The sequence below is a fragment of the Dermacentor albipictus genome, chromosome 1 (assembly GCF_038994185.2).
Source record: "Dermacentor albipictus isolate Rhodes 1998 colony chromosome 1, USDA_Dalb.pri_finalv2, whole genome shotgun sequence".
NCBI classification, from domain to species: Eukaryota; Metazoa; Arthropoda; class Arachnida; order Ixodida; family Ixodidae; genus Dermacentor; species Dermacentor albipictus.
This window is the reverse complement of record NC_091821.1, coordinates 413714220-413858398: the sequence shown is the minus strand read 5'-3', so window position 1 is coordinate 413858398 and position 144179 is coordinate 413714220. Positions and strand designations below refer to the sequence as shown.

Sequence of the window (144179 nt, the reverse complement as noted above, 5' to 3'; positions counted from 1 at the left end):
TTTCATTGAACTCTGGGATTTCACATGCCCAAATAAGAATTTTATTTGCAGGGGGGAAGGGGGTGCTCCGGATTAATTTTGACCAACTGGGCTTCTTTAATGTGCACCTTAAATATATAAGGGCACAAGCATTTTTGCATTTCACCCTAACCGCAATGTGACCACAGTGGTTGGGACTGAACCCATGACCTCGAGCAAAGCAGGGCTGATTCACAGCAAGGCCCTTCTGTTTAAAAGATAAGCGGTCTAAAGGCAAAATGGAAAAAATGACAGCCATTACCAGGTCTTGATAATAGCAAACTTTATGTGCTGTGCTCACACATTATTTTCGTTTACAAAGCCCAGAGTGGTAGGCGTTCATAATTATATAGTTTGCAATTTAATAAGGGAACAATAACTTATACTTCATAATTATTCTGTTCCAGCTGAACGATTAACTAAACTTTGTTTATTGCCGGGGCACCTTTTGTATTAACTACAGAGCGCCACTGAGTGGGATTCAAAGATCTTTTGCTGTTGTAACGAATTAGCTGAAGGTGGATTCACCGTAAGACTGTGCCCAGAAATGTCCCAATGAGCATATGAATACCAGGTGTTAACAGACCACTCTAATTTTGCCTAAATAAAGTACTAAAAAAATTGACATCTTGTTTCTCTTTATGCAAAAGCAACGAGGTCTAAAGAACAGCTCTCTTTATGCAAAAGCAACGAGGTCTAAAGAACAGCCACAAGGTTTCAAAAGTTGGAGCCCCAGCCAGCCTGTGCAGAGAGACCTCAACATAGCAGGCGGACAGCAAAGCAACTCACCTTGCGACCAGCTGAGGCATCCCTCCTGACAGTCGAGGCCTTGCCGATGTGCTGGTGGTTGCCACCACCGTGAGGATGCTCGACAGGCTGTGTGGGATGGAGAGGAAACAACGCTTTACACACAGAGCACGCAATGCAAATGCTGAACATAAGGCCTGGTGCTATTCTGAAACGCATGAAACAGCAGTGTAGAATGAATCACTACATGGGACATATTAATCAACCACTCAATGCACGCAGCTAAAAGGCCCTCCTCCCAAGAATGCAGATTTTATTATGTGTTCACATTAAAACTACAATTTTTTTATATTGTGAACCGCCAAGGTTTCCTATATTTTATGGCTGCACTGCATTAAGCTGAAACTGCAAGCTGCAATTTATCATGCAATTTGATGCAGGGTGGCAATGCACAAGTGTCATTTGAGTGATCGCCGCCACCTTTGTAGAGGCAGAAAAGAATGTGTTGCATCGTAATGCAGCGTGAACTTTCACCAATGACAGTTGAGAGCTCAGCCACATGATGTGATGCTCAGCTTCCTGGGACACAACAGATGGTGTTGCCTGCGCATCATAGATGGCGGAGAACTGGTGTTTCTTTGTCCCCGTCCCAGTTGCACTGCGCCTTTTGAATATTCATAGACACACCACAAAAATGTCTATTTTTGTGTGCAGCAGACACCATGCATTTCCAGCTTCAGTGCAACACTCTGGAAACCAAAAAGCTAGTTCTTTTGATGTTTTCGGAGTTAAAAAAAAAAAAACCCTCGAACCCTGTGCTGGGTTGGCACACACAGTAGTGGGGATGAAATTCCACTGCTCAGAAACAGCCTCTAGAGAGTTTCCACAGCATTATTCAGCACTAGAAATCATCACGGCAGGGATTCCAACATCCAACCACTGCGCCGCCCTGACGCTTCTCCGTTTTACCACGATAATGTTAAGGGCCCTGTGTCATTGAAAATCCAGCATCCACATTGTGCGTGAGCGAAAATTTCTGTATATATTTAGCTTTATGCGGGTTATATTGCCACATCATTCTATCTCTCCAAAGTTCCTCATACCTTGCTTTACATTCTTGACAAAGTTATTCCTCCGAAATTTGAGAATGACAGCCCACAAGCAAATGTCATTAAACAAAGCACCGACAGTGCAGAAGCTGTTAAGGATCTTTGAATGCTATCATGTTTTACTGTTAAAGGCAAAACTAAAATGCCCCAATTTTTTTTTTGTCAGCTGTCAGACTTACGGCAACTGTCTACCTTGCACATAGGGCCTCAAAGTAGAATGTCTGTAAAGTAGCTTTTTTTAAAAGCACCACTGCATTTCAAGTTTTATCACAGAATTAGCGAGTTCTCAGAGGACCATTCAATAATACGTTATATAAAAAGCTGCTGACATTATTCCCTGGTTCAATGGTACTATCCACCGAACAAGCTTTAAAATCAGTGAGGAAGATGCCTCCACCTGCTAATGTGCACTAGGCATTAAAAGTTTATGGACCATAAAACCTAGAAGAAACTGAGCAGTTTGTGATAATCGCCAGAAAAACTATACAATACTATGTTTTCACATAGACTTGTACAGTTTTGAAATCCAAATGCCAGGCTTCACACCCTGGTTGCAGAAATATACAGCTTTTTTAAAGATTCCACAGTCCATAAGCTTTTGACGACAACCGTACCCCTTTTTACACTGACCATGTGAGCACCCAGTGAGAACACTTGCCAGGACGGACAAACCACAAAATGGAACAGAAGAGCAGGGCAGCACTCACGTTCATGGCAACACCTCGGACCTTGGGCCACGAGTTGCGCTTTGCCTTGTACTTGTGGTACGCCCGGCCGGCCTTAAGGATGGGCTTCTCAACACGGCCGCCACCGGCAATGATGCCCACCATCGCGCGGTTGGCTGAGGGCAGCACCTTCTTAGCGCCCGAGGGGAGCTTGATGCGCGTCTTGCGTGTGTCGGGATTGTGCGCAATCACAGTGGCGTAGTTGCCCGACGTGCGTGCCAGCCGGCCCCGGTCTCCGGCCTTCTCCTCAACGTTGCAGATCACCGTACCTTCAGGCATGACACCCACAGGAAGCACATTGCCCACCTGGCAGCGAGGACATACACAAGAAAGGAAGAAGTCAATAAAACAAGGGGCTTTCAACAGTCGGAGTAACTGCTTCACACCAAATAATGGCCCCAGCACTCAGCACAGAAAGTCTGTCTAGACACATTGCAATGTGGTCACAGCACAGCTGAACTAAAATTCAACCAACGAGGGAAATTAAGATCATATCTAGCGATATTAACCCTTTGAGGGCCAAAGAGGTAAACATGCGGCCCCATGAACAGGTCTCAAATGGTTGATGCCGTATATTTACGGCACAGCCTGCATATTTGAAAAACTCGCCAATTTTTCCACTCTGTAGCCGAGCAAGCGCTCCCACTCCATGTGGATACCACGAATTTATCTTTCCCTCCTTAATTTCTTGGTTTTCATATTACGGCTTCTTTACACTGGTGTTTCAGCAACCGCTCACGCAGTGGTTAGTTTTGGTTTTATCTCGCAGGCTGTTTCCATTTGTTGCGCCCATAAAAACTGATGTCTACCTGGTTTTTAATCTCTCAAAGGGTCATCGCTAGATGCTCGCTCGTTTATTGCTCACAGGGGTGCAAATGGATCTGTTCACAAGCAGGTGCCAGTATATACAAACGATGCCACCATATACGAAAAATGCTGCAATGCCTGGGTGACTCGCAAAAACTTACTACCCCTCATTGGTAATGGGACGAAGGATTACTGCAAGTTTCTGACTCGTTTGATTTTGCACTCATACATACACACTGTTCAATTACACTATGGCCATGTACGCTGGTTGCTCTGCTGCAAGCATCTTGAGCAGCAATTCCTCTGATGCTCACAGCCCAAGTGCCAAATCGGAATACTATATCTATTTCTGTGTATCTACTTTTTATTCTTATTACAACTATTTATGCAAGCCCATCTGTATTCAAACATTTGTCACTTTATGGTCACAAAAAATTTAACTATATTTTTTTTAAGTAGGCCAGTCTGAAGATTATAAATTTGCAATGAGGAACATCAACCCTGGGCTGTTGCGTTTGGCAAAAAAGCTGACCCTCAAAGCATTAGTTCAGGCTTATAAGATTTTTTTTAGCTTGCTGCACAAAGCAAAAACCGTGTCACACGAGTATCTCTCGAGTGAATTTACACATAAGTTGTGAAGTGTTGCTCGACAGCAGTGCACACAATTGCAACTACAATCAAACACCTGCAAAAGGTTCAGTGATTGCACACAAGTCTCAGCCAGCAATTGGCATTTGTGCAGGGCTCAGCAGTCGCTCAGAAACAGCCTCTAAAAAACTTCCACACAGGTGGGCTTCACTTCAGTTGTAGAAATCATCATTGCAACTGCTGCCTGCCCTCACAAAGCCTTTTTGCCACGTGCCAAAATTGCCACACAAACTCCTTGTCTGTTGCTGCATAAAGAATTTTTTAATTCACACTAAAAACATTTCAAGGTTTGAATTCGAGCCTACTGTGTCCATAAGCCAGCACCTTAAACCACACTGGCATGCCACCAATACTGTCGCAGTGAAAATTTAGTCTCTATCAATAACTCGAAATTATAAGCACTGCCTTATTGAGACCAGGAGAGCGATAATATTTGGAACTTTTGAATAATGAATCAAATGTCCGATTCAATTCAGTCTTCAAATTGATTAGTAACTGTTTGTATAAGTGAATACTCTTTAGAATACCTTCAGAATATTTCATAACCTCATCTGTGTCCAATTAAACATAACAATGGAGCAAAAGTACGGTAAATTTTCACCATCGTGGGCATAGGATAGACTGAACCGTGTATAGCTACAATGACCTAATGGGCAAGAGAGCACAGCTCCAGGTGAGACAGATGTAAACAGCTGCGTGGCGAAAAGCCGCATAAGAAAAGTCGTCCCTCTAGTCGTAGGGAGAAGCTCAAGATCCGCACCGAGTGCTGCCACAACTCAAAGGGAAGTGCACTGCTGGTGGAGGCATGAGCTGGCATGCTGCACTCACACCTTTGGAGAGGCACACTTCACCAAGGAGGTTTCGAGAACACTGGTCCTCTATAGAAGGTTGGATGAGACGCTGGGTCACATGGTACTGCAGTGCAGTGGCATCTTCCCACCAACCCGCACATAGGCACTGCCTACCACGCTTGGGTTTAAGACGGAGAACAGCAAGAAGGTTGGGGCCGCCAAGGTGACCAAAAGACGCCTCGAGTTTTGGTGGCAGCATGAGGCATTGCCCTGATGACTATGTGAACATTTTTGAAGTTCATGAAAAAAACGTTTCCAGGGTTGTTGTTTTTTTCCTTTTTCTTCTTTGAGGTCAAGCTTATTGAGACATGGTCAACTACGGCGAGCCGATATAAAAGGAAGGACCACGATCACCATGCGCCTAAACAAAATTAAAAATTCGTCATAGTTGACAAGATTCATTAACTTTGGTTTGCAACGGTAGGTACCGCACAAGCATACACAAATGATATTTACAATGTGTGGCTCACTATCATCAAGGTGCCTTAGCCATTGATGGGCACTGAAAGTAGCACTCACTAGGTACTGACAAGAGGCAGGCAGAGCATGGCATGCCGGCATACACACCTGGAGGGCAGCCTTCTTGCCGCAGTAGACAAACTGGCCAGTGTGCATGCCTTCTGCTGCCAGGAACAGTTCCTTCTTGAGCTTGTACCGATACGGGTCACGAAACACCACCCGTGCAAGGGGGGCACCACGGCCGGGGTCATGCAGAATTTCCTGCGACCACAAAAAAAAAAAAAAAAGTGACACTGAGGGGTGGAACCAGACAGACCAGGAATGACAGCTGAAGAATTTCTGCTTGAAGTTGCAGCAACAAGACAGTGCCAGGTAATCATTTACTTTGAGCAAAAACATAGGCAACATGCGGCAAATAGTTCGCTGTTGATGATGTGGTAACCAGCTTATAACGGATGCATTATGTATTGCAACGCGAGAGCCAGGGTGCACCGTGAAAACAAGGAACTGTAGTATTGCGCATCACTTGTGTGCACACAGGTAAAGAGCGATTTCATTGACATACTATTTCAATGAAATCACAGCAAGACCCAATGCCTAGCTGTATTTGAAAAAAAAAAATTCCACATTTTCGCCTTTGTAGTAGTTTACACGGTAGTAAGAATTGACATGCTGCAAAGCCTCACTGGCTTATAACAAAGTGGCCCCAGATCTTACCAATCGCGCAACGAACAAGTTAACGCAGTTTTGCACGAATATTGCATGCACGACTACGTGTTCTATATGGCGCTTCGCCCTTTCGCTTCTCTGCAATATGCCCAAACTGAACTTCAAAACATGAAAGGTTCGAGTAAGAGAACGGCCACCTCACCTTGATAATCCCCTTAATGTAGCCATGACGCTCGGCGAAATCGACGGCTCGAAGCTTGGGAGCTCCTTTCCTGTGCTTGTTGTGGGAGCGGAAGACGCTTCCCGCTCCTTTACGCTGAGCCCGGATTACTCGTCCCATCTACAACATTCGTCAAGAACAGCAGCACTGCGATTATTCACTTGCCAGTACTTGACGTGCATATCGTACGACGCGCGGCAAGCTACCCACTGCGACCGACGTTCAGTCAACGTGAGAACAAGCAAGCAATGTTTTCAAGCTTCCCCATGCCTTACGCTGCAGCTGATTTACTCGTCCCAGCTAGGGCAATTGTAAAGTCAGAACAGCAGCGCTTGAGCGATTCGCTTGGCTTGGCACGGTTTACGGAAAGCATGACGCACAGTGTGAACCTGCACCTTGCATGCATAGCGACACTGGAGGAAAATTCGCGACGTCACCATCAAATGAAGAGTGAATGAACATCTAATTTCTACTGCATTACTGCCCAAGGGCAAGTCTAGTCGGAGAATCGGGCTGTCAGAACACGCTCAGTCGCCAGACATGGCAAGCTTATGAAAGGCACCGGATAGCTTCACAAAATTCACAATATTAAAGTAACACATTGGTTCCAGCGCCAAAATAATGTGATAACGGTGACGAGAAAGCCTTACTGCACTTATTACAACCTAGGATGGTTACCGCCAAAGTTATTTCACGAGGAAATTTGTGGATTTAGAAAACACTTACATTTTCGGTTGCGTATCCCTCGCCTTGAGCGAACGCAAAAAGGAAGATGGCCTCTTCGTGTTGCACCGAGGTGTCGTATCTGGTAAGGTTAAAAAGCTTAATATAGAAGAACAAATATACACGTAGATATAATAAACTATTATAGTATATTAAAATAATGTTTCATTATTTTTGAAAGGCAACATTTTTTACAAATTACACATTAAGTACATATAAACTAGATGGCGCAGCTGTAACACCTATTTTTGAAGCCATGGATCCGTGTTTAAAGCAGACGACTTTGAGGCATCAGAACGTGGAGGAAGGAAACTCCATGCATCAGAATTTGCGGCTGTCCACGTGGCCACACATCGCAGAGCGCAAGACCGTAGAGAAATATATGAACCATGAATGCATGCTAGATACACCAGCTTTATTAATCTAATTGTTCATTTTCAGATCAAACATGACGGAAACATGCCTACCGATTAATTACACTCTAAGAAAAGTTTACATCCTTTGAATCTTATCTTGCCACACAACGATAAACGTCATCTGTCTTGTCCGCATTTCCTTTCTTTAACGCTGCGAGCCCGGTACTTCCTAGTAAGGAACGGCATGCGCGTTATCAGCATGACATAGCATTGCCGACAGGAAAGTAGAGGGCGCGGTGTTTTCAAGAAAGGAAACGCAAGCAAGGCATGCAGATGAGGACTGCTGTCTGCACTCTAAAAACAGTTGCACCCTTTGGGGTGTATATTTGTCCCACAACAATAATCGTCATCTGTCTTGCCCGCGTTTCCTTTCTTCCCCGTGCTGCGAGCCCGGTAACGCTGCGAGCCCGGTACTTCACAGTCACGAACGGCATGCGCGTTATCAGTGTGACGCGCAGCATTCGCGACAGGAAAGTAGCGAAGGCCGAGTTTTCAAGAAAGGAAACGCAAGCAAGGCAGATGACGATTATCATCCTGAGACAAATATACACCCCAAAGGGTGCAATTTGTTTTACACTTAAAACTGTTGCACCCTTTGGGGTGTAAGTTTGTCCCGCAACAATAATCGTCATCTGCTTTGCTTGCGTTTCCTTTCTTGAAAACTCGGCCTTCGCTACTTTCCTGTCGCGAATGCTGCGCGTCACACTGATAACGCGCATGCCGTTCCTTACTAGGAAGTACCGGGCTCGCAGCGTTAAAGAAAGGAAACGCGGGCAAGACGGATGACGATTATTGTTGTGGGACAAGATAAGCCCCAAAGGGTGTAAATTTTTCTAAGAGTGTAGAGCGTTGCAGATTTACACCCGAAAGGGTGCACATTTTTGTAGAGTGTAATTGAAAGAAATCGCTCAATGAGGAAATCGCAGTGAGCCCATGTAAAATGAATGAATTCTGGGGTTTTCGGTGCAAAACCACAATTGATCATACGAGGCACACAGTAGTGGGAGAGAGAGAATTTGTAGAATAAAGCAAAATTTGAGATCTCGTGGATGGGGCCCCTACACTCTTAAGCAAAACTACACCCTTCTGTCACAACGATAATCGTCATCCGTCTTTTCCGCATTTCCTTTCTTTAAGGCGGCGAGCCCGGTACTTTCCAGTAACGAACGGCATGCACGTTATCAGCACGACATAGCATTCTCGAAAGGAAAGTAGCGGGCGCGGCGTTTTCAAGAAAGGAAACGCAAGCAAGGCAGATGACAATTATTGTAGTGTGGCAGAGATACACCCCATAGGGTGTAACTTTGCCTAAGAGTGTACACTCAATAAACAGTTACACTCTTTGGAGTGTATATGTGGCAAGAGGGTGCAACTATATGTTTAAGAATGTATGTCATGTTGCTAACGCGCATGCCGTTCGTTACTGGGAAGTATCGGGCTTGCAGCGTTAAAGTAAGGAAATGCGGACAAAACAGATGACGTTTATTGTTCACTCTAAAAAAAGTTTGCACCCTTTGTATACACTCCTTAAAAAATTTACACCCTTTGGGGTGTATCTTGTCCCACAACGATAATCGTCATCTGTCTTGCCCGCGTTCCTTTCTTTAACGCTGCGAGCCCGGTACTTCCCAGTCATGAACGGCATGCGCGTTATCAGTGTGACGCAGCATTCTCGACAGGAAAGTAGCCAGAGCCGAGTTTTCAAGAAAGGAAACGCCAGCAAGGCAGATGACGATTATTCTTGTGGGACAAATACACACCCCAAAGGGTGCAACCGTTTTAAGAGTGTATCTGCCACACAACGATAACCGTCATCTGCCTTGATGCGCTTCCTTTCTTTAACGCTGCGAGCCCGGTACTTTACAGTAACGAACGGCATGCGCGTTATCATCACGACATAGCATTCCCGACAGGAAAGTAGCGGGCGCGGCGTTTTCAAGAAAGGAAACGCATCAAGGCATATGGCGATTATTATTGTGTGGCCGATATACACCCCAAAGGGTGCTAACTTTTTTAGAGTGTTGTGTGGCAAGATACGACTCAAAGGGTGTAAACTTTTCTTAGAGTGCATCTACGAGATGTGCGTTAACGTTGGCGTGCCACGTACCACCGGCATTCGTCAGTGTGTGGTGAATACGGCTGGTTTGGGTACGTGTGTGTTTGAATTCGGCGCCAACTCCTCGCCTGTTGAATGTTTAGGTGCGGGCGTCGGGGATGCCGCGCAGTGCAGAGGAAAGCTCGTCACTCGGTTGGTCCGCAGCTGGTTGGTCCCTTGCGTTACCCTCAATGCCCTCGTGTGCGGGGCACGAAGTGAGGTTGTGGAATCCGGCAATTTGAATAATTTGATTGATTAATTCGGGGACTCCGGATTATCCCTTGACTAAAATTTCTGTTAGTCTGATGACCCTCGGTTACGAGAGTATCCTTATTATTATTATTATTATTATTATTATTATTATTATTATTATTATTATTATTATTATTATTATTATGTGGTCCATGGCAGTATACATTGCCTAAATCTTAATCATGTGCAATACTCCGTGCCTCAAAAGTATACCAGGCAACATTCCGCATCCTCTGCCTGGCCTTGTCGCATTAAATCGACTTTTAAAAAATGCCATAAGTATTCTGCCTGTATTGACATATGTCAGAGTTCATTTTCCCGCTTACATAGATAATCATGTTGTATGATTAACTGCCGTTTACACCCGCCTCCACGTTTTCCGTTGCCATATTTCTCTCTCCATCTCGCGTTGTTTTGTCTACCACATGTGTATAGGTTTTACTGGGCACTATAGTAAACATGTTATTAATCAATTAATTGTGTTGATTTGTTACTATTCGGGGTATTAGCTCACTCTGGAATAAACGCAGCTGCCATGTTTTAGCGACGTACCACTGTCACCGCCTCCCAGTTACATATACCATTCTTTCAAAGACATGTTCGCTCAAAATCGTTAACACTCACTTTTTTCCAGCTGACACTTCAACCATGGCCCCCGAGATCGGGCGGCGCGCGGTGTAGCGCACGCCACCCGATCTCGGATTATGATGAGTGATTCGTGATGAAAGGGGTTAGCGCTATATGGGCGCTATCTTCTGCAGCCCTAGCGAGAGCGCGGCTCAGCGCCACCCCTCTCGATGGTCATGGTCTGACATACAAATGAAGAAAAAGAAGAAAAGAACTCATGGCGGTAAGATTGGTATCCCTACTCCTCTTATGCTTTCATTCGGTCCGAGCACTCGTGGTCGTGCGCTGAAGGAATTCAGTATGCATCGCAATGGTACAGTGCCTACTAAGGTGTCTCGGTGTCCTTTTCGCGGGCTGCATGTAGTGTCCACGTGTCGACATTATAGTGTCTACAGTGGTTGCATTAACCACAACTGCTACCAGGAAGCGCCAACACGCCAAGGCTTTTCCCTGCTGCTCCGTTGCGAATCGGCCTGTTCGTTTTGCCAGTGCAATGTCGTTGATTTCAGACAAGAATTCCTTTGCTGAAGTCAAATACCCTGACTTGATACAAGCCTAGGGCTGACAATCAGGGGAAAGGGGGCCCGCCCCTCCCTTAGCTGGTGATCAGCAATACATATATGCACACATGTATATATTCTGGCCTCACTAGCATACAAACAACGTGTAATCCTGTTGCATACACTCTTAAACAAATGTACACCCTTTGGGGTACATTTGTTTAAGAGTGTATGCAACAGGATTACACGTATATTTACTACACAACGATAATCGTCACCTGCCTTGCTTGCGTTTCCTTCCTTGGAAACGCTGCGCTCGCTACTTTCCTATCGAGAATGCTTTGTCATGCCGATAACGCGCATGCCGTTTGTTACTGGGCAATACGCATTAAACGCATTAAACGCATTAAAGAAAGGACATGCGGACGAGACATGACGATTATTGTTCACTCTTAGAAAAATTTAGACCCTTTGGGGCGTATCTTGTCCCACAACGATAATCGTCATCTGTCTTGCCCACGTTTCCTTTCTTTAACGCTGCGAGCCCGGTACTTCCCAGTCACGAACGGCATGCGCGTTATCAGTGTGACGCAGCATTCTCGACAGGAAAGTAGCGAGCGCCGAGTTTTCAAGAAAGGAAACGCAAGCAAGGCAGATGACGATTATTGTTGTGGGACAAATATACACCCCAAAGGGTGCAACCGTTTTAAGAGTGAAGAGTGCATGCACTCTAAAAACAGTTGCACCCTTCGGGGTGTATATTTGCCACACAACGATAATCGTCATCTGTCTTGCCCGCATTTCCTTTCTTCAACGCACGAGCCCGGTACTTCCCAGTAACGAACGGCATGCGCGTTATCGGCATGACATAGCGTTCCCGACAGGAAAGTAGCGGGCGCGGCGTTTTCAAGAAAGGAAACCCAAGCAAGGCAGATGAGGATTATTGTTGTGTGGCATATATACTCCCCAAAGGGTGTACCTTTTGTCTAAAAGTGCAGTTATATATCCATGCTGCAGCTCACACGGAATTCAGGCAATCTTTGTTTATCGCAGCAATTTATGCACATCGCCGCGATGGCCGCGGCCGATCACACGGCAGCGCCAGCCAGGCGCGACGACAAAACGCGACCGGCAGCCAGTGACCAGCAGGACGCTGCCACGACCCCGCGTTTGTCTACGAGCAAGAGTGGCGGCTTATTGCGCCGGCGGCATGGCACAGGCTTAGGCGGCGACTGCGGCCAGGCAGCAGCAAGAAGCTCGACACCGTGGCTGCTAGAGGAGGCTCGTCCGCTCGGTTGCTCGCGCTACGACGTTGTCAAGGGCCGCATGTACCGGCTGTTGTACGCGACGTTCGGCGTCACGTTCGCCATCCTGGTGTGCGGCCTCGCTTCGGTGGTGCTCGACTGGCACCACGGCCTGGGAGTCGCCCTGATCTTCACGGGAGTTGCGCTCGTGGTCGCCTGCTGGGCCGTGTTCCTGTGCAGCTGCGCCGAGCGGTCGCGAACCTTCCTCGCAGCCATCGCGCCCAGCTACTTGCTCGATCCTCCCTCGGCCGCGGATGCCGACGGACAACGACGCGATGGCGGCACGGAGGACCCCGACTTTGCGTCTCCAGGAGATGTCGTCGACTACAAGTGCCTCTGATGCGACGCAGCCCTATTTCCAGTAAAAAGAAAAAAAAAAGAGAAACGCCAGGACCCATTTCACGACGTCTGCCGACGGCAGAGCACTCAGCATTGATGCAAATGTAGCAACACGACGTATTGCTGCTGCCAAAACGCGTCATGTATGAGGCGTGTACTGCAGCGGGACTCCTAGCTCTATATCGATTTCCACTGGACACGCTGCGCCATCTAATGCCGCTGCCGCGAAGTCCTTTGCGTGGCCTCCGAGATGACACCGGTGGCGCGCGTGGGAAAACAGGCAAATGGAAAGCACGAGCGGGAAAAACCGGCAAATGCGACGACTCGAAGAAAAATTGGCAGTGGCTTAGCTCGGCTATGCCAGGATATACGTAGCGAAAGCTAATGCATAGCATGGCTAGCCTTGGTTAATCGTGATTGCAAGTCCAGGTTAGTCTGGTTGTCTAGCTATGTTGCGGCGTTTAGCCAGTCGTTCGGCGCGCTGTTCGTCTGTTTCCTGGGTGATTCGTTTCCGCTTCATCTCGTTCCTATGTCGATTCCAGGCCGCCTCCTGCTTATCAGAATTGTCGCCGTCCATACTGCCGCCTCAACTGTGGTTACGGCGCACGCGAGCTCTACTTTTCAATCCTCCGACATGTTATCAGTAAGGTCCCTCGTTATCAGGCATGCAACGCAGCTGGCGAAGAGAGCGGAGGCGAGCGCAACGACGAGGAACGCGGTGTGACGTCATACCAAACGGCGGCGGGGGAAAGGCGCTGCGAATCACATGTGGCTCGGTGCTACTAGTGGCGCATGCGCAGTAGTAGAGACCTTTAGCCTGTCCGCTATTCCGGTAAACGGGGGTGGGGGCGGTTTGCGCGGATTTGCCGGATTGCGGTTGCAGCGGCCTGGTGGCGTAGAGTTCAACCAGACAAACACAGGGTTAAACTGCAGTAACCCGCTATATCCTCCTTCGCTGCTGGTGCAAATTGTTTGGAGCGGCGTAATTGTGAACACGATTACGCCGCTGTCGAAAATTTACACCAGCAGCTAAGCCGAATATAGTAATTAGCTTTCTGTTTGTGGGGTTGAACTTTACGCCACCAATCTGGCCGCTCACGTTTACGCTCCCGCTAAACCGGCAAACCGCCTGCGCTTGCCGGAATACCGGACGCGCTAAAATTTTCCAGTGACTAGGGAGCGAGAGAGAGAGAAATATCCGCGGCGAGGCGGGCGTTGTGACGTCATGTGCCTCCTCTGAGCACCGCCACGGCGAAATCGCAAGTTTGCGGCCAGTAACGCTTTCCCTTTAGAAATAATTTCTCTAATACGCTTTTTTTGTCGTAGGTAGCCATATTAACGACATGAAAGTTTCCCAGAGCTGTGCTCAGACGTAACTGGAATGCCAATGCAATATTTAGCATATTTGGGATTTACGCTAAGCAAGCATTCCTTTGCTACTCCATCATCATCATCATCATCATCATCATCATCATCATCATCAGCCTAGTTACGCCCACTGCAGGGCAAAGGCCTCTCCCATACTTCTCCAACTACCCCGGTCATGTACTAATTGTGTCCATGTTGTCCCTGCAAACGTCTTAATGTCATCCGCCCAGCTAACTTTCTGCCGCCCCCTGCTACGCTTCCCTTCCCTTGGAATCCAGTTCGTAACCCTTAGTGACCATCGGTTATCTTCCCTCCTCATTACATGTCCGGCCCATGCCCATTTCTTTTTCTTGATTTCAACTAAGATGTCGTTTACCCGCGTTTGTTGCCTCACCCAATCTGCTCTGTTCTTATCCCTTAACGTTACACCCATCATTCTTCTTTCCATAGCTCGTTGCGTCGTCCTCAATTTCAGCAGAACCCTTTTCGTAAGCCTCCAGGTTTCTTCCGCATATGCGAGTACTGGTAACACACAGCTGTTATACACTTTCCTTTTGAGGGATAGTGGCAACCTGCTGTTCATGATTTGAGAATGCCTACCAAACGCACCCCAACCCATTCTTATTCTTCTGGCTATTTCAGTCTCATGATCCGGATCCGTGGTCACTACCTGCCCTAAGTAGATGCATTCCCTTACCACTTCCAGTACTTCGCTACCTATCGTAAACTGCTGTTCTCTTCCGAGACTGTTAAACAATACTTTAGTTTTCTGCAGATTAATTTTCAGACCCACCCTTCTGCTTTGCCTCTCCAGGTCAGTGAGCATGCATTGCAATTGGTCTCCTGAGTTACTAAGCAAGGCAATATCATCAGCGAATCGCAAGTTGCTAAGGTATTCTCCATCAACTTTTATGCCCAATTCTTCCCACTCCAGGCCTCTGAATACCTCCTGTAAACATGCTGTGAATAGCATTGGAGATATCGTACCTCCCTGTCTGACACCTTTCTTTATAGGGATTTTGTTGCTTTCTTTGTGGAGGACTACGGTGGCTGTGGAGCCGCTATAGATATCTTCCAGTATTTTTACATATGGCTCATCTACAGCCTGATTCCGTAATGCCTCCATGACTGCTGAGGTTTCGACTGCTTTCTCGTAATCAATGAAAGCTATATATAAGGGTTGGTTATATTCTGCACATTTCTCTATCACTTGATTGATAGTGTGAATATGGTCTATTGTTGAGTAGCCTTTACGGAATCCTGCCTGGTCCTTTGGTTGACAGAAGTCTAAGGTGTTCCTGACTCTATTTGCGATTACCTTAGTAAATACTTTGTAGGCAACGGACAGTAAGCTGATCGGTCTATAATTTTTCAAGTCTTTGGCGTCCCCTTTCTTATGGATTAGGATTATGTTAGCGTTCTTCCAAGATTCCGGTACGCTCGAGGTTATGAGGCATTGCGTATACAGGGTGGCCAGTTTCTCTAGAACAATCTGACCACCATCCTTCAACAAATCTGCTGTTACCTGATCCTGCCCAGCTGCCTTCCCCCTTTGCATAGTTCCTAAGGCTTTCTTTACTTCTTCTGGCTTTACCTGCGGGATTTCAAATAGATCTAGGCTATTCTCTCTTCCACTATCGTCGTGGGTGCCACTGGTACTGTATAAATCTCTATAGAACTCCTCAACCACTTGAACTATATCATCCATATTAGTAACGATATTGCCGGCTTTGTCTCTTAACGCACACATCTGATCCTTGCCTATTCCTAGTTTCTTCTTCACTGTTTTTAGGCTTCCTCCGTTCCTGAGAGCATGTTCAATTCTATCCATATTATAGTTCCTGATGCCCGCTGTCTTACGCTTGTTGATTAACTTAGAAAGTTCTGCCAGTTCTATTCTAGCTGTAGGGTTAGAGGCTTTCATACATTGGCGTTTCTTGATCAGATCTTTCGTCTCCTGCTATAGCTTACTGGTTTCCTGTCTAACGGCGTTACCACCGACTTCTATTGCGCACTCCTTAATGATGCCCATGAGATTGTCGTTCATTGCTTCAACACTAAGGTCCTCTTCCTGAGTTAAAGCCGAATACCTGTTCTGTAGCTTGATCCGGAATTCCTCTAGTTTCCCTCTTACCGCTAACTCATTGATTGGCTTCTTGTGTACCAATTTCTTCCGTTCCCTCCTCAAGTCAAAACAAAATAGTCTAATTCGAATAGACTAATAGACTATCAAATAGACTAATTCGAGTTCTTACCATCCTATGGTCACTGCAGCGTACCTTGCCGAGCACTTCTACATCTTGTATGATGCCAGGTTTCGCGCAGAGTATGAAGTCGATTTCATTTTTAGTCTCACCATTCGGGCTCCTCCACGTCCACTTTCGACTAACCCGCTTGCGGAAAAAGGTATTCATTATCCGCATAATATTCTGTTCTGCAAACTCTACTAATAATTCTGCTCTGCTATTCCTAGAGCCTATGCCATATTCCCCCACTGACTTGTCTCCAGCCTGCTTCTTGCCTACCCTGGCATTGAAGTCGCCCATCAGTATAGTGTATTTTGTTTTGACTTTACCCATCGTCGATTCTACGTCTTCATAAAAGCTTTCGACTTCCTGGTCATCATGACTGCATGTAGGGGCATAGACTAGTACCACCTTCAATTTGTACCTCTTATTGAGTTTCACAACAAGACCTGCCACGCTCTCGTTAATGCTATATAATTCCTGTATGTTACCAGATATTTCCTTATTAATCAGGAATCCGACTCCTAGTTCTCGTCTCTCCGCTAAGCCCCGGTAACACAGTACATGCCCGCTTTTTAGCACTGTATATGCTTCTTTTGTCCTCCTAACCTCACTGAGCCCTATTATATCCCATTTACTACCCTCTAATTCCACCAATAACACTGCTAGACTCGCCTCACTAGATAGCGTTCTAACGTTAAACGTTGCAAGGTTCAGATTCCAATGGCGGCCTGTCCGGAGCCAGGTATTGTGCCCTAAAGTGAGTATCATCGAAAATGTTCGTGCTGCTAATTTCCGCCTGTACATAGCTTATCTGTATAAACGCGTCTAGGGGCGCAGATGTGATAGTTTGCGTTAAAATATAGTGTCTCGCATAAAAAGAAACACCAAGCTGGCAGGTATATGTCGTAGATGTGTCGCTTTTAACACCACCAACTGCAGCCAAATGAAAGCAAACTTCCCGTTTTCTTGCAGTTATATATAAGAAACAAGAAGTAAGGAAACCGAGGGGCCTAATTTTTATTACTCATGTCACAAGAAGCCAACAAGCAATGACACCAATGGCAGCATAGAGGAAATTATCTGCAGTTTTTAACTGAATTAAAGAAACAATACATAAATGGAAATGAAAGTGTATAAGAAAAGCAACTGGCCGCAGGTGGGATATACGAACCCACGTCTTCACGCCTGCGATGCTCTTCGCAATTGAGCCACCGTGGCAATCCACTATATATATATATATATATATATATATATATATATATACAGACATCCGCGTGCGTTTGTCTCGTTTCATAGAATTCAACATATATAATTTCATATGTTGACAATGACAATATGTTTTTTGACAATCCATTGTCAGGACATGGGTAGGTATGTATTGAAGATCGACGTCCGTCGCACGATCATTTGGCGGCACTTTCCGAGTCCTGCGGACATATAGCCATTGTTACGTTTCGCCTACGACGCGCGGTGTAGCCTGCGCGGATGCAGCGGACGCCGGGGCTTCATTCAAAGCGGCGGACATTTTGGCCCGTTCGGAGCGGCCGCGACGCATCCCCGCCGAGCGCGTCCCGGCATGTTCAGTGCCACGTGTCTTTGTGTGTGCGTGTGTGTGTGTGTGTGCCCACGCTTGTCAAAGCGCGGCAGCCGGGGAGAGGAGCTCCCCAAGTGTGAAGCGAGGAGGACTGACCGGCGCCGGCCTGGCTGATGCGTCACTACACTCGTCTCTACATGTCTCAGTCCGTCCGTGCCTCGCTGTCACGTGGTGTCGTCCCGTGACCTTCCTTCTTGCCCGCGACGCCAAGAGTATAAGAGCAGCTGCCCCCGGACGCCAGGAGAGAGGCGCCGATTTCTTCTGTTGAGTAACGTGCTCTCCCGTCTCTCTACTTCGGTCGACCTGACCGCCCGCTCTTTGCGATGCTAGAATAAACAAGTTGTTCTGTTAGCAGTCGACTCATGCTTTGCTGGGACCTTCGGATGCTTCCAGTGTGCCCCAGGCCGCCAGGCCAACGCTACCCTTGGGGCTTGCGACCCATTTGCAACAACGGGCGCCAACGGTCCGATTGCAACAACGGGTGTCAGCACTGAGGTTCCAACACCATATATTGCTAAACCTATATGGCATCTGCGCAAGCGACATATGATGGGGACAGGCTGCGTAAATACATTGCACGGACACATCAGGGCTCTATAGCCACCATATCAGGGCCTTTGAACTACGTTCGCCATTATGACATACTCCGTACGCCGCAGGCGCTGTGTGACAGGTTCAACTAGCAGAACGCGTTCACACAGCAAGATCAGAATCATCGCATGCGCGTGGAAGTGATCATTTCCGGAATTTAAGAAAAATCGCATGTTGCAGATAATTTTACTCCTTGAGCAAGATTACTCAGAGAGGCGCACATTACTTGCACGAGAAATTGAAACACGCGTCCAACTAATTAAAATGCACTAATTAAATTCTTAAATCCTTTACGGCACATATTTCAATTTAAAGATTGTAGCCAGCGATATATGCAAGGCGCATCCATTTAGAATGCATTAAATTTCCAAAATGATATCAGCTTATAAAGATATGCGCCATCAAAGGCGCCGTAAAAATGAACTACTGATTCACTAACTTTTTAAACAAAACGCTCTTTTATGCACTGAAGCACAAGAGTAACTGAAACGTCCATGTATATTGCCCACACTTCGGGAAATAATATCACGAAACTGGTGTCATCCTGGCAATTCAAGTATATATACACGTCCTGCAATCTTACCGGCTACGATAGGCAATTGATATATATGCCGTAAAGTAATTAGGAAGTCAACCAGCGAGTTTTTGTTAATTAGTCGAATATCTACGTGTTTTGGTTTTTTGTGCGAGGATAATGTCCGCCTCTAGGAATAATCCAGCGCAAGGACAAGAATTATGCGACCAGCCACAGGCAATCTTTAAAAATTCCGCGATACTTCAAGAATGATGACTTCACAGATAGTCCTGCCGCCAAGCGCAAGCGCCATATTGAGCTATGATGTGCACGTCATTTCAAAGTACATTGCGTAAGAAAAGTTGCAGTTTCGCCCGAAAGGGGAAGCTTCAATAGCTAAAGCAAATTAGTAGACAGCTATACGAAGTAAAGATAGTAGCTTTATCAGCCGCATGAATTTGTAAACATTCGTGTAATAAATAAAAAAAATTATGGGGTTTTACGTGCCAAAACTACTTTCTGATTATGAGGCACGCCGTAGTGGAGGACTCCGGAAATTTCGACCACATGGGGTTCTTTAACGTGCACCTAAATCTAAGTACACGGGTGTTTTCGCATTTCGCCCCCATCGAAATACGGCCGCCGTGGCCGGGATTCGATCCCGCGACCTAGTACTCAAATGTAATAACTAAAAATTAACAAGCATGGTGTCACGCACGCACAAGCAAACATGAACACATCTCACTCTATGACCGCGCACACTCGCTGTCAAAACGCTGAAGTGAGAAAGCGCGGCAGCAGAAGCGAGCGAATTAATCTTCGTGCTGCCTCTCGCTTCAACGCGAACAAAGCGGCGAGAACACAGACGAAGCTACCAGCACTCGGCGCACTCTGTCCCCATCGCAGGTCGCTTTCATGGTAGAGCCCGCGCGGCTGCGCCATACGCAGCCGCCGCCGGAGTAGAACGTCCCTCCCCTTCCTCCTTCACCTCCGCCCGGTGCTTTGGTCGCGACGGAAGACGGCTTGCCTCCTCCCCGCATTCCTCCATTGCGTGCGCGAGTTTGAGTCACCTACGTCGGCTTACCCTCGCGCGCTTTCATCCGCACATACAGCATACGGCGCTCGCCGACGATGTTATCACTCTTGAACTTTATATAGTGCATCACGGAGACGCCGACGACTACGGTAGAAATGGCCTGGAGTGTACCGCAATAAAAAGTACTCCAAGTCATAAGTACACATGAGCTGCATGCAGACATGATACAGCCTTGGCTTGTAATTTGCCTGTATGAGAAAATGTAAATCTGTCACGAGAAAACTGAAAGACAAAGCCAGTGGGTGTGGGAGGTCTACATTCACCTGTGGGCCGAAAAAAAGTCCAAATAAAATATCATTGGGAAGTCCTCCTGATATTCAAATTTATGGATGTCCGGCAAATGTTCTATTTGTCTCCAAAACGGTGCGTGGATATTGGAACATGGTTTGAATGCCCTGCGGACGAAATGTTTTCACTGGGCTTCGCCATGTTTGTTACTGAAGGAAGAGAATGTGAGGAACAACGTGTAGCCAGTGAAGCAGCTTCCCATGCAGCGTGATGTGCAATTTTCACATTCGCGATGGCTGCACCGCCACATGGAGGGACTCATTATCATAATCTGCATGCACAATCGTAAAGTTAGTGGCTGCACCCAACGTTTATATATACTTCTGGGTGCACCACTGCCCACGAGGGTGGTGAGCATGACCACACCTACGTTTTTTATTTGTAATGTCTCCGCAATGTCATTTTCTTTCTTTTCCCCCTACATACATAGCCTGCTTGGGGACGCCCATATAGTTGGGACACTAATCGAAGCAAAAAGGTTGCTCGTTGGCATTGTTTTTAAATGTTATTTTGATGGAAGCGGCGATCATGCAAGCCAGCCATTGAGACCGCCACCATATATTGCCATAGGCATTAAAAACATAAAAGTGAAACGAAGCGTTTTCTTAGCACTCCGTGCTATGTAGGATGGTTAATTTAGCCATGCGCATTCCGTTCGACGCGTTTCCTTTTGTCACTTGTTTTAGATGGCAGCCTAGGGCACCTTGCAATGAAGTTTGCCAGTAGATGTTGCGTCAGCTAGCATCGACAGTGAACACCCGCGAAAAGGCCCTCACCGTCACCTCACCCTTGGCCATGGTGCGCTGCAGGCCCGCCTGAAAGCCTACTTTTCCAATTTTCCAATGGATTCACCGTGGTCTCTTGGCAGCTCCTCCGTGAGAAGTGTGAACAAAAAGAACAAGAGCAGATACTGTTGCGTTAAGGATTATCACAACCGCGAAGGGGATGTCGGCATCAAATTGTCCGCTTCCCTTCAAAACCCGGGGACGCAACCTGGCGGCTGAAGTGAACCGTCGCGGTTCATGTCAGTCTTGTGAATTTCTGTTAAACGAACTAAGACGTAAAATGCAAAAACAAGAAGAAATCTTATCAAAGAATAGCCCGGCAGTTTTTGCTGTGGTGGCCTCAGGTGGCAGCTCGAAGTCCTTGGACTCAGGCGGCATCTTCGGCTTGCCGGATGGCGCAGAGCTTGCCGGATGGCCCAAAAGTTCAGAGCTGGTCTGCCAGCTCTGAACTTTTGAGAGCCGCCTCCCAGCGGCGGCGACGCCTACGGAGAAGGTCACAGTGCTTTGATGTCATAAAGCATCACAGTCATTTATGACATTGTGATGTCATTTATGACATCACAGTGCTTTGATGTCATGAAGCAAAAGTTCAAATTAATTTTTAATCAGCCTAATAATGTGTGTTAACACGTCAAGTTGGATCAGTGAATGCAAGGAGAAACGAAGCATGACTGATATTTCTTCAACGTGTCTTGCCCAATCGAGCCAAACGTTCTAGGTAGCGCAAGCCATTTCTTTCAGGGCACGAGCAGACAATCAATGAAGTTGCAGTTTTCTGTGGGGTGTTACCGCGATCGTCTAGATATCGTAAATGAGACACTTTCTTATATTGGGTAATAAAGACTGTAAAAGCTTGCGTCTGGGAATTATGGCAGTTTTGTTTGTACAAAACAAATTCTTGAACCAATTTTCCAGAGGAAAGACTACCATTCTAAGTAAAGCAAACAATACATCTGTTGGGGGTGCGGTTCTTCCATGCAGACGACAGGCAGATGACCAGCATAGGGCGTTGTGCAGTCATCGTGAGTGGTGTGCCTCAGCTTTTATGTAAAATGAACATTTTTATTATTTGAACCATGGAATGATGATGATGAAGCAACATTTACTGGGCCCGAAATAAATCGGTGGTGCACGCAGGCACCAGACGGGGTGGTTCCCTAGTTACGGGACCCATATGTTTCCAGCAGCTCCTGGCCCCTGTCCGTCAGTGCGAGCTGAATCGGTAGGGCGGGGCTGGATAACAAGGTCTCCCATCGCTCAAGGGGTTGGGGATTGGGGGTTTTGGTGGGAAGGGGAGGAGGGGGGGTCTTGAGTTCTGTGCACTCTGCCAAGACGTGCGGCAGGGTGCCCTTTTCTCTTCTGCATGCGGTTGCGGTTGTTTGCTTTAAATCAGGGGTACAATCAGGACTCGACGGGAACCAAAGGTCAGTGGGTCGCCTCGCATTGGGCGCTCACGGGAAGACTACAAATGAAGCTGTGCAAGGGGATATGGGCTGGACTAGTTTTGAAGTGAGGGAAGCTCGCAGTAAAATTGAGTATGAAGAACGGCTGAGGAATATGGAGGAAAGTAAATGGGCTGGGAGAGTGTTCAGGTATCTGTACAGGCAAAACATTGATTCACAGTGGAGGAAAAGAACTAGGAAGCTTACCAGCAAGTATGCGGCCTGTGGGGTGGGCAACACAGCAACAAAGAAGGTCAAGCGGAAAGTCAGAGAGGCTGAATTAATCTCATGGGTGGCGGCAATGGAAAAGAAACCTGCCATGAGTAACTACTTAAGGGGAAAAAACGAAATTAGGAAAGAAACCATTTATGATAACTCAAAGGGAAGCTCATTACTTTTCGAAGCGAGATCGGGATGCCTTAGAACACGCACGTATAAAGCGAGATATAAGAAGGAAGAAGAAGCATGTGCTTGCTGCGGTAAAGCTAGGGAAACGACGGAGCATATTTTATTAGAATGTGAAGACATCTATCCAGCGGTCGATTTAGGCACCACTGGCCTCCTTGAAGCCCTTGGGTTCAGCGGGAGCAGTGGTAAAGCAAACAGGTCCGCAATAGACGTCAGTAAGAGGCGATTGGAGGATTGGTGGAAGAAAAGTAGGGAAACGACAAAGGGCGGAGACGTACAAAAGCACAGTTCGCAATAGGGTATCAGAAAATTTGGACGTGGTAGTTCATAGTGTGTTTTTTTTCTCATGGGTTAACCTAGGTAGGATATTAGGCAGCATAGTAGCAAGAGCTTGGTGGCGCAAGCCACCGCCCCGTTCCAAAGGGGACGCTCATAACATCCATCCATCCATCCAAAAGGACAGAGCATATCGTATTCCGCAGGGTACATGCGGTTCATCAGTACGGGATGCGCAAGCGATCCCGCCTGCGCTCGACGCAGGATCGTCTGTTGCCTGGTGAGTTTGGGGTGCGGTTCTGGCAGTGTGCACCTTTCCTCTCGGTACCAGCTTGTACCGCACCCGGTACAAGCTGGTAACCGGGTGCGGTAGCTCTTCCGGCTCGTGCTCGGCCCGGATTGACATTTCTCGGGCATGGTAGTCGGCGATGGTGCTGCCTGCTACCTGATAGTGAGCCGGGACCCACATGAGCTCTATGGCTCTTCCCGGAGGCTTGTGCTTGGCTAGAATGGCTCGGGTCGCGGAGGAGATTACCCCCCTGCGGAAGCTTCTGTAGGCTGTCTGAGTCGGTGACTACGGTGTCCACGCTCCGCTGTGCGAGTGCGAGGGCCACGGCCACTTCTTCGGCAACTGCGGGGTCTGTTGTCTTCAGGGACGCGCTGACGATCAGCCTCTCTTTTGAAGTAACCACCACGGCTGCACGGTCACTGTGTTTTCGGAGCGAGGCGTCCGCGTAGAGGACCCTGGGGTTCTCTTCCAGCTTACGGGCTAGGGCTTTAGCTCGCGCGGTGCGCCTCTCGTCGTCCTTGCCCGGTGTCATGTTCCGGGGAAGGGGTTTTGTTTGAATTATCGTTTTCCAGTCTTCCGGAAGGGCCGTCTTGATGGGTACTGGCTCGATCTGTCATCCTATCTTGCGTAGGACGGCTCGTCCGTGTTCCGTGTGACTGAGCCGGATTCTCTGATTAGAAAGGTGGGCTTCGATGAGCTCCTCCACCGTGTTGTGGGCGCCCATGTCTAGCAGTTTTTGCGTGGACGAGTATATGGGCATGCCCAGGGCTTGTTTCGTTGCCTTACGAAGTATCGTGTTTAGGGTGTCCCTATTCGCCTTCGTCAGCTGGAGATACGGGGCGGAGTAGGTAACCCGCGACACGACGAACGCGCGTACCAGGCGCATGGCATCGTCCTCTTTAAGGCCTGGGTTTGTGTTAGATACCCTCCGAATCATACCAAGTATCTGTTCGGTTGTAGTCTTGATCTTTGTGATGGCGGCCTGTGCCTTTCCATCGCTCTGAAGTAGTAGGCCGAGAATCCTAATTTGCTGTGTTGGCTTGATGGTCGTTCCGGCGATCGTGATAATCACGTTCGGCGGCAGCTCAAGAAGGCAAGATGCGTGCTGAACGACCAAGTATGCTCATGTTTCTGCCGTGGCTCATTCCCACATCACCGATGCGTACCGACATGGTGGCGACTTGAAGCAATTGGCCCAAACACTGGGAATAAATATAAAGACTGGGCACTCAATTGCCGCACCAGATCTCAAAACAGCTGAGAAACGTGGTGGTTCGTCAAAAAAGCTTGGCCATGATGTGGCTGAGACCCTGCGTGAAATTGTAGAAAAGAATTCATCCTTCACGCTTATGCAAATCAGGATTTCTTTGAAAGAGAAGTTTCCTGGTACTGAAATCATCAAATTGACTATCGATTGGCTTCTTGATGGTCATGGTTATACACTTAAGTTAATTACTCAGAGGCTAGTTGACTGTAATTATCCTGATGTCAAGGAAGAGCGTCACAAGTTCACTCAATGGCTTCAAAATGAGGGGACCACAGTCACGCGGTACTACATTGACGAAACAAATTTCAATGTGGGTGTGCAAGAAGTTTTGGCAGTGCAAAACGAGGTGCCCCAGCTATTCGTCTTGCAACCAGCACAAAGGGCGCGAATATAAATGGTTGGCTTGCATGTCTGCAAATGGCCTTCTGCATTGGGCTTTAGTGGATGAGAGTCAATGGGCTGTATTCAACGAATTTCTCGATGATCTGCGCAAGGTTCATAATTGGGAACCTGGCACTGAAGCTGTGTTCATGTTCGACAATGTGCCAGCGCACTGCTGTGCTGAGCAGGTTGTTCTTGGCTACATATGAGCGCTCACTGAAGCGGCTTCCACCCTACAGCCCATTCCTCAATCCAATCGAAGTTTTTTCTAAGTTCAAGGCTGGTGTGAAGGCTTTTCTAGCCGAATGGTGCGACCGTCTTTTCACGACACCACTGGGCATCTCCAAGAAACAGCATCGCCGGGCACTGCTGGTTGAGGCCGTGGAAGAGTAAATGCAGCACATCCTGCGAGTAGAGTGCGTTGCCTATGACAGCCACAACAACACATTTGTGCAAGCTACCCTAGAGTGTCACAATATGTGATAACTGCTCAGTGCTGCAAGCAAAGGAAAGTCAATAGTCTTCCAAAACAGTGCTTTCAGTTTATAATAATGAAGTTTGCTTCTCACAGATCTACGCATAGCTCTTATGGTCAGCATTTGTATGGGCAATTCACAGGCATCGCCTTTGCAGCACGGATCATCAATTGCTTCATACGAGCTTAAAAGCACTTCAACATACTAAGCTTTGCTGATGAATTTCTAATTAGCTCTTTTCCCAACAATCTGCTACAAGGCAATCGATGAAGCGCTGCTTCTGCTACATTAACATCTTTGTTTTCATTTATTTCTCAGTCAGTTGATGCCTGTTATGCTGTTCTAATGAAAAAAAAAGTCTTAAAATTCAGAAAGTTGGCAACTTAAACCTCCCTTCGGCTTCATTGCATCAGTTGACTCACACATATCAGTTCCTAATTGTCATAACTGAATCGCCTTTTGAGCGACCTTTCATTTTATGTCCATGAAGCTGTGATTTGCGAGTAGTCAGGAAAATTGAAGTGAACATAGTCACTATTGACCACCAGTATTTCGACCACATCTGCAATCTCACAGGGAACACATTCATACCTGTGGTGAAATGAACGAATGATGGCTACCGCTCTCAAAGTGATTCATGATTACTAGTGACTAATTCTTAGCGCCTCCAGGTTACTTATCTTGAGTCATCGTTCGAATTATCATTTGACATACATCACACTATGATCTATAAATGTAAGAGAACGCTGAACTGAGCTTATCACTAGTGATCACTAATCACTCTTCACTATCAGATAGCAATGGCAGCAGAAAAAAAGCTGATTATATGACAATTTGATAGATATTAATGACTAGGTGCACAATTGATGGCTGCCGCTGCCATACCAAACAAAGTGACTTGTGATCACTAGTGACAAATTCCTAACACCTCCTAGTTATTAAACTTGAATTGCCATTCGACTCAATTTTAATTTGATACACATGACTTTATGCTATATGAAAGAACGAAAACAAACGAGCTTATCACTAGTGATGATTAATAACACTGCATCATCAGTATGCTCGCTGATCATAAATGATAACTGAATCGTTGTTTAAAAGAGTTTTCATTTGACGTGCGTGACGCTATGCTGCATAAATGTACAAGAACATAGAACAGAGCTTATCATTAGTAATCGTTAATGACTCTGTAATGTAAATTAGCAATGTTAACTGATTAAAACTTATTTATTGACTTTCATTTATGCCATTGACGACATGCACGAATGATGGCTGTGACCGTCACACTACACAAAATGATTCTCCATCACTAGTGATTGAATCTTAGCATCTCCAATAGTTAATAATTTACAGTTATTGAATCGCCGTCTGAATGAAATTTTGTTTGAAGTCTATGACACTATCCTGCATGAAAGTTGGAGAACATTGCAGTGAGTGCATCACTTGTGATCAGTAATAACTCGGCGTTATCAGCAGTGGTAACACAAAAGTGCTCATCTTGTTACAGCTTGATTGATGGTACTGATGACACTCACAAGTGAAAGTTGCCGAAGTGATAGTAAAATAGGTGAATAATATGCACTAGTGGCTTAAGCATACGAGTCTACAGTGGGCTTAGTTGAGTCACTCGTTTTATCGCATTTAATTTGATATACATGACGTTATGGTGTGCAAAACATCAACCCTGAACTGCGTTGTATTTCACTTATACTCACTAGCGACTCGACCATATCGGTTAGCTGTATTGTGCAATTGTTATTCATGAGCGTTTTAGTGGTATCAATGGCGAGATGTTTGGAGGCTGGGGATATTGCAGTAAAATAGTCAATCGTATTCGATAGTGATCAAAGCTTTCTGGCCAGGGCATAGTTATCATTAAATCACTCTTTATTGTTCTGATAGCCATGGCCAAATCGTATGTGTCATTAACTCAATTAACATACTCATGCTGACGTTTCCTCTCAATTAAATGCCGAGACTTGTCATCTGCTGTGTCACTCTCATGACAAAACAGCGAAAAAAATAAAAACTCCAAAAGTTGTTAAGTCACAAGGCAGGAAAACTACTGGTCCCAAATTTCACCCTTTTATATTAAAGGTATTAAACCCTAATATGTTTGCAAAATTTCAGAGGCCATGAAATTGAAAGGTTCTTGAATTGCGTTATGCCTGGATGAAATTCACTGGCGTTTGGATTATTTTGGCTGGTGTTTTGATTAAATTCAGTGATGCTCAGATTAAAATGGCTGGCACTTGGATTAACTTGACTGGCGCTTGGATTAAATTGAGCGGGAAAACCTGTAGACATGGTTTAGTGCAGGTGAGCATTGCAAAATCAACTATTTACGATACACCTAACTCCTCCTTCTGCACGTTCTTGCTACTAGTGCAATCTCCAGCAGCTACTGTATTTATGTGCACGTGCATCCCTATGCACTGGCAAGTGCTTAATGAATTCATGTGATGCCCACAGTTGACAAACGCTTGGTGCATCACAGACTAGTGCGAGAAAATCAGGACATGACAGCAAGTGCTTACTTTCATGCCATATAGTACTCTGCCTGGCAAGCATAGGTGCGGCAGAGGTAAGCAGAGGTGTGGCTTCATGGCAGCGTGTGCTGCCTGGCCGTGAATCTCCAGCAATCGTGAATCTCCAGTGCAATCTCCAGTAGCTACTGCATTTATGTGCACGTGCATCCCTATGCACTGGCAAGTGCTTAATGAATTCATGTGATGCCCACAGTTCACAAACGCTTGGTGCATCACAGACTAGTGCGAGAAAAAGCAGGACATGACAGCAAGTGCTTACTTTCATGCCATATAGTACTTTGCCTGGCAAGCATATTTACAGTGTAAAGGCACTTGGCTAAAGCAGTGAAGTTCGCATGCCACATTCTGAGCGACATAACATTTTTTAATATATTTCATTATTGTAGAGAACTGAATTTCTCCCCATCCTAGAACAATCCTAGACCCTTACTTTGACATTGCAGATCACTGTATGAAGCAGTAGCTCTGGGACCTAAACAAAATTTACCACACAAATGGCACCGTGCTATTAAACAGGCAATGCAGTGTACTTGATTTTTACAATGCTCAACCCCATTCGCGGTATGCTTGCGCTGTAACATGCACAAACTGAACAGCATATCCAAACAAAGAAATGGCGAGGCCATCACAGTTATGTTCAGTCTTGCAATATTTGCAAACACGAGACAGTTCATGTATGAGAAGGCTGATGGCATCCCAGCTCATCAAATCACCTGTGTATTGGCAGTAATGACGCTATAGATGTATACAGAAAAGTCTTATTTGGGCGTGGTGCTTTACATACACCTATCTTCAAGCACCCAGATGTCTTTGCACATCACCCATTTTGATATGAAGCCACTGCAGCTGGTGAACAATGTGAGATGAGCATGCCCATGGCACTAGCTTTGTCCCTATGGGAAGCCATTCTCATATTGCACAATGTAGTGAAGGTGAAAGCATTTAGATCAATGTCTGTACTTGAGTTTTTATTTACCCTTCAGCTACTTTTGCTAGCAGAAATGGTGTCTTCTGGTAAGCCAGATGACAGTGAACATTGCAAGGCAGTGTCAGGCTACCTTTCATAATCTTCAACAAATGACTGAAGAAAGCTGCTTTCTGGTTGTATACATGAAACTGGAACGCAAGCTAGACAGACTAAAGGCTGGCTGATCTTGCTGCTCTACATAGCCTGTACTGCTTAGAGCAGGCAAGTCACATTGGTCATAGGTCCTATAGCAGTGGCATGCAAATTGATGTAGTCATTACCAGTAGTATATTCTGTGTGTATATAACCTTTCTTTTTAATATTTTTAGTCTCTTTTTATTAACTTTACTTAGTCAGGACATGCATAATCACTTCAACTGCTTGGTCTTCAAGTAAAACAAGTGAACACTTTTTGCATAGTAACATTTATTCACATGAAATATGTAGTGGTGTTGACCTGTAGAAGAGCACACAATATCAAAATTATTTTAGCATTAGGCAGAATGTTCAGATGATAAATTTAGGTGGACTGACAAACTGGGCTGTGCAACACAGATAATACAAGGTATTTGAAAAAGAATTTCTTGATGGTCTAATTCCTACACGGTGTTCTAGAATGAAAACAGTGCAAATAGATTGGAAAAGGAAAGGAGACAGACACAGCACTGACTTGCAATACATATTTGTGTGTGTGTGGGGCGAAATATATGCGCAGAAAGGATGGGGTTCAAGGCAGGGGCAACAAGAACACAATGTGAGGTCGAACGTGGAGCAGAAGTGAAATGACTAAGCCAAGGCAGCAAGCTAACTTTGAAACGACAAACAGAACAGGAATGTGAAGGGAGCTGCTGTGCCCTTCATAACTGCAACCACCACTCAAATGTTGAAGTGTCTTTTCAATGTCCCATTAATGTCCACTGTTTTCCTTACAAATGGGCAAATGCATCTCCGGTCATTTACTAGAAGACGCACATTTTCCCCAAATGACAAAGCTCACTGATGTTGGTTCTTTCTAGGTCACCGAAGCAAAATTGCATTTAGTTCAGTCAGTATTGAAGTAAGCTTCCAATCACTCCCATCATGAAACAGTTCAGTTGTCCACCTTCAGCAAGGCAGTTATTAGTTCGTATAAAGTCAGGATTTGCTTATCATTTACCACTGATGACCTGGTGATAATGTTGCTAGAATGCTCTTCCAACCACTCACAAAGCTTTAAAAGTAAAGTAATTATTGCATTGTTTCAGACGTTTCCTCAGATGTCCCTTTCCCCCCATTGTAAGCAACCACTCTTTCAAATATGCATATTGTGTCCATTTATTTCACTTTTTCTGCATTGTGTTGGGCAGACCATTATAGTTTAAAATACTGAAAATCAATAACAGTGACATCAGCATTGCTGCCAAAAAATGACATCAGCTAAACCACAGAGCACAACATCACATGAGGAAATTAAGGCACACACACAAACACTGATTCACAACTGCAAGTTTATTAATGAAAATAAAATGTGGCAGAACTCATCTCACGATGACTGTCAACGGTAATGTGTTACCATTGAATCAATATAGCGACACATGTAGTGCCACCATCAAAACGATTTATGTATGAGGCTTATGCTGCAGCGGGACTCCTCTTTTACGGTTCTTCAAGAAGACTGTGCTTTAGGTGCCGCCACCGCAAAGCCTGCACACGGTCTCCGAAATGCATGGCACACCAGTGTGGGTCACTGGGTAGGTGGCATTAGATGTTTGCCACACTTCAATGAATGTCTGACACCAACTTGGGTAACTACGTATATGCCACTGGGAATGCGGTAGTTTCGAATGACAAAAAATATCACTTAAATTTCTTCGATGCTGAGCAGAATTAAACCCACGTCACAAAGGTTCTTCAAGAACAGCAACAGGATGCATTAGAAGGCTGCACCACAAGTGCACTGGCTATGTGCCTCTTTTCAATTATCACCTTTCATGCCAACACTTTAGCAAGCTGCACCATGAATGCACTGGGTGAGTGCCACTTCAATCAACCTCTCGGCAACTTGATTCACTGAGTATGCGCCACTGAGCATGTGGCAAGCAAGGGAACAATTCTTGGCATTATCAGGCACCGGCGTGCCATGCTTCTCGTCTCGGAGGCCACATGCGGACTTCTTGGCAGTGCCATTAGATGGCACAGCACATCCAGAAAGAAGTGCGAGAGAAGAGTCTGGTTGCTGCATGATGCAGTTCTCAGCGTTTGCACGCACTCGTGCACCATGATTTTGGAGGCCGCGTGTACGCTCTGCAGTGGTGGCGCTAGTGGGTGCCAAGTGGGCTTACAGAAGGGTGAAAGAGGAGTCCCACTGCAGTACACGCTTCATAAACAACTTGTTTTGCATGGTGGCAATATGTTGTGTCACTATATTGATTCAATGCTAACGCATTGCCGTTGACAGTCATCATGACGGGGATTCTGCAGCAATTTTTCCACCCTTCGCCTTCATTCATGCCACCTCAAACTTCTACAACGAAGCCCAACTTTTTGGAGAAACTCTATTCCATGCCTTCCCTGGCACACAAATGCAGATGTACAGATGCTGTCACAGTCGTTCCATCGTCATCATTCTAACTTCGTAATCTGACTTGTCATGTCACTGTCATTGTGTCATCGTCATAATGCCTTCATTTTATTGTCGCAATTTCTTTTTCATCATTCTATCGTAATGATTCTGTCATCATTCAGTTATGATTATGCCATCAATGTCATTCAGTCATGATTATGCCATCAATATCATGCTGTTGTGGTCATGCCATCATCGACACTCCAGCTTCATCATCATACTCTCCTCATATTGTCATCATGCCATTGTTGTAACAGGCTTTATGATAGTCATCGTTACACCATTGTTGTCATGTGCTAACCGTTATCCTATTGTTGTCATTGCTTTGTTGACATGCATTTTTGTAATACCTACATCACAATGCCATCCCGGCAGGCCCATTTTTATAGTGACAGTGATAGTGAAAATCACTATAACTTCGATATTCCACCCACATCATGCTATCATCGTCACACAGTCGACATACCATTGTGGTCATAATGCTGTCGTTTTACTATTGTCATCACCTGAGAAATATCGCATTGTCATCATGCCGCAGTCTCAGTAATCAGCCTTCATCGATTCTCAATGTCATTCCTTCATCATTCAAATGCAATTATGCTACCATTGTCACATCATCATCATCATTGTGCAATCAGACAGTCGCTATCATGCATTCATTGAAATGACGCTGTTGTTATGCCAGTGTGGTCGTGCCATCATTGTCATTCCATTGTCCTCATGTTGTCATGCTGCTGCCATTCAGGAATTGCCATCATATTGTTGTGATATCGCCTTTGTGATTCTATCATCATTTCTTCTTTGCCATTCTATCGTTGTCACTGCGTCGGCATCCTACAGTCGTTTTCATGCCCTCATGCTCATGGAAAACCTTTGCAAGTCAGTACCATAGTACGCGAGACGATACAGAAGTTGCATATAGCCGAAGCAATGGAAGTCTCAAAATGACCGCTATGGATGTTCAATAAACGTGACTTTAGAAATATGGTGAGTTGCTGCATCGCTCGAATAATACCATCAAGCGCTCGTGTTGTGTTCTTCCTTTCGTCCTTGTCCGGGTTGCGCTGCCCACCCACAGGAATACCATCAAGTCATCGAGAGATGAGTTATGCCATAATTTTTCCGTACCTCTGGTTGGTAAAAACTGTTCTTGCAAAAACAATAGTAGTCATGCTCGAAAAATATTTGATGCAATTCGCACTTGGCTTGCTTGAAACTGGTAAACAAATGGGAAGAAATCACTTCTGCTTCATCAGAAATTAGCAAATTCTGCTTCTCCTTGTTGCCTAGACAAACGCATGAGTTGGACAACATCTTGCAATCGACACTGATGTCAGAGTGACTGCATGCAAACCCATCCGATGGTAACAGGCTGCAGACTTACGGAAACGGTCACTGGCCAGTTTCCTGCTTCATAGCTGCTTTGGGCAGTAACATTTGCAGTGGTTGTGCAATCATGACATGTCCAAAGTAAACTTTTGTGGTGAGGCAAGGAAAACAAGTAGAAAGGATTGCAGCTTTGGTCACTTTTTTTTTTTTTTATTGCGATGAAGGCTTGCCCTTAAGGCATAATTGTTGGAGCGTATATGTGTATTATATGTGTGCTGTGAGGCCTGTGTTGTGTATGAATTGAAGCAGTGTTTTGTGAAATCTGTTATCATGTATCCAGCGGTCATAGCTGGTTGTCACACTGTAGCGGAGGCCGGCTTGCAGTAGGTGACGCGAGCGTTCCGAACTTAAACCCGTACACGTCCATATTAGGTGGTATGCATCTGATTCCACCACAGGAACGGAGCAGTATGGACACGTAGCACCCAGTGGTAAATGCGACCAGTTCCACCTTGAGACAACAGCCGGTGTAAGGGCCACCCCGGCCCGAAGCCTCCTAAGCACAACTTCCTCCGCCCTAGTAAGGTGAAGGGGGAGGGAGCAGACACACGGTGGGATAAGAGCGCGTGTGTCCTGCCGGAGAACATTTTTACGGGCTCGCAGCGAGTTACGGGGTTGGGGTGGGAGGGGAATAGGTGGAGGATCAGGATTAGGAGGGCAGTGTGCCTGCTGGTCAGCAGCAATGTTGTGAGGGTTCGCTGAATGGCCTTGAATCCAGTGTACCTTGACGCAAGTAGCTGTCTTACTATTCATAGTGTGTATTCTCTCGCAGATTTCCATCGCCTTATCGACCTTCTTGAGTTCCTGCATAGCCGCTAAAGAATCCGTGAAGATGTCTAGTTGCTTGATGGTAGGCAGCTTAGATGTCGCATCTTGCATAGCGTCGTGGATGGCTTGAAGTTCCATTACTAGAGCGCTGGCTTCCGTAGATAAATAGCGCTGGTGGCCGCTGATGAAATTATGCGTTGTACTCAGGAATGATGTCCTTCCGCCGTCTGGGAGAATGGCAGCATCCGTATAGACTTTGCAGGTGTTAACGCATGATGCAGCGACGATGTTGTGTTCGTCAATAGTACCTGTTGTATCGCTGCGTCGTAACTTCGTTGGCTTATTAGTTGTGATGCTGGTGAATTCCCAGGGAGGCATTGGACAGGGCTGATTGTCAATCCGAGAGCCGCGGTGAAAATGAGCATGCAGCGCAGCGACAGCCGGAATAAGTTGCTTTTTTATTTCACGTGCTTTTTCACGTTGCAAAATTAGCTCTGCAATTGTGTTGAGCTGGGCATGTTCCTGTAGAGCTGGTATCGGAGTGATGCGGGGCAGTGCTGTGATTGTGCGCATAGCATCGCGATTAATCGTCTCCAACTGTGCTAGCTGTGCCAACGTCAGCCGTTGAAATTGTGCTTGATATAAAATTCGTGGCTGCAAGACTGCACGCACCAACCGTCGAGCTACGTCAGTACGAGCTCCAGCTGCTTTTGCTGCAATGCGACGAATAAGGTGAAGTGTTTTTGTCGAACTCTGTCTGGTTTTACGGAGCCAGTGTGCACCACTGCCGGATTGGTGAATATCGAGACCCAGTATGCGGACCTCAGAAGCCTCAGGGATTGTTACTGCGCCGAGTCTAAATGTAAAGGGGTGCTGCGTGATTCTTGTGCGTCCTTTCTTGTTGGCCACCACAACATAGCTTGATTTTTGGGCGGAAATGTCCAATCCTGCTTTCCGAGCGTAGTTGTTCAGCACATCAAGGGCTTCTTGAAGCTGTTGAGTTTGTCTAGATATATCTTTATGCACGGACCACAAAGTGACATCATCTGCATAGATTAAGAACCTCACATCTGGAATCCGATGTAGTTGCCAGGCTAGAGGTATTAGAGCAACGTTGAAGAGAAGAGGAGCCAGAACCGAACCTTGTGGGACTCCTCTGTTCAATGTGAAGTATCCTTCTTGCCTTCCATCTACTCTAATCGCAAATGTGCGATTCTGAAGGAATGAGTAGATGAATCTTATCACCCGCGGTGGAAGTCCCAGGTCGATGAGGTTGGATATAATGATTTCATGGTCTATATTGTCATAAGCTTTCGTTATGTCTGTTGCTACTACCGTGCGCACAGCGTGACTGTGTGGAGAAACCTGTAAAACATCGTCTGATAAGATAGAAAGTCCGTCTTCAGTTCCCAAGTAAGAACGGAATCCAATTTGAGCAGGATGATATTTATCGTAGCGTTCAAGCCACCAGGAAACTCGTGTGGCCAGCATCTTTTCAGCGAGTTTGCAGACAGTTGAGGTTAGTGAAATTGGGCGTAAAGATTGCAGGCTATTTGGAGACTTTCCTGGTTTCGGAATCGCGACAACAATTGAGTGCTTCCAATCAGGTGGAACGTTTTCAGTCTCCCATACTTTATTAATAGCCTGAAGAAGTGCGTCGAGAGCTGCTCCTTCCATGTTCTTGAAAACCTCATAAGGAATACCATCGGGACCAGGTGTTGTTCGTTTCTTCGAAGTTTCAATCGCCGCTATTAGTTCGGCCATGGTGAAAGGGCTGGATATATCGGATATGGAAGTTGTGTCACACTCATGAATTTCGGGGCAGTTTATAGGTGACGCTTGATCGTATTTCGGGAAAAACGCTCTAGCAGCGTGTTCTGCAAATTGATGCGGCGAACTCTGCATCGCTAACCTAACGCTCGCTGCAGGGTCAGGTTGCTTATGACCGCGTTCCATTGACCGGAACGTGCGCCAAAGTGCTCTGTTTCCAATGCCCGATCCAAGATTCTCGCACCACTCATACCATCGTCGTCGAGAAAGTTGCTTTTCGTGCTGACGCGCCTTCGCCGCTATATGGTTAGCACGTGCACGGCTACCTGGTGCATCGGGATTTCTCGACGCATACAATTCCGCCTGACGTCGCTTTGCCCAAAGTTGCAAAAGGGTGAGGTCCGGTTGAGGTTGTTCCTCGTCAACTGTGGTTACAGTGGTGTTCCTCCGTAGCAGTTCTTTCAAAGCGGGAAGAATTTCTGAGGGCTCTGAGGGTACTTTATCAGTCGATGATTCCCGAAACTTATCCCAATGCGTGACTGTTACTCGTCGTCGAATTTTCTTTATGCACGTTCTGTGCAAACCAATTATTATTGGCATATGATCACTGCCCCATGTATCTGGTTCCACCCGCCACTGCGGCATTCCAGGACCCAACCACCACGTGAGGTCTGGGGCGTTTGTTCTAGATACTGCGGGTACAGTACAGGTAGCCACAGCATGATGGTTCAGCAGTGTAAAAGTGGCATCGCTCATGATGTTTTTAACTTGGCATCCTCTTCGGGAGTTGTACTTGTACCCCCATTCTGTATGTGGGGCATTGAAGTCTCCACCCACGAGAATAGGAATTCCCGGGTACGTAGACCGGAGATGGGCTATCCACCCCAAGTTCAAACGTGTGCGCTGCGGTCTGGCGTAGAATGACACTAGAATGACAGGAGTCTTCACTGGTCGTGTCAGGACCCCGACAACTTCTTGATTACCACTACACCATGGCTCCAGGTCAATCACTGTGTGAGCAATTTGCGATGATATATAAACTGCAGCTTTCCCCGGAGCTGAAGCCATTGTAGTAGCACGTCTATCTCTAATAGATGGGTTATGGTACCCATTAAAATTGGTTAGGGAGCATTGGTGGTCGTGATGCCATTGTGATCATTCCACCATTATCCAACTCTCATCATGCATCCAATTCTTGTCGCACCATCGTCGTGACGCTGTCATGGTCATGCATTAATCACGTCTCTGAAATCGCATGCTCCTCATTCCGTTGTTGCTGTACCGTCTTCGTCACAATGTCCTCGTTATATCATTGTCATCATTTCAGAATCGCCATTCCATTGTCATCATCACATACTTGTCATAGCGCCTTTATCGTTCGCTCGACTTCATTCACTCTTCGTCCTTCCATGATCACTACGCCACCATCATGCCAAACCCTGGTGAGCATGTCATAGAAAACTAGATTAATCCCAGAGACTATATGTAGCATATAGCCAACAGAATGGAAATTTCAGAGTAACCACCACAGATCGGAAATACAGGTGTCTTCGGCAATACGATGCATCACTAAACTGCTTGAATGCTAATATAATTACATTCACATCGAGTAATCATGAGAGGGGTTCTCTTGAAATGTTTATTTATTCATTTCACACTTCAATCATTGAATCATCTGCCGAGATTCATTTTGCAGTTGTATGTGGGACCAGTGCTGTGCACCTCTGCCAGGCACCTAAGACATAAAAAGACTACCTTCCTCTGTTTCTGAATTCCAATATGTTACAGCATGGTATAACCAGAATTAAATTGAATTCTGGAGTTTTATATGCCAAAACCATGATCTCATTACGAGGCACACCGTAGTGGGGGACTCCATATTAATTTTGACCACCTGGAGATGTTCAACGTGGCTCCCAATGCACGGGACGTGGGCATTTTTGCATTTCACCCTCATTGAAACATGGCTGTCGCGGCCGAGATCTTATCCCACGACATCATGCTTCTAAATGCAATACTGGTAAGCTGCTAAGCCAGCAACGGGCCACGGTACGACCAGACAGTGTCCAGAGAACCAACCATTTCCGAACCAAAATGCACATTCCAGGGAATATGTGGTTTCTAAACATATAAATTTTCGCTTTGTTCACTGTTGTTCTGTTACCTGACATTCGTAGGTAATTTGCGAAAAGTGCTTTGGCATGCAACCAATATCAAAAGTAGAGAAAATGTACTCCAAAATTTAAGAAAATGGTGCTTTTGTCAGTAAATTTCACATTATTGCATTCCATATAAATATACCAATGATAGTGCATTCAGCAGCAGGCATGAAGATGGTGTCATACTTTGTTATGCTTGAGGAAGTTTAGTCGGAGTATTTTTTAAGGGAGAAAAACATACTGAAAGTTGGCTCCCTGCAATACCTATACAGTGATGTCGAACAACAGCACATCTTAACTGTAGTGCCATGCACTTTTCCAACAAGAGCACCGCAGGATATGTAGGTTTCACAACAATTCAACACATTTTTTCCTACCGCGCTTTCCAAATAAGGGTTAGTGGGAGCATATGGGGACACTTGTGTTACTTGGCGCAGCAGAACACCGTGAAGCACGCTACACGTTTGTAGATTCCTAATTAAAACAATAGTTCAACATATCTGTTGAAGTACTCTACAATATCATGGTGCTGTGTTCTTTTATGTCTGCACAAGCAACCAGCCTGTGCAAAGAACACTTGGAGCAGATGGTGCAACAGGCGTGGTCAGTCACCTGTATGAATGCGCAGGTGGTCATGCTATACTTATGCAAGAAAGTTGACTTAATCTACAGTACTGTGGTGCTGTGTTCTCTTATGTCGGCTCAAATAATCAGCCCGCACAAAGGACTCGGAGCAGACGGTGCAACGGTAGGGTCTCACACCTGTATGAATGCGCAGGTGTTCCTTCATGCTGGACTTGCGTGAGAAGCTCTGAGGGCATGAAGGGCATTGAAATGGCTTCTCGCCTGTGTGGGTGCGCAGGTGTTCCTTCATGCTGCACTTGCGTGAAAAGCTCCACGGGCATGAAGGACATTGAAATGGCTTTTCACCTGTGTGGGTGCGTAAGTGTTCTTTCATGATGGACTTGCGAGAGAAGCTCCGAGGGCATGAAGGGCATTGAAATGGCTTCTCACCTGTGTGAGTGCGCAGGTGTTTCTTCATGCTGGACTTATGCGAGAAGCTCTGAGGGCATGAAGGGCATTGAAATGGCTTCTCACCTGTGTGGGTGCGCAGATGGTGCTTCATGCTGGACTTATGCGAGAAGCTCTGAGGACATGAAGGGCACTGAAATGGCTTCTCACCTGTGTGGGTGCGGAGGTGCTCTTTCAGGTGGCTCTTTTGTGAGAAACTCTGAAGGCACAAAGAGCACTGAAATGGTCGCTCACCCCCGTGAACGTACAGGTGCCTGTTCAGGGCAACTTTTTTTGAAAAGCTTCGAGGACACGAAGGGCATTTAAACGGATGCCCGCCAGTATGGATGAACAGGTGCCTGTGCAGGGTGTTCCTTTTTGAGAAGCTCAGAGGGCACAAATGGCATTGAAACAGATGCTTGCCAGTATGGACCTTGGTGTGTGCTTCCAGACGAAATGGTTTATCAGTCGCATAATCACAGAGATGACATTGGTGGAGGCATCCTTGCTGCGTGTTGTCACATTTGGCAGTTGACGGAGAAATAGAAGGCTTCGATGCTGCACAAATAAAACAAAAGTGGAAATTATTTTAAATGCAAAAAAGGAATAAAGATACTAAAGTTAATGACAAGCCTTTTTTCCTTTTTGTTATTTTGGAGATCTTTAGGGTGATTTCAAGTATGATGCAACAAAGCATGCCTAATGGTGTTTTTTGATTTACTCAATATTTCTGTATTTGAATTATTCCTGATGCTGTTTGTGAGGTCCACCTATATTTTCACCAAGAAATAATTTTTCATAAAGGTAAAAAATTACAAATTGGGAGAATGTGGAGTGTTAATTGATTTTAACGAATTTCAAGTGCCCCTAGAAAGCTATGTCAAAAAACTTTGACCGAGCTTGCTCTTTATCTTCAATGAACATTCAAGGTTTAGTGGATATGTCTGGCACTTGCGAAACTTACTACGGTACACTGGCATGACAAATTTATCTCCTATGAAACTTCATCAGTGAATTTCTCCTTGTTGATGAAATGCCGAACTTTGGCAACGTTTTCATAAGTTGAGATTGTAAAGAGCCAGCTAAGGAATTCTGTATTTTCTCGTGTATAACCCGTCAACACATACAACTCACACTTCCTTTCAGAACAGCCTGTAAAGAAAAAGAACATGCACACATAACCTGCAAAAATAACTGCATAGAGCACTCAAATGTTTATAAAACAGTCTCCATTCAAGGATAAATGATTTGTCTAAGTTGTATACCTGGCCAGCGACTCTGCTCCCCCCTTGTCGGCAATGCTGCGGGGTCACTGAGCGCAGCTCATCACGATCTCCGATCTCCTTTGCCGGTGCTGTGTGCACTATTTGCTAACTGCTAAACATGAAATGGCAATCCGTACAGAGGAGGAGAATGGGCAACCACTAAGGATGGGAGAAGGGAGCAGGGATGGAAAGATGGTGGGGTATCCTAGGAGATAACGACACTTTCAATAGCGGAGCACCTTGCCTTGAGGTGCCGCTTCATGGCAGCGTGTGCTGCCCTGCCGTGAAGCCAAACCTCAATGTGAAAATCATTTATAATCTGCACTTAAATTTTACTCTTAAAATTTTTGATCTTTTGGTATGGGTCATATGTGCAAAAATATGACAGCTCCTTTTTGAGTGACATCTCACCCTTTTTTATATGAGAAAACTACCTGCCGACCTGGTTTTTACTTAGTGTCGTCCTTATAGGCCTAACAAAGTATAACATCTTCAGTTGCAGTGTTGCGCAAAGCAAAACAATTTGACATGCACTCTGCTCCTTGTGCTTTGACATCACAAAATTGCAGCAAATGATTGCTGAAACTGACAAGGGATGGTCAAAACAAACCTTTCTCTCTGCAAAATGCAATGAAAATTAACACACTAGCAGGTAAAGGTATAATATAACATAACCTAAACTGCTTGACAAAAACAAGGGAGGCAAATGTGCACAATGGGCCTCTTCGATTATGCAGTCCGGGACTGTCCGCAAGCTGTCTGCGGTTTTCGATATGACTAGCCCTGACAGAAGAGTGCACCACAGTCACGTGATCCAGCTGTTGGGGACTGTCCGAGGTTTCGTTCAAAAGCACCAAGACCAGAAGCCACTCTCCTGGCTGCCGTGCATTCTCAGAGGCCACATTGCCGACAGAACCATAAACCTTGCATAGTGGAACCACAGCCTGAACACATAGAATGTGTTCACAAAATGCAGTTTACGTCGTGCTCTCGCTCTTTGTGACCCTTAACCGCTGTATTTAGAAGGCTTGTAGAAGGCTTGTATCAGAAGGCTTGGGTTCAGGCAGCCGAGGTCCTTCAGCAGAGCATTTCCAAGTGGAAGCTTGGAGAGCAGGTAACCAACTGCATTGATATACTCCAACTCAAAGCAGTTTTTCATCTGGTGCCCAATCTGAGAAGGCAGCTTCAGTGTTGGCGCCGATTCAATGTGTTCTCTCCAGTTTGATGACCGACCAATGTCAAGAAGTTTATGTTATTCCCCAGACTTTTCTTGGTAGACTTCCTTGTCTAAAAAACATCCGAGTACCTTGTTGACCAAAACTTCCACTTTGGAAAAGAGGATGTGTAGCAATGACTTGTTCTTAGGAACAGAGTCAAAAACCTAACAAACAAATCTGTGTAGTTGTGCAACAAAAGTGCCTTGGCCAGAAAAGTTCTGTCTGCAAGGGATACTTTCAGGTTGTTATACAGCACACCAGCACAGTGAGCATTTCAATCAGACAGCACCACTTCTTTCACTGCCGGCAGCTGCTGAATCAGCCACTCAAGAGCCAGGCCAAGCTCACGTCCCGTAGAAAAACATTATCAGGCAGATTTAGAGCGTTCCGATTGGTTTTAAGATGCTCTCTTTGCGATGCAGAATTTCTAAAGAAGCAAGAGTTCTCAACCACTGCTGCTTCTGCACCACTACCAAATGCAGCCAGTGCATGTCCAAAAGCATTGTACACTTTGTGCAGTGAACACTACCCAATATCAACAAGTTAGTTTGGAGCGCACATGTTTTTTGTTTTTTAAATGCGTAAGCATTTCTATGCCTACCCAACTAGGAAACCCGTCCATTCATTCGTCAAGCAAGACGATCACTTTCAAGACAGGGCCTGCAGCAGCGAGTGAATTGACCTTTGTGCTGTCTCTCGCTAAGCGGCGAGAACATAGGACACACAAAGCTATCAGCACTCTGTGCACTCTGTCTTCATCACAGATCACTTTGAAGGTAGGGTCCAGGCAGCCATGCCATATGTAGCCACTGCTGGAGTACAGTAGATAATGGTTCGACACAGACTGATAAGGCACTAAAGAGTGATAACGGCTTATAATGATTGGAACATCACCCGCGCACCTGGTGCCACCACCTGCAATAGCTTCCTTGCGTCATCATTTCAACTTGCACTGCAGTTCGCAGCACTTCATGTCGCTGCAGTACTGTTGTTTATATTATTCGGATCAAGTTTCCTAACGTTTATAATGACACTGGGCTGCGTGGAGAGGAGCAAGTTTCTGCATAAATTTTTTTTTTTTAGGCTTTTCATGACGTTAGGCCTGTCGCTGTAGAAGCACAACTTGTCTCTAGGAAGAACCTGTATCACTTCCTTCACAGCATTAAACAGAACATGTGAGGTTGCATACCCAAGCTGAAATGATTACAAATGTTCAAGAATTCTTTTTTGTTGCCTAGAAAAATATCCCACAAGCACATCAAGTTGTTGGCAGTGCATACAAAAAAAGATCAAGCGCGTGAATATGCAGCTCTGAACCGCAACCACGAATTCCCCTCGCCTTCAAGTACATGCACCTCCATTTTGACCCGCGTCTTTTGCAGAGCACCGGCGGTGAAAGTTAGTGCAGCAGCGTCCTGATTACTGGCACTGCCCTTCCACTCCCACCTCCGTGTACAGGCGCCAACAAAAGTGGTAAACTCCACGCAGCGGGAGCCGGAGCAGCGGCGTCGCTCGGCATTTTGGCGAGCTGAAGCACGAAACATTGACACGAGTCAAGCGACATGCCTGCAGATAATAAAGGGCACCCACTGGCTGTCTCGATCCCAGATGCTGCCTGTAGATGGCGTTGCGATGCAGTTTGTCGTTGCTCCGACTCCCACTGCGTGGAGTATACCACTTTTGTCAGTGCCTGTACATGTGATAAAATGGGGGAAGTGTACAGGAGGATTGTGGCAGTGCACCGTTTGGTCACTCTGAAGAGAAAGTGAAACAGTGTAACTCAATTTTCACTGGAAGCTTTGTTACCCAAAAGCTACACTGTTGATACGGAACTTGAAGACACTGTGGGAGAGTTTCGTTGTGAGCACTGTGCACAAATTATACTGATAACAGTGGATTCAATTCATTGCAAAGGCAACTAAATTTGTTCTCAAGTCTCTGGACGTGAAAAGGCTTGACTTTCCACATCAGCAAGCACACAGATGAGCTTTTAGCACATTGTAACAAGTGTGCTGTGGAAGAACAACTATCCGCTAAAACAAATTGGCGGTGCAAAAGAGGTCTCGTTGGCCAGTGCAGCTTGCAAACACTGCGTGAAGAACCTGAAACTGCTATCGGTGGGAAACCATCAAAACAAGCATATGGCCAGCAGTCATCACAGGTAGGCGCAGTGATCGCCGGCCTGCACCTCCAGTGCCCGGAGTGTGCTGCTCACTGCCAGATGACAGTGTTGCGTGTGCCTAGTCCTGCTTAGTCATCCCCGATGATATGCTAAAGGATGTCGTGACCCAAAGCTGTCCCAGGAAAAGAATCCCGACAGTTCCCGTGTGGCTTTTGCCATACGGGAACTGAATGAATGAGCACAATGAATGAGCACATTGATAAAACAAAGTATATGTTTTGTAGTTCACTCCATTAAATAATTTTTTGTTATTTTATTCACCTCTAGCACAGGGGTCGATTTACATTCCGTATTAATCAAAATTCATGTTTTTACACTAATACACAGACTCAAGCATAACTAAGAGACTCACTGCGTTTAACCTTATCTTAACACAATGTAAGGACAACAACAGACATCGGGGCAAGAGCATTCTGGATTAAGCTCTACCACCTAAGGTGCTTCATTGTGCTCAGTACAGCAGTATTTTTGCATTTTTCACCAATCAGAATGCAGACAAGAATCCTTTTCTTTTACATTATGGGGTTTTACATGCCAAAACCATGCTATGATTATGAGGCACACCGTAATGGGAGACTCTGGAATAATTTTGACCACCTGGGCTTCTTTAACGTGCACCTAAATCTAGGTACGCACCCATCGAAATGCGGCTGCCGGGACAAGAATTGGAAACCTTCTCATTTTTGCTTAGCAGCAGAATGTCATACACAATTGAGCAGGTTGTACCAAGCCAGGCAGACTTCACCATTTACCACAAACTCACACAAGCAAGTAACAAGTAAGAGAAGTGCCGGTCCCTGCCCACCTGAGGTGGAGCTTGACTGATCCACAGCCTCTGTAGCCTGCACGCTCTTCGATTCACTGCATGCTTTGAAGGAGCATCCAACAGACTTGTCAGCCAGAGGCAAGCTGCACTGCGTGCCAACCTCGGCCTGACCAACAACCTTGGAAGGGGCATGACATGCTGCTTTGGCAACAGTGATACGTTCAGCTAGGCTCGTTGCATTTGTGAGGCCTGCAGAAAATAATTGGAGTGATAGCATCAAAGACAAGAGGTAAATGACAATAAAAAGATGCAGAAGCAGATTACGATAGCCGTGGAACACAACATAACCCTTTCGGTTCAGTATTACAAAAGGGCTACAAGGGACAATTAACATCGAATACTAGAAATCAGGGCAACTTTTTTCTGTGCAAGGTTTATGATAGCAGAACATATCTTGGACTTTGTTTTATGTCTCGTACATTTTAAAGCTACTGGTATAGTCCGACTAATGCAAAGAGAATGCAAGATCCTAAAGTCATCGTTACCAGCCTATTTAATGTCCACTTCAGGATCTCCAACTGCCCTGTCTTAAGCCGGCTAATACCATGCCATGCTTGCAAGTTTTCTATTCCATCACACTACCTATATGTCTAGTGGACACAACAGCATGTCTGTTTTATTGGTACCCTATCAGTAACCCTTATAGCACGTCAGTTACTTACCGTGCACAGTTTTTTTACCTGCCCTACACATCCTACACATTACCTGGCCTGCCCAAGTCCATTTTTAATGTAATAGCACTCTTTGGGGAACTTATGCATGTTACTATATATGTATCATGTATGTAAGTATGTACGCATGTTTGTGCATAACCTATTTCCCACCAACTTGGGTCACTGGGTAGTCCATGGTTAAATGGGTAGGGAATCTGGCTGCTGCGCTGAGCAAACTAGGTTCAAAACCAGCATCCCTCTGCGACAGCTTAACAAGAATGCCGAATGCTGCGATGTGGACAAAGTGCGTCCAGTGCCAGTACCTTCATATGTGCTGTGCTTTCTACGATTAGTTCGTGTTGAACCGAGACAGCACGAAGTTCACTGGACCTTTTTCAGGTGCACCTACAGCACATTGAGCGGCGTGTAGCTGCGCCGTGCATCATGGGATGGCATAAGACGCCGTTTCTTTTGGGGGTCCCGTGGTTGCGCACTTCCCTCTGCGAGAGCTTAGGAGCTTGCGTTCGCAACACTTTTCATCGCGATTTATGGGAATGGAAGCAGCAAATCGCAGACAATGCCAAACCAATGTGTTGCCGTAGGCTGCACGAATGTCAGGAGCAAAGATGGAGCCATCAGACTATCTAGATTTCCTGCTGCCTGCCTACATGCAGCCAAACAAGCGAAGTGGATTCAGACAATGAGCCGTGTCAATGTCGACGGCTCACCATGGCAACTGTCTGCCAACTCTCGAGTATGCAGCAGACATTTTTTACAAGGCAAGTATTTTATTTTTCTGTGTAGTTGCAAGCAATGTCGTGTAGCGCCATTAGCAAGCTGTTGCTGGTCTAACCATCACGTAGCTCCATGTATGTACATTTGCTCAGCAGTGGTGGCCAGTTTGGCGACACCTTATGCAATCAAAATAATTGCGTAGTGCAATAGTGCATTTTTGTGAGCTACGAAGCAAGAAAAATGCTCGTTAAAATGCTTGCATTTTTGGGAGTATGCTATAACATGATGAGAATTATGTGATGAGAATCTTGGCGCCTGCCATCTGAGTGAAGTTGTAGGCGCCAGTCGAGTGTAACGTACACGCGTAGACACGACAGATGCTTGAATGAAGTTTATCACATTCTCAGAGGAGAGCCATCGCATTTTCCCCACCGCCCTGACTACATGCCATCCGTCTTCATTCGCAAGAGAAGTCGTAGCAGCGCCTTATCTCGCTTCAACAGATTGGAAAAAAGGCATGTAGGCCCCCTTTGACAAAGATGGGTCCTCCTATAAAAACGTTGGCCGGGCTTTCCGAGTTACCTTATCCCTGTTTATAGCTTTTATACTACCTGTCCTACTCTATCTGTCATCCCCCCTTTTTGATTTTGAATATAAATTATGAGGAGCTGTCGAACAAGGATTACCCTCAGGCTGGAGCTACATTCCTTGTTTGACGACTTCTCATCACTTAAATCCTCCGTTTCCCCATGAACTTCTGTGTTGTCTGATATATTAATCACTTGATGAACACAAAAATTTATCGTTTAGGGCCTGAAGCACTAAGAGTACTCCTGATCGATTATTTGCAAAATGTTAACCTTGGCAAGCATTTTGATTGAAAGCCTCCAAGGATACACCTTTCTTATTATATGTAGCACTATCATTTATTTATTTATTTATTTACTCATTTACAGTACCCTCAGGGCCCAGAAGGGCATTACAGAGGGGGTGGGTACAATAATAATAAAAAATACATGCTCAAACAATTATTAGTATTAAGGTGATAAATTCAAAACATAATCAGTTATTGCAGTCTTGAAAGATGATGCCTCCTCGATGCAGGCGATGGAGCGGGGAAGGCGGTTCCACTCGGCACTGGTTTTCGGCAGAAATGAGTCAGAGAAAACATTTGTGCGACAGAAAGGAATGAACACTTTAAACCGATTAAGTCTTGTTTAAGCGAGCTGTTTTGCTAAAAAATTTTTCGAAAAAGGCAGAGACAGGAAATTTTTCTCCGAATGTGCAAGCATATCATCATATCAATGAATATGATGATATTCAGTGTTTATTGGCGCGAGGGCCAAGTGTGGTCAAAGAGCGCCAAGGCAGTAGTGATGAGTACTGAATGGACTAATGGTTGATGTGACGTGGCTGTAGAGAGGCCTAAAACAGAGCTATAAGTTGCTTAGAATACATAAGGAATAAAAATATGAGAATGGCTGAAGTAGGGTATGCTATAAGTATAGGATGTACAACAATGGTGCAATAGCGTTGCATGAATAAAAATGGACAGGTGATTGTTGTTGATGAGTAGCACAACAGCCTCAGTGGATCCCTTGAGCACAAGGACCCGGAAGCATGTGCTATAACAAGGGTTCACATCGCAACCGTGGCCTCTCGCATGAGGCCGTGTTACGAATTTCTTGGACAGAAAACGTGGAGCGTGTCTACGTCGTTTAAGAAGGCTAAGGTAGATAGCATGTCAAATAGCGGTTCTCTGCCTAGAAACAGCGCCAGGTGAAGTGGTATACACTGACTGTATGCTAAAGGGAAGTGTTTTTTCCTCTCGACTTGAGTTTCGTGGCATTCTAGGAAGACATGCTGAACACTGAGTGTCTCCCCACATCCACTACACATTGGACTTTCACCGCCAGTCAACAAAAAGCTATGTGTACCGTAAGTGTGCCCTATTCTGAGACGACAGAATAGGACATCACTTCGTCTGGACTTGGTCAGTGATGACCAGTATCCTAAATGTGGCTTAACTATGTGGAGTTTATTAAGGGTTTCAGCGTCCCACTTATGCTGCCAGTAGATTCTCAGTTTTTTCCATAAGAAAGGCTATAGGTCTGAGACCGGAACGGCTACGGACATGTTGCCAGCTTTTGTATCTAAGGAGGCAGCAATTCGGTCTGCCAGGACGTTACCTTCAATACCTCTGTGTCCAGGCACAAAGCATATCATTACATGTTGGCCAGAGGCATAAATAGTACAGAGGAGAGAGGAAAGATCTGCAATTACTGGATTTATGTGGTTGAAGCATGACATCAATGTTTTCACAACGCTTAACTCTTTCGGGACCGGGGAAAAAACAGGCAATTCTGATGGGTGTCAAAAATTATTTTTTATTACGAATAGTCATTGCGCTATATTGCTGCAATGTTCATCAAAATGTAGCTAATTAGATGGTCTTTCATGCATAAAGAAAGGTTAGACTTAAAAGTGATATATAATATTTTTTAAAAAATCTCAAATTCAAGATTTGCTGAAAGAACAACATAAAAAAGTTGGAAAAGTCATGGATATACAAGTGGAAAAACATAATAAAAAAAATTCAAGATATACAAAATGTGCTACAATGCCTCCTTTCCTGCTTGTGAAAATTTGGCCCGCGTATCTACAACTGTCTTTTTTTTTGTGTGAAATCTAGCTTGCACCAGTGGTCAGCCACTCAGGTCCCACGGTTCTTGTGCCACTCGACGAAGCAGTTCCGGGCAGTCGTAAAACACAAGTGAACTTGGCATGTGCTGCAAAAGACATTAGTTTTGAGCTCGATTTTCTTCTGCTCATAGCACAGCTTGCAGTTTCTGCGTTTTGCCACTTTTTCCGGCTTGTGGAGTGCATGTTTTGCGACGGGTGGTGGAGGCGTGTGTGCTTGCTTGGCACCGTCAAGATTCAGAAGCTGCCGAATGAGCTCTTCTCTAAAAGCTAGGTGGTCAAACCCGGCAGTGCGTGCCAGCTCAGGAATCTCTGGGTGCAATGTGCGGTGAGCTTGGAAGAGTACGAAACTGTTCACACATGCAATATCGATGCAGTGGAAGAACAGAGTCTTCCACCACCGTACGCTTCTCATGAGAACATTATAATATCCAATCATTTGATCCGATTTATCTACGCCTAGCATGCCAGCATTATAATCATGGATCTGCAGAGGCTTTGTTATAGATATCTGAGTCCAGGAGTTTTGCCTTCTTTCCCTTCTTTTTGCGGTGACCGTGTCATTTGCAGTATGAACCGTGCTCATCATGTTGACAACACGCCGGTCTTTCCACTGAAGGTACAGGATGTTCTGATCGCGCAACCATCGAATGTCGCCACGTCGAGCTTTTTTTTCCCACCGTGCATCCTTCAGTTCGGCAGGAAATCCTCGGCGATCCTTGCGTGTGGTTCCGCAAGCCAATGTTTTTCGGCTGAGAAGATGACTGCACAGGCTAGTAGAAGTGTAAAAATTGTCCATAAAGATCCTGTAGCCCTGATCAAGATATCTGTGACACAGCTGGCAAACTACGTCGAAAGCTAAGCCATGGGGCCCTGGCTGCTCACGCTTACCGGTATACACACTAAACTGCACAGTATATCCGGTGCCAGGGTCAGCTAGGACCCACAGCTTGTAGCCACATTTTGTTACTTTATCTTTGATATACTGTCGGATGCCTGACCGCCCTTTCGATTTCACCATGCGCTCATCCACGGAAAGATCGCGATGTGGCTGGAAAAGATTCGCTGACACTTCGTTCATGTGTTGCAGGAGCCACCACATGTATCGGAGCTTTCCTCTTGAACTTTGAGTGACATCGTCCAAGTCTGCAACTTGCAACATTGCGAGTAGAGCTATGAACCGGCGTCGCCGCATGATCCGTGGTGGAAGCAGACCGCTGTACAGATCTCCTACGTTCCAATACAGCTTCAGCCGAGGAACCTTCACAACGCCCATGTAAATTACGAGTCCGATAAACTTTAGCATTTCACTTGGGGTGACTTCTTCCCAAGATCCATCGGAACAAGCATGCGTTGGTTTTTCCAAAATGTGAGTCCAAGCATACTTGTTCGTGTTGTCACAAATTGTTTCGATCACATTCATCGAGAAAAACAGAAGAAAGAATTCCAGAGCAGTCAAGAATTTCTTTGATCCGCTTCTGAGCGCCACGCCCACTTCTGCGTCCAAGTACACGCCTGGTTCCCGTCGCGGCGAAAACTCAATCCGCTTCTGCGCTGGCGGCAGCAGATCATTGCCGTAGCTTGTTGAGACCATATCAAGTAAAGATAAAATAATGAGAACATATAGCGAGCCCGTTCACCTACTCCAGAAAGAAATGAATGTGGAACTATGCTCACCTTCGGCTACTAGATGAAGTCCGTGGCTCATCATCATCCGAATCGGAGTCCGAAATAAAATCGGAGCTGCCGAAGTCGTCTTCAGACTCTTTGCTGCTCGGTTCATCAAAAAAATCCGTTGCCGAAGCAGCGGAATTGCGCGATTGACGGCGTTCTTTTCGAGCGACCGGACGCGAGCACGACGCCATTTTCCACTGCGTCCGCCGCCGCCGCAATCGAGAAAATTCTCTCTCGCGTATCGCCACCTGCTGGAAATGAAAGAAACTATGCCGAAACCGAGAGTCTAGTTCCTGACGACCTCCTAGATGGAGCTACATGTCCAAGCGCGCGGAAATTTGAACGGTGCAGTGCGCGCAAAACCGTCGATCATATATGATCGATGGCCTATGGGCCGGTCCCGAAAGTGTTAATGAGTCTGTGTATATGACCGCCTTATGTAGTTTTAACTGTTTGATGTGTTTCACAGCCGACCACAGTGCATACGCCTCTGCTGTAAAGATGCTTGTTTGAGGGCACAGAACATTGGACTCTGAAAAGGATGGGCCGACGGCTGCATATGACACGCCAGCATGCGATTTAAATGCATCTGTGTAATACTCAGGACACGGGTATTTAAATTGTACTAATTCCAGAAAATGCATATGAATGTATGCCTCTGGAGCGTGCTTCATTACATCCACAAATGACGTGTCACAGTCAATGATTCGCCACAACCACGGCAGAAACGGCTTGGCAGAAGCCATTAGACAATTTTCATGAAGACAATTTTCATCTCTCTCAGCTTTCTCACACGGATCGAGAATGGCTCTCTGGCTGTAGGTTTGTTATGAAAGAGTGTTGCAGAGGTCATATCGTTTATGGTGGGATAACAAGGATGGTTTGTGTTAACATGTACTTTCAGAAAATAATTAAAAGTAGAACATGACTGCTGCAGATCGAGCGACCATTCATTCGAATCGACATAGAGGCTTCGAATTGGATTCGTCCTAAAGGCACCGGTGGCGAGGCAGATACCAAGATGATGCACAGGGTCCAGCATACTAAGAGCACTGGGTGTAGCAGAGTGATACACTACGGCACCGTAGTCTAACCTCGATCATACAAGCCTCCTGTAGAGGTTCATGAGGCATTTCCTGTCGCTTCCCCATGTTGTGTGTGACAGTATTTTCAGGATGTTCATTGTTTTAAAGTATTTAGCTTTCAGATACTTGCTACGAGGAATGAAAGTTCGTTTTGAGTCGAGTATTATGCCTAAACATTTATGTTCAGTGTTGAGTGGTATGTGTTGTCCATGCAGCATAATATCAGGATCTTGTACCGAGCCTCTCTTTCTAGAAAAAAGTACACAGGTGCTTTTGAGGGGGTTTAGCTTGAAGTCATTTTCATTTGCCCATTTTGACACCTTGTTCAGTCCGAGTTGGACTTGGCGCTCGACTTGGTGGGTGGAGCAGATTTGACTGCTGCCACCTCGGGGGTGGGGGATGCCACAGCCAACGACTCGCTGTGCGCGGGCCAGGCAGGTGGCGCAGGCCTGTGCGGCGCTGCCCCCCATGCATCGCATCAGCGTACATTGCGTGGAATGGCGAGCACCTTTTACGTGCTTCCTTGAAAGAGATGTTCTCGTGTACTTTTAGGGCGATTATTTCCTTTTCTTTTCGCCAGTTGGGACAAGATCGGGAGTATGCTGGACGTTCACCATCACAGTTTACACAGTGAGGTGTTGCTTCGCATTTATCTGAGGCGTGGCCTTGGACTCCACATTTCGCACATGTGAGTTTACCATGGGAGCTCTGCGATTCGTGGCCAAATCTTTGACATTAGAAGCATCTTCTTGGAATAGGGATGTATGGTCTGACAGCTACCTTTGTGTATCCCGTTTCTATGGTTTGTGGCAGATCGCAAGTGACAAAGGTGAGGATCCAGTGCTTTGTAGGAATTTATTTTCTCTTCGGATAATGAGTACGTTAGTTACATTTTGCTCTTTCCAGTCCTCTAACAGCTCTGTTTCGGTCAAGTCGATCAGATCTGCATCAGATACCACACCGTGTGCTGTGTTCATAGACCGATGAGGGGAAACGGTAACAGGAATGTCTCCAAATGCCACAAGTTTGTTTAGTTTGTTGTGCTGTTCTTTATCATGGATTTCAAGGAGGAGGTCCCCGCTCACCATTTTGGTGACCTTATAGCCTAAGCCAAGTGCATCAGTCAAGCCTTTTGCAACAAGGAATGGGGATACGGTTCCAGCTGGTTTTTTTCGTTTTTTCGCTGTGCACAACTTGGAAATTAGGGGAAAATTTCTTTTGGTTTGATGAGGCTTAGAATTTCATCGGTAAGACCCCTCTTTTGAGGGTAACGATCAAGTAGACGTGGAAAAGCAGGTGTTCCCATAATATTTCGGTCATTTTTGGCGGAAACATAATTTTTCGGTCATAATTTTTCGGTCATTTTGGCCGATTTCACCCGGGTGGGTCAGTACGGGGGTGCTGTCTACGTAAAGCAGAGGCCAAAGAGGTGTGCTGCCTGCGCCTAACGGTCCGACCACCTGGCATCGGCTCAACCCCCAAGGATTGCCTTTTCCCCGGACACGGCTAAGCCGTGCACGGCTACACGCGGGAGGGTCCAACCCTCGTGTGCTCCGGTACGTGGTGTCGCAACACACCAAACGCCTGCTCACGCAGACGCCCCTGCGGGGGACATGGGAAATAGAATCGTACATTTGTTGCACTATGTCACATAGAGACGCACTGCTATAGCCAGCATGCACGGTATAGTATGCTAATATTGATCCACTAGTGTCACAATACAATCGTCCTTTCCGACTCTGAATGTGTAGAGCTATTTACAGGCATGGTGCTTGAATGTTGAGAATGGCTGAATAAAATGAACGGACTGCAATGCATTTTGTGCACTCAGTATATGCTTGGGATTAATTGCTACACTTGTTTAGGCTGTATCTTAAATTCTTAATATAGGGGCATAATGTAAAGTCGCTTGATCTGCTGCACATGCATAGTGCCATATGTCATATTTCGTATGAAAACCTCCAATAATGTTTCATTACCAACTTACGTAAACAATTGTTGGTTAGTGTTGATGCCACTTGATCACTAGAAATGCATATACTTGCCCAAGCTTAGGCGAAAACTGTTGTCAAGCAGTTTACAAGGAGCAGTTTACGAATAGTGGAAGAACATTCCATAGATCTAGCACAAATACATTTCTTTGTGAACACTGGGATAGCTATTTCGGTACTGGTGCTATGAATTGACAAAAAGAATTTTGTTGCACTGTATTTATTACTTCCTTAACTTATTATCAATTTGATATTTGCAATATTTGGCATGAAATCATGGACTTGACAACAGCTCATCTGGTTGGGAATTAACTTGGCACAAGAGAGACACTGACCATAGTCAAGGTGAAAATTTTACTGTGGTCGTTGCCTTTCTTGCGCTTTTGTAGTGACATGTAAAATATGAATTCAACCGTCCAGGATCGTAAACCTGGTAAGTAGAGCTAATTATAGCATCTGCGAAGCTGAAAAAAGCCTGGACATTGAATGTCTACGCGGCAGCTACAGCAGTGCTTCCCAAAGTGGCTACTAGCCGTAAGTGGAGGGAGTTTTAGCTGAGCTACCAGCTGGCTTGTAGAAGTCTAGGTCTAGAGTACAGCTTACAATCCGCCTTTTGCGATGCATTGTGGCGCCACTGTGCGGTGGCCACGAGAAACGATTTGGCAGGCGCCGCTCTCGCCACGACAGACAGCCGCCGCACGCGAGACACGTGTGCAAGCAAGCAGCGTGTGAGTGAAAACCGCAACAACGTGTGCGCACAGTTTGTCGCCGTCCGCTAGCCATGGAGCCCGCTGGTGACTGCTTTGTACCTGGAGGTTTCTTCAGCGTGACGAACGGCTGGAAAAAGCGCTTCGGTAACGTCAAAATACCCACGGAAGCGCAGCTCGAAAAACACATGGTGTCAAGCGGAGCGCGCTTCGCACGACAGCAAATGAAAGGAACGATGTTCCAAGAAGAAGGATACGTGCGCAACGTCATGTACAACGACGTGTCAGCAGAATCCACGTGCAGACTTTTGCGTAGTATCTGCCTACCGTCAATGAAAGGCGGCTATTACATCGTGCACGCCGCGATTTCCAAGGCGTCGGGCTCCATCCTGGCTGGTCATTGCCTCTGCCCCGCAGGGTGAGCAAGCTTTCTATTCTACATCTGGAGCGCGACCTGCATGAACCGAGTGCAGGACATTTAAGTCTGATGGGTTAAATTTTGGAATTCATAACTATACCGGCCCTGCCGTTTTGGGCTAGCTGTTTGCTTATATAAAGATACGGTTGCTTAAATGTTGAAAAAATACACATACTGTAAATGAAGAAAGCGGGGAGTTCTTGTTTTTGCGCATTTGCATGTATACCGATCGACACGGTCGTGCAGCATACCAATTTGCACTTGTCTGCGACCGTACGCAGCCTTGGATTGCCGGTATCACACAGTACACTATTTAGAGGCATATAACGAGAATGACTTCCAAGTTTGGCTGTTTACTGTAAAACCGCTAGTTGTACCTAATTTCGTGCCGGCATAGCTGTCTGACAAGCCGCATCGCATCGTTCAATGATGCTGTTAATGTGTGCACATGGTGTTACAAGGCCAACGCGCGAGTGGTGGTGTGCGGCTCATGTCTGAGATTGGCGCATGTATTTCACGTTGAGTGACGTGAACTTAAACCCGTTCTTTCGAATTCATAAACACTTGATCCCATCTTTTCCTTGATGAATACCTGTTGAGCATGAAAACTCATCTCCTCTTCCATTTCATTCTTGCAGCCTGAGCGGCACATGCCAACATTTTGTTGGGTTAATCCTTCATGCCATTCACTTGGCGCAAAAGGATGCGGCAACGTGCACGGAAGTTCCATGTGCTTGGATTGTTCCTGCCCAAGGTAAGAATGCTACTACTGAGCAAGCATTAGTTAACATAGGAGGCGGCAAAAGTGCCTAAAAAATCTGTGATCACACTTCCGGCCCCTTTCTGCAAACGGTTCTTTGTGGCACCGTGTTGACCATTTAACGTGTTGTAAAATTGTTTGCATTCGTGGTAGCAGCTGTTGAATATCAACTCATTCACACAGCTACATTGTTTACAGCGTACATGAGTATTGGTATGTGGACAAATATAGGCTACTGGTTTTAATTAAGAACACATATTGGTGTCGCTTCATAAATTCTTAACTACAAGACCTGCATAGAGAAAAAATAATCCCAAACTGCAACATTTATTTTCTTACAATGGATGTGGTCGTTGGCTAAACATCACAGGAAGCACTTAAAATTTCGTTATTGTACTTGTACAAACAAAACTTTTTTTTTTTTCAGTCAAAAAGCATGAGCCACCTCTGCCTCTGCAAGACATCACTTTTCACACAAGGAAACATGAAGGTGCGAAAAGGCGGCGGTTTGATCCACTGCCAGGGCTCTCACCGAGTGACCCATCTCTGCTTGCTGCCGATCTCGAAAAGGTGGCAGCAAACTGCCTGCTTCTCCGTTATATGAGCAAAGAAAACTCAGGAGAATCACTTGTAAGTGCTACACTTAACTCTGCATGCTTGTGATCTGTTAAAATAAGAGTTAGCAGTGTTCCATCAGCATGTGACGACAGACAGGAACAGTTTGAGAGCCCCTTTTACTGTGCTTTTATGCGAAGTACAGTTTGCATCAGTATAACACTAATGTCAGTAGTGTTTATATATGGTGACTTTCTTTTTTATCTCACTAAACAATCAGCAAGCTTAGCAATGAGATGATGCAGCAAACCTGTGATGTAAGTCTTGGTTAATTGAGGCAACTAAACCTCTTTAAAGCCAAAGTTATTTTAAAAATTCTGGCAGAACCTATCTCGTGATGACTGAAATAATGCGAGAGCATTCATGCACATACACACTGTTAAACTGACACAAACATCTGTTCAACTTCCATTCTATAGCTTGTCTTGTCCATGACAGCAGTAAGGGACTGTGAATTCCAAAGTGTGATACATTTAAGGGCTTTCAAATGCTGTGTGCCTTTACAAAAGACAAGACCTTTGACGCCTCCTGTAATACTGTAGGTATCAAGTCGGTGATGAACTCCCCAGTGCCTGCTTCATAAATTCTTATAGCCACATGTGATTCACATAATTATCATGCGAGACTGTCCAATCACCCGCAACTTATGCAGCAAAGCATGTGAGTATAGCATGCTGGGCAAGTCTTATTAAATTATCTGTACATAGTTTTCTTAGTTACGTGTATTAAGTGTCCCTTGATTTTTCATACCATGCTTTATAGCTGAATGGAATAACTTCTCTACACAGAGCTGCTGAACCTAATTTTAAAGAATTTTAAATCTTGCGTTGGCATATCTGATGTGCATTGATTACTGTTTAACTCTACGTATGGCTTGAGTTTTTTCTATCCCCTTCTGCAACATGCACATTATTGCACTTTCATATTTACATTTGCTCTTGATTTAAAGCACATGTTAGCATGAGTTCATGTCACTGCATCTGAATGTTGTTTTTTTTTAATTTTCTAATGCTAGTAAGCTTGTAGTTTGCTTACTTTCAAAACTGTTCTTTGCTCACCCTGAAAGAAGGCATTTAGAGTACGAATAAATAAAATGTGAAAAATGATTCAGAAGTACAATACTGAGTTTGCTTGTTTAACAACCATGCGCAATAAGGCATGCCAGGTATGAGACCACAATCTGAACCTATTTTGTTGCGCTTCTCACCACTGGCGCAATATGATGCTGTCAAAGACCTGTTTACAAAATCCTCAAATCTTTACTATGCTGCTTCGTATATTTCAAGCTGCACTACTATTCAAGGTAGTCACTAAGCTAACATTTGCATGTTATCTGCGCTGTCTAATGTAAAGCACTATATTCCAGGATGAACACAGTCCCAGTGAAGTGGCACCAGAAGCTTCAGACACTCCACTGGTCCCAGACATTGAAGACATCCACAGTGAGACCTGTCAAAGACTCATACAAGAGAGGTTTGATGGTAAGAAAGTCCACTTCCTTGTTTATTACTTTTTTCGCAACTTTTTGTCTTGGCACGTGTCATTCTGAGGCTGTCTCATTTATATAAGAATGCCCACCTATGTCTCTGGGCATCACCTTCACAAGTATCCCACTGAGCAGCAGATAATGCAGCAGTCACTTTTAGACTTAGTGTCTTGTCATTTCTTAACTTTTACAGGGCTGTCGCATAACTCGATGTGTGTGAGCACCCACAGGGTCCTCAAACATATCTGCTTCATCTATGGCACGTTTGTGAAGCACTGTGTGAATGTATAATGGATGTTCCTTTAGCATGAGTCCATCACCTGGATTCATGCACGGCATTTGTCATATATATATGTTGACTGTGTTTTAGCAGAGCATGGAATTGAAAGCATGCACATTTGTCTTGCTCTTCTTGTTTTTAGGCATGTTTAAATACTTGCAATACTGAACCAACTCTACGATTTAGCTATGTTGACCAGCATAATTATCGAAAAAAAAAAAACATAATGAGCACATGCAAGTTACAAGCTGCAGAAAAATTCTTATGTCACTGTGAAAGTAAGCTGTACAATTTTGTAGGAGATTAGTATCTACCTACATTTTAATCGTTGCAATATGCAGTTGTGTCATTTGACACAACCTAAGTACTTTAGCCTCTTTGAGTAGGCCTGTAGGGGTTTCTTTGTAGGAGTAAATAAAAGCTAACCTAATGGTATTAAGTTTCTGACAAGTGATTCAACATAAAAGAAAGTAAGGCGTGCAAACACCAACAAGAGAACTAGACAACATGGCATTTACTTAGTTTGGTTCTCTTGTATCCATGTTTGCATGCGTTACTTTCTTTTAGTGCGATTCGCTACCAACTAGCTGAACTTTCTCTCATTTTAAGCTTCATTTCTAGTACACTTAGCTCCTATCTGCAGTGTTTGTGTTGTCTGGTTCTCTTGTGTCCATGTTTGCACCCCTTACTTCCTTCCACGATGAATCCCCACCAAATAGCTCAACATTGCCATGACAAGTGATGCTTTGTTGACGTCATGCTACTTCTCATTGCTTTAATACTATGTAATGCTTGCTGTACGACTTGTAAAACGGATTCTAAACCTATAAATTAACAATACTGTTTTTTTTGCATCTATACAGGCCCTCTCGGTGGACAGCAGAGCAGTTGTTCTCGAGTCAATGGTTGGACAGGCCGCAAATCCAACCTGGCACATGGAGCGGATTGGTCGGCTAACTGCCTCAATGTTTAAAAGAATTGTGCGGTGCCGGAAACCTGACAGTATTGTTAAAGAGATACTTTACCCGCGGAGCTATAAAACTGAAGCCATGCACTATGGAAATGTGCACGAGCCAGATGCCGTTCAGGCATATGAACAGCTAATGGCCTGCATGGATAAGACCATAACTGTGGGATATACAGGCCTGCACGTGCATGCTGAGCATCCGTTTATTGCTGCATCCCCAGATAGACTGGTATTTGAGGGCAGTGACATGGGGCTGCTAGAAGTTAAATGCCCGTTTTCTTTCAAAGGAAAAAGTATCGAAGAAGCTGCAGCTTCTCTAAAGTTTTGTTGTAGGGCAACAGGTAATGAAATTACATTGAAAAGGGAGCATGAATACTATTATCAGTTGCAGGGCCAAATGGCAGTGACAGGACTTAGCTGGTGCGACTTCGTTGTGTGGACTAATGCAGCATCCATTGCATCCTCCTTACACGTCGAAAGGATTTTCTTTGATGAGGCCATGTGGTCTCAGGAAATATTGCCAGCACTACTGCATTTCTATAGGAATGCTGTGCTAGCTGAGGAGCTGACCCAGCGAATTAGAAGAGGGCTTCCCCTGTATAGTTCTGCCAGGTATGTTGGCACTGCCAAAAGGAATCTGAAAACCTGCAGAAAGCAGGAGCCCCCTACTGCAAAAATATGTACACCACAAAGAGAATGAAGTCATTGTAAAGGAGGTGGGACAAAACAATGGCCTGATACGGAAGGGCGTATGTGAGTCGGCTAATTACGAATGCGTGAACCAGGCTGATGGTCTCTCCCTTAGTTAGGCCGTCTCTGCTTCTTGCCACTCTCCTTATCATTCTGGCCACGTTTCCTGTGACTGCCTTTAGTTTTTGTAGGGTGTGAGATGTTCCAGCATTCTGCTGTATTCACATCCCCAATATTCTGAGTGTCTCCACTTCACGAAGAGGCACCACGTCGAGAGTCAAAGTGAGCAGCACCCAGTCCTTCTTTCTTGCGTACTTCGCATGCACCTGAATGAATTCCGATTTTTCGGGTGCGCATGCCATGTCCGCCGCCCTCGCGTATTCCACGACTGCGTCTATGGCCTTTTGAAGGGTTTCTTGCTTGTCCCCGTAGGACCCCTGGTGAGCCCAGAACGTGATATCATCGGCATATATCGCACAACCGAGATTCGGGTGCTTATCTAGCTCCAGGGCTAGCTTTCTCATCCCTACATTGAATAGCAGTGGAGAGAGTATAGCTCCCTGGGGGGACCTCTGTCGGGACAGTTGAAGGTGTCGGACCTCGTGGAGCCTAATCCGATTGTGGCCGTGCGGTGGCTGAGGAACGAGCGCACGTAGTTATAAATTCGCGGTCCACAGTTCACCGCGAATAGTGTGGTGGGAGATGCTGTCGAAGGCCTTTTTGATGTCCAATGCCAGTACAAATTTATCTTCCGACCCTCTGTTGGGGTGCAGGACCTCGTGCTTTAGTAGTAGAAAAATGTCCTGCGCTGACACGTGGGGTCGGAAACCGAACATGTTGGAGGGGAACATGTTGTTTAGCTCTATGTGGTTCGAGAGCCGGACCTGCACAACCTTTTCAAAGAGTTTCCCCGCGCACGACGTTAGGGAGATGGGTCGAAGGTTGTTGATGTTACGAGGCTTACCTGGTTTTGGAATAAGAATAATTTTTGCTTCCTTCCATTCTTTTGGAAGGACGCCGTCCTCTGTCCAGACCGTGTCATTAAAGAATTTGGTCAAGCTCTTTAGCGTGTCATCACTTAGATTGCGAATCATTGCGTTCGTGACCTGATCTACCCCTGGGGTCGTGTTTTTCTTGAAGGAGTGTGCCGCTGCGTAAACCTCTTCAAAGGTTACGGGGGCGTCCAGTTCCGGTTGGTCCTGACCTTCGTAAACGGGTTTGGTGGATTGCTCGGTCGGTACAGTACCTACGTATATCTCTTTAATTTTGTCTATGATGTCAGCTTCCCGACCTTCAAACTCGTTTTCAAGCAGCTTAAGTGTGCGATTCGCGACTGTTTTTGTTCCTCCCGGGTCAATCATACTTCGAAGAATGCGCCATGTTTTCTTTGTAGTCAACGTGCCCCGAAGCGAGTCGCTGAATTGACACCAATTGCTGTCGCTTAGCTTTTGTGCGTATTCGTTAGCTTCCTGCGCTAGCTGAGCTATCCGTATCCTGAGTTTACGATTAAGCTTCTGCCTTTTCCACCTTTTTGTGAGGCCTCTCCGGGCTTCCCAGAGATGCAACAGGTGACGATCCACGGCTGGAGCCTCCGTTGTCGTTTCAATTGTTTTGGTGACCCTAGAGTGAATTTCTCGGATCTGCTCGGCCCATTCTCCTACGTCTGTTATGCTGCCGATTGTTTTCTGTTTTTCACGAAATTTGGTCCAGTCGGATAGCTTTGCCTTGCCAATAGCTCTTCGAATCCTGGCTGCATTAACCGATATGCTTAAGATATAGTGATCACTTCCTAGGTTTTCACCTAGGTTCGTCCATCGCGTCTCACTTTCGTTGTTGGTGAACGTGAGGTCGGGGGAAGTGTCCTGGGACACGCTGTTCCCGATTCGCGTTGGGAGATCCGGTTGAGTTAGCTGAAAAAGTCCGTAGCGCGTTAAAGTCGCCTAACAATATTAATTTGTCCCTACCTTGAGCGAGTCGCACCGCGGTAGCCACCACGTTTCCAAAATCCGCCTGTTGTTCTCTGGGAGAACTATAAACGTTGACAATAATTGTTTTAGGTTTGCCCCTTTTCTGCGGCCAAATTGTGATTATCTGGTGCTGAATAGGTTCCCGGAAAAAATAATTTACGCTAATCGCGACATCCTTCTTGGCAAAGGTGGCTACTTGAGGGTAGTCAGGGTGAGCATAAAGCTCGTAGCCTTTGAGTTTTTGATTTTGTTTCCCTATTTCCTGAATACAGATAACGTCGGGAGGGATTGGCGTCGATTCTATGTAGTGCGTGAAATTAGCCAATTTAGTGCGTAGCGTGCAGCAATTCCATTGCCAGATTTCAATGTGTCCGCTCTTTGTGTTGCTTGCCATATTATCCATGGATATTACTGTCGCTATCAGTGTGCTCTATAGCTTTCGGAGTCCTGGTAGGAGCTCCCGGACTTTGACTGACCCTCTTTCGGGGGACGGCTGCGGCTTTTGTTTGCACATCTTCTACCATTCGTTTGAGTAGCTCTGCGAACATTAGTTGCATGTTTTGTGCTAACTGTTGCAGCGTTAACGAACGAGTGCTGGAGGCGGTACTTTGTTGCAGTGATGTTTGTGGTGGTGATTTGGAAGTGTGGTCCGCAATTTGTGTGATGTTTGTGGTGGCGATTTGGAAGTGTGGTCCGCAATTTGTATGGGTTGCTGTGATGTGCTGTTGTTTGCCGTGCGCTTAAAAGCTTCAAACTCGGCTCGTAGCTCGGCTAAACTGTTTCGAAGTATTTTGTTTTCTATGGCAAAATGAAAAGAAATAGCATGGCCTAAGCAAATTGTGTAGCATTGGTGATAACTATAGCCGTTACGTCTATAGACATAACAAAATAAATGTGCAGTGTACATGGAAGATAACTGAAAAAGCAGTATCATTTATTCAGAGATGGAAAATACAAATTTCCTCAGAAGGTAGCACAGTAGACAGCGTCGTCGTAAGTACACGTGATATAGTATGAGAGTACACTGTTGTTACACAATCTGGTCTCTTCTGGTCATAAGCATGGTAAAGGAGGCTCATTTGAAGTAGAGATGTGCGAGCTGGCTACTTGTTCTCATTATTGATTGAAATGATTGGCTGTAGAAAATTGCACAAAAAGGCGCAAGTCCTAAAAATGCTGTCAATAATGTCGAGCATGTTGATTGGCAGTGGTTTGTCTAAAAAATGAAATTCTTTGATACGTCTTATGACTCGCTCAACATGAATCCTAGCGCCAGCTATTTTTCGGGTGGCAATCACGTCACTAGCTGACAATTGGTTCCCCATTTTAAATGGTGGCATGTGGATTTGAATAGATGGTGGAAAAACGCCCTCCAACCTAAAGCCTTTGTCGACCATCACACCGTACCCCGCATCTAATAAACCCAGTAGGCCCGATTTTTCGACAACTTCGCTATCACTAACATGCCCACCCCACAAATCTGGCACAAATGAAACGTAGCCATCTGGTGTTACCCCAACAAGTGCTTTGAATGTGTTATAATGCTTGTACGAGGAGAAAGTATGCCTCTGTGCCTGTAGTTTTGAAGGTCTTTGGATTCTCACCTCTGTGCAATCAAGGATGACTCTAGTGTTTGAGAAGTCACTGAATGCCATTGGCATGTGCCTTTTGATCTCTGCTAATGTGGGAAACCTTGTCAATGCTGAGAGCTCTTTATCGAGAAAAATTACCCATGTACAAAAGATGCGACTAAGGCATGACTGAGAAATTCCAAAGATTCGAGCCACTTCCTTGGCACAAACACCAGTCCTGAGCCTATACAGCACCATGAAAAGTTCTTCGCGCTTGGAGAGCTGTCTTTCCTTTGCTTGTGTTTTTCCTCCATCCCAATAAACCATGCGTTCTGCATTTTTTTCAATGTGCTTAAAGAGTGCTTCAAACTTCCTTACTTTGCAGTCCTGTATAAAACTTAAAAGACGATTTGTGAATAGTATCCACAGAAAACGTGCAGCGTTTTAGCTTTCTGCATTGCAGTTCTAGATCCCTGACTTTCCGTTGTAATGCCACATTTTCAGTTAATAGGTGGTCAGTGTTCTCCTCTCTGCTTAAGGGCGTTGGCTCTAGGACCTCCTGTGGCTCAGTGAGCATTGGGGATGTTGCAAGCAGCAAGAGTGCATCAGCTGCTCCTTCCTCGTCGAATGAAGAGTCTGCACCTGCATTTGCATCAACAAATGCAATAAAGTGACGCTATTGCTTTAGACACAATTCATTGAACACTGACATTTACTCTGAGCATTCGCACTTTGTGCGGAGTGCACTACTCTAATGACCTGGTCACCTGAAAGCAAATTATGGATAATTCATATGTCGCAAACGTGCAAGACTCGCAATGAGCAACATAAGGTGAGCCTCAGAAAACATTTCCAGCTGCATAATGTGACAGTGTGCTTGCCATTAGTTCAAAAGCCACTGCTCACCCTGAACACAGGACGTGTCTGGTTCCCCATCACTGTGACCTTTACAAATTCCTCCTTGACCTGAAACCTCTGTACCTGTGACGTAAAGTGAGTAATAAAATAGTATGAGTACACACAAAAACGCATGACTCGGATAGGGCATGAAGTGTAGTTCTTAGGGCAAATATCACGTTTCACCACTGCATATATTCCTTTATAGTGTGCCATAGTGCTTGGCGTACATACACAGGCAATGGGGAGGCCAACAGAATGTCAGTTAGCATACGTGTTTTACCCACATAAAGTATATGTACACCTACAAAAATGCCAGAAAATGGCCAGTATGCCCAGAACCGGTGATACCTGCTGTTGGTGGAGCGCCTGTTTTCCTCTTGGAACGCGCCGCGGTACGAACATGGCGGTCGACCGCGTCCTTCTTTCTGAACTGGTCTGTATACACGAACAGCGTCGGTATGAAGTCCGGATGTCTGGGTGACAGTGAAGGTGCCCCTGGAATGTGTCCGTTACACAATAAGACGCGCCACTCGACTCCAGAAAGCGCAGCACGGGAAAATGAGCCATAGTACAAACCGTACTACATCGCTATTCGCTAAACGAACATAAGCTTTCTTCAAGAAATATTACTATACTCGGTGTCGACAAGAATGATGAAACGACAAATAGCAGCGATTGCTAACTAGCACCATCAGCTACTTAAACAGTGCACGCCGTTTCCAAATCTGCCCGGCAGTGCAGGCGCGCTTGGCTCCAACGGATAACTACGCCGACATCACGAGCACTCGCTGAACGCTTATGAAGTAGTAAAAGTGTGCACGGTGTAAAGTTGCTAAAGACGGCGTTCTAGCGGCGGCCGCACAGAGATGACAGCAAAAAAAACAAAATAAAGCACAACGCGGCCGCACAGAGATGACGACAAAAAAGAATTAAAAAAAAATAAAGCACCGCGTTTCACTTGGCCGGCTCGCGCGAGCAAGAGATCGTTTGTTTCGCTAGCTCAAACACATTTGCGTCTTTCTCGAGATTATTCGTATGAGTCAGTAACGACAAAAACAGAGAACTACGTATGTGGATGCATACCTGTCACAAAGTGCTTCCCGCAGAGTCGAGATGCTGCTGACGGCTGCCATGGACGCCCTTGCGCATCTTGCCGCTTCACAGCCCTAATCCAGGCTTCACGGCGCTGTCGATCTCGTTTTACCGACGGAAATCGGAAAAATCGCACTGTCCTGCTGGGACTGTCACGTGAACTGCAGCCGTACGCGACACACGACATTGGCATCGCACCAAATTTCGATGTCAATATGTTAGGAAGGCGTGCCGTGCGCGCGGCAGCGAGAATAGCGCAGCTGCCCCGGCCGCCCGCCGTCTGCTCTAGCGCCTGCCAAATCGCTTCGCTCCTCAGCCGCTAGGGCACTGCGCATGCGCAGTTCGGCGTCGCAAAAGGCGGATTGACGGACGAGACGGTCATTAGAGGAAACGCCAGTTCACGGGATTGGCCAGTCGTTTCAGCGGGTGCAAGAGAGAAAATCTGGGGGCGTTTGCGCCTTAAATTTCTCCCTTTACCTAGGTACCACGGAGGAGCAGTTTCTTTGCTCGTTCTGTCCCTAGGCGTGCCTTGGCGTGGCGGCATTTTGCCATGTGTCGGCTGGCGATCCGTGCGTCGTGTACAAGTTTTCCTCGTGCGTCTCCTTGGGTGTTGCTGGCACAGTGCACTGGCGCGAACGATTGTTGTCGTTTGGTCAGTGGTCTCCCGTGAAGGCGAGTATGATATGGCGTTGCCCTGTCACTACCAGTGTCACACGTATACTTCTGATCGCGATCGGCACCGATCCGGACCGAAATTCTCGACTGTGATTGGGTCTCTCGCTCATTTTGTCCAAAGGAGGCAATCACGACCGCGAAATTCGATCAGGATCGGGCGTGATCGCGATCAGCGGTGAGCCAGAACACAAGATACACACACAGCGCACACTGTCAACAATTTCATTGCGAAAGCATTGCGACCTTTGAAGATTAGAGCATGGCACTAGTCACTTGATAGATATAGCATATATTACATATATAGCAAAATATATAGCATCTTTACAGTTTGCCCTGTGTGCGCGTTTTCGTTCCTTGCTTGTGCCTCTGTCACACTGGTATCTTACCGTCCTCGCGAATTTTTCCATGCGTCGAACGCTTCGAGAGGGCTCAGTTGCCCGTTATTCAATTGCCATAATTTAAACTTTAAAATACTACTAACTTGTAGCGTGGGGTCCTTTTTTTCACGTTTCTGTGTCTTCGTCCGCTTCCGCTGCTGCCTTAGTATGTCAAACGGCAAACTTCTGACTGCTGTTGCAGAAGTCTTGGCGTCACAAGTTGGCGGCTGGACGTAATAATATTTATTTTAAGTCCAGCACGCTTAGGCCTCCGCCACTCCAATCTACGGACTATCCTGCTTCCAGCTTTGATCTCCCCACTACCCCTTGGGTGCCCTGGGGATCCTGCGCCGCCTGCTTTATTATAACCTCAGGTCCTCTCCTGAGGCCTCCGGTTGCATGTGCCCTCCTGGAGCAGTGCTTGTAAAAAATCCAATCTATCGTCGCGACTTAAAAAGCGACCTGCGACTTATACAACACCAGTCAGAACCTTGCCTGTCGAACCAAGTCATTCTCACCTAATTATTTAAATGATTAAGCGACTTCTGTAGGTGTCGGTCAATGTCATATTAGGCGACTGGTGAATTTGTTCTCTTTACTGGACGGATCCTGCATCTCGGCATGTATTTTGTAGCTGTGTATTCGTATAGATGTAGGAGCTCGGTGGGAGATCTATCAGTGCAGGCAGCATGTGCTAACACCATGTGGCAGATACTGCTTGATGATTTCTAGTATATCATACCCGCGCGCAGCTATCGTGTGCGCCACAGCCCTTATAAGTTATTTGGCTCAGCCATAAGTTCCAGCTTTGCTCCGACACCACTTAAGTGCTGGTTTCCCATGTCTGTCTGTCCACCCAGTTCTTTAAGCTGACAATGGCCGCTGTCATATTAATTTTCATTTTTCGTTGCCAGGATCGTGATCCCCAACTTCACATTGCATTAGTACAAATAATAAGAAAACTTTGACCACTATTGTCGCCACTTTGATTAAAGTTCAGGTCCTTGCAATAATGTGCATTTCACTGTTCAGTGAAAAAGCGCTGAACAGACTTGAGTGCCCGACTATAGACATCCTACACCTAAGTTCTCTCTCTCTCTCTTTCACTCCCCATTCCCCTCCCCACATGTAGGGTAGCAAACTGGACTCAGTCTGGTTAACCTCCCTGCCTTTCCGTCTTCCCTTCTCTCTCTCTCTCACTGTTCAGCTACCCACAGCACTAGCTATTAAGCACTTTTGCTCCATTCTATATCTGTCATGAAAAACTAGCATCAACATACATAATTACGGACACTATGATTCAATTATGCACTCAGCATCTCTGTAAACTTGCAACATTCACCCTCTCACGCATAAAGTGCACTCTCAAGGGCCATCATAAAACAATATCTATACATTTCTTTTCTTGGTAGTTCTTTGAAAGTATATTTTTTTCACTAGAAGGTTGGTAACAATGAGCACCTCACAGTCATGGGCTACCAGTTTGGTGCAATGTCCCACTCATTATAAAAATCTTATACTAGATGGATCGTCATTTGAAGAAAACCAATTCTTTAACAAATGGTCCATTCTGCGTTATGGTTCTACCTACCTGTCTTCTACAAGCAATGCATTCACATATGAAAGAACTGTATATAATGATAGTGATGAAGCAGTGCATCTGAAATAACCTTTGACATCATCACAGGAACTTGGAAACAGGTACCACATAGTGATAACTTCGATAATCATTAATCATGTCTTATACATGGCTGGACATGTTTTCGTTCGCTTCTGGCCTTCCTTGGGTCACATGATATTTTCTGTACCTCACAATGAGACCTTGAAGCATAGGCATCTAAGGCTTTCACCTTAAAATGGAAGGATGCAAAATTGATTGCTTCAGTGTTGCTTCCCCTGAAAATGAACTTCTTGTACTTTGTTTAATTTATTCACTTGAGAAATGCACATATAATACCATCCATGTTACCATAGCAGCATAGGCGGAGACTATGTGGGGGGCTCAGGGGCCCGAGCCCCCTCCGGAGATTTCCCGGGGGAGGGGGGGGCTGAGCCCCCCACCCTAGGCGAAGCCGAAGCCTCCCTCCCCCTTCCCCCCCCCACACACACCTAAAGTGCCAATACCAGTGCTTTGTCACCCACATCATTTGAGGTTTCTTTTCACTTTCCTCGACTTTTTCCCTTGAAATTTTACTGAGGCTAATAGCTTACTGCATCCTTGTTGGCGCAGACTTGAACGGCTTTTAATTAATATTTTCGATTATTTCTGCAAAAAAGAATGTTAAATTATGCGGTTTTATTTGCCGAAACCACGATCTCATTGTGAGGCACCGCATAGTGGGGGACTACGGAAACTTGGACCACGGGGGGCTCTTTAACATGTACCTAAATCTAAGTACATTGGTGTTTTCACATTTCGCCCCCATCGAAATGCGGCCGTCGTGGCCGGGATTAGATGTGGCGATATCGAGCTTAGCAGCCATATTATCTCGAGCTTAACACGAGATAACATGGCTGTTAAGCTCGAGATCTGGCGATCTCGAGCTTAACACCATAGCTACAAAGCAACCACGGCGGGTCACTTTATTTCTTCAAATCCTGACAATAGGGGGACACGGCCATCAGAAGCACTCGCGGTGGCTGCCTTATCCATACTTTCTCACTTCAACATTATTTTAAATTTCCACTGTAAACACCATGCACATATGCAATATATTTAAATATACACACAGGACAAAGTTTATAATATTTTTGAAAGAGATGGAGGCAGCCAATCAAGAATTATTTATAACGGTATGGATAGCCTATGTCTAGAGAATGAATATGTTGTTGTATGCTCACGACGCTTCAAATTGTTTTGCGTGCTTTTTTGATCATGAATGAAACCTATAAACTTCACTGACCCCGTCAGCAGACTCTTTTATCAACGGCGTATGAAATGCACGTGAATGTTGTGTGTCTCGGTGTTGCTTCTTTTTACAGTAAGTAATGTCAACGACTCATGAAAAAAAGAACATTTCTAATAACTTACAACATTTATTACGGATGGTAACATCATCACTTACATGCAAACGTAAATATATACAGAGTGTCCCAATTAATTATAATGCACCAAGATTTAAAAAGAGAGCAATGCGTTACTCGAAGAAAACCTAGCGAATATTGTTTACAGTACATTGCAGTAGCTGCTAGTAATTTTTTCGTTACAGATTTAATTTGATCATTTAATTAATTATCTAAGTCGACATGTACTATCATAATTATCAAATTATAAATGAGGCATCTAAAGGCACAGCCAAGGGACATCTAACTGCGATATTTTCAGCGACGTACTAATTGCGTACTAATTTTTTATGATAGATAAATAAACCCTGTGAAATATGGAGAATACCACATGACTGTGCTCCCACTCGCATCATAAAACAGCGCCCTCGAACATGCTCCCTCTGAGTAATCCAGGATGAAATAAAGGAAATAAAGAAACACATTGTGATCGACCTAATGCCTCATCTGCCGCATCCCTGCTGAAGTAACACGTCTCGTTTGGTGTTACCTGGAAAAAAGTTGTGATAGCTGTTGTTTTAGCGTAGATAAAGTGCACGGATTTTTTTTATTTTTTTTTTTGCTACAGAACCTGTCACCACGAAAGTGAATTGACGTCAGTGCAAAGATTTAAAGGTACGTTTTGTTCCATCCCATTTGCCATGTGTTTCTCTAATGAGCACCCAGTAAGCATGATCCTCGCCTTGCCATCTGCAAATGGCAACAAGAGGAAGACTGCAAATATGTATATCACTAATGGAAGTGTGGCGGTAGACCAAATGCATCGACTATCATCAGAAGTTGTGAAAACCTGAGACAAACCGGCAGCTTCAACAAACCGGCTGAGGACTCCACGTTTGAGTCCTAGCCTACGCAGGGATGTTCTAGCATTTATGGCCTCAAATCCTCATGCTAGCATGCGGAACGTGGCCGCCCAGGTACCAATTTCCAAGTCAGTTTGGAGAATTCTAAATGACAGCCTTTCACCCGCCCCACCTTAACCAGCAACAATGCTTGCAAGATAGGGACCCGTAGAATCATTTAAATTTCTCGCAAAAGCCCATGAGTCATCATACCTTTTGAGCAACATCATGTGCACAGATGAAGCCAATTTTCGCCGAAACGCCTAGGTACATTTGCATAATGCGCACTAGTGGAGGGACTCCAATGCACGCTGTGTGAAGTGCAATAGGCACCAGTACCAGTAGTTGCCCAAATTGTGATTCAGAATTTATGCTGGTGCTATAATCGGTCCCATCTTCTTTGATCACATACTCACTGGACAGTGTTACATCAACAAAATCCTTGAAGGAGTGGTGGATGAGTTTCTCTGTGAAGTCCCGCTGTCACCTCTTCCACTTCTGTGGTATCAGCAAGATAGGGCACCCGCACACAGCAGCAGCCAAGCACGAAACTGGCTGGATGCGACTTTTAATGCGCAATAGATTGGAAGGCACAGGCCTGTGAATTGGCCCGCTAGGTCATGTGACCTCTCTCCACTCGATTTCTTTCTTTGGGGTTATTTATGTGAATGATCTTGCTTACGTAATTGAGATAGAGTCAGATTAGTTCAAGGCAAGGATAACGGATGTCTGCCGTAGAACTCCGGCGTCGGTCATCAAGAAAGCCACTGAAGATGTTTCATATTTAAAACAGCACCAAAAAACACGGACAAGGAAGGACACAGAACGAGCGCTGACTGCCGACAACACCTTTATTGAAGTGTGCACAAATATATACAATTCGCAATGGGCATAAAGAGAGTAAAAGAAGAAAGGGAAGGCGAGTCATTGTCGTTCAACTCCTGCTGCGCATGCGTCAATAACATTAAACTTGAGCAAGGTTAGTGACATGTTAGTCGCACATTCAGCCACACAAACTATAAACAAAAATACTAGTGACCTATTTCACTAAGTGCCCCTTAATTCATAGAATAAGGGTTCTCTCTTCTTTAACATGTCCAGCCTGCTCAATTGTTAGCGGCGGTGTGGTGTACAATCTTTACAACGAAGTGACCAGTATTACGAACGATTTTGGAGGTCCCAGGCACTTTCTTATGTCTTTGACTGTACATGTCAATGCCCATGTATCTGTAACCCTGAAGGTCCAAGCCAAGTAGGTCCACTTGCTAAGTTTCTGGTACTGAGTAAGATGCATGCTAATCCCATTTTTTTTAAGACTTGCATGCCAAAGAACCAGCAATAAGTGCAACATTTTTGCTCAAAGTATAGATCAGAAGACACTTCTTGAAGCAAACCAGCTTGGTGCCTTTGTACAAATGCTGCTTAGTCACTAAAAGTCGTACCATAACATGTTTGAGGAAAATCGATTAGAACATTGATGCTTTAATGCAGTGCTGCTGTCGTGCTTAACACCGCACTGTAAGTCAATTAGAACACAGTATTTTCTCATTCCAGTTACAGTGGAATCTTGCTAATCCCAGTGGTTCTGAGGCACCACAATGCATTATTGCTGTAAAAATTTTGCAAAGCCTTTGCCAGTAGGCATTGAGCTGTCATGCTCATTTCAATATGCCTTTGTCTTCTTCACAACCTTGTGTTATACTGTGAGATGTGGATCCTTCAAATATTACAGGAACTTGCATGGCTTGTATACAGGATACAACATTTCTTGGGAGTGTTCTCAGCCTAGGTTGTGAAAGACTGCTTTAAACTCATGGGGACAACTGAGAGTGACAAGAGGCATTATTTTGTTGAGGTAAGCAATCCTTAAGCTAAACCAAGAGGTAGTATGCATGATTGGAACTGAACTTTCATATTGAGTGAGCAATCCTCTAGCAGCACTGGCACGATGCTTAGATCTCTGTGCTTCGTGCAGTTCTTTTTCTTTGCCTTGTTGTTGCCACAGTGTTTCACTTTCCTGCATTCTTGTCATTGACTCTTGCTAAGCTTGTGCAATTTTTCCTCCATGCAAGCATGGACTGATTTATCTTCTGTTTGGGAAACAGTCATAGTTTGTCCAGTGACCCACTGGGCTATGTGAATAATGTACACAATGATACCATTTCAGACTTTTCAATCATCATGATGTCGATGGCACTGTCTACAAAAATCACCACTGGATTGCCCCTCTTCAGCGGGCAAGGCAGCAGCAGCACCAATAGGTGTGGTACCATGATAATGCTTACTGCATATGTTCTGACCATCCCTTCATTGCTTCATAGCTTCATTGCCCACATAGTCGGTGCCTTAATTTTATTCCTACATATGCCCAGGTGGTGTCCCAATCCTGTAGCCCTCTGGTGAGTGGGGATATTGAGATGAACCATCGCCCTATTAGACCAACTAAATGTACACAGGATAAAAATTGTAATCTTTGTCCCCCACTTGATTAATGGCTAATGTCATGACTATTGTAGGGTTGATAGCTCAGATATGTTGAAATAATTTTTGCTCTTCAAAATGAGAAAACACATGACATTGCTGAACTGTGGCTGTTCGTCAACTCTTGATATTAAACAATAAAAAATCTTACCGCCCTCAAATAGTTTGTGCGCGGTTTACAAGCTGGAACATACATTCAACAAACTTTCTCCTCAAAACTTAATATCGCTTCTCAGAATTACAATATTGAAAATTGTTCATGGCAGAACAGCTCTTTTTGCATCATTTTGTGGAGTCTTGATAACAGCAATCCCTTGCTATTGAAAGTTGTAACATTCTTTTCATTAACAGTGAAGTTCGAATTCTTTCAAGTCCTTTTAAATAAAAAAAAAATATAGGAGGCTTGGGACATATTGTGATATAGGGCCTATGCAGGCATTTTTAAACTACTGGAATAACAAGTTAACATTCACGAATGCTTGTACTGAGAAAAAGGTACTGAGTTCGATTTATCTAAGCAGTGGTTCATACACACCTCTGACACCACCCCAGGAGGAGCCAAACACTGCCAAACTTTTTCCAATATACCCCCCCCTCCCCCTCCTTACTTTCTCCCGCACGCAAGAGGTATTTGCCAAATGCCAGTTAGGTCAGAAGAGACAAAATAGAAAGGTGTCTTTTTGCACCTCTTGTTCATCGAGCAATGTTTAAGAAAAAATGAGGACATACAAGGCACTGTTTCCAACTAAATTTTTTATCCAAGAAAACCAATATACAGTAAACTACCACTTGAACGTCACTTGAACAAATTATTCAGCTGTACGAACTTTTTTATATCCCCCATCGAAACGCCATTCAACCCAATGCAAATGCCTTTCAGTTTAACAAAATTCAGTACTGTGGCATTCCACTTCTGTGAACATATTCTGCTACATCATCATCATCATCATAATTTTTATTTTCACCACTGGATACAAGGTGAAAAAGGGAGAGCCGGAAAAAAAGCCGAATTCTCTTCGGCTTGACAAAGTTCCGGTCTCCCAGACAGGCACGGAAGCAGCTGGTGTAGCAATACAATTACGGATAAAGTGTGGATATAAGAGTTTTTAAGCACAAATACATATAGAAATTTTCATGTTATTACATGGAAACTAGTTGTAATACAGTTGTGTCAAATGACTCCCAGTATACAATTATAATCTGTTATCTTGCATATTATTATTTAACACAGGCTCAGTTGCATATATCATAGTGGACTTGGAAGCACCAAACGAGCGCGGATGCTGATCAAATTTTTTCTGATCGCACAGATCGTGCTGTCGAGGACCGGATTCGTCGACGCAGGGTCTGAGCATGCGCTGCATCAGGCCTATCTACTGCTACCTCTGGCTGTCTGCCCTGCTGGCTTCATCGGACGAAACAAGTCGCAGGAAGCTGTACCACGTGCACTGCACTGGGACCACCTGACCAGCACGGTGACGTCGACAGAGACACCATGGCACCCGGATAAAAGCAGCAGCCTTTTCGACGTTACCTTCAGTGGACTTGGAAGCACTGAACGAGTACGGATGCTGATCGAATTTTTTCTGATCGCACAGGTTAGTGACCAGCATTTAGTCTCTTCAACTAGAGACAATGACGTAACGTTAATGGTGCTCCCAAGTCCACAATGCTGTGTTGCTATTTTGCAAGATTGTTTTAATGTTGTCTGCTTAATGTTACTAACATTCGGAGACGTTGAACAAAATCCAGGTCCTGACTCTGATTCAGATGAATGTTCGCAGCGGGAACTAATGAAACGCATTCTGAGAGAACAAAAGGAAACGAACAAAACACTGAAACAACTGTCTTCAAATATCAAGCACGTGGAGACAATAGTTGCAGATTTGCAAGAAAGAATGACAGTTATTGAGAATGAAAGGAGATTATGGAAAGAATGCGAAGACAAAATAGTACACTGCGAGGAATCTTGTAAATCTACCATGACGCAAGTAGAATTTCTGGCATCGAAGGTCGATGATCTAGAAAATAGAAGTAGGCGGAATAACCTAGTAATTTATGGATTAAGAGAGAGCTCTGCTGAAGATGTTAAAACACTTGAAGAAGAAGTGCGAGACGGTCTATTTAGGAAGATCCTAGGAATAGAAGTTAACTCAATAGAACGACTTCACAAAATTGGTACAAAGCAAAGCCAAAGGACACGCCCCGTTATTATCAGGCTATTCAACTTCGCTGAGAAAAACAAAATATTATCAAGCTGCTTCTAGCTGAAAAACACCCAGATTTCAGTATCCGAAGATTTCTCAAAGAAAGTACGCGACACACTTGCTAAATTATGGCATTCTGCAGTAAGTGACAAGGCGAAAGGGGCAAAGGTATCTCTGGCATTTGATAAACTAAAAATAAATGGCAAAACCTTCATATGGAATGAGTGTGAGGACAGAAGAATTGAACTATCTAAACCGATAACTTCTGCACATGCTGGCTCAGCAGCTCGCGATGGCACGTGACAACAATGTACGAAATGTATCAGAGTGTTATCACTGAATGCGCGCAGCATAGTCAATAACTTCAGCCTACCTGAAAGCATAGTTGCAGCCCATCACCCACACGTTATAGTCATCACGGAAACCTGGCTTCACGAAAGCGTCCAGGATTCCGAAGTGTTTCCGCCTTATCGGCTCATACGGAAAGACAGAGAATCGCGGGGGGGAGGTGTTGCTGTCGCAATTAAATCTAACATAAAATTCACAGTTTTAAACAGCATACCTGACCATGAAAGCGTATGGTGTAAACTTACATTTAATGGAAAAAGCATATTTCTGGGTGGCCTATATCGACCTTCGAATGCGCCCCCTGTATACCTAGACGTTATGCACAATTACATTGCACAACACACTAATTCACGTTCCAATATTATCATCACAGGTGATTTCAATTTACCAGGAATCAACTGGTCTAATCTTTCGCACAACAGCTGTGACGCAAAAAGTGCTGAATCTCTGTTGTTCATGTCATTTACCTTTTCTCTAGACCAGCTAGTTTCCGAACCGACTAGAATAGCTGGTCCGTCATGTTCTGTGCTTAATCTGATGTTCGTAAGCAGTCTATTTCAAAATAACACATTAAACGTTGAAAATGGCATTTCGGACCATAAAATGATTGTATTCTCCTGTCCAATTTTAGGAAACCGTGAACGCGTTAAGCCATCGATTGCTGTTATCAGGGATTACTCAAGAGCGGATGACAATGCTATCTCAGAATATTTAAACGCCTGCTTTCTGCAATTTTCATTACTTCATGACGTAAATTAATTATGGTTATGTTTTAAGCGTATTGTGCACTTTTGTGAAGAAAACTACATTCCCTCCAGAAAGAAACGAGTGAACAGAGAACATCCTTGGGTATCGCGCGAAGTAATACATTTAAAACGAAAAATTAAGAGGAAGCGCAGAAAGAAAACCACACGTGACCTTCAAGATCTCATACGCTTACTACAATATAAGATCCATATGGCCAAGGAGCGTTTTTTCACTGTTACTCTGCCTTCTTACCTGACGAATAAACCACAAAAATTCTGGCGCTACCTATCGAGGGAGCGGCACACCGTATCGCAGATTACTGTTTCGAACGAGACAGTTGTTCAGCCTGACGTCATAGCAAGAAAATTTAATGAATTTTTTCAATCTGTATTTAACAGAACTATCTTTAACGGTCCCTCTCCACAGTATCAGTTCGAGAATCCAATGCCTGAAATAGATATTGACCAACAAGGAATTTTTTTACTCTTACAAAAACTGGATGTAAAGAATCCCTGTGGCTCTGATCTTATATCAAATGCTTTTTTGCAAAAACATGCAGCTTGGACGTCAAAATACTTACACGTAATTTACAGGCAATCTTTGGAAACTTCAGTGATACCTGACGACTGGCGAAGGGCCAAAGTAATACCTGTGCACAAATCTGGCTCTAAACTCGACGTAACTATAGACCTGTTTCATTAACATGTACATCCAGTAAATTGTTCGAACATATTATTTATAAGGCCATAATATTGCACTTAGAGAATAATAACCTACAATACAGCCGGCAACATGGATTCTGTTCAAGTCTAAGTACTATTACTCAGCTGAGTTAACCCATGATGTAGCTACATCAATAAATAACAGAAGCCAAATAGTTGCCATTTTCTTAGATATTTCAAAGGCCTTTGATGTTATTCCTCATCCAGATCTTATTACTAAACTAATTGCCATTGGTGTACATGAGAAAACAGTATTGTGGATCAAGAACTATCTCGAAAACCGAAAGCAATGCGTAGCTGTGAATGATATTACATCTGATTACATCAACATTTTTTTTCTGGTGTTCCACAATGCTCGGTTCTTGCGCCCCTCCTATTTCTGATCTACATCAATGATATTCGTTCATGCGCTCAGCCGCCTATTCAAATGCGCCTATTCGCCGATTAACGCGTAGTGTACACAACAGTGAATACTGTAGCATGGCTGAATCTTCAGTCGTCACGGCGCATCAGTAATCCCGTGATCTGTTACCTCACGTAGGCTTCACTATATATGTAACTTGCGCAACCGCAATAAAGTTGTTGCTCGCCCAACTGCTGGCCTGGCTACATGGTAGCAGCGGTGGCAGCGAAACCCAGCCAATATGTCAATGGCGTCCGCGCTACTACCGCCCCCGAAGCCTATGGATCCGTCGCACGACCCTTGGATTGCCTGGAAAACTTGGAAAAGTGAGTTTCTGCTGTTTTCCATTGTTACGCAATTGAACAAGCAGCCAAAAGACGTTCAAGCAGCCACGTTGCTAGTTACCATAGGCGAAGAGGCTAGGAAGTCGTACAGTACCTTCAAGTTCGATGAAACGGAAGACAGGAATGACGTTGAAGTTCTGATTAAGAAATTTGAGGATCATTACAAGCCTGCAACGAACTTAACATTCCAAGAATTCCGTTTCGGTTCAAGGAACCAAAAAGAAGGCGAGATGTTTAATGAGTGGCTAACAGAACTGCGTGTGTTAGCGAAGAACTGTGAATTTGGGGACGCATCAGTGATCCCGTGATCTGTTACGTCACGTAGGCTTCACTATATATGTAACTTGCGCAACCGCAATAAAGTTGTTGTTCGCCCAGCTGCTGGCCTGGCTACAAATACCAGAGAGGATCAGGTAAAACTAAATGATTCGTTAGCTGCTGTACAAAATTGGTGCAACATTTGTGGTGTGACGAAGAAGATCGGCAGGCTGAAAAGTCCCGTTGCCATCGCATGGCACGTACCCAGTTCGTTCGCTGGCTGCGCCCTACCTGCTGGTGCTGAGTTTGTCGCTGCTGCTCTACGAGCCGAATAAACCCCCTTTACAATTGGTGGAGGTGCTGGGTACGTGCCACGCGATGGCAACGGGGCTTTTCAGCCTGCCCATCTTCTTCGTCACAATCACCTACTCACGTCTCCGCCAATCTTGCGGCATTTTGATCCCAGCGCACCTACAGAACTTCACACTGACGCCAGTGGAGTCGGCCTTGGTGCCGTGCTCGCACAACGCAAGAACACTAATGCCGATTACGTAGTCACCTATGCCAGTCGTGCCCTCACGAAACCTGAGGCCAATTACTCAGTAACAGAAAAAGAGTGCCTGGCTATCGTATGGGCTCTTCAAAAATTTCGTCCATATGTCTACGGTCGATGCTTTGATGTGGTGACGGATTATCACGCTCTTAGCTGGTTGTCCAACCTAAAAGACCCGTCGGGCCGCCTCGCTTGGTGGGCCCTCCGAATCCAGGAATATGATATCCGTGTCGTTTATCGCTCTGGACGCAAACACGCTGACGCCGATGCCCTCTCGCGCTTTCCCGTGACTTCAGACAGCAGCACTTCTACCGACAGACATGATATCTCACCACTTGACATCCTGGACATGGCATCGAGCAACAAAAAGACCCATGGATCGTCATGGTGTTCGACTTTTTGTCAAATCCTCCGGCAACTTCGGCACCTCGAGCGCTACGCCGACAGGTGCAGCATTTCACAATCCGGGATGGACTTTTATACCGCCGCAACTACCACAATGAGGGCTGCAAATGGCTTTTAGTAGTGCCTCGCCACCTACGACAAGAGTTCTGCTCCGCTTTTCATTCTGACCCACAGTGTGGTCACGATGGAGTGTCAAAAACTTGCACACGGCTTTTCCTACAATATTATTAGCGAGGGATGTACACCTTCGTCCACAAATATTTACGCTCCTGCATTGCCTGCCAGCAATGCCAATGTGTCCCGCATCTCTCCACCGCATCTCTCCAACCACTTCCCTGCCCAGCTCAGCCATTTGACCGTGTCGGCATTGATATCTATGGGCCTCTTCCATCTACTGGCGCGGGCAACCGATGGATTGTTGTCGCCGTAGATCATTTGACACGGTATGCTGAAACCGCCACCTTGCCTGCCGCATCAGCAATAAACATCGCCTCGTTCATTATAAACAACTTCGTTCTCCGCCATGGCACACCATGTGAACTGTTGAGCGATCGGGGCTGCGTATTCCTCTCAGATGTCCTGCAGTCACTCTTATCTGAATGCCAAATTATTCACCGCACTACTACTGCTTATCATCCACAGACCAATGGCTTAACAGAACGATTCAACAGAACTCTTGGTGACATGCTATCAATTTATGTTGCATCTGACCACTCCAACTGGGACCTTGTACTTCCGTTCGTCACTTACGCATATAACACTGCCTCTCAAGCCACCACCGGATTCTCACCATTTTTTCTGCTTTACGGCCGGCCGCCATCCCTCCAGCACCATTGATACAGTTCTCCCGTACCGGCCGGACCCTGCTGAATGCTCACCTGTTTCTACGGTTGCTCAGCACGCCGAGAAATGCCACCAACTGGCCCGTTCGTTGATGTCTGCTCAACAGTGCCGCCAAAAAGAATGCCATGACCTCAATCCTCCCCCTCACCCCTTCCCCGTCGACTCACTCGTGTGGCTTTGGGTCCCGCCTGTTGCTGCTCCTGGCTTTTCGTCCAAGCTCCTCCCGAAGTACCACGGGCCCTACCGCGTAGTTGCACAAACATCACCAATGAACTACGTGGTCGAACCCGTATCGCCATCTTCCGATCTGCGTCGTCGGGGGCGAGAGACTGTGCACATTGACCGGCTGAAGCAGTATTACGATCCGCCCACCTCTTCCTAGGTTGCCAGGATGGCTACTCTTCAATTCCGGGGGGGATTGTGACGAAGAAGATCGGCAGGCTGAAAAGCCCCGTTGCCACCGCGTGGCACGTACCCAGTTCGTTCACTGGCTGCGCCCTACCTGCTGGTGCTGAGTTTGTCGCTGCTGCTCTACGAGCCGAATAAACCCCCCTTACAGGGGGATGAAACTGAATGCATCAAAAACTACCAGTATCTCCTTCACTCACAAGAAAAATGCGCTTCAGTTTACATACACAATAAACAATATATCACTAAGAAAATACGAGGAGGTCACATATCGGGGTCACTCCTACAATGAAATTAGATTGGGAAACTCATATAAATAATATGTATGACAAGGCCCTAGGTAAACTACATTTCTTGAGAAGAAAAGTTAGAAACACACCTCCTAGTGTTAAATGCACACAGAACCCTCTTTAGAGTATGCTGACATTATTTGGGCCCCACACCAGAAGTATTTAACCGAGAAACTAGAACGCATAAAGAACTTAGCATTGAGATTTATATATTCACAATATTCACGTCAAACGAGCATTACAAACCTGCGCGTCAAGGCTAACGTTCAATCACTGGCTCAACGTAGAATGATTTCCAGATTAAAATTTCTATGCTTACTTTATCACGGCTCATATTGAGTACCACAAGCAACATACATTCAAGCGCCATTCAGACTTTCTGCCTGAACCAACCATAATAAATCAATACGACACCATCCCAGCCATAATAACACTCGCAAATACTCTTTATTCCCACACACCATTTCCCATTGGAACATACTACCCTCTAGAGCCGTAAATTGCCCATCTGCCAACGCAATTATTGACAGTATTGAGAATCTGGAATTCGAATGGTGATATTACCTGTATTTCATATGCAGCCTCTGTAGATGCATTCTTATGGTAAACGCTGTTTCGCCTGCTTCCCGGACGGCTCATTTAAACAGTGTATATATTTATTGAGTATGTTCATTTTTGTGTGTGCTAATGCTCTTTGTTTTGGATACACTAGTTTAAGTTTATTCTTTTTTTTGTACTGTATTCCATGTTGTAACCACTCCTGCATGGGCCCGACGATGGCCTGCAGTATTGTAAAATAAATAAATAGATAAGAATGCAAAAACAATATATGTATACATATATACACATATATACATACACACACATACATATATAGATATAACAAATTTCACAGAAGTTTACAATAAACACAAGTTACCATCAGGAAACGTTCTTTTTTTTTAGAAATTATTTTACATACTTGCAAATATATATGTGCATCTATGTTAAAAAACAAAAAAAGAAAAATCTGCATATAGGCTGCTGCTTTCGCGACAGACATCTCGGCACGTAGCCCAGGGCGTCGTCACATCCTTGAATTTTAACAAACGTGAAGACGCCCTTTGCAGCATCCAGTTTACGACACGAAACCCTGCCACGTGGTTCGGGCACAATCACTGCAGTGGAAACCTGGATTCTAGGAATAGTAGTTACTAGTGTGAACGTATAAACAAAATGAGAATATATGACAAGTTCTACGGAACTGTTGGAGCAGTTGACAATACACATCTATAAGAACAAATCCAATATTTTAGTTATGTTTAGAGATAACACATCAACATGTTGGTTAAAATAGTTAAGTAGGGAAGGTAGTGTATGTTTAAGGCATTGGCAGCCATATTTAGTATGTGAAAAAGGGATCTGCCATGGTGCCTGGTGACGATATGAATATGCACTTCTATTTTGTTGTAGAGTTGCCGGGGCTAGGAATGAATCGAGTTTTCCCAGCATAGCATTTCTATAGCTTAGTAATGTTTTGAATTTATATATGTCACGGGCTCTGATTATTCTGTTTTGTTGGAAAAGCTCTTGCGTATGCTCGAAAAAACAAACGTTCGCTATCGCCCGAATTGCTTTCTCATGAAGTATTTCCAGCATTTGAATATTTTGCGCTGTAGTGTTACCCTATATAAGTGAACAGTAACTGAGGTGTGGATGGAGAAGAGCATGATAAATGAGACGCTTAACTTGAAAAGGTAATGCACTTCAATTGCAACTTAACACACCAACAACTTTTCATACCTTTGAGCAAATATGACTAACGTGTTCATTCCAGGACATATGCTCTGTGAGTATTATGCCTAGGGTTTTTATGGATGACGTAATGTTAATTTTATACAGACCCCACACAATATTATCTGGCAATGTAGTAAAACTTCCCAGAGCATGAAAAACAACGCATTTTGTTTTGGTTTCATTGAGGATGAGGCCGTTTGCCTTAGACCATGCTCGAAGTCCATAACAAACGGAGCTTGCTATAGGTGTTATTTCTTTTAAATCTTTACCTGTAAAGAAAACAGAGCAATCATCTGCATACGGACAAATTTACACATATCGCTCACTTGTACAATATCACTAATGTAATACAGGAAAAGTATCAGGCCAAGAATGCTACCTTGGGGCACACCCGCTGTCAAAGATTTTATCTGCGATCTGTTCTCATTAATTTCAGCAAACTGACGTCGGCTTTCTAAATAAGATCAGATAAGTTCAAGTGTTATTCCTCGGAAGCCATATTTTTCCAGCTTTATCAGCAGCAATTTCTGGTTGACCCTATCAAAGGCTTTGCTGAAGTCCAAGTATAACCCTAAAGTCAGGAAATTTTTTTCAGTGTTCTCTAGAATAAGCTTCTTCTGTATACTTAAAGCAGTTTCCGTAGACCGCTTTTTCTTAAACCCGTGTTGACAGTCGGTTAGCAGGCTATGTTTTTGCGAAAAATTATCAATATGAAAGTTAAAAATTTTTTCGAGTCCCTTTGATAGCACAGGAAGTATAGATACTGGCCGATAATTGCCCATATTATTTTTGTCACCTCCTTTGTGAACTATTACTCTCGCTACCTGCATATTACGCAGGAAAACTCCGGTTGACAGGAAAATATTAAAAATGTGCATTACTGCAGTTGCAAGTAAGTCTACGACGCACTTCATTGGCCTAATTTCTAAATCATCGACGTATCGACTATGGCTATTCTTCAAGGATGGAAATGTTGTAATCATCTCAGGGATGCTAGTAGGCTTTAGGAATAAAGATTCTCTTAATGAAGCGGCATGCATTGTATCTTGAATGTCGTGATCTATGCATCCTACTTTAACAAAAAAATTGTTAAAATGGTCTGCAAGTTCTGTACCACCTACAAAAGTGCAATCAATGTTCAACGTATCTGTTTGTGTATCGACTGACTTCCGATTTAGTGCTTCGTTTATTTTCTTCCATACTTTGACACTTCTGCTATTACCTCCATGGAGTTGTTAGTTGAGTTTTCTTCTCGATTAGTTGCAGGTGTGCCTAATACAGTGTTTTCACTTTAACCTCCTTATTTGCCTTTCTTCACTCTTATTTCCACTTGAAAATTTTGAACTTTGAGTGCCTATAACCTATATTAGGAAGTAGCCGCTAGCAACACTTGGGGAAGCAGTGTTCTTTTTTATTTTAAGACATTGTCATTCACTGAATTTTGTGTGTAGTGCACAAAGCATCACATGGCAATAATTTCTTTGTTAAAAGAACTATAAAAGACAGACTGGCAAAGATTACTGCATATTTCATTTGGGATAAGTAAGTTGAAAACCTTGTATTGTTTTAGAATGCTTTTCTTCCCAATTAGATGTTTTACAGGAAAACATTTTGCAGCAGAAAATATGTTCCTGTGTCGTTCTTCCAAAAGACATAGTGAAACTTGTGATCCCACTTAGTGTCTGCAAAACTGAATGAATTGGTTTTATGTGTAAGATTAAATTGCCCAAATTATACGGAATTTTTAATGTTAATTATTAAGCTCAAGGATGTAATTAATGCTTTGAAACATTCGTTCTATGCTTCCATATATGTAAATGTAAGCTTTCACACAGTGAACACGCTAAATTAGAAATATGCCTGCTATCCATGCTTTTTGCGCGTTGAAGGAACTTGCATGCTTTTGCATGTTTAGGAAATTGCCTTTCATTTTGTTTATACGGCATAATTTTCTCACCTATACTAGTAGCTACAGTGTACTGAGGTTGAGTGCCAAGGCAAGGAACCCAGAAGTTTTATGGGAATAACTACCCAAAATTACTGTCGATGGATCTGGCAGTGGGGGCGGTTCAGGAAGTGCACTGAAACTTGGAAATTAATGTTCAGTGTGACCTGCAGCATTCTGGAGTGAGGGTCTGCGCTGGAAGGAAACTATGAAATATGTTAGCAACTAGTCAAACATTGTTTTAACTCCAATGAGTGCTTTTAATGGTGCACAATGGGAAAGGACAACCAGTGACATCGATGCGAGCCTTCCGACTCTAAAGTTTGCTCTATGCATTCCTCTGTGTCGTTTCATCAATGGCAACAGGGCAGGCGCGTACGCTGTAATTTTTTTCGAGGGGGGGGGGGACAACCTTAGGTCTCCTTCCTATGCAAATTAGGGGAAGGGTACCTTTATTATACAAATATGAATAATGCCCACCATTCACCATAAAGACACATAAGGCCTGTGAGATGCACCTCTCCTTTACATGGCAAACAAGGAACCACATCAAATGGACTCACGCTGGAAAGAACTGCAGGAAGAACTCTACCAAGAACAAGTAAACAAGTGAAAATGTAAATTAAAGATTTCTATAGTAGAATACATAGCAACCATGGCACGTGAACCGCACGGGGTTGTGTTGCTTAGCCAGCCAATCACAAAAGCAAACAAAATCATCGTCATGTGGCCTTTTCAACAATGCATCCTACTTGATAGATCCGGAGAGTCTGCTGTTCTTGAAGAGCCTTTTCATCGGCGGAAGCAGTGAGGTGTGCAACAGGCATGGACAAAGTGTATGGAGTCTGAGCATTTCACTCTTCAAAAGTCTGCGGTACAGTTCATTTCACTGCTGAACCCGTTTTACTCATGAAACTTCACTGCCAACTGCACTGAAACTTGAAAACAAATAGTTGCAGCAAAGCAAGCATTTTATAATATTCAGTTCGAAAAGAATTCGACTTTCGCCATTATACTTTAATAAGCGAGGGAAAATGTATAAAATTTTGCGCTAATAATTTTATTTTTGTGGTCACCGCCTTATTTGCCTAACAGGAAAAGTTTGAAGTATGAATTATTTGCAGCCTCGCAGAGGAACAGTGGCTGGCGGTTATGAGGCCGTGGGCGGGGCTTCGCTGCATACTTAAGTTGCATCCGACTATAGTTTCGTTTTTTGAATTACCTCTAGAAGAATGATAGAGAAATATATATTTGCGGAACATATTTGCGGAACAATCACATTTTTTTTTTATCCCTCGTATACTGCTCTACTAAGTGCCAAACTGACTCTTATTGTTATTTGGGAAGTTGTGTAACGATGCGTGGCCACCAGTCCCGTGCAACAGGATAGACCGCAGGACGCTGTGGTTCTGGACATGCTGCACCCACTGTGAAAGGTTAGAAAAAAGCCCACATAAGCACAGCAGAGAAGTGGCAACATTAGGCGGTTTGACTGATAACTGTACAAGCGTCATTCAAGACACACAGAATTGTTCCTCACTTCTGGCGGCGTTTACAGTAACGAACGGCACACGCGTTATCAGCATGATAGCATTGCCTGTTACTTTCCTGTCGGGAATGATAACGCGCATGCCGTTCGTTACTGGAAAGTACCGGGCTCGCCGCGTTAAAGAAAGGAAATGCGGACAAGCAGATGACAATTATCGTTGTGTGGCAAGAGGGTGTAATTATGCTTAAGAGTGTATGCTAGCCACCATACCCTTAATATAAACATATCTTCTCTGTAAAAAAAAAAAAGATTAACACAGCGATTTTCGTCTGGCGACAAAAAAAAAAGAAGAAGAAAGTTGCTTCCAAAGGTTGTGCGCATCTATTAGCGGCGAGAATTAGGAGTGGCGCCCTCTCGCGAGTGACGTCACGGCCAAGACGCCGCTCGCTCCGGCTCGCTCGGCTGCCGCGCGTGCTCGTTCCCTTCGTGTATGCTTGAGGTATGGGTGGCTCGAGCCGTACGTATTGAAGAATACGTCGGCTTCTTTCAGCTGCCATACCTTAACCACAGTTTCCTCTTCAAAGGCGTGTGAGTCGAGAAACTTTGCGGCTTGGATATCGCAAGCTAAGTAGCGTTAAAGGGGTCTACTAGGTTTTGCAATGCATATATGCGCCGTGTCTATCGGTAAATTTTGACTAAAAAAAGAATATCTGCAAATTCAACGTGCGAAGTTGTGTATGATGCTTCGCTAAACACTTAACATTCATTTAGTATTTAGCTATGAGATAAGAAAAATTTGGTAATTGGCGTCAACATGTTATCCGATGTTAGAAAGACACTGCCCAGCGAAGCTGTCATCACGATTCCTATTACTCTGGTGTGTTGTTCTATTCAAATATGGCCATTCATTGTTGCGTAAAAAAATAGTTAGGCGCGCATTTCTTATGAAAAAGTTTGCTGCTACTTTCATCCCCCTCTGAAACAGGCCTCCAAAAAACGAATTGCTCATGGCTGCTAACACGACGGCGCGTCATGTAGAGTATTTACATAGGTAATTCACAAACACCATAGTAGCAATCACCTGAGAGAAAAGTTTCGTTGTTAAGATCGAGAGCCACTCAATTGAAACTGATGAAATGTATCATAGTGGCCCTCAGTAGCCTTTATCGACAATATGGCACACCCCTGATCACGTAACGGTAGCAATCGACTGTCCGTATGGCGAGGCACGCTATGTTCGCGAAACCCATCAGTTCACTACAACTTCGAATTAAAACCATAAAGCATTTTTTTACAGCGCCAACTGGAATGGCTAAAGTATTCTCGAGCTACTACACCGCAGCTTAGATTGCCTACAAAAGGAAAATTCAAGCACCTTCTGTCTCACAATGTCTCGATCCAGCGTTATTTAATTATACAAACGGATAACAATTCGCTTCGTCGGTACATAAATTAAGGCTAAATTAAGTTTGCTCCAATCCAATCGCAAACATTCATAAAGAAAGCACCACAAGCCTTGCATATACTTTCACTTGATTTCTGACCCTCCAGCGGGGGAATTTCGATATCTTGAATATGTCCCATACTACTAGTCATTGACGCTTCGACGTCTTTCTGGCTGCAGCTATGCGGTCCAGCAGGCATGCTTCACTAAAAAAATTGGGCCGAGCAGCCTGTGTCTGTTCGCCAAACAGATTCGTCATGTATATTCCTCAAGCAACAAGCACCAGTAAATTTCTCAAGTGAGTTTGATTTGATTTGATTTATTAATTTCCATTTACACACACACATGTACAGAGGAGTGGTAAATGGAGGTGGATGAGGGAAAAAAGCCGCACAGACGTGGCTTGAGGTAACCTCACCCCCTTAGGTACAATATGGCTGCATGGGGTGACACATCAAGCGCCATATAAATTACATTTATATAGTGGCCATAAAACATTGCAGTTATACAATATACGAAAGAACAGTAAAATATTTCCACAATAACAATGCAAAACACACTGCGGCATTGAAATAAATAAATGATATACACTAGGTAACATAGACAAAAAAAAGAGGAACATAACATACATTATTAATCATTAGCAAACGCGCTCTAAAGAGGCGAGTTGAACGTGTAGCACGGAAAAGGGAATATATATTGGTACATTCCTATTTGTACTCTGTAAATAGCTGTAAGCCTTCATTAACTTTACTTCAAGTTTCCGCCGCTTAAAAAAAATAAACATGTGAAGAACCGCCTAATGTTGACAAGCAGGTAAAGAAGCAAGTGAGGCGTGTAGAATCTAAGCTCCAGTATTAGTTAAGTCCCCGTGCTACTGCCGAGGGTTTCTGTGAGGAAATGCAAAAATTCGATATTATACTATGAACTACTCGTCGTGAGCAAACCTGTTTTAGCGGAATAAAATCAACGTGACTGCTGTAGAAGTCATATATAGCCAGCTTTGTGACATACTTGTTGCACCGCGGCAGGTATGGTATCATAACTGGATTCCTATAGGCTATGCTTTTGTGATTGTCTATCCGCGTATGAAAAACCCGCAATGGGCTGGTCTGCGTCGCTTCGGCTGGCACTGTAGCGTTGCCTTCGAGAGCTGCATTGTTGTCTAAGAACTTAGCTCTTTGAATAAATGTTCGCAAAGGAAGACGTCGTAAAAATATATTTGAGACGACCACCATAAGTATACAAGCAGAGAGAACAAGGGCGAACAAACGAAAACACCGCAGAAAGCGCCCGGACAACGCCCGAACTGTAGCAGACGACAGGCGCGAGTCCGTGCCCTGACGTCACGCGAGCGGCGCTCGCAGCGCCGCTCGTGTTCGTTCTCGGGGCTAATAGCCAAGCCGATCCATGCCTAAAGCTTCCCAAAATGGCCGATTGCATCGTCGAAGTCGTTAATACACTCTAATCGTTCACTTGATTTTTCGCTGCATTGGAAATGCAAGCGGTTAATTTCGCCGAATGAAATGTCTCGACGCTTTTCAGCGCCCGTCTCGTGCTTCTGAAAAGAGCTTGCGGTATTGGCGTGAACAGACAGGCAAGTGGACGTATTTATTCTACAGTTATTGAACAGTTGCTTATCGATGCATCTTGAAGTTAGCCTAGAAGCTGTCGTTAAAAGTTCCGTCTTTCAGTAGACCTTGTGCAGCGTACTCTCAGCTCAATACGAAATTCTTTACTGCGTTCTCGAGTTTTGTTTAACGGTAATGAGAAGGAGTTAGATAATGCACATAGGCAAGGTTTTGTCTGGTCTTGCAGGAGTCCCAGGTGCTTTTTGCGGCGCGTACACTGTCGCAATCGTTACACGTCTGAGGAACCAGACTGGCGGCGCATAGGTAAAGCCGGCTGCCAGTGCAAGCCGCAGTCCCCTACATTGTCGCTATAAAGAGGAAATTTGTGCGTGTACTAAGGGTACGCAACGTTTCTTTGTTCAGTATAATTTGGCGGTGCCTCCAGCAGAGAAAATGTGGATCCCGTACTGCTCCTTCGGTTTGGGCTCGGCAATGCCTCCGCGTGGCGGGCGCGTTTAAGAGGAAGTTTTAGCTCGGGTGTTCCAATCTAAATACATGTAAACGGAGTATTCGTTTTTCTCGGCAACCACTGCACCAAATTTGATGAGGTTTGTTACATTTAAAACAAAAGCTTAGATTCTAGAATTTCTGCTGGGTACACAAAAGATTTAAGCGAAACAATTAAAGCAGAGCGGGGCATGGTGCTTTCAGTGCCCAATTTTTTATACCATGTAGTCTGCGTCAGGCTGATAAAAAGGTCAACAAAGAGTGATACTGCACTAAATCAAGTATCTTGAAATTGGGAGACATACTAGGGATGCTTCTGCAGCAGGCATGATTGGCCAGAGAGGTTAACAATGTACAGCTGCTTGCAGTGACCAAATGCACAGCACCATCAGTTTTGTGCCATGCTATAGTTCTATCAAAACCGCCTAAAATTCTTGCAGCTTTTTAGGAAAGGATTAGTGGCACATAACAGTGTGCCTATTTTTCCTGTTTTTTGAATGTATATTTTGCTCCCACGTAGCTGATGTGACTCAAAGGTTTATAGTCCTGAAAGCTTGTTTGCTTTGTTATGAATGTTACCAAAAACTTACGTGTGCAAGCTTACCCCTGCCCACACTAACGCAGACCCAGTGAGTTTATTTAGTATGGAAAGCTAAAACAATGTAGTGGCTGCACTATTGTTATGAATCTGTTGTAATGATAGATGTTGCTGATTTTATGGAGTGCTTGTTTTCATCACTCAGGATATCGCCCAAAATGCTAGGAGGCAGAAAAAAAAAAAGATGTATATATTGTTCACAAGATATGGTTGAGTAGAGACTGGGTGGTGGCAACCGATTGAGGGAACGAGCTCACCTGCGGATCTTGTGACCACAAGAGGTTCAAGTAGATTTTATCGCATTAAAGTGCAACAAGTGACTAGAAAAAAAAGCCTGGGCATGTCATCAAAAGATACCGTTGGGAACAAAAGTCTATGGATCTACACGCACCATGAAATACCCAAATTTCTTTTCTTACTTCCCATGTTGGCATACACTGGTCCACAGTAAAGTTGCAAAATGGGGCGGGCCCTCCATTTCATTCCTACTTGACAAAGTTGAGATTTCTTAATTCCACTCTTTTTAACTCCCCAGAATGCCAAGAGTTGTACTATTTCTCCAACTTTAAATGAAATTCTTACTATAGTTGTTTACTAGTTGTGCCTTTCAACAAAAAACTTATTTTTGAAGTTCTAACAACATTGCAGATGTTATGCTTCTTTAACAAGAACATATTTGCTTTGTGACCTTTCATTTTTGCAGTGCGTTGCGAGCTGTATAATCTCTCTCATATCTACTCTTCTTGACAGTACATGCATGTTACCTGCGCAAGTGTAATTTATGAATAAATAATGTGATTGCAGAATATATTCAGTAATGTTAATCTATAATGGCATCAATTGGGCAGATGTAGTTGGAATGGAACTGGCACAGTCCTGTAGTGCTAAACCTTCACTAGTATAAGACTGCAAAAACAGGTTTGCCAATTACTCTAAACTAGACTAGGCCAAATTTTTTTACATTTATAAGTTTTTACTGAATACTGGCTCTTTCATTATCTACCTATAGGTCACTATCTCTGCCGTGGTACTTACCAACAAAATGGTATTCTACTTATCGTGAAATTCTGAAGTCCTGGAGACTGTTCCAATGAGGAGCTTTAATTGCACTTAAACACTAACCTTTAGTTGCCAAGAATGATTCTATTTAGCAAGAGCATGCTTGGACTATGACACAAGGATGGAGGCCAAAAAAGTTACTGCCCTTCCACTGCTGTGAAGCGGGGTGCAAGCGAAGCTTGGGATCAGAGGCTCTTTGTAACGCCTCACGGCGAGGGCGGCACGTCAACGTCGACTCCTTTCTTGAATGAGTTCCCGGTGCCATCAATCAAACACTGCCTGTTCTTTGGCCAAACGCACAACACGTGGCCTGCTCCCACTGCCATTCCTTCAATGCAGCCTGCTCTTTGGCAGAACAGACCAAACGCGGCCTCCCCATCTGACTGCTGGGCCTGAACTGGTGTGGGAAACTGCGGGTGCAGGGCGAGCAAACACGCGAACACACCCTTTCCCTCCTCTGGAAGAAGGGGATGCCCGTGATTGGCTCATGCCTTGCGCTGCTTCTACTTACCCACCTTAAAGGCAGCGTTTGATGAACTGACAGTGGCTGAATCGGTTAGCGTGGTGGTCTCGCGATCCGGAGGTCGGTGGTTCGAATCCGCAGCCTGATAAGCAATTTCTATTTTTGCGCAGCTTGGGTTTTTTCGCGCGGTAACACCGACACCAGTGAGGCAGTACAAGCTTCTGGTAAAAAGGTCGCAAATGGTTGCATCTTATGCCCGTTCCTGTTGATGTGGACATTCAGTGTTATTTTTCGCTGTCAGAAGTATCCTTGAAGAAAGGGGGGGGGGGTCAACAAAGTATCAGCACTAAAGAAGCAACGTCAACGCACATGGTAGTTGAAATAAATCGATGATTAAATGTTGATTATGCTGTCATGTACGACGCACAAATTGTTAGATGGATCTGGCGAGCTTCAAGCTCACGTGTCAGCACTCTCATTGGCCTGTTGAGCATGTTGAGCCGACGCCGCTACGACAATGGGACGCTCACCGCTTCTGTTGTAACAGTTCCTCCTGCTCAGGCTGACCTGCCGGCCTCCCGTCATTCTGGAACTTGGCTCCGTGGGTGTGTCACGTACCTTGGACGCGCATGCGTGGTCCCCTTGGCCGAGCCCTGTCAACAATGGTATCGTCGATCTACCGCAGAACGAGGGAGCGCCTACGTGCGGCACCAGCACGAACATCGGATCCGGCGCGCAATATAAAAGCCCGCCACAACTGCTCTGCTGGGCACGACGCCGCTACGACAATGGGACGCTCACCGCTTCTGTTGTTACAGGTTAGTTACCTGTACAATACCAGTGGCTATAAGTGCAATAATCGCTGTCTAATAGCGGTGTCGTGCTTGATTGAGCTCTATGACAGTGTCAAACGCGCACTCTGCTGCTTTGTGCGACTTGTTGCGATTGATGCTGTCTGGGGATGTCGAACTTAATCCTGGACCTGAAGATTCTGTTTTAGACATTGTACGCAGGATAGCAGCAGGCCAAACTGCAATTTTGGTGGAGCTTAAGGGGATAAAAGAGAAGCAGGACGCCACAGACGTTGAGGTGAAATGCCTTAAGGACAGAGTCGCCACTCTCAAGTCCACCCTTAGCCTACGTGAAACCTTTGGGACAGACATACCTGACGGCATCCAGTCATTTTCACGCCAGTTAAAAACCATAGCTTGAAGGTGCGAGGACGCCAAAAACAGATTACGTAGATCAAATTTACTGTTTTTTGGCATCAGCGATGAGTCCGGTGAAGATTGGACGACTTCAGAGCAAAACGTCGTCAAACTCTGCGCTGAAAGGCTGGGGCTTACTTTATCAAGCGACCAGTTTGAACGAGTGCACAGAATTGGTCGATTTGCTCATGACAAATGCAAGCCAATAATCGCTAAGCTGGTCACATTTAAAGACAAACAGAATATTTTGGCTTCTGCAAGGAAGCTAAAAGGCTCCCTCTGATCTGTCCGCGAGGATTTCGCGCCAAGCACTCACTTAGCAAGAAAAAAGCTGTTAGAATATGCAAGAGCACAGGACAAACCCTGCAAACGTTCACTTGACAAGATGCGCATTAACAACAAGGAATACATGTACGATGTTGATAGAGACACCGTCGTATTATGTAACAGATAGCTAAAGAAATCTACGGGGGCGCAGGTACAGTGAACTAGAAGCTATTCAGTGCAACGAGCGGAGGGGGCTGCGCCTTGCGGCGTGTGTCACCCGCGGTGGCACCCGAAGCGGTGGCGCTGCCGTCGACCACTCTTGAAGGCGACAGGTCTGGGCACGCAGTACCATTGCATTTCAGCGGTGTGTTTTGGTGGTGGCTTTTTGCTCTGTGCGGTTGTGCGTCGCAAGCGTTCTCTTGTGAATGCGGCCACTTGCATCAATGAGTGCAAAGCAACGTCTCAACCATTGCTACGCCCCAGGGTGTAGCACAGGATACGCCCGAACTAACAGTGCGAAGAAGCTATCGTTATTCAAGGCGCCTGCAGACCCGGAACGGAGGTGCACGTGGGAGAGAAACCTACATAGAGCCGACAAGCCGCTAACCACAGACTGCGCGGTATGTGAGCTGCATTTTGAGCAACGCTTCATTGTTCGGGACTATGTGCACCGTATAAATGGGGAGGAAGTTCGCATCCCACGCGGTACGCCTACGCTTACTCCGGACGCAGTCCCCACAATTTTGCCAAATCTGCCAGCTTACCTGAGCAAGCAGCCTACTCCCAAGAGGAACGAAAGAAAAAGGAAGGGCGATGACGAAGTCCCACCACGAAAAAAGGCACGAGGGCAGCTTGCAGAGACGACAGAGGTTGACGAACCTACGGGTGCGACGGTTGACAACGAAGTCTGTGTGGCCGCGACTGTCGCTGCGGTGATGAAAATAAAAGTGCCTGGGAAGCGCTGGACGCTACATGAACTTCACGACGCAGACGGAGTATGTTTTACTTCATGTTCCCTCGACTCGCTCTCAGGTGAGGTGAATGTAGAAAAGGCCGTGTTCTTCACTGCAAATAGTGCCGGTGCTATGAACTCGAAGACGTTCGTGCTGGGTAAGCAGGTGGCTGGCGCTTCAAAGCAACAGCTGATTGACCAGATGAAGCTTTGCACAGAAAAACAAGCAGTACCTTCAAGTTCACATGGCAGTGAAGCAGTGGAACACGAGTACAATGTCCAGAGGAGCGACTCAAGGCTTATATATTACATTTCCGGATACGTGGCCAAAAAGTGTGTGCTGCCCACCAAATGCTGTGCGTGTAATGACAGCCTCTTACTTCCAACAGAAGAAGGGCGCCGCTTGCATGCTGCAGAATTTGTGCGCCATAATGATGAAGGAGGTTTACTCTACCCCTCGGTGGAACTGTTCCGCTTTATAACAAGGCTTGAAGACATTTTCACTAATTGCTTTAGTGCACAAAAAGTTCATCGGGAAAGCGTAATGGACATCCTGCATATGATTCATTGCGCCGCTCCCTTGAAGGTGGGATGCAGAGATCATGCAGAAAGCCTGACTCCTCGCATAGTCAGCTTTTATGTCACCACACGGCTCCATTTTTTTATCAAAGGCTTGAATAAAGCACATATGCTGTCAAAAAGAAATGCAGCACAGCACCTGAAGCTAAGCAGACTGACTTAGCCCAATTTCTAAGCTGCTTGTTAAGTGCATAAAGCTCTCGGGATGATTCTTGCGCTATTACAGAGCGCCTGGAATAAAATCGTATGGGACAGAGAAATCGGTTTCGAAGTCGTTCTCCCTTCTTTTTTTCTGCGCGTCAGATTTCGTCTTGTGCAGCGCGTACTTTAAAAATGAAGTGCTTTCTCGTGTAAATATTAAATCAGCCTTAATTTGACGGATATCTGTGCATGTGCACCCTAGCAGACACTGTAAGGTGTCTTTTGCGATCGCGAACATCATGCGAATATTTGGTCCCGCAAATGACAATTGCTTCGCAAAATTTAGTACTCGCAAATTATTCCGGTAGTGCCATCTAGTCCGAGTTGACGACTAAGCGTGAAAAAAGAAATTGCAAGTAAGACACGCCCAAAATCTTACGGCCACCTCAAACACCTCTACGCACATAAAGTACCCCAAAAATAATTGAAAACCCAAGCTGAATTGCGTTAAAACAGCGACTGTACATAACCAAACACGCTTTCTATTTTTGTGTGCCACGTACGCTTCAGAGGGGAACAGGACGAGCTTTCAAGAGCGGTCGATTGCAGCGCCGCCGCTGCAGGTGCCACCGCGCGCGTCAGCGGAGAGGCGCGGTCGTGCCACTGGAAAGTATTCTAGTACACTGTAGCGCAGGTCCCTAAACTTCCCTCTTCTACTGAATCATCTCGTTTGCTCACAATATCGTACACTAACATACGCAGCATACTAAATAAGCGCGATATATTTTGTTCCTTTATAGAAGATAGCAAACCCGACGTTCTAGCTCTAACAGAAACATGGCTACACCACGATGTTTCAGATAGTGAAATTTTTATAGAAAGTGACATATTCAGCATTTATCGGCATGACCACAATGATAAAAAGGGCGGTGGTGTCTTACTTGCAATATATAAAAGGATTTCTTCTTATGAAGTTGACACCTCATCACTTGAGATTATCTGGGCTGCCTGTCAAACCATTTGTGGAAACATATTAGTTGGTGTCTGTTACCGCCCCCTGAAGTGTCCCTTCCATTTGTTGATAAACTACGCGAAAGCATTGTTACTGCCATGCAGAAATGTTCAACTAGTTATGTTTATCTGCTTGGTGATTTCAATTTTCCCCAAATCAATTGGCCATGCTTGTCATCGTCGTGCAAGCACGCAACCGATTTCATTGAATTAACCTTGGACTTAAATCTTTCTCAGGTAATCAATCAACCCACCCGTGACAATAACCTCTTAGATTTGGCACTAACTACCGCACCTGAAACCGTGTGTCCTGTGTTAATTTCTGATGGTTTCAGTGACCATAAGCTGCTTCAGCTGACGCTCCGAATTCCCATGTTATTCACTGGGTTTCAACATAAAAAAATTCGGGATTACAACAAAGCTAACTACATTTCCATCAACAGTGACTCATTCTTTCCTTCTTTTTCCCAACGTTCCGTTAACGAAAACTGGATACTTTACAAAGACAAATATATTCCGTACGTTTCGGCAGCGAACGACAAATCTAAACCATGGTTCAATAAAAAACTTCGAACACTACGTAATAAAAAAAAAAACGTCTGTATCGCAATGCTATAAATCGGGAGAGTCCTCATGGAGCAAGTACAAAAATTTCCTTACTGAGTACACTTCAGCCTTACGCACTTCTAAAGACAAGTACTTCGCTCACGACTTACCTTCTCTCCTGAAGACTAATCCGCAAAAATTTTGGCAACCGTTAATACCCGGTCACACTTCTGATATTTCTCTGCTAGACGACAAACAACAACCTCTTTCAGACGGGGAATGTTCATCACTATTTAATGCATATTTTTCTTTTGTTTTTACGAGGGAAGACCATTCTGATATTCCAGTGGTTCCGGATTACGATTACCCATTTATGGCACCCATAAATATCTCAACTGAAGGCATTGTTAGCCTCATTAACGGTCTTAAAACCACATCTGCTTGTGGTATTGACAATATTAACACTAAGCTATTAAAAAACACAGTATCTACTTCAAGTGTCATCCTATATCATATCTTTAAGCAGTCCTTGTCGTCTGGTGTCTTGCCCGTTGACTGGAAGATTGCGAAGGTTGTCCCCATTTTTAAAACTGGAGATAGACATAGGCCTGAAAACTATCGCCCAATATCGATAACATCTGTGTCATGCAAACTATTTGAACACATAATCGCCTCGCACATTTACACGCACCTAGAAAAAAATAACTTTTTCTTTCAGAAACAGCATGGCTTCAGGAAAGGTCTATCTTGTGAAACACAGTTACTAGAATTTACCACCGATCTACATAGCAGTATGAACAACAGTCAACAAATAGACGCCATTTTCCTGGACTTTTCAAAAGCATTTGATCGCGTTGCCCATTGCTGGCTCATTTCTAAAATATCTCATCTAGGTATCGACTCACTAACCCTTTCTTGGCTTAGAAACTTTTTCTCCTTCTCCTGTCACTGAGGTCACGTCTGGTGTACCACAGGGGAGTGTGTTAGGGCCTCTGCTTTTCCTAATATTTATTAACGACCTACCTTCAAACATTTCCTCCTGCATACGACTGTTCGCCGACGATTGCGTTGTTTACCGACAAATTAATTCTATTAACGATCATACTGCCTTGCAGCATGACCTTCACATTATTACCGACTGGTGTAATATATGGAAAATGTCTCTTAACCCTTACAAATGTAATAATATATCATTCTCACGCAAGTGCACTAGCTCCATATTCACATACACCATAAATAACACGAACCCGTCACGTACCACTACTTACAAATACCTTGTGTAAACCTCACTAGTAACCTTTCTTGGTCTCCGCATATCACTACAATTTGCGCAACTGCATCTAAAACCCTTGGCTTTCTGAGGCGCAACTTGCAAAATTCATCTGCTGACGTGCGTAAATTAGCATACCTGACATTTGTACGCCCGCAATTAGAATTTGCATCAGCTGTATGGTCACCACACCAAGAATATTCAATAACCATGCTGGAACGCATCCAGAACAGAGCTGCCCGACATATAACTCGGAATTTTGATCAAAAGTCAAGTATAACGCAGATCAAGCTCAATATTTCTTTACAGACCCTAGACATCCGCCGGAAGATTGCTTTGCTCTGTCTATTTCACAAATATGTTCATTCCGATAAGCCATGCATATTACCCCTCAAAACCCCCGTCCGTACGTTCTCAAGATTACATAATCATTTTAGCTTCTAGCGCATTTTCGGTAAAACCACTGCTTTCAATTTATCTGCTGTACCTCGTGGCATATCCCACTGGAATGGTCTTCCCGATGATATCGTCACGATAACTGATCGTAAAATATTTCGTGAACGCCTGTGCGTGCTTTTTACATAATCTCCTTCCTTTTATATATCTGCTATGCTTGATCATGCTGTGCTTTGTTTTGTTTTTAGTTCAGCCACTGTACAGTTGTCTTAGGTTTATTTTTGAGTTGTTTCCATTGTACTTAACAGTTCTTTGTTACATTGCCCCCCTTACTCAATACCCGACAGGGCCTGTAAGGTGTTTTCTAAATAAATAAATAAATAAAAAATGTGCAGCGTCGGTAAGATTAGCATTTCCTCTCTTCATGGTGGATCTACACGACGGACGGCGCATCACGTGACTACGCGTCACGGATTTGTGCCGTCCACGCGTCATCCGCGACCCCCACGGACAACAAATGCCGTGCTATTTTTCGCATCCGGATTTTGGGAGTCGAATGCTGCGGATTTAGCCTAGCATGCTCTACAGTCTGGCAACAAGCGCGGCTTTGGGATCTTTCTGAAACAGCTTCATCGCTGCTGACACCATTCGTGTCTGTTCGCGAGCGTGCGATTCGCACAAGAGCGACTGAAATGAACCTGAGTGGATGAGGTAACTTTGTTCTTACATCTCGTGGAGCAGTTCGCCGCGTTGTGGGACATGGCTCTCACCGATTACGCGGACACGAGAGCGTAACAAGACCTCTTTCGATGAAACAAGCACTCGTCATCATCCAATTCGGACAAAACGACAGCCATTGCGGCCAACCGTCGTTTCCTTTCGATTGCCATTTTCATTCAGAGTGAAAAACACGTATGACAAAGTCTTTGTTACACCGATGGCGCCATCTAGAGTGAGTAGAAACAAGCAATCATAATAACTTACGTCCACTGAGATCTGCCCGGGCCGCCACAACATCGTCGAGGCCATGTTCAGCCATACAGCCACTCTAAGCCTACACGCAGAGAATCTGAGTATCTCTTTCGGAAACGGTGCCCACTCATCACGAATAGATTGCTGTCGAAGCTTCTGGGCACAAATATAAACCAAATACAAGCCTCAGTTTGAAAATTACGGGTCACACAGTGGACGATGACGACTTGACAGGTTCGAGGCAGACGGCAGTCGCTTCGGGTGGTGCCGCCATGTTTATTTTTCCGGCGCGGTCGTCTGCTCAGTCCGTCCGTCGTCTGGATGGGCTTCGCAGCCAGACGGGCGGCGGATTAAGCGTCCGCGGCACAGATTTGCACGGAGCCGTCCGGCGTGTGGATACACTATCAGCGTTGACTGCTGCATTGTGGCGTGGTGGAGCACTGCCATTACGAATCCCCTCACAAACTATGAGCTACCAAGCTGCACTAAGACCAGTGCACCAGTTTCAAGGATTACAGCACGCATGCATGCGCACTCAGATGTGCACACATACAAATTCTTGATTACGTCTCTCATTGTACTGTTACACTAAGGTACGTTTTAATACTGGATAAAATTGCTGCTTACTTTGCACATCACATAGCATTAATTATAAAAAATTCAGCATGTGCATATTATAGCCGGCTATAAAAAAAAAAGTTACGGGGCTCCTTCCAACACATCATGCTATGTTTCGCAAGCTGTTCCAACAATTAAATAGATGATTACACAATGGTGGCCGCTTTTCATAAGTTAGCTTCGCTGGAATACATCCGTGTTAGTGGCAAAGCATACGAATTTGGTTTCGTGTCTTGGTGAACTGTGCAAGCTATTTCCGGCCCAAATTTCTTTTTAAAGAGTTGCACGCATTCACCATCATCATCATCCTACCTTAAAGTTCAATGCAGAACGAAGGAGCCTCCCTGCAATTATCATTGCCTTGCACTAGCTGATGCGAACTTGTGCTTTCAAATTTCATCATCTCACCTAGTTTTCTGTCATCCTTGGCGAAACTTCCCTTCCCTTGGCGCCCATTCTGCAACTCTAATGGTTCTCTGGTTATCTACCCTATGCATTACATGGCCTGCCCAGCTTTATTTTTTCCTCTTAATGTCTACTAGAATATCGACCATCCCTATTTGCTCTCTGATCCACACCGCTCTCTTCCTGTCTCTTAACATTTATCATTGCATTGCTCTTTGTACGGTCCTTAACGTGCTCTCGAGATTCTTCGTTAACCTCCAGGCTTATGTGCCATACTGCATGCTTAGAAGAACAATGTATCCAAGTTGACATTTTCAAATTCCCCGATTTTTTTCAGGTTTTCACCAAGTTTCACGTCAAGATGGGCTGACACCATGTCACCTGATGCTGTCACTCTCTGGTAAGCATGGTAAAAAAATAAAAACAATGCAGTTTGAACAGTAAGGAGTAGTGTTTATTTTATTCAAAATAGAAAACTGAAACAAGGGGTTTGTAAAACGCACAGCTACTAAAATATCTTCGAAAGAAACTCGGTGCCCTTTTACTCTGTGAAGGCTGACCAGCGGAGCTGCGTATGTGGGCCCCTTAATGGTGAACTGCACTTCTGCCGCGGGTCAGCCTGGTATTGCACTACCTATGGGATTGGCCCATGTGTGCGGAGTGCTTAAAGCCTGCTTCATCTCCGCTGCAGGTTGGACTGGCATTTCACGACCTTCGGGATCAGCCCACATATGGGGAATGCTTAATGCTTGCTTTACTTCTGCCTCGGGTTGGCATGGTATTGCACTTTTTTCGGGATCGGCCCATCGTATGAAAAATTGTTGGTCTATGCGCGGATGCGATCTGCCAGATCTTAGTAATAGACAGCTTCACTGTAAAAAAAAAGTGGTCTAGCTGACGGCAAATAGTCAAACATTTTAAAATGCGAATAAAAAGAGATGCATACAAAAGCAAATAGAGCTATTTGTATCAACTGATAGCAAGCTCATTGGTATTATGCCCGAACTTTGTCACATATCAGATTCTCCAAGCAACTGGAAAGTCAACCTCAACTGTCCTGAGATACTCTCAGACTGCGCATAATGCTTCAGTGTTGCATTTCACTGCTTTAAGGGGTTTATTTTGGTGTGGATGTGGGTAACCTGCATCTTAGTGTAAGCCAACACTTTGCTTTTTGAGCTCAAGCTCCTTCAAAGAGGCGGCGGCACAGTTCCTTTCCCAGTCATTCCTCAATGCAATGGTCCTTCCTATTCTTGTCCTCGTTCCGCTGCGTGTTCGCCCCATGGACCATTTGAAGCATCCTTTTGGTCAGTTGTACAGTCCGATTTTTCAGAGTCCCTAAGGGCCGCTACAATGTCCAAAAAAAATGAATGCATGTCTTTTACTGCCCTTAAGGGCCCAAATTGCCACAGGCACGTCCAAAAAAGCTCTGGTCTGCCAGTACACTGATTAAGAGTGTCTGAAGAGTGTCTTGCTTCACTCTTGAGCAGCACTTACTGACTGCACAGTAATAACAAGCTCCACCAAAGGGCTAGATTACTTCTGTACTACTCCAAGTGTTCCAAAAAAACTTTTGGAACACGAAGTAGAAAAAAAAATTCTGCTACTAAACTGCTCCAGAATGACAACTTTGTGCTTGAAATCCTAAACTGTCTTGACCACCACCACTGAGGGGTTAATCTTCAACATCACTTACGTACGTAAGATAAAATCTTAAGTAACACTTACTGGTTGTCTAAACATTTTGAAATGGTTTCACGGGTTCTAATTTAACACTTCTTATATGCACTTTTGAAAACATAACAGTGAATAACGATTTTGGTATTAATTTCGGTAACATATTTCGGTATTCTGCAGTTGATTTGGAGGATTATGCGTCATCACTGGTCTGCAATTATGGAAGTTTAGAGATAAAAAAGTGGGGGCAAGAATGCCGACGTTTTACACATTGTCGTTGTACAGAACAAAACCTATGCAACTTGCTATAAAACTTGTTTATATAGTATTTGAAATTACCCTAAGAGAGTATGTAAACAGCTGGGGTTTCATAGTTCTAGGTTCTTATGTTTTCGACTAGCACCTCCCTTTAAATGGCAGTAAAAGGCATGCATTAATTTTTTTTTGGACTGCCTGATTTTCTAAATGTTTTGTTTTTGCAGTCCTCAGGGAACCACCCCTTGCCGCCAAGAAAAAGCACCTTTGACTGTAGCAGTAATCAGTGATTCGCCTAATTGGCAAACAGTTCAGTATGCCAAACAGCCTCGAGACAGCTGTACCTCTGACAGAAGGCACTAATACACAGTGCAATGCACTGTTTCTGCACCCTAGACTGTGGGATTCTCATCCCGTACTCTTGGGTCAAAGGAACGACAATACAGTAGTGCAAACAATCACAAAGGCATTTATTGCACCTTTCATTGATCAATGCCTGCTAGCCAAGTTGCTATCCACAAAACATGCCAATGGGCGCGCGACAAATCGCGGAAGTCCGACTCACCGTGACCGGATAGCGAGCGAATATGTTCGCCCCTTGCTGGATCCCAACGCCTGGTTGTTCGCGTGTACGGTCACGCGAACGGTGGCTCTTTCATATAAGGCCTCACGAGACGGTCTTGCAGAAGCATGGATCGGCGCACGCCTGGCACGTCCGCGCTGCTTGCCGTCCCGAACCAAAGAGGAAGCGTGTTCTCCCTTGCGCCCCCAAGTAACCCTGCCGTGAGGCGGCGTTGGCAGCGCAACACTCGCGCCATCTCTCGCATGGCATGGGGCCCGCGGCGAAGCCGGAAGCTATACAGGAAAAACAACATATCAGGGAACGTGCGACAGTCGCGCATCCCCACAAGACAAATGTGATAAGAGCTATATTATGTGACCTATCATAACTGCGTGGTGCCAATACAGACAGGATATGCAGGGCATGTAGCGATGTGGACAGTAGCAATGGAATGATATCACCAGTGTACAGAGCAATGAATTCATTCTTTCTCTGTTACTGATAATCGAGAACTGCATCAATTAAAAAATGTGAGAAAAATTAAGAGAAAAATCATGTGTGAAGGAATACTACTCATCATATCTATTGCAATTATTCTCAGACAGCATTCCCTCTTTTTTGCTTTTATTATTAGTGCATTTATATAGTACTGCTCACCTGCTGTTCCATGTGTTCCATCGACACATACACGATCAGTTCCAAGCCTCTTGAAAAGCTCCTGTTGTGGTGTGGTCATGATGACTAGCATAAAATATGTCATCCAAAAGGTCCTCATTTTTTCTCTAAAAGAATGTTATTTTTTGGTGTTTAAAGAAGAGCAATGGGTTCTCCTTTTCACTATGCATCCTCTCAACCCAGAGTTGCACGCTCACATAGTCATTATCATGTAGCCGCTCGGTCTTTGAGACTCTGGCATCCCTCATTATGTTGCGGAGACCCTGCTTGCTTAACAGGTTGATGCGGTGCAATGTCTCATCCACGTTGGACCGCACATTATCCAGTACTGCATCAATGGACACGCCTTCTCGCAGCTTGTCTTGAGAGAGTAGAGAAAAAGTGTATATTAGTTGAAGCATAAATAACTATTACCGAGCACGCAAGGAAGTGAAATGGGCACTGATGAACATTTTTTAATATCATTATTTAGAATTCCTCTAATTGAATAATGAGTTACATTGACTTACAAAAACCTTTTGCAATGGTGGGTGTTAAATAGTTCAAGCTGTCGCAACTTTTGTTCTTTTTAGGCCAGCTCTTTGCAAGGACATGGTGCTATGCAGCCTTCAGCTGCTGAAGAGGCAAAATTACATTTCTGAATTACACTACACGGTTACATTACATTTGAAGAGGCAAGATTACATATTTAAGTGTTTCAATGTTTGGTGTCATTGATAAACCGTCATAGGGATTATCTGCACCAGTGTTATCAGGTACGTAAGTGAAGAAATTTATTGTGTGTACCAAGTTTACAGCTAGGCTGCCAATTTCATCCTTCACTGTTGGTAACCTTGTTCGCACAAAAGACATTACTGAAGCATTGTGAAAGCATTGCACTGGACTGGACATGTGAAGATTGTGGTTCATATCCTACCCAGGGCAAAAATGTCTTCCACTTTTATTTCCTTTACTAAATATTGCCATTATTTACAATTTCTATCCTTCAGTTAGGACTTCCAATTGCATTCCATAGTGGCATGCCACCATAGAAGGGCAAAACAGAGTCGGCAATCGAAAACGTGCAGCATTTCCAGATTAACTTAAATATAAACATCACTGTTACTGACTGCATTGATGGACATAATTTCATTAATGTCAATATAAAAACTGTCAATTAAAGCTTTCAGCAATTATTTATATAGTTGATTTATCAGTCATTCATTCATATTTACGGAGCAGACACACCTGTGAATGTATGTTTTGAAGGCTATGCAGTCATGTGGGTTTTTGAGTTAAAGGTATTATTTCAGTCAAGTAGAGTACTGACTGGACACTTGAAGCTGTTTTACGAGTTCACGTCTAATACCCAGGGTGTCTACCAAGTTGACATTTCGAAATTCCCCAAGTTTTCCAGGTTTTCCCTGAGTGCCACTGCAAATTTCCCTGAGTGATGCAGAACTATGTTTTATATCAACATGGGCTGAAACCATATCGCCTGATGCTGTCACTCTCTAGTAAGCACATGAAAAAAAAAGCAACTTAATCCAATTTGAATACTAAGGAGCAGTGTTTCTGTTATTCAAAAAGAGAATAGACGGCAGGGGTTAGTAAAATGCACAGCAAATAAAGTGTCTTCGAAAACAATTGCCAATAAGGTCGGACATTATCAAATACGAATAAAAAGGAGATGCATACAAAGGCAAATATTTTCTAATATGAGCTATTTCTATCAACTGATAGCAACCTCAGTGGCATGAGGCCTGAACTCTGTCACAATTGAGATTCTCTCTCAACAGCTCGTAAGTCAACCTCAATAGTCCTGACATACTCTCAGCCCACGCACGACGCCAGAGTGTTGTGTTGCACTGCTTCAAAGAGTGTATTTTGGTTTGGATGAGGGACACCTGCATCTCGGCATCAGCCAAAACTTTACTTTTTGAGCTCAAGCTCTTTCAAAACGGCGGCAACAAGCTTCCTTTCTCATTTATTCCTCAATGCGTAGGTCACTTCTGTTCTTGTCCGCCTTCCGCCACTCGTTCGCCCCAAGAACCATTTGAAGCATCTTGATCAGTTGCACAGTCCACGACCGATTTTTCGAGCTCCCTAGGGGCCGCGAAAACGTCCGAAAAATCGGCCAGTTGGAAAAAAATAAATGCGTGTCATTTACTGCCCTTAGGGGCTCAAACCGCCACAGGCACGTTCGAAAACGCTCTGAAGGCCTGTCGGTACACATATTAGGCATACCTGTGCTCGTACTGTGACAGGAAATGCCGGGTGCCCGCGTGCATAATTAAGATATACATACTGTATTCCGTGGCGCCCCTTCCCACGCTTGTTATGCTTCACTGCAATACTTTTCCGTAAGCTTTACCGAGTAACATTTCTGTACAGTGGCGAAGCTGACTTTCACGAACCGGCATTATGCAACACACCGTGTTTTCCAAGTTTGTAAGCCAATCGCAAGGACCACAAAGGTGGAGTCCGTGCCATTGCTGACAGCAGCGAATTCTTTCAATAAAAAGTTCGGCACCCAATGGCAAGAAGCTTCGTAGCGAACGTCGAAGCAGCTAGGCCTAGCGTTGCCGCAGTGGTGGCAACGGGTGCCAGCGGATCTGCGTGCGAGTGCCGGTTCGAGGCGGCGAAGTAATGAAAACGGCAGCGGTGGTGCCTTTGATTAATGCCGTTTCGAACCTGCGCTCGCGGCAAAACGTCCGGAAAATCGGACGGCAAGGAGTTCTTGCGTCGGAAATTTCACACGTTCTGATACGTTGACACTATAGGGTACGAGGTGGCGCCGCGAAGCCGTCCAAATTATCAGGAATCTGGAAAGTCGCTCGTTGACTGTACACTGGCAACTCCTCCTGCCAACGACGAGTCATTACGATTCCTGTCTGCTACTCGAGCCAGCATTACCGCGACTTTCGACCCTTTCAATAAAATTGCCGCTAATTTTCCCTGATAGAGGCCCAAATTCCCTGAGTTTTCCCTGACTTTTTCCAGACTACCCAAAATCCCTGAGAATTCCCAGTTTTCCCGGTTGGTAGGCACCCTGAATACCCCTGTCACACGGCAAATCTAATGTCATTTACAACGAATGACATTTGCTGATAATGCCATTTCTTTAGTGTCACACGGTAAAACGTAAGGACATTTTCGTATATGACATTTACAAACAAATGAGTTCGCCAAACTCATTTGCATTAGTTTGGAACTGAATGTGTATCCTCGACACCACAAGTTTACCAGTGTTTTGCAAACAGTACATGCTTCTTTTTTGTTTTAACAAAAAATCACTGTTATTCTATCCATTTTATTACCTAATTATTGCTTTAACGACGTTAAAGTCCATCACGTGCGTAAATACAGAAAACTACTCTCAGTCCAGTGACCAGACAGCCGTCTTTAGCTTTCGCTGCAGCAGTTGTCTTGGTTCTCACCGGAGCATCGGCCGCGGCCACTTCAATTGACTTGGCATAAAAGCGTGCGCGTGTTTACCTGTGGCACGCGCCAAGAATGAGGATATTAGAAGCTCGCATGCACATCAGAACGGCGATGACATGCAACTGCCCTTCTCTTACCACTTTAGCAGATGTAGCGGACGCACGTATCGTTCTCTTCGCCCTGTTGCTTGCCTTAGCTCGGCTCTACTTCGTTGGCAATGTCGACAAGTTCGTGATCGAACGCTACGGTTTGAAAGCAACGATCACGTATTCTAGTGGAATTTAGCATATTGGAAAATAATTATTGGACAAAAGTGAGTTTGAGGCGTGTCTTTTTTTTTTTACTATCGTCATTGTCATCATTTTCAAATGACAGTTTTCGCCTTGTGGCAGCGTGCTGCAATAATGACATTAATCGCAAGAAATGTCATTTGTTGGAAATGACATTAGATTTGCCGTGTGACAGGGGTATAAGCCTAATTATCGTGATCGTTCCAATCATGTTTCATTCACATAGCTGATTCATGAGCATTCAAAATATTTAGGTACCATATTTTCCAAACCATAGGTGCCACTATTCTTTTCATTTTTGTCCAAGCGTATTATACAACAGTGTAACTTATATATGCAAGACCAACATGAGACACTCTTTTTCTCCAGCAATGTACTTGCAGTTTATTTTACCTGCTAGAATGTGCGGCTCATGAAATTTTTTTTTTACTGAAGTTTAGTGCCCTGAAATAGGTAAGTACGACATATTAGGATAAGTGTATAAACATGCACAATCGCATTTCACGATGCTGACCCAAGTTAAGATAGATGCATCTTATACAATGAGTTATATACACATAATTTTTCTTTGAAGGTTGTGAAAAGAGGGGGAAAGGGGGTGACTTGTACAACAGTTCAAATTATAGTCCAGAAAGTATGGCACATGGTTTGTGAGCCCTACATATAGTAGAGTAAAATACAACTTCAGCTGATGAAAGTTTCACATGGAAAGCACATCTGCTGTGGATGACCTACAGTAGTGGTGAGAGGTCGCAGTTTCATCGATGTCTGTAATACTTGCACATCAGTTTCGGCAAAATGGCAGACATAATTATGTACAATGCACCTTAAGTAATCCCAAGTGGAAATTATTCCAGCTTACTGCTATTTTGAGACATTGAATCCCACTAGGATCATAAGTCATACCAATCCAGTTAACTGCAAGCCTGAAAAATAAAGCAGAAAGAGAAAAAGCCACAGTCTGCTGCGTGGCCTACAGTGCACCAGGAGGCACTACACCTTCCTGCTTGGTACATGAAATGATGCAAACAAGTATAACTAAAGTTGTTGCCTGCAATAAGAATAGCCATATAGGTCAAATATAGGCCACTGGCTGTGCCAAGGTAGTTGTTACCACTGTGAAATTGGAGAACGGTTCCCTTTTTTCTCTCTCTCTCTGAACTCTTCAGGCATTGATACAATGTAGCAAAATGATAAACATGTTTATGATGTCATTAACTATAATGCCCTGCAGTCAGTAAAGGTGGCCTCGAATGATGTGGAAATCATGAATTTCAAGCGCACTAACATGTGCTCCAAGTTCACTGCATGGTCTGGCATGAGTATTGCCTTGTATTTGGGGTGTTGAAAACTCAACAACCACTCTTTATTTATTATAAAGCAGAGCAAAAGTGGTTTCTTACCAGCAATAGCAGCTCATTCAGACTTGGACAGAAAAACACGACCCAGTTCAAAGTCGTGGCCTCTGTGCTTGAATTGGAAAACCACATACATACACCTGTGTTGTCTTCGGTCACAGCCATTGCCGCAAAACATCTTTTTCCACACTTAACACTTGAAGGCCACTTCAGCTTTTGTTTACTGTAGCTGTGGAAAAAGATAACCGGGTGGTTTATTCTAACTTAAGCACTGGACTTCCAACACATGCTTAATGGTGGTTCTACTACACCATTTACACCATTTAGCTACTATTCAACTTGCCTGAAACCTGGCTACGTGAACTGCGCAAAGGTGCGGTATTTTCACGCTTTCAGGGCAACGCAGCGTTTTCAGCAGGGGTATGAGAAGAAGACTTAAATATAGGAAACAAATAGTGAACGTGCAAGTAATTCAGTTTGAGATGGATCATCTACTAGACTTCTCAAATATTGAGTAATATTTGCAGTAATGCAATGGATTGCCCGAAGTCAATGCATTGCATGCAGCATTTCAAGGGCACTTGGTTTGTCTCTAAACAAGAACACAAAACAAATCTGCGTTTTTACATGCCAATACCACGATCTGATTATCAGGCATGCCTCTCTCAGTAAAAGTCTCGTCCTGGCTGTCAACACCAATCGAAGGAATTACTATATGCAATGCTAACAGGGTACGGTGACAAAAGCAGCATTCATAGCAAGCACAAGGCATGCGCTAAGACCCATTGACCACTGGAAGGCACACAGTTTGCATTGCATACACAGGGTGTCTACCAAGTTGACATTTCCAAATTCCCTGAGTTTTCCAGGTTTTCCCTGAGCACCTTTGCGAAATTCCCTGAATGAGCCAGAACTTTGTTTTATGTCAAGACAGGCCGACACCACGTTGCCCGATGCTGTCACTCTCTAGTAAGCATACTGAAACAAAAAAAAAGACTTAATCCAGTTTGAATAGTAAGGAGTAATATCTATTTTATTTAAAAAGAAAACAGAAGGAAGGTGTAAAATGCACAGAGAAAGAAATGGTAAAGCCCATTCCAAATTGAGTCGAAAATTTTGAAATACGAATGAAAAGGAGATGCATACATAAGTAAATATTTTTTTAATATCAACTATTTCCATCAACTGATAGCAAGCTCATCTGTATGAGGTCCTGAACTTTGTCACAACTAATTATTAAGGTTCTCTCTCAGCAGCTGGAAAGTCAACCTCAACTGTCCTGACATACTCTCAGCCCGTACACAACATCTCAGTGTTGGGCTTCACTGCTTAAACAATTTATTTTGGTTTGGATGAGGGTCACCTGTGTCTCAGCGTCAGCCAACACTTAGTTATTTTAGCTCAAGCTCCTTCAAAAAGGCGCCGGCAATTCCTTTCCCGTTAATTCCTCAGTGCGTCGGTCCTTTCTGTTCTCATCCTCCTTCTACCACGCTTTCACCACATGGATCATCTGAAGCATCCCCTTGGTCAGTTGTACAGTCAACATTTGATTTTTCGAATTTCCGAGGGGCCGCAAAAAAAAACGAAAAAAAAAACGGGCAGTCTGAAAAAAATTAATGCATGTCTTTAACTGCCTTTAAGGGCTAAAATTACCACAGGCAAGTCTGAAAAAGCTCTGAAGGCCTGCCAGTACGCTTATTAGGCATATCAGGGCTTGTACTGTGACAGGAGACGGGGTGCACGCATGTGTAATTAAGGAATACATACTATGTCCCGTGACAATTGCCCCCTTCCTACGCTTGTTAAGCTTCACCGCCTAACACTAGTGTACTGAGGCGAAGCTAACTTTCGGAACTGGCATTACGCAACGCGCTGTGCTCTGCGAGTTTCAAAGCCAATCGCGAGGATTACAAAGGCGGAGTCGGTGCCATTGGTGATAGCGGCGAATTCTTTCAATGAAAAACACGGCACCGCACGGCAAGAAGCTTAATAGCGAACATAGAAGCAGCTAGGCCTAATGTTGCCGCGGTGGTGGTTACGGCTGCCAGCGGATCTGCCTGCGAGAGTGCCGGTTCGAGGCGGCGAGATAATCAAAATAGCGGCGGTGGCGGCTTTGATTAATGCCATTTCAGACCTGCAGTCAGGGCAGTATACATTGACTATACGGAGTACGTGGTGGTGCCGCAAAACCGTGCAAATTATCGGGCATGTCCGAAAATCGGGCGTCTAGAAAATCGGTCGTTAACTACTCTGGCAATACATCGTGCCGATGACACGGCGTCAATGACGATTCGTTGCGATTCCTCTGTTACTGGAGCCAGCATTAACACGACTTTCGTTCCCTTTCAATAAAGTTACAGCTAATTTTCCCTGATGGAAGCACAAATTCCCTGATTTTTCCCTGAGTTTTTCCAGACTGTTCAAATTCCCTGAGAATTCCCGGTTTTCCCGGTTTTCCCGGTTGGTAGACACCCTGATACATGTATTCTTGCATGTGGTTCAGAACTGTATGGCAATTTTCACTCAGCTGCTTTCATTAGCCCACAAAAGTTTTATTTAACTATTTACAAAGGCTTTCTACCTACTCAAATAAAAGTACTTGCAACATACTGGCATGGTACCAATTGGCTGGTTCTGGGTGTTAAAATTTTCTTAAATGTGTAAGCATCTCTATGCTTACCAAACGTCCATCACGCAAGATAAAAATGTGGGCCGATCCCAGAGATAGTGCAATACTGGGCCAACCCACGGCGGAGGTGAACAGCCTTCAAGCACTAAACAAAGTGAAAAGTGCACACAATATAGATAGAGCATGCAGCAGCGAGTGGCTTTACCTTTGTTCTGCCTGTCGCTACCACGAGATCGCTCGCAAATCTCTCAGCACACACCGCACCCTGCCCCTTTCGCAGATCGCTTTCAAGATATGGGCCCGCTCTTCAAGGCAAAGCGACGAGAACACGGCGTTCAAGATATGGTCCACGCAACGCATAATGGTTTGACGTAGATGGATAAGGCACTAAAGAGCAGTATCAGCTTATAATGATCAGAACGTCATCAGCACACCTGGCGCTGCCGTCTGCAGCAGTCCGTGTTGCTGCGACGCTGCTGTTTATACCGGTCATATTAACTTCCATAACACTTTTTTTTGTTCAAGTACTCTAAAGAGCCCAGGAGGCATAGGGGTGGGGGATGTTACGATTGGCTAGCGGGGATAGTGACCTTCTGGCTTCGCTGCAATGAATCGCTTCGTGAAGCCAACAACATGCCCCCTTCGAATAGCCCTTCGGAGCCAGTAAGGCTAGACACGTTTGGTGGACAGGATTGTTAGCTGGTTCACTGTCACCTTCAGGGACCAATTGGAGCAAGAAAACTCCTGGAAATGTTTGTTCTATGGCGTTCCCCCATGTACTCTGGTAAAAGTCACAGTCATGACAGATTCAGCAGCTAACTGCAGAGTCAGCTCAGGAACCAAGACGTGCCAGCTTGAGTCAAGCGTGACAACACCTGTCTATGAGGCCCCACTCATTTTGGTGTGTTCAGTAAAACAAAAGTGCAAGAGAGTGTATGAACCTTCGCCCTCAAATGCGGGTACTTCGACGACTTTGGACGCTTTGGTTGGGCGAAGGTTGGATGGCAGCTTTTCCTGGCCTAGGGATCTAGTAAGGACAGAGAGTGTTTAAGCAGACATTTTCGGCTGTTCAGTGTGCATCTCAGTCATGCTAGACTGATCAGATGTAATGTTCTCCACCCTTCATGTAGATATTGTAAATAAATCCCCTACTCCTCATTCTTAACGAGAACAAGTTCCTCCCTTCAACAACATCCTTCGCATGAATGAGTCGAACAATGGTATGGGCCAGGTACCCTTTTCATGGCAGACACCAACTCTTACAGGGATTACAATGAAAGGGGCAAAAAATACCAAAAGTACACAACTAAACAAGAAATATGAATTGGAACAACATGAATTAGTGCAAAAAAATGACTTATTACAGGGTATATACAATGTGTGAAAAAAACATAGTAATGACAAGGGTCAAGGTTCCTAAAATACTTATCACAATGAGCTGTTTCACATTACAAAACAATGGAAAAAAATTTAAGTATGGATTACTAAACAGGAAAGCAAAATTGCATATTAAATAAGAACATCAAGAAATGCAACTGGAACAGAACAGCAAGGTAAGAGGTAGTTCAGATTTCTAGGAACAACTTCAAATTATGTACAAATGAGTCGTGTCAGATAGCGAGGAGGAGAGGTGAGTGGAAAAACGGATTAGTGTGGGCGAAGATGGGTGCGATTTTAAGTTGGTGATCAAGCCGTCAAGACACACGTCACAAGCTAGTCTGATATTTAGAGTAATGTGGGATAACCGGTTGGAGTAAATGAAAGAAGGACAATAGTGTCAGAAGCCTGCGTATATTGAGAGGAGCTAAATTAATTTAATATTTGATTTCCGTAACTCTAGATGTATGCGAGTAGTTTCTTGTGATGAAGCGAGCAACCTTATTTTGCAAAAGACTCGAGTTTGTGCTCGAGGTAGGCCTCGACACAAACTAGAGTCAGCGTCAATTAAGTAATTAATTAAGACACAAACTAGAGTCAGAGTCAATTAAGTAAGCGAGAAATTTTGTCTTGGAGTTAGCCGAGTGCAAATAGTGCCTTATGAAGCCAAGAGATGTGGTTGCTTTAGTAGAGTTTGCCGTTTTTACACTCTGCTAAGCAGCTGAGCGGAGCGGATGTGCGAATGCACATGCGCCCTCCGCTTAGCTGCAAGCGGGCTGGCGGAGTCAGAAACACGGTCTGCTTACAAGCTGCCTGAACAGAAGGTTGCTGCCATTTTTTCTTAGCAAGGTGGTCGATGCACACACCCACTCTGGCTTGTGCATCGAGGCACCTTGCCTGCCTTGCTCTTTACAAGATAGATTTGCACAGACGAAGACTTATGTCTGCTAGAAGGTGCGATGCTGACCCATTTGAAAACCTCGCAGCGCGGGAGTATGTGATGCACGCTGTGCAGCATGTTAGCATCAGAAAGGATCAGATTGTATGCAAAATGCAAGCTCGCTGGCTATCATGTGGCATTCCCCAAGATGGGGCTTTATTTTCCACTGGATAAAATGGACCGGTAACACATTACAAGTTCATGTTTAGATGCTTTATGGACAAATAAGCTATATGTATTCGTTTTACTTATAAAAGTTTTACTTATAGGTGCTTTTATTTTGTTTCATTACCCTGAATTCGGCCAGAAGGCACTGCAAATACGAAAGGAACATCAAGCGGAAAGCCAGAGAAGCCGAGATAATCTCGTGGGTGGCGGCAATGGAAAATAAACCTGCTACGAGTAACTACTGAAGAGGAAATAACGATATCGGGAAAGAAACAATCTATTATAACTCAAAGGGAAGTTTATTACTTTCTGAAACGAGCTCAGGATGCCTCAGAACACGCACTTATACAGCAAAATATAAGAAGGAAGAAGCATGTGCTTGCTGCGGTAAAGCTAGGGAAACAATAGAGCATGCTTTACTAGAATGTGAAATATCTCCCCAGCAGTAGATTTAGGCACCACTGGCCTATACACCATTAATAAAATATATCCAGAGAGGGAGATTAAGATGGACTGCAATGATTGTAATGGCATCATTGGAATCGGACATATGCTGGTGGGGTGTCCTGCGACTCTCCCCAACCTCGTTGAAGAATGGACACAGTGGGAGAGAAGGATACAAAGCGCATTGTCTCAGGACCAACTAAGGGCAGTCCAGGGGGCCCATGATGTCGCTGAAAGGCTTGGCCTGACAGTGCCAACGTGGGAGCGGCCCGCCTTGGATTGAGAAGTCAAGCCTCTGGACCTCATTACAATAAAAGTTTTCATACACACACACACCATTGGCCTGCTTGAAGCCCTTGGGTTCAGCAAGAGCAGGGGGAAAGTAAAAATGTATGCAGTAAAGATTGGTAAGCAGCGAATGGAAGATTGGTGGACAAAAAGTAGGGAAACGACAAACAACAGAGGCTTGCAAAGACAAAGTTCAGAAAGTTTGGTTATGGGAAGTCATCGTGGGTTTTTTTTTTCTTTGTTAACATACGTCGAACATTAGGCAATACAAGAGCTTCATGGCGCAACCCACACCTCTTTCCAAAGGGGACACTCGTAGCACCTATCCATTCATCCCTCTGCTCCGCTAGGCTAGACATACAACTAAAACGTGCAATCACCCACCACTCCACCATGTGGCTAAGCGGGGAAACTTGGAGCGGGGAGAACTGTAAAGACACTAAACTAAAACATTCTAGTGAAAATCACATCTACGCAAATGTTCCATGACAGATCGAATGACAAATGAACACCCAGATATTGTGAATACCAAGGCTACGGGCATGTTTTATAATTTTGTAATTACATAACACGGGTTTAGCTGTAGTCCTGAATCTGATAGCTTTTGTAATATTAATGTTGATTTCCGCTTGCTTACTGCCCCACTTACAGAGATTGTCTAGGTAAGATAGAAGGTAGCAGGTATCCTCAGGGTTACTAGATCACGCAATCATCAGCAAATAGTCTATGATCATAAACGCCTACCATTACTAATATCGTTAATATAATCTAAAAACAAAATAGGCCTGAGCATGGAACCTTGCGGTACTCCAGATTTGACATGATTTAATGGAGACAAATGGTCATTGATGAAAACTGATTGCTACCGGTTAGTTAAAAAGTTGGTAGTCCACCTAGTTATTCTCACATGTATGTTAAGATCTGTCAGTTTATGAATAAGCCACAATTGAGGAACCTTGCCAAAAGCCTTCGCAAAGTCCACAGATATTACATTGATTCGATAAAAAAGATAATCAATCGTGTAAAAGTCCATGCCGATTGATAAAGAAAAAGTTTTGTTCTGTAAGAAACTTCATTAGAGCAGATGAAATGATAAGTTTGCAGTACATGCTGGTAAAGAAATTGGTCTGTAATTTGATGGGTTAGACGAATCACCAGATTTAAATATGAGAATTATGCAAGCTGCTTTCCAATCATTTGGGACGCATCCCGTGTCAATACATTGCTGAAAAAGCTTGGCTAAAATGCGACATATTGCAGGTTTGGATATCTTAAGAAGTTTAGGGCAGATGCCATCACAACCAGGAGCAGAGTTAGTTGGAAGACAATCGATACAGGACTGTACTACTTCAGAAGCGATATTAATGTTGTGCATGCTTGAATGCAAAATAGGGGCCTGAAAGCTTCTAGGTACACCAGTCTCATCTGTGAAAACGGATGAAAAAAACTTGAATTCAATAGCAACACGTGCCGGAGAAAGAATGTTACCATCCTTAGATAACGGTACCGTCAAGTTCGATAATTTGGGTTTCCTAAATTTTTGTGTCATTGCTAAGCATGTCTGAAATGTCATGGTTGAAAAATTTATCTTTGGCTGTTGTTGTTACGGTCCTGCATAAGTGTGCGTGCTCACGATAGGGCCTCCAATCTTCCACAGATGCTCATAGTTTAGCTCTGCAATATAAAGGTTTCACATGCGTCACAAACCAAGTGCTTTCTGTGCAGGCTGTTATTTTGAATTTTGGAATATGCTTTGCTTTTAAGTGTGATCAGCCCATCATGAAGTACCCAGTTTGTGGCCGTATCCTTGAAAAGGGGTTGATAATGACATTCGGCTGTGTGGAGATGAGCAAGTGGTACAATGCTTAAGCGTACTTAAGTCCCAGAGGAGTTTCTGCATGAATTTTTCAATTGTTTATGAAGGTTTCTTACCTATTCAAAGGAAAGTGTTTGCAACATACTGATGTGGTACTAATTGGCTGCTGCTGGCTGTTGGCCTTGGTATCTTCCTTTGCTGTTGAGCAGCATTTACTGAGTGCACAGTAATAATGAGCTGCACCAAATGGCTACACATTACTGCTGTACTACTCCAACTATTCCAAAAGGACCAATTTTTCTGCTCCAAAATGCACCACGACTACTTATTTCCTAGTCCAAATCCTTAACTGGCTAGGCCACCACTGCATGCTGACACACCACCCACTGTGGGTGTGGGCTGTATTAGCCAAGTCTCAGTAAGACAAAAATAACTGTGGCACTGTTCTTTTTGAGCTTTGTTACTTAATGAAAAGGCTTTGAATTCAGGCCACCAGTGCTGCAATAAAGTATTCCTATTCCAGCCGCCCCACTTGTTAAGAGCTGCATGCCACCTGCATTACTGGCTGGGCCAGTCACTTGAAATCGGTGGACTATAAGGTTAGAGTAGAATCAAACAGAAGAATTTTTTTCATATACTGGCTTTGGACGTCCCCAAATTTTTGGGATGGGCCTGCTATAAATTTTACGTATTCATAACATAGGAAGGTTATGACGACATGTAACCCAGGCAGGCAATGCTTTTGGAAACGAACTTTAAACTTTGCCACTCCGACAGTGGTGAATAGAGTGATCTGTTGTCATGTTTAGCAGTACTACTTGCATCTGACCGCTGGATGTATTGTGTCACTGTTCATTATTTATTACATGTGCTTATACCATGTGCTCCAAAAAGATGTTCCAATCATTGGTGCAATCTACTAATACCAGCTACATACTTTCGCAATGTCTCTGTAGGCATCTCTTTAAATCCTTTTATGTCTAACACGATACACAAGGACTCCCCTGTAATCACTGACACAGAAATAGTACAGTGTAGTTCTAAGACAAATGTGCTTAACTCATATTGGTGACAACAAATAGTTTAACATTGGTGCTGTCATAGGTCTGGTTTGCGATTACAGCCGACGTCTTGTGGTTGATTAAAGGAGTTCTTTAACAGCAAGGTCCAGCATTACCAGAGCCTGATGGCTTGTAGACCCACCATGTTGTATTAGTGGTTTTGGTGTTGCGCTGCGAAAGTGAGGTTGTGGGATCACATCTCGGTCGTGGAGGCCACATTTCGACGGGGTTCGACGAGGTAAAAATGCAATGCCCGTGTACCGTACGTTGAATGCACGTTAACGAATCCCGCGAGGTGAAAATTAATCCGCAGTTCACCGCTACAGTGTGCCTCATCAGATCTTGGCTTTGGCACGTGAAGTGTCAAAATTTGAATGTTTTATTAACCGCAGGTACGGTGGCTGCCTAGTTCCTGCGTCATTTTAGATTACCTTTATTGTTAATTTCTACCTCCGTTTCCTCTGTTTGGGCTCCCTGGGACTAGGCCATAGTGGCTATGGCTAGATGCACCAATGAAAAAATCTACGAGTGTAGAAGCGTTGCAAATTTCGGTTCCTTAAAGTCAACTTTGCCATCATACACTGCGGTGAAGTATACCACGAATGCAAAGGGGCCACTGTGAGGGGACACAGCACGAATTCCTTCATTATACACATGCATTCCAGTTTTCTGTCACAGTATGAGCACGGAGACAACTAATAATCAGAACTTTATTTCTAAGAAGTCGTTACAATTTGTTGGGGTCCTTCAAGCGAGAAGCTGTTGCAAACAGCTTGAAAGTGCTTGACAGCACAGCAGTCAGTGTAGAAGAAAATAAAGCACGCATATAATTATATATTATATATTGACACGTGTATACATACATTTATCGGGCGACCACGTTTCGCCGCCTAACAAATCTTATCGCACAGCGCGGCACGCGCCTGCATGTATCCGAAGTTTCTGGAAAGTTATCGATGCTTCTATCCGCTGTCTGTTGTCGCCGAACCTTGTGTTATCTGATTTCATCGCGTGACGCGAATGGTGTAGAACTTTGTGGAAGGCACACGAGCCCCAACAAGTCTGGAACATTCGATGACTACTGTATAAAAGCTGACACGCTGGACCCGCTGATCAGATTTTCGACGATTGCCGACTGTGTTCGCTGCTATCATTGTGCTTTAAGTGTAGGCTGTTTTGTGTGCACAGGTTCGCCCAATAAAAGCTAGTTTTGTCTTTCACAGTACTGCTGCTGTGTTCTTTAACGTCACTACCACGTGACAATATAGTGATATACTACATACTATATTAGCTCGTGCTTAACAATGGTAATTGCACAGTTATAAAATAGTAAAGAGGGGTGGACAGTGCAACTGTATGTCCCAACCGAAACTAGCATGAACACTGTGTGTACAATATATATATACATATATACACTGTGTTCATGTTATGTCATGTTCATGTGTGTGTGTGTCTGTGTATATATATATATACATATATATATATATAGAGAGAAAGAACAGCGCATTAGTAACTTCCAGTGACAGATATCGTTTGACATTTGATATTGACATTTGTTCCCGCGTGCAGGCATCATGTAATGAATGATTCTAGACCAAAAATTATTTCGCGTTTCCGGATAAAGACATGAACATTAATAATGCCTTGGTTTTCATACTTATTTAGAAGTTAAGGAACATTACAGGTTAGCGATTGCATTAGATAAATTGTTAGCCTTTTTGGCACGAGCCATCTATCCTGGCTGTAGTCCCGACAGTAATTTTACAAGTGAAGAGACTTTGTTAGAGGAAAAAATATGAATACAGTAAAGGAAGGCCATTCACATCTGGCAGTTTGAAAAGTGGTGATGTTGTGTGGAGGTATGGAATGTTAGAAATAATTCTGACGAGCACGTTTCTGAAGAAAAAGCTTGTGTTAGTGTTCACGGTGGTGCCCCACACACGCATGCAGTAGTTAATGTGAGACGCAAATAGTGCTGGGTAAATTTGTAATTTCAACTGTTCTGGAAAGAAATAATATTTTTAAGGCTGTTGTGGCTGGACCATCCCAATGAAGTGGAAAGGAGCGCGTTCGCTTTAGGAATGACATCGCAAGCCTCCAGACCAGAGACAAACAGGCTGGTATCATCCACATATAGAATGGTTGTTGCCTCGGTTTCTGCGAGGGTTCATCGAGCAATAAGGTTCCCAAAGAGCTCCAGCCCCACGGGAAGGTGCGAGGTGAAGTCCAGCAACACTCATGCACGCGGCTGTTCCCCCACTCTCCATTCCCCCCAGCTGCACTTTGCTTCGCTGCACCGCTCATTCTTGGCTCAGCAGCCGTCCGACATGGAGGTTCCCATTGTTGATCCCACCAAGTACGAGATTCGTTCCGTAATTCGCTTTTTGCACGCAAAAGTGACTCCACCCGTGGATATTCATCATCAGTTGACAGAGGTGTATGGCGACAAGTGCATGTCCGTTCAACACGTCCGAAAGTGGTTCAGGGAGTTTAGTGCTGGTTGAAAGAAAGTCCACGATGAAGAACAGAGTGGAAGACCGTCAGTTTCGAAGGTGGTTATCAAGATGGCCCAACGCAAAATGCTTCAATCGAGGAGGATCAACATCCGTGAACTTATTGCTCAAATTCCTGGAAGTTCTTACGGTACAGTGGAAAGAGCTTTGACTAAAGTATTGGGGTATCAGAAGTGTTGTGCTCAATGGATACCGCAGTTATTGACATCAGACTACGAGGAGAAACGCCTTGACTGTGCTCGCCAGTTTCTTCAAAATTGTCAAGAAGATAAGGAAGGATTGTTGGACTCCATTTTTATGGGAGACAAAAAGTGGGTGTTTCATTTCACTCCTAATATGAAATAAAAATCCAAAGAGTGGCGTCACCCAGAGTCACCAGTCGCAAAGGAGTTCAAGCTCCTTCTGCTGGCAAAGTCATGGCCACTGTTTTTTGGGATCATAAGGGGGTACTGCTGATCGATTTAATGGAACGTGGGACAACAATGAACTCTGAGAGCTATTGTGCAACACTATGAAAACTCAGGCAAGCTATCCAGAACTGCCGGCGAGAACGCCTGGCAGCCAGTGTAACACTGCTTCACGACAACGCTTGACCTGACATCTCCTGTCAAACCCAGGAACTTTTGACAAACTTTGGGTCGACTGTCATGCCCCACCCACCGTACAGTCCGGACCTCGCACCTAGTGATTATCACTTGTTCCCCAAGCTAAAGGAACATTTGAGTGGCCAACGCTTCCGGAGCGATGAAGAAGTCGGAAGAGGTGAAATGCTTCCTCAACGGGTCGGCGCCAGACTTCTATGACACTGGGATACAGAAATTGGAGCACTGTATACAAAAATGCGTAGAAAAAGATGCCGATTATGTAAGTTTCATCTTTCCAATAATGTAAATTTCTATGAGAATAAACAATGTTGTCTTTTTCTAAAACTGATGGGAACCTTATTTCTGGATCAACCCTCGTATGTCTATCATGTCATTAACGTAAATGTCGAAGGGGACCTAAAATGCTGCCCTGTGGGACACCGAACAATATTGCCCTGTCGGAGGAAATACTATTTCCAATGACAATGTATTGCCTGCAATCAAGCAGATACGAACACAACAAAATGTGTCATTCCGTGTACACCGTTGGCAGTCAACTCTGTTAATAGAATCTTGTGTTGCATTGTCAAAAGCCTTGCTGTAGTCAATAAATATCCGGACTACTAGGTTTCATTTTTCTAGCTTCTTGATTAACGCCTGCTGAACAAGCAGTGCAGTTTCGGTAGAGCAGGTCATCAAAGCTGTTTCTCCATCGCCAGGGTTCGTGTCATGCTCTCCAACCATGATTCCTCGCTCCTTCGTGCCCTCCAGAGGGGCATGGTCATGGCCCCCCAAACAAGGGGCTTAAATTACCACAGCAATTAAACTGCAATTTTTCGCTTTTAATATGCTTCAATGCAATACACTGCATAAGCTTCCTTGCTTAACTCAACTGTAATGCGGCAGAGGTGACTTTAGGAACACTTTCTAGACATACCAAACATTATGTGCATTCTGGTCGGAACTACATCTGACTTAACATTCCGACACGTCGGCATATGGATGGCCCTTGTGCAGTTTAAGAGCACGAATACGCATGCTGGTTGTGGCTTGAGGAAATGTGATTGCTTAAACAAGTTTCAATGCCAATGCCCTAGACTGAGCTTCACCACAATGCAGTTGTGTTATGCACTGGAGCTTCCGTAATGTATTGCGGTCCATCACTGCAGCAACGTCAGAACCAGCTTTGAATGGGTGTCAGGTGAGTTATTAGATGTCTCGGTGCTCATACTGTGACAGATGACGGCACATGTGCGCATGTATAGTCGGGAACATGTGCAAGGCTGTGTTGCAGTCTCGTATACGGAGCTTGCAAGATGGGCGAAGCAAGGGCCCAAATCACCACAACCCTGCCGGAAATAGCTCTAAATCCCTGCCTGTACACTTCTTAAGGGTCTCGGTGCTTTTACCGTAACCGGAGATTGCACATATAATAGTATATTTTCAAAACTGAGCTCATTGGAACATCTTCCTGTTCATGCTACGCACACAAAAATGAGGAAAAAGAGAAAAATTATGCAGATCCCACACCCTGTGGGAATTGATGTAAGTGAAGCTTTCCATGCTGGATGCTCTGATTGATGATAATTAGCAGTGTTGACGGCTAAAGCTTAATTTCTTCAACATTTAGGCTAACATGAGATTGGAGAATTGATGTTAAACGTTACCTTGTGGGCACCACTGCTGTTTGCCTGCGTAATAGGCAGAACACACAGGGAGAGGTGTTTGCATGAGGCATTTTAGTGGGCCATATCTTATAACCCCTGAGAGGGTTGAGTGTTGTCATTTCCTCATATGGCACATCGCGTTATGGCAGAAGTATTAAACTTGAATTGGATTATGGGGCTGTACGTGCCAAAACGACACTCAGATTATGAAGCACGGCATAGTGGCAGACTCCAGATTAATTTTGACACCGTGATGTTCTTCAATGTGTCCCAAAATCTAAGTGCACATGGGTTTTCTATTTCGCCCCCGTCGAAATGTGGCTCCCACGATTGGGATCAAATCCATGACCTCTCGCAATGCCATAGCAGCAGAGCTAATGCGGCAGGCACAGAAGTGTTGATTTGACGGTCAACCACTTCTGTAGTGTTTCCTGGACGCTGCGGTGCATTTTAATTAATGCGGCTCTGCTTCTGCACGCCCTGTGCGAGTTGCCCGCTTGACATATTTGCATGGTGTTTATTTTTTCAGAAATAGCAGCAACATATTGCACTGTGCCTTGAACATAAGCACCCCACAACCGCTGTTGTATGTTAGTGGAGTTTCCTTGCCTTCTCATGTCACTTCCCCCATCTTATACGGGAACTGCCTCTTCTCCTCCCTCTTCTCTCTACAGTTCTATCTGTGTCCCCTCTTGCCTCGCACGTAAGCGCTGCAGTTTCTTCAGTGCTTCCGAAAGGAGTCACGGATAATTGCAGCTGTCAGGTGGCTAATGTGACAACGGCCAGGGAGCTCCAGAGGGCATTGTGCACATTCGATGCAGTGGGATGAAAACAAGCTTCTCCCATCTCCTTTCCTCTCTTACTTGTGCCTGTCATGTATATACACACTCTGAACACTCCCCTCCCCCCCCCCCCCCCCCTTCCCGACGTGGCATGTGTGACATTAGCAGCTGGAGTGGGAAAGTCAAAGGAAGAGACACATGCGTAAAGGATTCTATGCTTACCAAATGAGGAAACCCGTCCGTCACGTAAGATGATTGCTTTCAAGATAAGGCCGGCATGAGCGAGCGAATTGTAAGATCGGGCCTGCGCAGCCGCGCAATAAGCAGCGGCCGCTGATGTACAGTTGATAATGGTTTGCATCGAGAGGAGGCAGCATCATTGACCACATCTACGTATGACGTCTACCTAACGTGACACTGTTCAATTACGTCACGTAGAACAGCACGCATTGGCCAGTGCTCATCTTCCATGAAGCAGCAACATCATCCAAACGCACCATGATATAAAAGGAGTGAACAGTGCTACTACTGGCCTCTGCTTCATACTCATGCTGGTCTTGGTTTAACATTTTGGTGTTGCATCTGCGCTTCTCCATTTCATGATTTTATCGTGGCATTTCTCGCAATTATATGAAACGCAGCAGCATATGATGACAAAACCGTAGGTGATCAGTAGCAAATGCTTATGCATCATTTAGATAACTCCGACAGGATACTCTGCATGTAATTTTATCTTTTTCCACTTTCAGTATGCTTCAGCGCTATGGTATGCTTGACCGCGTAACCTTGCTATGTCCAGTGTTTGTGACCCTTTCCCACTGTTGGTATACTTCATCACAATGCTAAGTGCATAGTTGAATGCGTAACACCACTGTATTGGGATGAAGCTAACTTATGGGTCTGACATTAGACAGCTTTAATTTAGCGTACGCAGCTGTAGCGTATGCCATAGTATATATAGCGTATGCTAATCAGCACACATTTTTTTTAGTTTTAGTTGGCCTGTGAGATGTTCAGATCTCAGAGGCCATGTGCCGTCATTGCGGCTATCTCCCGACTGTAGCTATAGGTGGTGCTAACATGTCGGATGTTTCTTTCGTTAGGCTTCGACTCACTCGAAACGAGAAGCGATCTCGAAAACACTACAAGGTTATCCATAATACTCTGTCATCGTAGCAGCCTGAGACTAAGCGAAAGTCATTTACACAGTCAGTTGCTAAGAACGAAGTCCATATACAAAAGCAACGCCAAATTCAATTCGAAGCTGGCAGCCGGGGCCACCGCCATGTTTCACGCAAATTCCGCAAACCACACAAAGACGCTAATGCTAAATCTGAGAAATAGTGTGTGTACGCTATATGCAATGGGTCGTTTAGCGTTCTGCGCATGCGCAGTGATGTACGCTTAACTAAAACTGTCTATTATGCAGCACATTTTAGATGCTTGCTGGTTTTAAAGTCCGAAAGCTGAGATACAACAGCATCACACACTATCACGTGAGGAAAACGAACCGCTGCATGCAGCAAGTAGCGTCAGCATAAGCACTAGATTACAATCGAACAGCTCTACAATGAAGACCACAATTAATTTGCCTGCAAAACAAAGAAACTTATGCGTCCCTGGCGGCTGATTTATGTTTATAAAACGAATGCCGCAACAGTGCCGCCACTGCCCCGCGAAGATGTCACCAGGGTAAGCTGTGCCCTAGCGCTAACAGCAGTGTATTTGAAGAGCGTGCTGATATTACTAGTTCCGTTGCTCTGCCCCAGGATTCACTCACCTCATATGCTACTTGTAACGGACCAACGGCTGACGAATGCATGGATAGGCCGCGAATGTCAACGAAGGCGACCAAAAATTTTGTAGCAAGGGAGGCTTAGGGGCACTAGACAATCGGGGGCTTAGCTTTGCATGGTTCCTGCATTTGTTTGGAGAGCAAGCTGGGAACCTCAATGGAGCACAGCGTGGCTACAGTAGAACATGCTGTCAAGGATATTTTGCAGAGAAAGATTAGCGGTCTATTTCATTAAGTCTCTCTTGAATTCTTGTTAAAGATTTTCTTTTGTTGAAAGTGCTTAGCTATTGTGAGCAGTGAGCTGCGCAACCTTTAAAACAAAGTGACCTGCATAGCGAAGGATTTTGAAGGTGCGAGCACTTTGTTAAAAAGGCTTTGACTACATAGATACATTCAGAGCAGCGCTTTCTGCCCTTTAGCCCATGCAGAATTTGTAGGTCCTATTTGCGTCACCAGGATCTGCCAATGTACTGCAGTGAAGCCTTTAATATGTGTCCCAATGTCCAATGCTGCGGAGTTCAATATATCCATTTACTGTCTGAGCAAGTTTGATGTATGAAGTTTCATATACATGTAATTCTCTTGGTGATTCACCACCTGTTATTTAAGCAATAATTCTATTTATAATTGTTTCATACAACAAGGTTCAATTGTAATGAATTATTGCTATATGACATTCTTCCCATTATTATAACTAGTACTTTCAAGCTTCGAACCTCCCAGCTTCCTCATACAGTTGGCCAATGTGACAGTACACCTGACACAACAAGCCATGTCGTACACTTACTCTGTGCATGTTCACAGCCCATGCAAGCTTGTGCTGAAAGCTTGTTGCTGCTTGCAGAGGTAAACATTTCACTTGACTGTTGTAATGATCTCGCTGACTATGTGACAGAATAAACAGTTACTCCACAATAAAACATAGTATGAGGCCATTTTGTAAACACGAGTTTGAAGTAAAACTGTGCCATGCATCGTCGAAAAAGGAAAACAACATTACAGGGATGAGCATAGTTATCGTGGGCTTGTCTCTATAGCTTTTATGTCTTGCTTTGTCCACATTATGCTGCACAGTTTTAGTTGAAGCAGTTATTGGCTGGCAGACGTCTTCCCATCATGTTACTACGAGTTTTGATGAAAGCAGTCTTGGCTAGCCTCTCTAGCCCTGGTTCTCTGGCTTAGGTGCTGGTGCCTCCAGTAGTTCAGATTTGAATGGGTGCAAATTAATTTTCCCTCTCAGTGAAATCAGGGGAGGCGCTGCGATCGCCGAGGAGTGTAGACGTGCTCGCGTCGGCTCTGTGTTCGTGAAATGATTTTGCAGCATTTTCTTGCGAATTGTGGCCTAATTTTTACACCAGTCGATCCGTGAAGATACCAGGACTCCATAGACGCCTCATTTTCAGGTGGAACACTCGATTTCCCTGTGCTACGGACATTTTCCTGTGCTGCGAACGTTTCTGTGAATCACCCACGCCACCGCCGCGCGTGCACGCCGGGCGCACCGGATGCGCGGCGCGCACTCGAGCGAGTTCCGTATCGCCGATCAAGTTTCTCTGCCCCAGCAACGAGAATGGAGCTCGAAGTGGCCGCCGAGACGGGCTGGCGAACAACTCGCCTTCGCCAACCGGCGAAGCTGAGGGACGACTCTTCACCCCAAAATGACTCTACCCAAACCTCAAGCACTCGTTCTCGTTCCAAGACCAGGCCACCAGTCAAGGCACAAGTTCTAAAGGCTGGACGCATGCCTCCGCTACCTTCCAACCAAATCAAAATTATCATTCGCCCCAAGGGAGCCCTCAACATTGCCAAAATTGGTAGTCCTACCGTGACTACAGCCGTTCTCCAAGCCGCACAGCTCAGCCCAGCAGATATTCAGCAAGACACGGTGTGCCCCAACACCCAACAAAACATTGTCGTTGTAAGTACGCCAAGTCTGCAGAACGCCGACCGGTATGTCTGCATAAAATCAATTCAAGTCAATGGGGTCACGCACGATGTTAACGCGTATGAGACGGCCGCCGAGGACACCACGAAGGGAGTCATCTGCGGAATCCCCCTCTCCGATACCCCACAGCAAGTCAACGCCAATATCATCAATACCCACAACCCCCTCGCACTAGCCGCAAAATGCATTGGAACAACAACCACCGTTGTTATCGCCTTCAGTGGCCCCGACGTGCCATATCTGGTCTGTTACGGAGCTACCTTAATCCCATGCTCATTATTCCGCAAGCAAATAGAAATTTGCTACCAATGCGGCCGCCTCGGACATCGCATGGATGTCTGCCCTTTTCCCAATAACAAGATCTGCAGAGGTTGTGGAGTCCGCAACCCACCTCCCGATCACACGTGTAACCCCAAATGCTCACTGTGCGGCGGCCCTCATCTTACAGCGGACAAATCGTGTACGGCTCGCTGCAAGACACCATACGTTATTCGCAAGCGCATTGGGGAACGCCGAGCTGCAATGCAAGCCACCCTTCAAGAAAGCGACTTCCCGCCCTTGAACTCCAAGCCCCGCTCCAGATCTCGGACTCCATCACGCTCGAGGCAACATTGTTCCCGGACCCCTTCACGTTCGAGACAGCGCCGTTCCCGATCCAGATCTACCTATACCCCACCCGCCAAGTCTCCTACTAACAAGGTGAGCTTCGCAGAAGCCCTTAAGGGCACCTCGCGAGAGGGTCGCAACACACCTTCTCCACAGTCCACGAGCACCAATGATAACGCAGAAATAGCTCACCTCAAAAAAGAAAATGCCATTATGCGCGACCTAATTCACAAGCTCTCGCAAGAGGTTCGCGATCTTAAACAATCCAAGACACCTGCTCCTACACCACCCACCAAAGCGTCCCACTCCTCTAGCCACGACGCTCTACTGACACCAGCCCCCAAAAAGCGGGCCCTCCAAGAGGGAGCCACGGGCCAAGTGCGCTCAGAGGTTAAGGACATGCTAGTCTCACTTCAAAGCACGATGACCGCACTCCAGAACGCAGTCAAATCCATGCAACACGCCGTTCTCGCACTGGCACAGCGCGTCACAAACATTGAAACCCACGTACAAACTCTCCCCGTGCCCGCTCATTCTACCCTCCAAACCCCCCCGCACTGCCCCTGACGGCATCCCCCAATCCCCATCATGGCCCACACTAACAGAGATACACTTATCTGGCAGTGGAACTGCAGAGGCTATCTCCGCAAACAGCCAGTCATCCGTCAACACCTTCGTACCCTCACCCGGCAACCGGACGTCATCATGATTCAGGAAACCCATATCGATTCGGTCACCCTCCCAGGTTACCAACCTTTCATCCCGATACATGCTTCTCGCCGCCTCTGCACTTTCGTCCGCAAGAGAATCACCGCCATCGAACACAATCTCCACGACCGAAACATCGAACACCTTCTCGTTGAACTTATCCCCACCAGGAGATGTAAGGAAAGTATTTTTCTCCTTAACGTGTACAGCCATCCCTCTGCCAAAGTTCGAGGCCGTTTTCTCACCCTCTTCCAGAAGGCCCTTAACGTAGCTGGCACCAACCCCCTCGTTATCGGTGGAGACTTCAATCTCCCCCACGCGGTATGGGGATATGGCTACTCGACGACGGCGGCTCAAAACCTTTGGAAAGACTCCCAAGACCTCGGCCTCACTTTCATTACAGACCCCACGTTCCCCACACGCCTCGGTAGCTCCACTTCCCGCGACACGACCCCCGACCTGACATTTACCAAGAACGTCACCAACGCTCAATGGAGCAACACACAACATGATCTCAGTAGTGACCATTCCATCATTGCCATACTTATCCCTCGGATAGCTGCAGTTACTGCCAAACCCCGTGAGTTCACTTGGGTTGACTGGGATGCATTTCGCAAGCATCGATCCGCTGACCAGCACGCGGAACGCATAGAGGACATTGATGCATGGACCCGAAATCTCCACTCCGATACCAATGTAGCCACGCGCACCGTTACAACCGATGCCCCCGTCGAGCGCATGGACAGTAGATTGGCCCATCTCCTCGCGGCTAAAACATCCATCCTATCCCGCTGGAAAGGGCAACGTCTCAACAGGCGCCTCCGCGCTAAAATAGCCCTCCTCAATAAGGAAATCGAAGCCCATTGCCTCACTCTGAGCCGTCAGCAGTGGACTGAACTGTGCAATACTGCTGACAGACAGATCCATTGTCCCTCTTCTTGGAAGCTTCTCAAACACCTCCTCGATAGCCAAGCCACCCGCTCTTCCCAACAAGATCGCCTCACTAAACTTCTCTATACAGAAAGGAAGAAACGGCCGCGCCCAAGTCTTAGACTACCTCACCAACAAGTATCTCCCCGTGGGCCCAGTGCAATCTCACGGCTCCTACACCGGGGCCCCCAACCCCCCACTGGACGAAGACTTTAGTGTCGCTGAGATCCAAGCCACCCTGCATAAATTAAACAGCCGTTCTGCCCCTGGGCCCGATGGGGTCACTAATAAAGCCCTCCGTAATCTGGATGATGCCTCCATCACCCACCTGACAGATTATATCAATGACTGCTGGCGTAATGGTGCCATTCCGCCGGCCTGGAAAACAGCAAAGGTCATCCTTATTCCCAAACCTGGCAAACCTTCTAGCCTCGATCATCTTCGTCCCATCTCACTAACCTCATGCGTGGGAAAGGTTATGGAGCATGCCTTCCTCACGCGAATCAACACCCATCTGGAAGACACTGCAGCGTATCCTCACACTGTCATTGGCTTCCGGGCCCACCATATACTAGAAGATAGAACACGTAGTACTAAAGCTATACTCGGCCTCGACCTCAAAAAAGCATTTGACAGCATAGCCCATTCCACCATTCTTGACCGCATCTCACGCCTTAATATCGGTGCGCGCGCTTATAATTACGTCAGAGACTTTCTCTCTAATCGCACGGCCTTCCTTTCGGTGGGGGATCTCCGCTCCGACGCCCAGACTTTGGGCAGCGCGGAAACCCCCCAGGGCTCCGTTATCTCCCCAATGCTTTTTAATCTTGTCATGATCGATCTTGCCAAGGAGTTGCAGCAAGTGGACGGTGTCACCCACACCATATACGCTGACGATATAACCATCTGGGCCCACAAAGGCAGTGACGGCGAAATAGAAACGGCGCTACAATCCGCCATTGAAACAGTCGAGACCTATATCCAAGGCACGGGGCTTCGCTGCTCCCCTGCAAAGTCCGAACTCCTTCTCTACAGGCCTACTCTCCGTGGCCGCCGTCCAAAATACTCCACCGCTAAACGCCATTACGAAGACATTGCGCTTCATCTCACGGATGGCAGCCCCATACCCCTCGTCACCAATATCCGTGTGCTCGGCTTGTTCATAGAGGCGAACGGAGCGAATGGCATGGCCCTCGCCAAAATCAAGAGAAATACAGCCAACACCATGAGACTTTTGAAGCGGGTCTCCAACCGCCGTGGGGGTATGAAAGAGGAGAATCTGCTCCGGTTAATCCAGTCTTTCGTAATTAGCCACATCACCTACGTTGCTGCGTATCTAAACTGGTACAAGGCTGAACAAACCAAGCTCAACATCCTCCTACGCGGTGTCTATAAACAAGCCCTCGGCCTCCCCGGTTGCACCAGCACTGACCTCCTCCTTCAACTAGGCGTCCATAACACACTGGACGAGCTCATCGAGGCCCAACGTCGCTCTCAGCTGGAGAGACTCACTCTCACAGCCACGGGTCGCCATATCCTCACCTCGCACGGCATCACCTACCACCATCAACACGGCCATAAGCACTAGATCCCCTCCGCCATACGAGCTTGGATTCACGCCGATCCTATCCCCAGAAACATGCACCCCAAATACAACCACGCACGTCGCACAGCACGTGCCACGGCTCTCACCAAATCGCTTACTCGCCACGACGGTGTGAGTTTCGTCGACGCTGCCGAATATCCCCACGGTACCCGCTTTGCAGCCGTCACCACGCGTGAAGGGTCTCTCCAACATGCTATCAGCCTAGTAACCCCACACGCTGAGGAAGCTGAAGAAGTGGCCATCGCGCTAGCCACCCTAGACCCAACATGCCATACCATCGTCTCTGACTCCCGCTCCACCGTTATCAACTATATCAACGGCCGTATTTCACACCAAGCCTTGCGCATCTTGCAACAAGAGCCCCGCTCAACCGACCATCAGGTTACACTCGTCTGGTTCCCGGCTCATGCAGGCACCGTCCACCCGCACCTCCCCAACCTCAACGAGGTTACCCACTCCCTAGCGCGAGGCCTAGTTGACTGCGCGGGAGAAGGGGAGGCTGCGCCCACCGGTAGGGATCGCCTGACACGCTACAATGATCTTGTGAAGTCCTTCTACTTAGAGCGTAGAACCTTCCCCGGCCCACACAACAAACTATCCCGAGCGCAGGCTACAACTTTCCGCCTGCTACAAACCAATACTTACCCCTCATTACAACTTTATAACAAGATTTACCCAGACATTTACCCCAATCCCACGTGCCATATCTGCAAGACACAGCCAGCCACACTTCCACACATGCTTTGGGACTGTAGGCACCAATACCCCGACACTAAACCCCACGACCCTCTCGTCGAGATGGCACGCTGCCCTGCGTAGCCCCAACCTTGACGACCAACTCTGGGCGACCCAGCAGGCCTGCGAGGCGGCGAAGAGGCAACACCTCGACGTCCCCACGTGGGAGGCCTAGGCCCAGTCACCATCTCTTGCTGGTTTCAATAAAGTTTATTCAGTCAGTCAGTCAGTGAAATAACACCAACTTTCCCTGGTTACCGGGCTTCTACAATTCCTCCTGAGATGGACTTGTTCAACAGCTCTACCGAGTACTTTAAGTAGGCAGTGTATTCTATGTCGTAGGGCAAACAGAAAATTAGCATAAGCACTCTTGCTTTCAGGCTGCCATAGACTTCGAGTTAAAAGTGCAGTCCAGATCAACATGCCCGACCTTGATCCCTCCAGCCTATGTGCCAGCCTTCCCTATGAGCCAATACTTGTGCAGGTGAACATACCTTCTTTGTTCCATGCAAAACATTTTGTTAAATGTTTCCAGGAAAAAGTAGTTCAAGCATAAGTGGCTAACACATGCTCTTCATACCAGGTTGCCATAGATAATGGAGACGATAGGAAAGTACAGGCCAGCGTCGCTGTCCCAGATCTATCCGGCAGCTTCTCTGTTTCTGTGTCCTAACTGCTGGTCTTCAATGGGAGTTGACACTGTCTCCTCCTATAGGGGCATTTTCTGACACGCTCTTCTGTGGGAGAATGCCCCATTCATAAAAAGAAACAACAAAGATTGGACACGAAATGGTGCAGCTCAAAAAAAATTACTTGTTGGGTTCGCCACCGGGCCATACGCGTCAGCGCTCGTGACTCGACAAAAAGCAGCCGCAGCGGCACGCGCAAGCTCAGGCTTCACATAGTTTTGCGCCCATCGCAAGAGAGGCACCTCACGGCTACATTCGGATATTGCCAGCGCACAAGGAGGAAGTGCAGAAACATGCACGCTTGCAATCTCGGAGGGATGCGCATGCGTGCAAAACTCGATACCATGGGTGCACAGCTAGAAGGGGAGAAGGGTCGTTTTGCCACACGCTCGCACACCCTATAATATTTTGTGGGCAAGTGTACATACTAGACATATTGTCTGTAGTGCTTATTTTTGAAATGTGATATTTTGGGACATATAATACATATAATATGCATCTTGGCTTTGTTGCACATTAAGAATTTATTTTATAAATACTATATAATTATCTGAAAAGATGAATGTTTCTTTAGATTTCACACATTTCTTTTGCTACATTGTAAATGTATATCCTAACAGATTAATGTTTCGTATGTTATATGTTTGCCGATAGGAGACTTACTGCTGCCATGCGAGGGCCTTCAGACACATTAAGGCTGTATGTTGCAGCTTTTCGCCTGGAGGACAGCCAACAAAGTTTGTTGGAAATAAAACCATTTCTGGTACGACAAGTCGAAAATTCTATTTGAAGTCGCTGCCTCTAGACCCTTCATGCCAACCGCCATTTTGGCAAGGCTGTGTGATGTCTGGGAATAAGGCTGCTTCGATGGATTTCAAGACCAGATAGCAGCCTTCCTTCACACACACTGGCACCAAAAAGGGCAGCACAGGTGTCAGTGTTACTTGTGCTACAATTCCTTCACTTGTGCTATAAATAGCAGCAGCAAACTGCCAAGATGCAAAAGCAAAACAATGAATGAGGGCCATAACGTATTTCCCAGCTCCTGAAATCAGTTCCAGTTTTTGCAGTAGACCAAAGCATGGCCTTCAAGATCAGCTTCGATTACCAGTGGGAACAGTTTCCGAGGCTGCCAATTCATTTCATCAAGACTCAGTGTTGCCACACTGCTTTTGATTCAAGTGTGAGAAAAAAAATTGAAGTGAACATTTTCTAACACATTGAATGCAGTCAAAATTTCTTTCTGTTATGCTTTCCTTTTATTTCAAAGCAAAAAAAACCCAAAAATCTAAGAAAACAAGAAGCAAAACAGAAAGAAAAATATCTCAGTATAGGGCGAACATCATTGCACAGTGTTGTGAAACCAGATGTGCATGCCTGTGAGGGTGATGATTGAAGTGTGTGCACTATACATTCAGTGATGCTACAGGCACGCACTGTGCTGTTTGCATTTCATTTGATGGTGATAGTACATCCACACAATGTAGCCACAGGGACAAGTGAGCAGTCAAGTGAAGCTTTTTGAGATCATGTTTAGTTGGATCATGCAAATAAAATGCATTAATTAATCATATGCCATGGAAGAATCAAGCACAAGTACACAAATTACTGTGCATGAGAGGAGTGGCTGCGAAGATGTATAAGGCTCACACAAAGGACGGACAGCAGACATGGGACGATGATATTTAACTAATTTCGCCATGGAAAATGACTTCAAAGTTTGTGCATTAAGTACGAAGAAAATCCGAGGACACCTAAGCACTTCTTATGAGTTGTGAATACTTTAATGTCCAACTGAACGCCACTGAGCAGGCCGAGATATGAACTCCTCGCAGGCAAGCGGGCACGTTAAGACGCTTGGCATATATTGATTTAGCCTTACCGAGGCGCAGTTAGAACACACACAAGAGCTTGAGTAGACAAGGAACAGGTGGTAACACAGGCTTGCGAGAGGGAAGGTGATGTGTTGTCGTAGCAATGCACTCTCCCCTCGCGAAGTAGCGCAGCAGCAGATGTTCCCCTTCGCTCGCGTTCCTCTGCTGAGACACGAGCCAGCAAGTGCAAGCTAGTGTCATGAGCGCGCCTCGTGTGCTCACATGGTGTCACAGTCAACGGGAAATTAGGCACCGTTTTGCTGCTACAGATGCTGCCGGCTTTTTCACTGAAGGAACCATTTAACTCTTGCATAAAAAAAAATCCTGTCACTGACCACATAATAAACAGCAATAAAGAAATTCCATTTAAAGTATTGCATCAAACCAGCTCAGAGCACAAAAAATTTACCAGAACTGTCAGGCTTGGCTGCTGAAAATTAATGTCTTGTAGCAAGGTTTAACGAGCACAAATGATATGCAAGAATACTCAGAATGATGCGAATGCTGAGATGCTAAGCGCTGCTCTTGTGCAGGAGCTTGGCAATGCAGCTGGCATAAATGCCAGTCTTCTGACTACTACACTGGTTTCATGAAAAGTAGGTTATTCTGGCAAGAGTATCACTGCAACATCACTGCACTACACTTTTACTTCACTGTGTCAGATAAACAAGTCAACAGACGTCTGAAGTGGTTCAACCACAATTCACAGCTGGAGAACAGGATAGCAACCATAGAATTTGGCGAGATTATTAGACAACAGGCAAAGGAGAGTGGACAAAAGTTGGAGGTGAAAGCTGTTCTGTTTGACCGTGAGGAGGTGTATTGGAGTCGTCAAGCAACAGGCAATAGCGATGGTGCTTCCTAGCGTGCCGATATTGTTCTGGCTTCAAGGCACATAATGGTGATTATTGCATTTTATAGTGTCCCATTCTTCTTTAGATGACAAAGTATTTAAATCTGTGTATTGGTTACATTTTCAGTGACGTCCAAAATCTAGATTTGTACTGGGCAAAGACAATACTTAAAAATTAAGCTCAGTGGTTTTACATGCCAAAATCACTAAATGATGATGAGGGATGCAATAGTGAGAAACTCTGGATTAATTCTGAGCACCTGGGTTTAACGTGCACCCAATACATGGCGCACAGCATTTTTTGCATTTTGCCCCGATCGAAATGTGGCCGCAGGGGCTTGGATTTGATCCCACGGCCTTGGGTTTCGCAGCCAACACCAAAGCCACAGCACCAGTAACATTAAAACAAAGCAGTCATTTGATAAAGCGTGTAAGAGCACAACAGTTTTTAAGCATTGCTTCATGCTAAGGTCTAAGTCATAAGCTCGGTACTGTCACACAACAGCCACATTAACGAGATGAACAATGGGGATAAAATGCCAAATTAAGCTGCAAAATTATGAAGCAAAAGCCTTTGAAGCTGTGAAGTTCTTTAGGAACTTGGAAGGTGTGGACATTTGGACATGCAAAGGATGCAGTCTTTGGAAACAACTTGCCAAGTTAATTAGTTGTTTTTTACCAAAGCAATATTTCATCACAAAGCAAATAGCTATAATTTAAATATGCTCCAAGATTGAATGCCCTATGATAAAAATTTCTATTGCATTTTTAGCAAGTTATATGGAGCAACCAAAGGTAAGAGACATTTGATGCTAGTGTTCAATAAATTTCAGTTATTAGAAAGCCCTCGTCCTGTGCCCTTCTGTGTGTCTTCCGTTATTTCCGCACTGATTAGTAAGTATGACGCTAGTGACTGCAATAGAATACGTGAAGGCCGAGAAAATAGCAATGGCAATGAAGAGCTATTGCTTGAACAACGACAAAAAGAGCTTAGGTGTAGTGACAAAGCAGAAAGGAGAACATGAACGAAAAGTATGTGCAAAGTCATACATGACAAGAGAAACCCAGCAGGCAAGATGTGGTGAGCAGGGGGGGTGGGGAGGAATATTCCGTAAGAGCCGACCTAGTGGACTGTCCATTTTGGCCGCTACTGATTGGCTAGGGCTGCTGGTCTCCTCCTCTCACAGCTGAATCAAATCAGCAGTGGCCGAAATGGACAGCCCACTAGGTGTACTCTTACAGAATAACCCCCTCCCCCCCCCCCCCCCGCAGGAGAAAATGATGAGATGGATTCTTGCCTTGTGAAGTGCAGCAACTGTTCTTTTTTTTTTTTTTCTGTTCAGAGCGAACGTGAGTGAGACTGGAGATGTAAAGGCTTTGATGTGGAGATAAGCTGTGGTCTGGGATGAAGCACAATATTGGTTTCCAGCTGTGGATGAATTTCCAGGAGACCCTGCAGATAAAAGTTTTTTTAGCAATTAATAATTCACGTATCTGGCGAAGGAAATCATTACAGTGAACATGCGGCATAAGCAATAGACAGCCAGGCACATATAGCAAAAGACAGTGCCACTGTAGAGGAATGGCGACAGGGAAGAGCAACAAAAAGTGATCAAGCATGTGCAGGGAGAAGGGTACAGAAAAAGTACAAGGGATCACACAAAGGAGATCAGTTTGACAGTGACAACAAGAGCAGCACTTATGAGCACAAATTTCAGAAGAAAGTAGCAAATTAATTGGGTCATCAGTTGCCAAAGAGCAAGCATTTTCTGTCACGAATGCTACTGATGCCAAGCATCAGTCCTGGCGCTGTTAAGGAAGTGAACGCGCAGTTGTGGCAAGGGATAGCAGCAGCAGGTGTCTCATAAAAATGGCAGTACCGGGCAGTACTGGGCTACAGTGAGCCACGTGTACCAGCCTGTGCTTCTGGAAATCTGTGACCTATGTCGAGTTGAAATGTACTGCTAAAGTGGGTGTACGTCGGAAAGACTTTCTCGCCCGTGCGGCGCTCGTGCCGAGTTGGTGATGGCGGATTATTGATTTAATGAGCCATCTTTCGTCTCATTAAAGATGTCTTGTGTCTCTTCCCGGGCGAGGAGTAGGGGCCATACTGTAGACCAGGCATGCTCTCCTGGAGCAGTACCTTTGCTCGTGCAACGGTTTTTGTACGCTGCTCTCTGACTTTTAAATGGAATATTTGAATGGTCCCCTTCGATATAAATAAAGGTTCTTCAGCAAAACCATGTGCAATAAATCGGTAAGCGGGAGCCGCAGAGCTAGCGAAACGGAAGCAAAGCAGGCAAGTCGGATAATAATAATATTCGGGGTTTTACGTGCCAAAACCACTTTCTGATTATGAGGCACGCCGTAGTGGAGGACTCCGGAAATTTTGACCACCTGGGGTTCTTTAACGTGCACCTAAATCTAAGCACACAGGTGTTTTCGCATTTCGCCCCCATCGAAATGCGGCCGTCGTGGCCGGGATTCGATCCCGCGACCTCGTGCTCAGGCAAGTCGGACGTACATTTAAATTAAATTATGGGGTTTTACGTGCCAAAACCACTTTCTGATTATGAGGCACGCCGTAGTGGAGGACTCCGGAAATTTCGACCACCTGGGGTTCTTTAACATGCACCTAAACCTAAGCACACGGGTGTTTTCGCATTTCGCCCCCATCGAAATGCGGCCGCCGTGGCCGGGATCGGATGTACATTTAGACAGAGCGTTATTATAAGCTCAGGTGCTCTCGTGAGGGCTCCGTTTGCCGGTGACGTATGCCGTCCTGTCGCAGTACTGGTAAAAATCCATTATATCGTCGGGACGAAAAAAGCACCCCGCCACTTCTACAACACCAGTCGGAACACTGCGGCCGCCATCACGATTCAGAGTGGTCTACGGCCATAAATTGCATAACGACTTTCGCTTTTCCCAGCTACAGGGTGCTAAATGTGTTTCGACATGCAGACATGCATGTTCACGCGTATCTCTTGAAGGGTGCAGTATGCACCGATAACCAACACACGATTGACACGGCGTAATGCTTTGGCATTACGCCGTGGCATTAAGTTATCCGATTGGTCCTCCATATCACAGGTTCACTGATCCCGTCGCACGTTCCGTATGTTACCAAAAAGCGCAACAAACCTACCGGCAACATCCAAGGAGACGCAGGAGGAAAACTTATGCACAACGCACGGCACGCACGGCTTCGTCAAGAAAGGAGACGTTGATTTGAAGGAATCGCCACACACGGCAAAATGCGCGCCTAGGGACAAACGCATACGAAACAAGCAAATCGGCTTCTCCTCCGTAGTACCTAGGCAAAGGGAGAAATTTCAGGCGCAAACGCCCCTAGATTTTCTCTCTTGCACCCGCTGAAACGACTAGCCAATCATGTGAACTGGCGTTTCCTCTAATGACCGTCTCGTGATTGACGGCTACTAGCTGTGACGTTATCTAGACCAAGCTGGAAGGTAGACGTCTATTAGCAAGCTGCGTGCTTCCTGGGAATAACCATGGAGGAAAGAAGAAATATATGGACCACGAAAATGAAACGTGCCAGAAGCTGTTGGATGTTTGCTTCTTGAACTCACGGTCCGATGCAGCGAACGGCGCCCGATTTGCAAGTTGACGACCGGGTTGCAGGTTTGGTTGGTGCACGGCGTCCTGCTGAGTAGCTTCGGCGAAGGCACGAGCATTATGGCACGGCTCCGTAGTGTCTTCGGCAGCTAGTTGAGTTGCGACGCGCTCAGCTTCGGAAATGCAAGTGGTACTCGCAGCGTGCACCGCGAACGCGCGAACGCATTCACGCTGGCGCGTCTCTCGCCGGACCAATGCGAGCTTCGCCCGCCGACGTCGTTGCCTTTCTGTGCCGCTTAGCGCAGCAGTTAGTGCTGCCATCGCAAGCGAAGCGGTAGGCAGCGTGTAAGCACTGCTGATGCATGTTGAAGCTGTTGTACTGCGCAGGCGAGGAGGTGTCACCGTGTCCATAGCCGTGACACAGGGTGGAAGCATAGAGTGGAAGCTGCAGGCAGGGTGCTCTGTACATCGCGCAACGGAGAGCAGCTACAGAACACCGACCTAAATAGGGCGGTCATGGGTGGATGGATGTTATGAGCGTGCCCTTTGGAACGGGGCGGTGGGTTGCGCCACCAAGCTCTTGGTACTATACTGCCTAAAGTCCTACCTAGGCTAAACAATAAAAAAAAACGCTATGAACTACCACACCCAAATTTTCTGATCCCCTATTGCGAACTGTGGTTTTGTACGTCTCCGTCTACAGCCACAGGAGCAGTGCCACCAACGCATGACGCTCGCCGCCCGTTTTGCGTCACCCATAGAGTTTCTCACTCTATGGCGTCACCTAACAACTTCTAGCCGCCGTATCTATATCCAGTGTGAACTTCCGGCTGTCCTTGCTTCCGGTCTCGGTGACTTCCAGGGAAAAATGGTGTGCTGCATGGTGTGCCCTTGCGCCCCATGGTGAACTGTTTACCTCAGGCAGGCTTGGGCACAGGCTGCCAAGTTTGCATGGCTCGTGCAGTTATTGATGTCGGCTGCCTTCATAGCTTTCGACTCAATCGCTGCACGCGTCAGCTAAGCGGCCTGCCTAAAGACTGAAAGATTGGCATAACCTCCGCGCGCAGCAGCGCTGTTGCCGCAGGACCATGGCATTCATGGGCAAATTTTCCAAGTGCCCGCTGTGCCATAAGGAGTTCAGCACGTCGGGCAGCCTCTCCAAGCACAAGCGACGCGTGCACAAGGTGATGCCCGATCCGACAAGGGCAGCTCGCGCTGGCCGCGAAGTGAGGTGTGGAGAACAAGACTGTACCTACGTTGCTACAAGGCGCGACGACATGCGTGACCACTTGGTCGTCGAGCACGGCCTCTCGCTGGTTGAAGTGCAGGAGGAATTTGAGTCGATGAAGGACTTCCGCGAATGGATGGACCTCGTGTCGCGCGCAAATCGAACGCAGTTCGCGGCGCGGGCCAGTGACACGCAGGCCCGGGCAACTGTCCACCGCTACGTCTGTCACCGTTCCGGGCTGAGCAACCTAAAGACTACCGCGCGGCGGCGCCGGATAAAGTCGCAGGGCTCATGCAAAATGGGCAGCTGGTGCACCGCGTACCTGAACGCCCGCGAGTGCCTGCTGACCGGTGCGGTGCGTGTCAACGGTTGTTTGACGCACTATGGCCACGACATGGACGTCGTCCACCTTCGCATCTCTGCGGCTGACCGGCGGGCCATACTGGCCGAGATTCGGCGTGGCGTACCCTTCGACCGCATCCTCGAGAACATTCGCAGCGATTTTCCTCAGGACGCACGGGAAATAACGCGCACGCACCTCATCACCATGGGCGATATCCGTAATATCGCCGTCTCTGAAGGTCTGCTCTCGTGGAAGTTGGACGTGGACGACGACCGGAGCGTTCGCAAGCTTGCCGCGCGCTTCGCGGCCCAGTCCTATAGCCCGATCCTTCTCTACAAATCCCGGGGCACCTCCGCAGACGCCCCCGCGGAAGCCGATCCGACGGCTATCGGCATCGGCAGCTATCGGGGTTTGGCTGAGGATGACATGGCACTAGTGATTCAGACGCGCTACCAGCGAGATCTGGTCAGCAGGGACCCCGCGCTTGTGTGCGTCGAGCCGGTGACGGGTCATAGCTCCGAATACACGTTGCTGGCCCTTCTGGCCACAACAGACGCGGGCCTGGTGGTCCCTATCGCTTGGTGCGTCTGCGGCGCCGCTAATCCGGCTGTCGTGGCCGCTTTCTTCGGGGTCGTCCATCAGAACATGGGCGACTTCACACCCAGATTCTTCATGTCCGAGGACACCGAATTCTACTTCAACGCCTGGCTGGAAGCTTTCGGTGCCGAACCACGACCGCACAAGGTTCTTTCGTCGTGGCATCTACAGCGCGCATGGACTGAAGCCGTCAACACGTGGGTTCGCGGCCGGGAGAAGCAGGCAGCTGTAAACAGGTCGTTAGAACTGCTCGTGAACCAGGAGTCAGTCGAATCTTTCCATAAGATGCTGCGCCGGGTCATCAGTATGCTCAAAATGGACAGCGACACTGCCAGTTTTGGTGACGTATTCGAATCAACTTATGCTGGACGGCCTGAGCAGTGGGGAAGTTGCTTTTTCAGGGACCTTGATATCAACATTGAAGATTTCCACACATTGTTCAGGCGCATTGCAAGCCGCCTAAAAGTGAAGAGATTGGACAAGATAGCCCATAATCTGCTGCTGGCCTCTGAATCAAAGCAATATGAAAACTACATGAAAGTTGTCCGTCAAACACAGCCTGAAGTGGAAAGCTCAAAAAATCAGAAGGCTGCACCTGTTTTAAATGAACTAATTCATACTGCTGATGGAGTTCCAGTTGAGGTTGTGTCCCTTGATACAATGGACATTGTTGAAACAGTGTCTATTGACACAGTTACCTATGAGGCAATGACCACTGGTGGGATGCCAGTTCAGGTAATGCCTGTGGAAGAAGTGCAGGTGCATGAGCTACAATCTGGTGAGCCACAAATTGAGACGATGTGCATTGAAGAGGTGCATGCTGAAACATTGCCCAATCTGGAAGTACCTTTAGATAAACCAAACATACCAGCATGTGAACAATCTCCTTTGAAGCCGAAACGTTCTGGTCGCAAGTCCACACATCAGATGGCACTGAAAATATTAGAAGCACATCAGGATGCGCTGAACATTTCTCCAGAACATATTGTCCATGTAACTGACAACCAATGGAAAGTGATTGATGAGGGTGTCCCCTACGATGTCATTGAGGTGCTTAGTCACTGTAAGGCCAATTGTCAGTTTCGCTGCAGGCAATGCAATGCTTGCTCACACAGGTACAACTGCAGCTGTGACTGCACGTACATGTGCCGACACATCCATGCATGCCTCATTCATGCAAGCGAAATCTTCACCGAGCCAGTGGGAATGGCAGAGGAAGTGGCGAACACAATGACACCTGAAGCATTGGCTGAGAGCACGAGCTTTGCATTTTCAAGCATTGAGCCCACTCAAGAAGCAGGTGTGCAAGGAGACAAGAAGAAGCTTGAAGTGCTTTGTGCCTTGCATAAGCTAAATGAAACATGTGTCCGTGCAGCAGAAATACTGGCAGCAAGAGAAGATTTACCACTAACGCACCAAGCAGACTACATTTTATCAACCTTGAAGGCAACAAGCACTGTGTTGGACACCTTCTGTCGCAGAGGCATGAGCCAGACTCCAAGAAAGCTGGCTGATCATGACTATGAAAGCACAAATTAGTGTGGAGTTTGGATAGTGCACATTAGTTTGATTGTCCATCTTGTTTAGGGGTCACTGCCAAGTTTAGATGGAAGGAGAAGGTGTTGAGAGATGTTTAGGCAACTTATAAGTGAAAGGCTTGAACACAAGAACTTGAGAGAACCCTGATGTGGGCCACGTGTTCGAGACCCCTGATCTAGTACCCGTGCACATTCAGAAGTGTTGCTACATAGACTGTTGTCTTCCACTGCATCACAACTTCATCAAGACAACACAGAACATAGGTGGCGCTCACATGCCAAAAGAGAAAAGAATCTGTTTATAGCCTTGCGTAACGTGTTGTACACATTGTTAGGTAGCTAGCAGCGACATATCACGATTGGCATGGCACAGCTAGGCTTAAGGGCAACAGAAGTAGGTTATGAAGCAGTAAATAGGCCATGCCTGTTAATGGTCTTCAATTGAAAAAGCAAAGCATGAGCTTGAAGTGTGTATAACAGTCTGCATGTCACACGAGTGTTTAAGAGCCAATGGGTCAGTGAGCCCCAGAGAAGGGCTTTGGAACATGTTAGAGCATGTACATAAAGCAAACAGTAGTGCTACAATTGTTCACTTGGACACTTTCCTGATCATGTTGTGATCCTAGTTGCTACTTGATGGGCTTGCAGTTCTGTTTACTGTGTCTGTCTCCAGTGTGCATGACTGCTAGAACCGCCTTTAAACTTGTCACATTGCAATCAGCAGTATCATGTTTACTAGAATTTCGTTTGCAGTGACTGTTGCCTTCAGTGCTTCAAGCTAGTAAATGGCAAGTGTCCTATACTGCGAGTTACAGATCACATTGGCGGACAGTGATCAGCACACTTTGGCTCGCTTAGTGCACACGTGTGTGTGTGTCGCCCATTTTGCTGTGACGACTTGCAATGCTGATCAGCCGGTGTTGAACGCACTAGGGGAGCTGTGCTAGTCGTGGTGGCTTAGGCATTATAGCATTGTACAGCATTGTATCATAGTGGGCACCAGCAGGTTGCAAATTATATCTGTTAATGCCTGCAACTACCGACACGTTCATAATATTAAACAAGTGCGACTGACCCGGTTAGTGAAAAACTGACACTATTGTAGTTCCTGTAACACACAAATTGAACTATCACAAGTTTTGCTTCGGGAGTGGTTTGTCTCGTAAGCATTTGGAATGCAACATTTCGTAATGCCACCAAACTACTATAATTGCAGTGCCAGCTTCTTTCAATATGTCGCTGCAAAAAGTGCATGTTTGGCCATCTTAATTCGCAGACTATAGTGCTCGAGTTATACACGGAGTGCTGTTTGGACTTGTTCAGTAGAATCAACTTTCAGCATATTATTTCACCCACAAGCAGGCCCTGCATGGTTGGTTTCTGTAAATCTCACGATCACAAAGTGTTTCGTGGCCAAGGTTGTGCTTTCAACCAGCAATGAACGTACTACTGTTATTAATACACAATGCATAAACATCTAGATTGCAGGGAAATGTGTATACAAAAAAAGAACAGCTGTGGTTGACAAAAGGTTTACACTTGCTGGCCTAAACTGAAGCCAGCTTATTTCTATTGTTCACATTGTTATTTGCATTGAATAACAGTATATGTATGTTGATTTTGCTACATGTAGTCTCATGTATGATGTGTAGTGCTGTCATTGCATGGTAGGCTCTTAAGTACACACCACACAAAGGAAGTGTTGCATGTTCAAATGCCAGAGGTGGGCACATTTGAGGCGTCCAGCAGATGGGCTTGTATGGCTGTCTGTGCAAATGTTTTCGTTGCTGAGCAAAGCATGCTATTGTGCACTGCTTGTTACGCGGTGCAGAATTTTCACGGGTGGTGCTAACAAACCTTGTCTTACTGGTGAGGGAAATGTATAGCGGGATAACTATCTTATTTCGAGAAGGAATGAGATGAACTCGCTGCTGAAGCAGTGGGTTGCAGCTACAAGTATTAAGGCTGCACTGTTAAGAGTAATCTAAGGAGAGCAGTGAGCATGTCCCTAGTGTAATTAGCCTGTTTGCTTCACTACAGAAATTTCAACTTGTCAAATATGCAGCGAAATGGTGCCATTAGTCATGCATACAAAAGCTTGAAAGCTGGCTGTATGACATGACAGAGATGATATTCCACATTGGTTATGCTGTTCACATGAACGTGCTAGAGGAAACTCAAGCTATGTAAACTGGTTGCCTGGAAAGTTAACAAACAACTTGTGAGCAGCTACAGTTACAAATTATGTGCAAGTGGCTAGGCAGTGTCTCGGTTGAGCTAACAGCCATGCGTGCCTAATAACTATTCCATTTAAAGCTCAGTTGAATGTGTACTACATGCAATGTTACAAATGCACAGGGAAATGAAATTAGCCCCACCTCCCTGTTCATTGCAAGGACAGCACAACCTTTTGTGCTGCTGAGATTTTTATAAAGCAACTGTAATTGACAGTACGGTTGAGGAACAAAGTGCCTGAGCTTGTATATTGTGTGTGTTCACCCTATTCACAGGTTTCTACAGCAAGTGTTGCTTGACTTCGTACCAGATCGACTATATGAATCCTTTTTATCATAGCTTACAGAATTGTGTTGGTGTGTTTTCCACAAACTTGCTTGGATACACTACATTCTAGTCACTTTGAACAAGCACCGCAGCACAGAAAAGGACTGTGCGGGGTATGTGAAATTGTTTTCTGTGCATATTTAATAAGCAAAGCTTGCCAATTCACAAAGAAACACAAACACATATGCAATGTTGTTCTGGTGTGCCGTTCATGTTCTTTCAAACATTGCACTTGTGTGCTCGTGGCTTCTCAATTATGTATTAAAAGCTACATGCATCTGGCCTGTGGTTTATTTCGTATATGCCTTCCAGAGTGCAAGAGAGCCTTTGTGAAATCACACACTGTCGTGCATACAGTAGATACTCATCAAAATCAAACGAACAGTGCAAAAATGGTTCTCTCGTCGACCATGCCCAGAAGACGAATCACAAGATAAACTGGGACAATGCACATATCATAGCCACAGAGAAGCACCTGCCAAGGCTCAGTCTTGAATCTTTAATTATTCAAACCAAAGGTAATACACTGAACAGATCATGTGGCATCCTCAGTTACATGTGCTCCCGAACTTTACGTCATGCACTCAAGTCTACTTAAGAACCTTCAGCGTAGCTGCAGCATTTCCATTGTGAATAAGGAATCTGTACAGATACCGAAGAGTCATTTTGTTTTGACTATGGTCAATGACCTGCTTTTATTTTCAAGAAAAATTCACTGTATTGCAAATAGAAAATCTTGGGATCCCTTGCCTATTGTCATTCACCAGTGGAAATTCATTACAGAATATAGAAGATAGGGGCAGCCATGAAATCAGTTGTGGTTCCTTAGATCTGATGCCAAAAGTCATAAATGAACCAAGAACCTTTAAAAATTGTTGAATTGCGGAGGTTTGTATCAAGACAGTGAGGGAGATGGCAAATAAACAGAAAGGCAGGGAGGTTCACCAAAACAGGAAATATGGTTAGCTACCCTGGAATGGGGAAAGGGAACACAGAAAGACCAGAAGAAAGTACTGGATAGATGGAGCACAGGCACATGATCACAACATGCCACTGTTGCTGCACACTACCATGCATGGTACAGGATCATACGAAGCACAATGAGCACCAATTCGGGTGAAAGCCATTTTTACAGGGTTTGTTGCCCTCTGCTGTGATGGCTTGTGGGGTCGCCATTCCAGAATGGTTTGTTTCAACCATGGTTCACAGTTTGCTGTAGCGAGGACTCGCACAGAATGCATTCAAGGGTCTGCTTGCAGGCTTGCGCATTGCATTGTCAGCCACTCCAGTACAAATGAAAGCTACAATCACTGAGCAACCACAGTGGGTAACCATGGGCCTTTATGCATGGCGTAAAGGACCATGGACAG

General features: G+C 45.3%; 6 protein-coding genes and 2 long non-coding RNA genes across 13 annotated transcripts in view; 4 read left to right on the top strand and 4 right to left on the bottom strand.

The window, feature by feature from the left end:
* RpL8 (ribosomal protein L8) overlaps nt 1-7058 on the bottom strand; it is an 8422-nt gene extending 1364 nt beyond the window's left edge. The window contains exons 1-5 of the mRNA XM_065445740.2: nt 6980-7058; nt 6236-6373; nt 5473-5625; nt 2582-2905; nt 808-894 (exon numbers count right to left, since the gene is read on the bottom strand). Of these exons, the coding sequence (XP_065301812.1) occupies nt 808-894; nt 2582-2905; nt 5473-5625; nt 6236-6373 (702 nt within the window). The 5' untranslated portion in view covers nt 6980-7058. The remainder of the gene's footprint in view (nt 1-807; nt 895-2581; nt 2906-5472; nt 5626-6235; nt 6374-6979) is intronic.
* Nucleotides 7059-10468: 3410 nt separating this feature from the next.
* Nucleotides 10469-12602, top strand: LOC135913029 (uncharacterized). Of its 2 annotated transcripts, none has more exons than XM_065445668.2 (2): nt 10469-10589; nt 11920-12601. In XM_065445668.2, the coding sequence occupies exons 1-2, from the start codon at nt 10584-10586 to the stop codon at nt 12508-12510; spliced, it is 597 nt and encodes a 198-aa protein (XP_065301740.2). In that variant the 5' UTR covers nt 10469-10583; the 3' UTR covers nt 12511-12601. The 2 variants fall into 2 exon arrangements, with proteins under 2 accessions (XP_065301740.2, XP_065301741.2); XM_065445669.2 differs by having other exon boundaries at nt 10576-10679; nt 11920-12602.
* A 17745-nt stretch (nt 12603-30347) lies between these two features.
* On the bottom strand, nt 30348-137199 carry LOC135913067 (gastrula zinc finger protein XlCGF57.1-like). Of its 3 annotated transcripts, XM_070532224.1 has the most exons (5): nt 64521-64892; nt 63786-63932; nt 63444-63518; nt 44218-44427; nt 30348-39306 (listed from the first exon to the last, which is right to left on the bottom strand). In XM_070532224.1, exons 1-5 carry the CDS (start codon nt 64720-64722, stop codon nt 38399-38401), a joined length of 1542 nt encoding a protein of 513 aa, XP_070388325.1. In that variant the 5' UTR covers nt 64723-64892; the 3' UTR covers nt 30348-38398. The 3 variants fall into 3 exon arrangements, with proteins under 3 accessions (XP_070388325.1, XP_065301808.1, XP_065301807.1); XM_065445736.2 differs by lacking the exons at nt 63444-63518; nt 63786-63932; nt 64521-64892 and adding an exon at nt 136522-137199; XM_065445735.2 differs by lacking the exons at nt 63444-63518; nt 63786-63932; nt 64521-64892 and adding an exon at nt 136556-137199.
* On the top strand, nt 53858-58315 carry LOC139054991 (uncharacterized). The gene is made up of 5 exons (XM_070532696.1): nt 53858-54201; nt 54840-54955; nt 55389-55591; nt 56943-57057; nt 58206-58315. Exons 1-5 carry the CDS (start codon nt 53858-53860, stop codon nt 58313-58315), a joined length of 888 nt encoding a protein of 295 aa, XP_070388797.1.
* On the top strand, nt 64905-110746 carry LOC139046726 (uncharacterized). 3 transcript variants are annotated; one of them, XM_070532228.1, is made up of 7 exons: nt 64905-69259; nt 71242-71341; nt 71654-71747; nt 73278-73565; nt 91033-91165; nt 99050-99112; nt 109862-110746. In XM_070532228.1, exons 4-7 carry the CDS (start codon nt 73536-73538, stop codon nt 109954-109956), a joined length of 321 nt encoding a protein of 106 aa, XP_070388329.1. In that variant the 5' UTR covers nt 64905-69259; nt 71242-71341; nt 71654-71747; nt 73278-73535; the 3' UTR covers nt 109957-110746. The 3 variants fall into 3 exon arrangements, with proteins under 3 accessions (XP_070388329.1, XP_070388327.1, XP_070388328.1); XM_070532226.1 differs by having other exon boundaries at nt 64909-69259; nt 90895-91165; XM_070532227.1 differs by lacking the exon at nt 109862-110746 and adding an exon at nt 102454-103093 and having other exon boundaries at nt 69239-69259; nt 90895-91165.
* On the bottom strand, nt 101094-102446 carry LOC139054723 (uncharacterized). Its single transcript, XR_011511455.1, has 2 exons — nt 101864-102446; nt 101094-101499 (listed from the first exon to the last, which is right to left on the bottom strand). It is a non-coding gene; the product is annotated as an uncharacterized lncRNA (long non-coding RNA).
* On the bottom strand, nt 104435-136257 carry LOC139054722 (uncharacterized). The gene is made up of 3 exons (XR_011511454.1): nt 136111-136257; nt 134261-134415; nt 104435-107181 (listed from the first exon to the last, which is right to left on the bottom strand). It is a non-coding gene; the product is annotated as an uncharacterized lncRNA (long non-coding RNA).
* Nucleotides 137200-137393: 194 nt separating the features above from the next.
* Nucleotides 137394-143091, top strand: LOC135913066 (uncharacterized). The gene has a single exon (XM_065445733.2). The coding sequence runs from the start codon at nt 137630-137632 to the stop codon at nt 140246-140248; it is 2619 nt and encodes an 872-aa protein (XP_065301805.1). The 5' UTR covers nt 137394-137629; the 3' UTR covers nt 140249-143091.
* Nucleotides 143092-144179: the final 1088 nt, after the last annotated feature.

Coding starts and splice junctions, on each gene's coding strand:
- LOC139054991 (XM_070532696.1), top strand. CDS start 53,858: ATGGAGCCCGCTGGTGACTGCTTTGTACCTGGAGGTTTCTTCAGCGTG. Junction 54,202..54,839: donor CATTGCCTCTGCCCCGCAGG/GTGAGCAAGCTT, acceptor TCATTCTTGCAG/CCTGAGCGGCACATGCCAAC. Junction 57,058..58,205: donor CATACAAGAGAGGTTTGATG/GTAAGAAAGTCC, acceptor GCATCTATACAG/GCCCTCTCGGTGGACAGCAG.
- LOC135913067 (XM_070532224.1), bottom strand. CDS start 64,722: ATGCCAATGTCGTGTGTCGCGTACGGCTGCAGTTCACGTGACAGTCCC. Junction 63,519..63,785: donor AGGCGCTCCACCAACAGCAG/GTATCACCGGTT, acceptor TTTACGTCACAG/GTACAGAGGTTTCAGGTCAA. Junction 44,428..63,443: donor AGACACGTCCTGTGTTCAGG/GTGAGCAGTGGC, acceptor TATTTTCTGCAG/GCCTCACAAATGCAACGAGC.
- LOC139046726 (XM_070532226.1), top strand. CDS start 73,536: ATGCTGATCGAATTTTTTCTGATCGCACAG. Junction 73,566..90,894: donor AATTTTTTCTGATCGCACAG/GTTAGTGACCAG, acceptor CTGTTGTAACAG/TTCCTCCTGCTCAGGCTGAC. Junction 99,113..109,861: donor CCTGATGCTGTCACTCTCTG/GTAAGCATGGTA, acceptor CCCCTTTCGCAG/ATCGCTTTCAAGATATGGGC.
- LOC135913066 (XM_065445733.2), top strand. CDS start 137,630: ATGGCATTCATGGGCAAATTTTCCAAGTGCCCGCTGTGCCATAAGGAG.